The following is a 123334-nucleotide window of genomic DNA, read 5'->3' on the forward strand; positions in this document are numbered from 1 at the left end:
AAAAATATATGACAAAATACTTTTTGGGAGGTTGCGCCTTATAATCTGGAGCACTTTATAGATCAGAAAATATGATAATATAAAACACCCTGTTTACAAAGATGAATGAAGTAGTCAAGGAGATAAATGAGAAGAAGCGAATGCAATGCACTGACCCGCATCCCTCTTCACAGTTGACAGGCCTTTTGGGGTTGTGCTCGCAGTCCTTGAGGTGTGACTGTAGCTGGTCCAGCCGGAGCGTAGCGGTGCACCCAAAGGTGGCATTGTCGCAGCTGATCTGCAGCTTGGACAGCATGTTGCGCATGATGCGGGGCACGGGCCGCAAATGAGCCAACGTCACCACCGTGCGGTCCACAGGGCAAATTTGCTGCTGGGCGAACCACTGCGTGATGCAGGCATTGCAGAAGGCGTGCTCGCAGTGCGGAGCCTGCAACGAGAGCAAGACAAAACACATTAGTGTTACCTCTTTATACGAGCACCTTTAAACATTCGGGACTAAAGTTTTATTTGCAACAAAAATCGTGCTCACTAAACAAAGGAAAATCAACTTCACGAGCAGTTACAGAGGTTACACCTAGAGACTGCTAATCGCTATTTATCAGTCACTTTTAGGAGTTCGAGAAAGAACCAATCATTTTTTAATTATCTCATATGAGGAATATTTGCTTATAACACGAGCAATTCGAGCTACAAGCACAAATCATTAGGATATATTACATAACTATCAACCTGTACGTTTTTGCCGTACAAAGTACATTTATTATGCATTTTAAAACGTGTACGATGTACAAGAAAATCTGTATGAAAAACCCAAATTTGTCAATTATGGGTACCATCCGGTATACACAGACTATCACGAAACGAAGCGAGTGGTTTGATGCTACTGTGCACATGCCTAGGGATTTCCCACTGCATCATTCTGATCATATGTGAACAAAGCGAAAGCAGAACAGTAGGCCTACATTACAACATAGTTTTGAATTTTCTTTGGATACAATCATCAAGCCGCAATGGCCGAACCTGAATTAAAACGCCGAAAGTTAAATGGAAGAGGCAAGCATCACAAAGAGTGGGAGCAAATGTCAGGACGATACGAGGGATTAATACATGCTTCGAAGAAAGGTGTGGAATATTCGTATTGTGTTGCTAGCAAAAAAGACGTGAAAGTGGCTGCATACAATAGAGAACACTGTAGTAATTAAGCAACACATGTTTTTTCAAAATTAAGAATATGTACAGAATGATATAACGAAACACATGTACAATATAACATGTTAAACAACATAAATAAACACGTTTGACAAAAAATATGGTGTGAGATTATTTTGTATTTTGTAAGGGAAAATACGACAGTTTGTAAGGGCATGGAGCCGTGGAGGTTGACAGGTATGATATTATCAATGTTTAAGAATAACATGGGATCATTATCAAAAGGGGGGGATAAAAAGTTATTCCACTATTCACCCATTGGACAGTTGATTGGGACTCATTAGGGCCTCCTTTTTTACTTAGCATTGACTTAAACAACACTTAAGTCAGCGTGTGAACAGTGACATTATTACACTGTGGTAATTACATTGTTTGGCATTCCTTCTTTCCGGGGATGTCCATTTATAGAAAGATTCTTGTGCTCCTAGTGGAGGATACACCCACCAATTGAGACAGTGTTAATCATTAGATTGGTGTAATTAGAAAAAAAAAATTGGAAAAAAGGGTGTTTCTGTCTATTCCTACATGTGCATAATAGACTGCATGCACGAGATGTAGCAAATTTTCTTTTACTAAAGTCTTGTCTTTAATTGTTTCAAGCAACTAGGTTGCTCTTTGGATAAAAAAAAACATTCTTTAAATGTCTGTTAACATAGACCTGTGTAATAATATCAATAAAGATATTCAATAGTTCATGTTTTGTGCTTTATAATGTTAACATTGGATAAAAAGGTTCTGACCATAGACATTAAAGAGTATCTCTTCCGGCCAGAATTGATGTGCCGGCAGGTTTTTCGAACACATTTTTCAGTGAGAAAGAGGCTTCTGTCTCAAAGTTGTAATTGTACAGAAGAAACTCAAGTGGCCTGAACATAGAATCAATAATAATAATAATAATAATGCACAGTTTGTTGTGAAATATCCTTGACATTATTATTGATTGTCCTATGTTTTCATACCTCAAATTTGCTCATCTGCACCACATAACAATTGCGATGGTCAGAGCACCAAATCCCAACTACTGGACCACTAGTGATATAAATGACACAAGAAAAGGCATCATGTTTCATTTCATTGTCACATTGTTTTTAGTCATGGTGCCAGAGATCAACGTTAGAGAATAGGAAAAAAAAAGGAAAATTGCCCCGGAAGATATAAAGGCAAAGAATCATGAAGATGAAAACAACTCTTTGGTGTATCTGATGAAGAATCAGACTTGGAAGGACATTAAATAAATACATTGTAAATTTTATGTTGGTATTGTGTTCATAGTGTACTTTGTCAAAAAAATTATTCTACTAATGGCCGCAAATATTCCACATTTGTTCCTTACAATACTTAAAATGGAATAAAAAAAAATTATATTAATGTTATAGTTATTGTAACATGGGAAAAGCACAAGGAAAATAACATTTGTCTCTGATAGCGTGAATAAAATTAGTGTGATGACGAGATAAAATCGAATGCCTTTTCATATATTACCTATACCACTAGTGCGTCAGTGGTTAGGATTTAGTGCTCTCACTGCTGGGACCCGGGTTCGATTACAATTAGATCCTAACTGCAAAATTTGAGCTGAGAAAAAACAAAAATGTAGACCCGATTTTCAATCAAAAATTGGAGAGGCGTTATACACAAATAAGGATGGTATTTATATAAAAAAAGCAAATGCAACATACAAATTAAATACCATCTTGAGATGGAAAATAAAAATCTCACTTCCATCGCATATTCGAGCTCCATAATATTATGTAAAAGTCCCAGGTGACTTACCTGCACTGGCTCTTCAAGGACGCCGCTACATATCGGACAAAGTAGGTCTTCATCCACCTCCCCTTGGAACCTTGTTACGTCGTACCCCATGGTGCATCACTGGCACCGACCACCTCCTGTGATGTAACACCGCAAGTGTCATTTTTTCCAAAGGCAACTAAAGAAAAAAATAAACTGCCATAACGTTAGAAAATGACAGCAGCTACCTTACTCACTAAAACCTTGGCGTACTTCCATTCAGTTGGTGTTTGGACAGGACTCTTTGACCTCCGTGTGACTGCGAAAATACATATACCACACACACTCACAAACATGTCATGGGTATTTAAAGTTTTTGCTTTGAATACTTGCCGCGCAATGTTATCTTTAAACGAAACGACTCAATTGGTCTTTGAATAACGAAGAAACAGAATGTCTTGAATACAATTATTCTGCAAAGGAACAACCCAACAATTAATTTGGGACTGGCAATAAAAACAAAAAGGGCAAGCTTCCATTAGAGGGTGTGAATAACCAGCTTGTTGTAATTGTTTCGTAATCTTTTTACATTTTAATTGTTGTTGATGGGAGTCAACTGTTTGCAATGTTGTGCACGGTGAATGAGCGTTTTAGGAGGCAGTAAACACACAAGTCACAACTTCTTCCTCTACATATTTTTTGTACAAAAAAGTCGACATTCCAAGGTTGCAGATGCTGCTAAAGAAGACATGTACAAAGCGGCAAAGGATTGTTGCCAAGTGTGTCCAGACTAACTGGTGCACAGATTGGTCTCTGTTGTAGGAAATGAACTATGCCGTAAGTGTCATTTTCAGAAACTTGAAAAAAATAGATCGTTTAATTTCTGTACTGTACTGTCTCGATTACTGTAATGCACTACTCTCCGGTCACCCTAAGTCCAAAATCAAGAACCTCCAGCTGGTACAAAATGCTGCAGCGAAGCTTTTAAGTTAGACAAGAAAGTTAGATCGCATTGCCCAGATTTTAGCTAACCTGCATTGGCTCCCTGTGAGCTTAAGATGTGATTTTCAGGTTCTGTTTGTAGTATACAAAATCATGCATGGACTTGCTCCCTCATATCTTTCAGATTTAATTTCCCCCTATATTCCGGTCCGGAGCCTTCGCTCTGAAAACGCTGGTCTACTAGTGATCCCAAGAGCCAAGAAGAGATCCGCAGGCTCGAGAGCGTTCTCCATTCGGGCCCCGGTGCTGTGGAATGCTCTTCCCCCTGAGATTCGATCTGCAACCTCAGTGGGAATGTATAAATCTAAGCTTAAAACACACTTCTATTCTATTGCATATGACTAACCTATATTTTATGTTGACAATGTCTGTGTATCTGTGTATTATTTACCCTCATGTAGATTTTAGATCCGGGGATGGTGTCATAATAGTCTGTGGTTTGCAACAATCTGTGGTCCGTGCAGCCCCTTTGAGACTCTTTGTGATTAAGGGCGTCACAAATGAACATGACTTGACTACTGTATTCATAATGGGACATGCCACACAGGCAGGCAGGGTGGCAGGTGATGCTGCTTGTGCCCCCTTCTTGGTCCAAAGACACCCACTTTCTTCACCTCTATCCCATTCTCCCGATCTCCGAAACGAGCTCTGCTTAAAAGCTAGCAAGGTGTCCCTATTGTGGACAATCCGCCATCAAATGGATCGCGAGTGTCCCCATCCTTAGCCGCGTTTGTCCATTTCACACGTAGCAAGCTAGCAACTTGGCGACGTCGATGCTGTCGCTGTTTTCCTCTGGGCATTAGCATCGAAGCTAACAAGCACGAGCTACAATATGACAAAGCTTCTCGAAGACATATTGCAGCACACCCTAATACAAACTTGATTAAAACTTGTAACAAAGAGACGGACTTACTTGCTGGTGCTGTAAAGCCGCTGCCGCTGAAAATTTTAGGATAATTGTTCCCGTGTAACTGTTAGCTAATGCTAGCCGCGTCCTACTGCGCTACAGCATACGCCGTCCGCGTCCGTCATACGCCGATTGAATATGACGTCACGACGCAACCTCCGCCAAGAGAATGGCAAAACTCTCATTCAATTGTGGGTGGAGATATAAAAAAGGCAATGTCAATTGATCATGGTTCCAAATTGGGATGTGATTTAACTTATTTAAAAAATAGATTTAGAAAAAAAAACATCATTTGGAGGACCAAAGTACGGGTTTTGTCATCTCATCTCATTAGCTGCACCGCTTATCCTCAGTAGGGTCGCGGGGGTGCTGGAGCCCATCTCAGTAATCATCGGGTAGTGGGCAGGGGACACCCTGAACTGGTTGCCAGCCAATCGCAGGGCACACAGGGACAGACAATTCGCTCGCTCATTCACACCTAGGGACAATTTGGACCGGCCAATCCACCTGAAATGCATGTCTTTGGAATGTGGGAGGAAACCGGAGTGCCCGGAGGAAACCCACGCAAGCACGGGGAGAACATACAAACTCCGCACAGGAAGTCCGGTAGCTGGATTTGAACCCACATAATAATATATTTCTATATTTATTTAAAAATAATAAAAAAATATATAGCTAAAACTATTAATGAAAACATTTTCCAAATTTGTAATGCCTTTTTTTGTTATTTATTCCTCTTTCTTTGTCTTTTGTTTTCTCACTTGTTCTCCATTTTCCTTTTTCCTTTTTTTGTTTTTTTTTTCCTAGCCGTTTTTTATTGTTTTTTTCCCTGGCTTGTTACTTATTTTTCTTGCTTTTCCCTTTTTCTTATTTAGTCTCTGCTTTCTGATTTTTTGTTTTGTTTTTGTTCTAATTCTGTTCTCGATTTCCCACTTTTCTTCGTTTGCTTAGTTTTTCCTGGCTTCTTACTTTTTTAATTGCTTTTTGCTTTTTATTTCCTGCTTTTTTGTTCATTTTTTCCCCCAAAGCTTTTTACTTATTCCTTTTGCTTTATTATGTTTTCTTTTTCCCTCTTGTTTTTCCTTTTTTTGTTTTATTCATATCTGCTTTAGATTCTTTTTTTATAGTTGTTTTTTAATCTTTTGTCATATTTTTCCCCTTTTAAGTCATTTTGTACATAATGTTCCCTCGTAATTGGCAATATATGGACTAAATTAACAAAAACAATTTGAAGAGCCGATTGGGAACCGAAAGAGATGGCTGTTTTTAGTCAGCCGAAAAGAGCAGCTTCTCTGAAAAGAGACAGAATTTTTATCACTGCGACAAAGGGATATGTCTAGTGTCCGCTGACTTACACGATATTGTATGAATGGGATAGCATATAAGCTTCCCAGACTGCCCGCATAACTACATCCACTTTTCTTTGGGTGGGCAGAGCATGTCCTTGGGTGGTCACTGCCCATGACTGGAAACGCCCCTGTTTGCAACCCCCGCGAGTCATTATAGACAACTGATATTTGTTGGCCAAACCCAGACTGGTCGTGCAAGAAAGAAGAGTGTGATATTTAACCTCTCGGAGCAACATACTGATGTGATTGCCAGAGGTGGCAGAGAACAGTTGATGAGTCAGCTCAGCGTCTGTGACTCAGCTTGGCATTTTCCCAAAATGGGGGAGGATGAAAACATGAATTCCGAAATACTGGACCCCTGCAAGTTTGTTTTACGATGTTCTACGATAGTATATCACCGCAATTAAGCAATGATTGATCAGTTGACAAATGTCGGTGACCTTATTTGCTCACCATTGGATGCAACGAGAATCAGACCCGGATCACGGCGATAAGAGCGCCGAATGCTGATCACTAGACCACTATGATTGTTGATGTCAAAGGAAAAGGTATTCAATTTTTCTCATCATCACAGTATTTAAACTCATTGTGCCGCGTTCTAATGGAGCATTATGGGAAAAAGTTCAGCAAAAATATGTTGTACAACGTGGTACTGTGAGTGAAAATAGTGTGATGATAAAATCAAATGCTTTTACCTATGTCATCAGCACCCCCCTAAGCTACTCAAAAATGGTTATTCGTGCAGTTTACAAACTGCTTACTATGACCTAATTTTGTTATTTCGCCCAGTAATGTCTCATTTGTTTAACCGCTTATGCAAAAAGCTGTACTAGACCAACTATGGTGATCTAGAGGTTAGGATTCAGCGCTCTTGAGGCCGAAGGCCAGGATCGATTCCCGTTGCATCCAATGTTTTGCTAAATCTTATCGCACAAAACTGTGAAAATGTATACATTGTGACTTATTTGGGGGATTTTGTTGCTGCTAAATCTTTTTGCAAATCCTTTTCATTGCACTATTTTTACATTGCACTATTTTTTAATCCACATTGTGCTATTATCATAACTTAGTCTCTAGGAACTACGTTGTAAATATTATCTTTTTAATCCCGATAGTCTCATCTTTTTTTCTCTATACAGCCCAGGTGTGTAATATTTGACCACTAGATGGCACTGTGTTGTCTAGTACGAGCGATTCGCGACTCGGCGTGCTGGACACTGACTTAAGGGGGGATTCCTCAGTGTAATAGTAATAAAAAAATTTTTTTTGACCTATGAATATTTATAAATATCTACATTGGAATGTTAGTTCATGTATTCTTGCCTAATATTCAAATCAATGTTCTTTTTTTTTTTTTTACCGGATGTAAGTTTGTTGTAACTCTAGGAGGAACTAAATATTACACAGTGTCCCTTTAAAGTCTTGATTCCATTTAGCATCTACACCGGAGTGCCGTGTCTAATCTTGTCTCATAGTGTTTACTGTACTACGTTATTAATGGCAATAAAGACAATTTAATTCTATTCAATTTAAAACTAGTTCTAAAGGAAACTTGCGTTTTTCTCATTTTAATTTGACCCAAACATCAAAAGAATATACACTCAAAGTGACAGTGTGTAATAACTCACAACCAGAGGTCATTGTGGCTTAGAATGGAGCTAAAGTGCCTTCGAAAAAGAAAAGCTATGGTTGTTTTTCCCTGTAAGCAACAACAGAAGAGATCGAGCTGGATACACTCGGAGCGGCTGAAAAGAGAAAATACCTGGCGTTGGTCTGAGCTGGTGAAAGTCTGCGGTTTGCAATAATCTGCAGTCTGTGCAGCCCTTTGAGACTCTTTGTGATTAAGGGCTATACAAATAAACATGACTTGGCTTCTTTAAAATTGTACATAGAATCAATTATGTTATATGTACTATGAAGTGATGAATGTGCAATCACGATCCATAGTTAGGAAGAAAAGACATCACACTAAGTAAATATTAAGCAATAGCACTTTATTGAACACAAACAACCCTAAGCCACAATACTGAATGACAAGACCAATTGGCTGCAGCAAACATTTTATAAAATAGATTCATAGGTTTCAATGTCATTAAATTGTTTTTTTTTCTTTTAATGTCAGAAAGACAAATGCAGGTTTTTCCAAAACAGTGAATGATCATTTACATATTTAACATTTTCTTTTGTAACAAATCATCATTCACGTGTTCACACGAAGGAATAACAAGGCAAAGTGCTTTCAGGATTGCATTGTCGAATAAACCAAAGAGAAAATAATTGAACTGGTAGAGGTGAGGCAGCGGGCTGGATGAGGTTGGGGCAAGGAAGAATGGGTGGGGGCTAATCGGTCCTGTCCTACCGTGGGAGCAAATGCATTACACTGGGAGCTCGGTAGGATTTGGATTTAACCACAAAACTTGTCCTGTCCCCCCTTGTGATCAAATTGAAAACAGGGTTTTGGTACTGCACTAACAGGACACCTACTGAGTGCTGTGTGGTTTCTGAGAGAACACCGAGTGAAGGGATGGAATCAAAATTCAAACCGCGCAGGATGCTCAAAGCATTGCCGGCGAACAAATCTACCCAATATTGTCGTACTCCTTAGTAGTCATTACTGTTCCAAAACTAAAGTCACCATTGTAGTCAGACACAAAAGATGTCATTTGTGATGTGAAATATGAGCCAAAATGTGGTCTGCTGTCATCTAGAAAACGACTTTTTTGTGCGCCATTGACACATTAAAGGGGACTATCATCAAAATCTTATCTCAACATTGTCTGGCTTCACATTCCAATGGTGTTTTAGTCATATAAATGCTTCTCACAATTTGTCAGACACGGATAAATACAAGACAAGCAATCACGACATTCCTTTTGACTACAATTGCTTAGGATCACATCCGTTTGTATTCCTATCGTGGCTAACTCTTCTAGTTGGAACAAGGTGGAGCTTGAGACGAACAATACTCAAAGCTGCAAAAATAAAGAGGTAGGAGGAATGCTACGGAGAACAGCAAGCGCTGCGAACGCCGACATTTGCTGAGATTTACCGGAGTTGAATTGAAAGACGGCAGCTCATCGCACGGAGGCGACTGGGAAAACAATGTTGACGTGCTTTGCGGTTTGAATGAATAGCACGCTTGTTTGTGGCCAGTTGCACTTTGAGTACCTCAAAGTTTAATCAATGTAATGCGCTCCTATACCACATGAAGGCGATCAATAGCGTATTTTAGTGTTTAATATAAAGGACATCCAAATGTTTGAGGTTCATAACAAGATGACCATATTGCAAAACACCCTCTAAACCAGGGCTGTCAAACTCATTTTAACTCGGGGGCCACACGATAGAACAAATATTCTCTCGGGGGCCGGACTAGATTAGACAAAGAAATAAGAGAAAGAGAGGGAGGGAAAAGTAGAGAGGGTGGAACAAAGAAAGAGCAAAAGGGAGAGATAGAGGGGGCGTGAGAAACAAGAGATAAGAGAAATAGTGAGAGAGGGGGAAAGAAATCAATCCAAAGAGAAACAGAATGAAAGAGAGAGCGAGAAGGGGAAAGCAAGAAAAAGAGAAAAGGAAAAAAGGAGGAGAAAGCAAAATAAGCTAAAAAAACACAGAGACAAAGAGGAACAAAGAAAGAAAAAGAGAGAGTGAGTGAAAGAGAGACAGAGAGTGAGCGAAAAAGGGAGGAATGAGAGAGGGAAAGAGAGAAAGAAATAAAACTTCAGCGTCTTTGTGAGAGGCGCCTGGCTTTAGCAACATCAAGTGGACATATTTCAACCTGCAGCTTGTTTTTCTCTTGCGCTTCTCTGAGCGTTGTCTCGCGGGCCGGATTCAATACCATAGCGGGCTCGATCTGGCCCGCGAGCCGCCTGTTTGACACCACTGCTCCAAACATTACCAAAGTTGAAATTATTTGATAAACATACCGCAGAAACCAGTTCTGTGGAGAGCTTGGTTCTGTCCACTTTCGACAGGACTCTGAATTAGTCGTGGCAGTCATAAACCAAGAGTTCAGGCTCATTTGAATCAGTGGTGGAGAAAAGCATAAATGGTTCAGTGAGCTCAGAAAATATAATATCAGGGGCACAGTGGGCAACAGCAAAATTTGAACTTCAAGGAAGCGCCAGACTCAAGGTGATGAGCTGCTGTGTCAATTCACTTTGCCTAAAAAACAAAAACAAAACAACACAAGCCAGCCTGAACCTTATGTTGACTAATTGCCTAATTTCCACACGTCGGTTGGTCTTGCTGCTGGTGATGGCATTAGCTCCTTTAGCGCACAGTAGCACAAGTAAATTTGCAGATTTTTGTAAATGAGGTATTCAGGCAAACTAGGGAACCCTGTCATTGGGCATCCGGGAACACGCGCGAGCCCACTTCATTCACTCGTAAAGCAACAACAAGACAAAACGACCCTATACAGACGGACAGGACCGCAGAAGATGGAGTCAACTTTGGAATGTTGGTGGACGTGCCAACTTTTCTTTTGTGTACAATTCGAAAATGTAAAGGTGCACTGTGAAAATAGCTGATTGTAAGTCATCACATGCCCTGATTCAGTCTTCCTACTCCTGATAAGGGCTCCCTTGTACGTCCCCAGATAAGCCACTCTACGTAAAAACAGACAACCCATTTTCTACCTATTTCTTTTTTGACTTAAGGCTGCCCAAGCAGTAGATCAAAGTCTGTTTTAAGTCCAGTTGTGAGGATTGTTAATAGCTTGTGAGCTTCAATGAGGCGGTGACATATACAGTGACTAAACAAAACCAAGAAACCAAACAAAGACGAACGACCACGGCTAAAATGTCACGGGACATGCAAGTATAAATCCGTTCCTACAGTAGGCTATTCCTCATAACACATTCAAGGGGATTCCTAAGGGACAACTTTATGGCTCTACTTTAGAAGAATCTAGCACGGTGAGGAGACTTCCATGACGCAGCAAAAAGGTGCGAGATAAAACAAAATCTATTTCTTAAAAAAAGGATCGTGGCCCTATGTACATCAGGCTGGATTTACATTGCATTTTGAGTGGCTAATTCCAATGTGTAATTGCAGCGTTGCTGTGTTAATCAGTAAAGTATAGGAATCTTGTTAATAACGGATTAAACTGGGATGCAAGGTCAGGATTGGCCCAATTTTGTGGAGGTCATTATACATTAAAAAGCAAACATTCACCTTCTTAACAGGGTGCAACAACCATTTGTGATCTAGATGACAGAAATATTAGAAATGAAATTCCGAGCGACACTCGCACAACTACTATGGGTGGCATTATAAACTGTGTTCATACACCGTTTTTCCAATTTCTCTAGAACTTGGCATTGTGTTCTCCTAACGTGTCCACTTGGGCGCAACGCGTAGGAGGCAACGATGCCTACCGGACAATGCCATACAAACTAATACCGGCTTCTGTTAGTAAGAGAAGAAAAAATGCAATGGCAAAACGAAGCCACCTGTGCGGGTATGTCGCCGTCATTTCCAAGATGACTCGACTTATTTTTCTCCATTTAATGTGTGGTTTATCAAGTCAGACTGCCAGGAAACATAATTTTTAGATTTTAATTTTAAATTTTATTGTTTGTTATTGAAACATTCATTGCCGCCTGGAAGGGGGATTACCTCATGCGTGGTCCTTTTCCATGCCCTCATGTAAGTTTTAGAACAGGGGATGGTTTCATAATTGTCTGTAGGCTGCTATACACCTTGTGATTAAGGGCTCTACAATTAAACACGACTTGACAAATACTTTAACCGAAATTAAAGCACTTTTCAAACCTTGAAAATTCAAAATTCAAGCATTTTCAAAGATTTCAAGCACCCGTATGAACTCTGTATAAACAGTCATGCAAAAAAAAAAGGAAAACATGAGTTTGTATTCTGACCAACTCAGCTCCCCTGTAACCCCAATGAGGATTGACTGCTATAAAAAGTATGGACGGATATTAATTTTTTTGTCCAAAATAGTCCATATGAAAAAACAAGTTATTATTAGCATAGAGGCATTAATAAGACGTGTGGAAAAAAATGTAAATCCAGCCTGAGTTGTCATCATAGGTTCTATAATACAAGCAGGCAAACTACTACATCCTCTAGGGATGTAACAATTTGTCATGTCACTAGGTGGCTGAAAAAAATTAGTGCACTTTCATTTTATTTGCAAAATGTTTGGCCACTGAAACCAGCAAATTGTATATCTCAACTTATACATCATTCAACAGCATATTTTGGCTCACTGAAGCCGTTGTACGTCGTGAACTACTGAATGCTAAACTCGGCCGCCAAGCCAATAGGTGTGCAATTGTATGACGTGCCCAAGTATTTTCTTGTCAAAGCTTTTATTAAGATCAAATAAACAATATATTTTCCCCATACAATTCAAATAATGTGAAATTTTAAAAGTAAGGTGTTCTTTTTTTTCTATAAATATCAGCGAATTCCCGCTTAATTACCATACCGCAAGGTTAATCGCATGTTATTTATCCTACTGTGCCGGCTGGATATCGTTTCATCCCAAGTTACGTCCTCATTTCCCCCAAAAGAGACTGCTCCTCTGCTGGTGAAAACAAACGGCACTTTCGAGGGGAATGTTTCACAGGAATAAATAAAAAGGACTCCAGGTAGCAAAGTGTGGAAACATACAGTAGACTATACAGTAGATAGAAATCTCAGGAGTCAGACTGTACAAGCTTTAGGCTACACGCTGAAAAAAGAGAAACACGCAAGAACCCTTAATGCTCAACATCAACACAAATATAAGGCATTTTCATTACTCCTTTTATCCGCATAGGTCACAGACAGGACTAAAACACTTTTTTTTTTCCTTTTTTTGTGTGAAATGTCTCATTAGAGGAGAAGGATGCATATACATCTATACATGCAAGGAATCATGTCTACCAGCTAGAAACCAGGAGTGTAGGAATAAAAGATTCCAAAGTACAAGAGTATAATCCATGACGGAGGGACACACACACACTCAACACACTCTAACTTAGCCAACTTGTGCACTGTGCTTCACCAAGCAGACTGCTCATTAAAGCTGCATCACAGTTTCAAGCATGAAATAGCACACGCACTCCACAGTCAGACGCCACAGCTCTGAACACAAACAAGAGGAAATCCTTAATTTGCTACAGCTGAGTGACTTTTGGTGTTCAACTTAAAAAGCATTTTAAATAATCAACGGCGGAAGCAACGATAAACAAAAGGTTATTGCACTTTCATCTATTTCCAAACAAGGTCAGCTCAAGATTCATGCCTCGGTTAAGACGACACGGTTACGTTACTTGCAGAGTACGATTCACACGGTTATTAACACTGCAGACTGGCTACAACTAAAACCCTCCTTGTTCTCAGTCTATTCTAAATGACACTCATATCAAGAACGGGTTCACTAACACGACTAATGCTGTGAATCTGCTTCGCGAAGCTGTACATTAGATGGACGCAGAAGAGTTTAGAAAACTTCAAAGAAGCTCAGAGAATCCACACGGGTGTCTTTCTACAGTTCATGTGATTGACAGTCTAGCTGGGGATTTACCAACTTGTTGGACGGTTGCAAGACTGTTCACTGTCATTGACCATAAGTGTAACAGACACACAGACAGGTTTCTGTGATGTTACCCTTTCATTTTTGAAGACCGTCTTTTTCAAGACCATGTTCTTATCAAGATCGCATTTCCCCCAAAGAAGTCCTTATTTTGCACCATACCAGGTGTTTAGTCGGTAAAGATTTGGTATCAATGCCTCCCACGGTGAAAATATCCGTACCAAAATATATCATAGAAGCTCTTTTGAATGAGGTTTTGGGAGGTTGAACAGAGCTCTGTGGTGCCTTCTTTGGATTTGTGCTTTCATAACGTTTGATCTCATTTCTTTCACATGTTGGATGTGCCTGAACAACTGTCTGAAATGTGCAATTTCCACCAATCTCGTCAACGCAGAATGGCAAAAAGCAAAGCCAAAAGCATCAGATTGCAGAAGTTAATTGCAATTGCTAGATGAGGCTTTAACTGCGGCCCGATACGCTGAAGAAAGTATCGTTTCCCCTATTGTATAAGGCTTCCGGGAAATACAATTGGAAGACCGTACTTTTTGATAGTAACAAATGAAAGGCACTGTGCCACCGCTGTGCTTGATGTACACAGGTCCTATTTATTGGGAGGGGAAGGGATGAATGTAGGGTAGAGGCTAATGGCAATGTTTTCTTGCATTAAGAGAAACTGTTTGCCCGGACAAGAGGTAAGTTTAAAAAGCTACCACTCTACAGATTGAGTACTGATCATTTAGTATGATATACACAAGTAACTCAATGTTGACTATCAGGGGAAAACATTCTGGACTCTGTATTGTAGCCTAAAAAAGGGTTCTGCAAAGGTTAGTTATATTAAGTGTTGTCATACATAGAGTGAGGTAAAACTTCAGGTCCAAAAAAATGAAAAGGTGCAGCAGGGTGCAAATTTGTAACACTAAAAAATGAAAGCTAGTGACAATTCTGATTTAGGATACAACTCATGTGTGAAATTAACTAATAGTTGCATTATTTGTATTTAAATAGTCTCTTTTTTCACTAATAACGTTTTTATTATATTTTCTTCCAATGTGAACAATGTGAGAATCACCCTCTGAACCCCAGTAGATGTAACGGAGGAGACTACAAGTTGATTGTTTCCAAGTAAATTCAGACTCAGTTCATTCACAGTGGCAAATATGGCGTTATCCTCCTCTCGAGACAATCTCTGCACCATGGCAACCATCAGCTATGTGCTACCGCGACAAATTTGTGTGCTTCTTGACACCCAAAGGCCAACATGCCTTTATAGCAGTCTCATCTAAAACCACATACAGGCACTGCAACTAGTCAGCTATTGCCATGGAACTGCTTTTTTTTTCTCCAATGCTTTTTAAGGCAAAAGGCTCGACAGTGGGATAGAGCTGAATTTAAATTTGCCTTTTTTCAGCAATGTTTCAAGTAAGAACTGAGAGGTTAATTCTGAAAATATTTTCCTCCAAATTGTGACATCAACAAATAAATCCTGATTAACAGACTCAAACGCACATACACATCATGCTAAACACAAAAACACGGGATTGCTTTGCCAATACGAAAACTATATGTTGTCGAATTATAAAACCTTACTGACAGAACACCTGTGTCTAGGCATCCAAATATCCCATGCAAAGACATTTTACCCTAATCCTTAATCGTACAAAGACATGCAAGTCCAAACATTAGAATAATCCTGCCTGTTAGGGAGTAAGTTACTGACCAATATGAGTTACATCTAAAGGCAAATAAAGGTTTTCTATGGCACTAAATGGGTGTTGCTTAGGTGCATTTTGTCAGATATAGGCAGGTAACAGCGACCAAATTCTGTTGTAGGCCTTTTCTTATTTTTAGTCCTGGTTGATAAGGCATTAGCAATGAAACGGATGTCAAACTCTCCTACGTAAACCACGTTGGCTGCACCAAAAATCAAAGCAAAACAAAAAATAGCCAAAAAATGAGTTGAATGCAGCCCCTCAGTGCAATATCGATAGCACAAACTTTAAATCAAGAGGTTTAAATTACATGCCACCGGGCATTTTTCCACAACTTCAAAACCTCCGGCTGGAGAAGAATAACCCCCGACCAGACATTCATTTCAGTAATGGCTCAGATTGGATGGTCAGACTGTGAACGGCCTGAATCAATGCATAAATGAATTAGTGCTGATGAATGAAGTTTCTTCATCCTCCTTGCGCAGGTTTTGGCTATATTAAAAATGCGTCAAAACCCGTGTCTACATTTTAAATCTTGCCATTGGCATCCATGACTTGGCCAAGGTGGATGGTAATGTTTGTGCTGCACTCAAACTCACAATATTGCTACAGTTGTACCATCAACCCTATTTTCTCTACATTGACATGCACATCACTTGGTAATGACTGACATATGAACACGCTCAAAGCAGGTATGACAACCCTACGTCCCAAATGGATAGATTGTATCGTTTCAGGGAGGCAACATCTTTGTTTACAGGTCACATATTTGGAGACATCATTAAGAGGAAAAAAAGAAAAAGAAAAAAAAAAAAAAGAAAAATATCATCCCTGCCAGAACAGACAAGCACCTACAAAGACTGTGTGCGTCATTTCGAAGGAGCACATAGAAGGTACTCCAAGTGACATGGGCCAAGAGATCGGGCAGGAAGGTGCAGCTACACAGATTTTGACCCTCACACACAGAAACACTCTCACACAAGATCAAAAAGCCAGCGGGCAGTGAACAGCGCTCAGAGTGGTTGGAGACACCATTTGCTAATCAATGCAATGCACCACGTCGACAGCTAAAGTAGTCGACCATTCCTGTTTTTCCAGCAGCAACACACATGCATGTAAACATAAGTCCATACACTACATTTGCTCCATTTTGCACACGTAGAACCTGAATGTACGAAAGTGCGTGCTTTACGAATTAAGTGCTGTGGGATTAAGGTTAAAAAGGTAATCAGATGTCATTGAACATCCCATCAACATAGAAAACCAAAAACAAAGCAATGCCAATATACTGCTGGAATTTGATTTGTTCATTAATTTTGTTTTCTGCTCTAAGCAAAGATCCAGAGAAAACATACAAAAGATGAACCTTTCATTAATTACCCGGGAGAATAAAGAGTAAATTTCAAATCAGCAAACTAGCAAAGGTTCCCCTGGACTGGAATCTGTATTAATTGTCGTTGTAAAAGGGGGCGGCAGGATTTGGATAACCGGTATCAGGTCTTCATCGCCTCCAATCTGGTCAATGAATGTGTGCAATGGTGACACTTGACCCGCAGTGGCTGCTGTGGAGTTATCACTGCCACCAAAAAACGAAAATTAATTTAAAGAAAAAAAACGTTCCGAACAGCTCCAGCGGTGCTATACAATCATCTTTAGTATGCATGTATAATATTCAGTACCAGAAATGGGATGGAATTACAAACAAGCTTAAAAAAAAAAAAAAAAAAAAAAAAAAAAAAAAAAAAAAAAAAAAAGGCAAGAAGCACACATTTGGATTTCTGCTATTCATGGTCTCAGCACTGCGGATGAGCATATTTATGTGGGGGTTGATTGCTGTTTACAAAGCTTTAAAGCAACACAAGCCTAACGGCATGCAGTACTTGTCAAAGAGGCGTGCTTTCATTCAGTCGCAACCAGTGCTGCACTCCAAAGAAGAACATGAAACTGGCTACGGTAAGTTACGCTACACATGGCCACGGGAGCTCATAAAATGCCAAAAGATTCTCCCGATTCGAATTGTTTGACGAAATAAATTGAAATGATTGGTTTTAACTTTATTCCCCGCCCCTTCCAATTCAATCAAGGAAATGTAGTCCAAAATATTCTTATCATCATCCGCCATGGTTCGGTGCTGTCGAACGAGAGGAATAAGAGCTCGACCATTGTGGACGTGGCGGCTCATAATACTTTTCCCACTGTATGGGTTTCAACTGAAAGGCATGGGTCCAAAAAGGCATTTGATGAGAAGCCATCAAAGGCATTCCAGTGCATTTGTGTTGACACAGACGGCTTAAAATGCCCAAAACACGCAGAGCCATTCGTTTAGTCTTCAGGTCATCTGTCACAGACTGAGACCAAAAGGAAAACCAAACACATTCCAGGGAAACAAAAGCCCTTGCGACAGTGATTGTCTATTCAATAAAACAAATCAAAAAGGCCAAAGGAAAATATTGCTCATAAGTTGACAAATAATAATATTAGTGGAGGCAAAATAAGCAGAGAATATGCTTCAAAATTGACGAGCACTAAGACGTTATTAAGACAAATTCAAGAAATTCTCCTTCAACACTGAAACATGCACAGACACACAGAAAATATGCACACACAAAAGAAAAGACCTAAGCGCCACATTAAACTATTACTTAGGCCAAGCTAACTCCAAAATCTGTGCACAAACACTGTTCAAGAGATGGGAACGAAATTGAAATGGCTTGTTCATTTATGTGCTCAGATATATGATGCTATGATGAGGTGTTGTTGGCAGATATTACTTGTAAAGCCTTCATCTAGGAAATCAACAAGGCCTCGGTCACCTTACTACCTCCTACAGTAGTTTTACCGACCGACACGCACGCGCACAAAAAAGAGAAAAAACACACACACAAAACGTCAGGCCTACGGACCCTGGGCAAAGATGAAGCAGCTGCTAAACGAATTGACGAGGTATATCAAGATCTATTGTCTCTCTCTGTACAGTACAGTTCATCTCAAATAAATAATTTTATAGCCATAGTAGTGTTGATCAACTTTGGTCATAACATATGCTTAGAAACATTCTAGCCTAACAAACAGTTAGCATCTTTAAAATATCAGCATCGACATTCAGGGTCGATGCTGGCGTGATGCTCCTTTGCAAGGAGGCGCTGGCGTTAAAAGTATTCAGCAGCGTCACCAAATTATCTTCCATTGCCGAAAAGTCACACCAAAGAATCTTTGTGACCCTTTTCCAATCGTACTGTAACACCTAGGAGAGTACTTTTCAACTAATTTGAATATTTTTCCCTTGTGTGGTTCCTTCATCAAAATTAAATTCAAAAACAATCTAGGTTAAGGTACAATTAAAGAAAAGGAAAAACCAATCTTAAAACAAAATTCTTTGTTCTTTTGGGAAGGCTTGAAGTTCCTCTACAAGGTCACCAAAGTGATATGACTTCACTCAAAGATATGACGAGAGTTGTTCCAGTGCCATTACATAGCTGATGCTTTTAAAGGGTTCAAATGACTTCCACGTGGCCAGATTACATTTGTTTGGATTTCGCACTTGGTCGGCGTGGCCTTGTAGAGCAACAAGCCTCTATGTAGTAAGCAACTACTCTGGGATGGAGGAATGGGGTTCTAATTGCATATTAGGTTTGACTGCACCTCAAGAGAAGATCAAACATTCACACACACACAGACAGATACAAACATACAAAGAATAGATATGTCGGTGGGTACTCTCCTGGTCCTTTGGCCACATTAAAGGGAGACACCCAATGGTGGTAGATGAGTGTGACAGCAACAGGAGCAAGCCTGGCGGCATCACCCCTCACTCAGACAGACACCCATCCACACCGACCGGGGCACCGTGGCGGTCTTTCACGTAGCCGTTGTGGAGGCCGTTGCTGGGCAGGGGGGCACAGGCGGCCGTGATGCCGCAGTGCTTAAGCAGGTTGAGGCCTGGCGACGAAGAGACGCCAGGGGAGGAGCAGGAGCAGGAGGAAGGGTCAAGCTGAGGGAAAGGCTTCATGGTGGAGAGGATCAGAGCCAGGCAGTCAGCCACATCTTTGTTGGGTGCGCACGCCAGAGCTGGGGTGTGACCTGATGAATGAGGAACAGGTGGCATTAAGTCACCTTCCAAAAACAACATCGGAAATAAAAATTTAGAGAAAGGATTAACTGAGAGCCATGGGGGTTGATATTGATAGATAGATACTTTATTAGACTCAATTGTATGCAGATTCAAGTTCAAAGTTCCATTTAACTTTATTGTAGATAGTTCCTAATCACATGAACAACCTTTGAGCAACCCAAGTATGGTGTAGGTTTAACCAATTACCAGACATGGGGACTTGAGACTTAGTGACTTGGACTCGAGTCGACTCGAGTCGCTGTTTTTATGACTTGTGACTTGACTTGGACTTGGCAATCTAAGACTCGGGACTTGACTTGTGACTTGACTTGCCCAAGAAAAAAATACTTGGGACTTACTTGGGACTTGAAGGTGAAGACTTGAGACTTACTTGAGACTTGCACATGTGTGACTTGGTCCCATGTCTGCCAATTACTAATGTGATTGACATTTCAAACATGGCGAATAAGAGCTCCGGATTGGCGTCAATAAATGTTCTGGGCTTAGTTACGATAACAAATGTATACTGAAATACAAACGAGCCAGACGCGCTGGAGAAAAGCGCGTGGTGAAGGGGCAAGAGTTCAAAATATGTGATATCTGGGACTCGTTTCAGCCAGCGAATGGTGCATTATCATCAGATCATCAGAAAGGCGTTTTATAATGGCCAGGCCATCCCCAGGGGTCGCATTGCGTAAGAGGTCAGGACTTAGGCCTGGAGCACGAACCTTGCCCATAAACTTGTGTCGGGCCGGGCCTAAACGTTCACCATGACGCACTTGTCATTGTTATGTTTCTTTTTCTTTATGGATGATCCGCGCAATGGATTCTGTGTCTCTTTCCCAGCCTGGTTACGCGAGCAGCAGCAGCAACACTATGGGGTCTTTACAAAGTACGAGTCTTTACAAATAAAATACAAAAATTCAGGTTTGCTTCAGGCTTGGTGCCTCAAATCAAGTTAATTCGTCAGTTCGGCCGGGATTTTTTTAAGCCCGATCTTACCTATACATTGCGTTCATTCAGATCGTACCTTCCCCTCACCTGATAAGGATGTACTCTTTTCGGCCAGGCTTTCAGGGACAGTGACTTTCTCTGGAGCCTATTTTGACAAGGAACTGGCACAATTTTTGCCCAAGGTTTATTATGGAACATGCCATCTCTGAAAGGAGCACTGCAAGGAAATTTTCGCTCTGGCCTCCTCTTACCCAGTAACACTACTAAGAAATAAATGGTATAGTCACAAAAAACAACACCTTATGCATTTTTCATTCATTTGAACATCCCAAAAAATAAGTGTAGACCCATGACAACATCAAACCCCATCTGGTGTACCCTTCCAGTACGGCCGACTGTTTACATTCGAGTATATGCGTGATTTCATGTGAATACCATCAAAAGCGCCATAATGCAAATAACTTGAACATGATGCTTGATTAACAATCGCTGGAGATTTACCTTCCTCATCCACAGCCAGAACAGTGGCTCCTCTACTTAGCAGCGCCTGCACGACTGTGGCCAGGCCATTACGAGCAGCCAGATGGAGAGGCCTTGAGAAAAAATAAATAAAAACAATAAACAAATTTTTTATAAAATCAATCATAAGTAAATTTAAAAATGTCAATTTTTCCATTTCATGATTTAAAAAATAGAAATAAAAAATCTCACATTTGCAGAGCACTGTTGGTAGCATTTACAAGAGTGGGACTGTGAATCTCTCCCAGAATCAACAGAGCACACATCTCATGAGCCTGAAAGAAGGCAAATATAGTGAACATCAAAAAGAGAAACTAGTTACCGTATTTTCACGACAATAGCCGATTCCATTTCTGTACGGACGTTCCCCTATTTATGACCATTTGACATACATAAAACGTCAGATACGAACATTTTTTTCGGGATGTCGAAAATATCCGGACATTGCTGTAAGTTAGAATTTGTATTGTGTGCACCTTTTCCAAGTACAGGACATTACTGTAGTACTTCTTTCCACCGCTACCAGCGTATGGTGCAGTGAGAGCTCACCCAGCATCCACCCCAAAGAAGAAATCCGCTTCCTCTTCCTAGTTCGTGTGTAAACAGCTCTCCTTCACCTGCTCATAATCCCACCGCTGCCACCAATGTAGCGTGTCGTCTTGTGTGGGTAATGGATTGCTCCTCGTTCATGAAAATATAATCAAACACTTCCGGTCTCTTTGGAGAGCTGCAACCGTCAGCACTCGTTTATTGTAAACACACCGAACTCTCTCCAAAACTAAACTCTCGCGCTCCCCTACACTCTCGCACCGTCTCTCGCGACATTCGTCGCCCTACTGACATAATTCATGCGCATCTCACATTTTACACTATCTTCAGCGCGGTAAGAATTTTGACATTTTTATTGTTTAATATCTTGTGCAAAAATGTTAAGTCTTGATTCAGCCAAGGCTCGAACCGGTGACCGGGGGCTGTCTACGTCTCCTGCCTTACATGACACACAGGGCGCACCGCACGATAGGCCCCGCAGCACAATTTGAAGAAAATCCGAGACCGATGTGCACCTTATGGTCGTGAAAATACGGTACATGATTTGAAGTCAACCTTTTCATGCCCAAGACTTAAATATTTTTAAGTTTGGGAAAACTACAGTAGAAAACACCTCAAAAAACATTTCCTGGACACCGGGTATTTACACAGTGTTGGACTAAATATGGATTTCAGGTAGACTTATAATTCGTTCGGACTCTTAAGAGAATTCAATGCTGTTCAATATGCACGGCTGATTTCAACTGCACCATGGAAAATGACCTATTCTGCCTTTCTGGCTGAGTTAAAATAAGCCAGGAGCCGCTTAAGTAATTAGACAATGTAATTTCTGATTAAAACACCATTTAAGAGTGATATTTTTACTATGCTACACTCACACTACAAACATGCATAGAAAACATATGGTAGCTCTTGTAAAAAGAATTTAATAGTGGAAGATTTGAACTCTCGGTCAGGTGACTTAATTCATCCAACATGATGAAGGGACGACAGAAACAACAGCTTTTTACCTTGTTGCAGGCCAGGTGCAGAGCAGTGTTCCTATTTTCATCCAGCAACGTAAGGTCGGCCTTTGCCCGATGAAGGAGGATGGCTTAACAGGCACAAAACAACATGAAAATCGGTCAACAATCTTAAAATTAAAAATCGCCAATTGACAATAAATATTTGAAGAGTGGTAGCTTAGGTCATCTGAATTTGACCACATCTGTTCCCAAACAAATAAAAACGCTAGTTAGCTGCTTGAATATATATAAAATATATATAAATATTAATGATCTTTGAGCGCCGATTCTTCATTGTGCTGGCCAAGATAAATTCATTACTCAAACAGACCACTACGGTCATCAACCATTCAAGTCTGCATAAAATCCCTTAGCAGACTTACCAACGGTGCCACTATGTCCTTTATCGGCAGCTACCATGAGAGCTGAACGTCCACTGCTGTCCACTGCATTGATCTCAGTTCCATGGCGAAGCACTAGTTGGAGTCCGGCGACATCCTCAGCAAATGCAGCAGCATGCAGCGGGGTTCTGACGGAACACACAGCAATGTTAAAGTGAGTCCTTTGCAGTAGTCGTATTAGGTGGATTATCTTGTGCATCTTAAAAGTTGTGTGTGTTTTTTCTCTCTCACCTTCCTTTGGCATCTCTTGTGTTTATCATGCGGGCCCCGTCACATTCAAGAAGCCGCTCTGCAGCACCGCTGTGGCCATTCATTCTATTAACAAAGTAATTTTTGGTTAGGCGTATCGAAAAAATGAGTGAAAGTAAAGTCAAACTAACGATATGCTTAACTTAGGTGTCCTGTACCAGTACTTAAGATTGCGGCCTACAGATGCTCATTTTAAAATTAAATGATTGGCACTCAGCTGGCATCCCAGCATCTCACTCTGCTACAGCGCTACCACTACACTTGAAACCATCTCCACAGCAGATAGCGCCGTTGTAATGGTTTTCAACTTATGCCCAATCTAAAACGGAACCTGGAGTGTTGTTTTGCTTCCCTCTCTTAGGTACAGTGGAAGGATGATTATAATACTTTAGAAACGTCTATAAACTGTCAAATTTCACAAAATATTAGCCATACAATGTATTCTGACAGTAACCACAAAATCATGTTTGATAGAAACTCAGATTCTTGGTGAAAACTAGCTCGAGAAACCCTATTAAAGTTTAGTAAATGAGCTATATTTTGCCATGTGTTAGCACCGAGAAGGGGGGTGGCGAGTGGGTGAGTACTAAATGCGATCATCATCCCAATTCACTTTACAGTCGCTTTTCCCCTTAAAAGTTGTTTTTGTGTAATGGCCTTTTGTTTTTTGATTTTTCTTTTACAACCAAATACCTCTAGGCAGCAAAACCTTTGTTGGGATTATACAAATAAGAAACAATAGTAGCAAAAGAAACACCACATTTGATCTTATTTTTTAAACTTTGGGCTTCCTCTGGGGTGTTTTATTTGATTGTTTGGAAATAAATATATGGAACTAAACACAAAAAGTACAATGTTATACAGAATATGTATATCACAATAAAATGTTCAGAGTGATTAAGGTGAATATATGTTGTGTTTAAAAACAAATAAAAAAGACAGTAATATTTTTGCCCACGATTATCATAACATCAGAATCTCATATTGGGCCATGCCTACCTAGTATGTATGCATGAATGAGGAGAGTCAAACTTCCCAAAACTCAAAAAAACATGGATGACTTTTTACCCTCTTGGTTAATGTGAAGCAGTTTAAAATTCCTGATACTAAACTCGTTTGAAAAGATAGATGACTGAATACTCACAGAGCACAGTGCAGGGGGGTAAAGGGATTTCCCTCTTCATGAAATGTTTTGAATTCAAGTAAAACCTCCAAACAGTCTTCATGTCCTGAAAATAAAGAAGCTCTTATCATTCATTTAATTTATTTTTTAATTTGATATGGACAACACATTTTTATGTACATTAGTAGAAACTACATATATGTGTTCAAGTTAGCAAACAACTAATTAAAACTTGTATTCAAAAGGGTAGTTTAATTATGCCAAATGGTATGTGGCTTTAAATCAAACCTTTGTATGCAGCCCAGTGCAGCGGAGTATATTTTTTGTTGTCCAGCAGTTTTCCTTGCAGCTCAATCTCCGAGGCACTGCTAGCCCGTACCAGATTGGCCAAGATTTCAGCGTGACCCCTGGAGGCAGCGTAGTGCAATGGCGTTCGACCCAGGAAGTCCTGACACAGAGCAGAAGCTTTGTGCTCCAGTAGGGCTGCAACACAATCACCATGGCCAAGCAATGCCTAAAAAACAACACCAAAAGTTAATACCGAATGGGTAGAGTGAAACCTCAGAAATATTCAAAACAATCAGAAAACATTTATACTTGCGTCAAAATATGAATTACCATCAGTAATTCTCTAGAATACTCGTTATGTATGTATTTAGATATGTCGGAAGTAAAGAAAACAACTGACTTTAAAATTAGTTACCTGAAAGAAAGTAAACATGACAGTCGTGTGATTGTCTTATGTTACCACACAACGAGCAATTCAATTTCACATAACTAAACTGGACAACGTTGAAACAATTGCTTTCGGCAACTGATACCTCGAAATACAATTAGGGCTTTGTTTAAGCTTCCTCAAGTTATAGTAAAAACACATTCGCTGGATTTAATGGCAGTAGTTTCTAGATCAGTTTTATATCTATTATTGACAGGTTAATGTAAAATTCGTAAATCCCTAAGTAAATGAAATTCTGTTCGAGTTTTTTCTTGCCCTCATGTAGGTTTCAAATCAGGGGATGGTGTAATAATGGTCAGTGGTTTGGAATGTTTTATGGCCTGTGCTGCCCTTTGAGACTCTTTGTGATTAAGGGCTATACAAATAAACTTGACTTGTTCTTGAACCATTGGGAGAACGTGGACGGTTTCGGACTCTTTTGAAAGGAAACATTTTGTATCAAACTGAAATAATGCTCTTAACACAGAGTCATCTAGGTTATCCAGGTCAAATTTGATCACAATCTGGAAAAACTAAACATTGTATTTTACACATTTTTTCCAAGGTATGTCAAAGTGTTTCCATGACACAACAATTTTAAAACCTTTGCAACCGAGTATTTTACTTTATTTTAGTCATAGTGAAAGAGTAAATGTTTGATTTTTCTTTCCACAAGTCAATCATGGATTGTAAACGCTTGGATTCCAGGTTGCATTTACATACGTTTATTTTGGGCTCTGATTTTATTACACCCCAAAAAGTTGCAAACAATTATGTTGATAGTTTAATTTGCTAACCAACATGTCAACCAACATTTCATTAAGTTACTATTCAAGCAAAAGTTGTAATTTCCATTTTCTCAATACTGGCCTTCATTAGCTATGGCAGGCTAAAGACCGTGAAAAAAGCTTGCAACTGGCTGAGAGTGGTGTCAGTCAAAAGGCCAGAGGCTAACAGCCATATTGGAAATCACCTGAGGAGTCTGTTTATCTTAAAAGGGGAATTATGGAGCGAAACAAACTGATTACAACAAAGATTTTCAAACAATGCAGGAATTCTTTTTGGCGACATCGAGTGTTTTGAAGAAAATATTTTACACGATTGGATTCACTGGACAGTTCTGGATGTAACAAGTCCATGTTTGTAAAGAATCGTTTCATGAGTGGAATATTACAGCACTTTTTGGGTGAGTTATACCGGGTTTATGGTTTTTGGGTGTTTTGTTCCAGACTGATTGGGACGTTTCTGTGATTAGTATATTTTGAAATAGTCAGCATATCTCAATTCCCAAGAGTTTAAGCTTTCCAATGAAATATTTATATTGAGGGGTTAAAACCATGTTAACTTTTAACGTTAACAAAATGCCTCATTTGTCAAAGCTGGAGTCGTCGTGAACTAATGCTTCAATATGCAGATGTTTAAGGGTGTTTTTGTTTTTTAGAAAAAAAAAGGGATTTATAGCCTGAAATCCAGTGCAATTATGTGAATCTTAGTACAAGGAATAAACATCTGCATAAAATTAACGGCTTACCCCTCTGTGCAATGCTGTGCTGCCTCTCTTATCCTTAGTATCTGGAACTGCCTCCTTTGTCAACAAGAAGCGGACGCAGTCTGTGTGACCTCCGAGAGCTGCGAGCATTAGAGGTGTCCTACAGGACAACACAAAAAAAAAGATGTACCATTGAGCACAGAAAGGGTTGAGTGAGTTTTTTTTGGTAGAAGACACAAAAAAGTACTCACTGGCCAAACTTGTCTGCGACATTGGTAAGGTCACCTTCCTCCCCACATTCGATCATCTTATGCAGGCAATCAGAGTGACCTTGAGCAGCTGAGAAGACATTTTACACTAACATGAATACAAAATAAGATTGGCAGTAAAAATACAGTACAAATTCAAAGTAATAGCAGGAACAAAAACTACCACCTATCTCCACTGTTACCTGCAACATGAATTGGTGTCCAAATGAGACGGTTGTCATTAAGGAGACATGAAGCTCCCTGGGCCAAGAGCACCTCCACACAATGGGCGTAACCTTTCTGTGCAGCCAGGTAGAGGACAGATCGGCCAGCAGCATCTTGCATATCGACATATGCCGCTGTCTCAGTCAATACGCGCAGCGCCTGCCAGTGACCCCTGTCAGCCTGCACGCAAGGATAGAAGGCATGGAAGGCTCAGAAAGGAACATTTCACGATTTTCCTAGCTTTGGAGTTGTATTCGAAAATATAGGAATGGTTTAAAAGATACTCACAGCAAGGTGCAGGGGACTCACTGGAATACTGCTTTCTATGTCTCCAAGTGCATTAAAGGACATCTCCAGCAACTAAAACACAAATATACAGACTTGTGTTTACAGATTTTGTATGTATTGAAAAAATAACATGGGGATTTGGACAACTTTCAGTAGTCAATTATGAGAAACGAATTATTGCACTGACCAGTTCCAGGTTCTGGGTGTTGCCATGATAAGCTGCATAGTGAACAGCGCTGTAACCCTTAGCATTGACCATCGAAGGATCAGCGCCATTATCTAGAAGATGCTCCAAACAACTGTTTATAAGAAAGAGACGGGTTGCGGTCTCGTCATGGTGCGATACACAAAAAGTAGATGTAGTGGACAATCAAAATGAGCAAAAACTCACAAATATGACTCTTTCACCTCCTCTTCATCATGCTGCTGATTCCCAAAAAAATGCCCATCACCTCTGAAAAGAACAAATTTAAGAACGTTCGTTCTCCATGTTCTCTAACAGAATGCACTCTAATATTTTATTCAGTTGCTTAAAAGATGACTTTAAATTATATTGACATTTGACAAAACATAACTGTTGAAAACTTAAGCAGGTGACGTTTCATAAGATTTACTGATTCCTCATTTTCTAGGGGTATTCAGTTTGAATTGCATTTGTATTCACTTATATATGATTTTTAAAAAATCGTGTAGAAAAAAACATCACATCACAAAATTAAAAAAAAACTTAAAATAAAAAAGGGACGACAGGTTGAAGCCAAAAGCTTATAAGACACCTATTCTCCAAAATAACTTCCATCAATCATTTAAAGTCAACCCAATTGTTAAATTCAGCCTTTTAAAAAAAAAACAATCCCCTCACCACGTGGTAACACTTTTCCAGCCACAATAGAAGTCTGTTCAAACAAGGACACTTCCCCCAAAAATGTCATTGTCCCACTTCTATGTTTATTATTTTTCTTTTTTGTTGATTATTATCCATATATTTTTTGAAGTTGGGCGGGAGGAAGTTAGGTTGGGTTAGGACCCAGGTAGTTGGGGAAGGAGAAGCCTAATTCCTGACCTGCTGAAGGCTTGAGAGGCTGCAGAGTAGTGCAGGGGGGTGCAACCTGTTTGATCCGGCTCATTGATCTCAGCACCAGCGCTCACCAGGGCCACGGTGCACTGGTACCTCCCATTAGCAGCAGCGTAGTGTAATGGTGTCCTGGTAGCAAGATAGCAAAAAATTAGTCGGGCATTCCAATTTGTTGACTGCATTTATATGTACATTTTAAGCATGAACTGTAATCTTGCCAAAAAATCTAGATCAATAAAATTTATTATATAAAAGCTTTTTCAATGAATGCCGTTTGATTATAGTATAGGTCTTGCTCTTTTGAAGTCTAGTGCAGAACCACAAAAGCAGCCTGCTTTCATGACACATTTGCATCGCTAAACCAAATAATCCCTCACATTTGGATTACGTAGCACTGCTGGTTGGTGATCGACTAACTAACCAATTGCAATCTAGTCCTGAAACTTTCAATGTGTGTAATATCGATGGAAACCCGGGACAAGGCAGAAAAGCAATGAAACCGCATTGCATCCACAAATACTATTTTTCACCCAGAAAAAATATATATTTGTGGTCAATCTTGCCAAAACTGCATTCATTGAAATGTAAACGCCACATAAGTCCATTAGAAAACTATGGAACATTCAGTTAACTTTCAAATTAGAGATTGAATGGCAACCACTTCCCTCCAAAGACTGCTGGGATGGGCAGCTGTGATTAATAACAAAATTCGAAGTTGTGTGTATATCCAAGTTTAGGGCAGAAACCCACCTTCCCATTAGATCTCTCCTGTTCAAGTCCGTGCCACTACTCAAGAGCAAGTTCAGACACTCAACATTTCTGGAAAGAAAAAAAATCATAGGTTTCACAAATGAAAACAGAGTAGGTTAAGAGGGTTAAGGCAGAAAAACAACAACAGAAAATAAAATAAGGAAACATTAGTCTGATTGTTGTCAATGTTGAGCAAAGGCAAGAGAGACGTTCGTGTACGATTTTGAGTAGACATTCTGATGAACGCGTTTTCAAAAATATAAAATGATGGCATTGTCTGATGGTTTCCAATGCATTATGTTGAGAGAACGACAACAGGATGGTAATGGTATATCACATAAAACTTGTGTGCACCGGGGTGAGCAATGCTGGAGGAAAAAATGCACTACTACTGATGCTCATTATAGACCACAAAAGCCCATTGACTATTGCGTTTTTATTACTCAGGAAATATAAAAAAAGTAGTTGTAAAGAAGCAAAGTTTGGTCATAAAAGATTGTGGATTTTGGAGAGGATGTGTTTGTTTGCTGATGCAAAGAGGGTGAAACATTTGCACCTCATGCTTACTGAATGTGTGTTGCATAGAGAAACCAGTAACATCAAGAGAAAAGCGCAGGGCAACATAACCTGCAGCCTTCTCCAGGTGCTTAACCAGGAGGAAGTGACTCCGATTAAGAGAGCTTTAGTGCAGACATTGCTCCATTTTTAGCAAAAAAAGCATTTTCTTACCCTCCAGAGGCAGCAGCATGGAGACAGGTCCTCCCAAAGTTGTCAGGGGTGTTAATGTCAAACCCTGCCGACAGCACGTGCTCCTTACTCATGGAAGAGACGATGCTGTACAGCTGACCTATGAGGACAACAGCTTCATGAGTTGACTACTTACAGATGTAAAAGAGGTTTGAATGCACATTATCTTTTACATAACCAACCTGAGGACAGTAACTTGCGACAACAGTCTGAAAACCCGTATAGCACTGCTAAGTGCAAGGGGAACATTCCATGGATCCCACGTCTGGAAAAGCACAAAAGAACAGAGATGATACATTCATACCATACTCATTTAGAGTTTTGTAATGTAATAACCTAAATCAACTTTGTGAAATATTTTGTTCAGGTTAAATTTAATTGTGATAAACTTGGTTAATCGTTTTAAGTAACACACTCAATTTCAACTTCTCTATGTACATTTCAGTTTCGAAATTTTTTTTTAAGATTCTAAACTTTATTTTCAATATATTACTAAATATCTAAAAATTCAAAATTTTCAGTTTTAGTTATTTAAGTCCAAAAATGTTGACCACAATTGAACCCCACACAACACATTTCTGGTAGTAAAGCTGCCATTTTAGAAGTGTATTTGTTAGTGTGTTTTGATCAATCAAGGCACCAAAATTAGTTCTCGTCTACCAGCAACTATTTGGCTGTTCGGATTTGCAAAAACCCTTGCGTTTTGTTGTATGTTATGGGGTATTACCTACCTAGCTGTGTCTGCTCCATTGGTCATTAGAGTGCTAATCAGCAGTTCATGGCCAAACTTCGCAGCAACATGGAGAGGAGTATTGCCATATCTGTCCACACAATCGATTTCACCACCTGATGGTACATAACGAGTCATGCATAATGTATTCAAATTAAATTCCATTGGACAATGTGAAGAAGTCTTTCCATACTCAACCAACGCTACCATTTTATGTGTTTGACTACCACTTTTCTCAACTTAAAAACACCTACTGACTTTAAAAAAATAAAATAAATAAATAAACATTGGAAAAAAGTTGACTCAAGACTAATATTTTAGTATACAACTTCTTTATTTTTAAGTGAGTTTAGGTCTTTGTGCGTGAATAGACTGATCAGATGATTGCATTTGATTTCAGTTTTGGTAAGAGTTTGCTCTGTAATCCCTAAAAAAGGGGTTATCGGCAATTACCATTCTGAATGAGGATTTGAGAGCGTGTGAAGCGTCCATGAATGGCTGCCATGTGCAGGGGGCTCTTCCCTTCTTTGCTCTGTTATAGAGAACAGCAGCAAGTTTAGTTCAGACACCACATCACAATATCACGTGAACAGCTGATGAGATGGTAAGAATGAGTCAGAAAAGTGCTGTCATTTAACATAATTCAACTACTTGAGCAGAATATGTTACGAGACCTTGGGACGAGACAAGGATGAACAGTGCTAAATAGAACCTACTTTGGATAATGTTAAAAGTCACATTATTGTGCAACCACAATTGCGAGGACAAACAAGTAAAATACTGACTTGCTGGTTGACATCTGCCCCGTTGTTGACCAGCAACTCCAGACAGAGGGCGCCATTAGTGGAGACAGCAGCCAGGTGCAAAGGCGTGTAGCCACAACGGTTGGGCTGGTTCACGTTGGCTCCATGGTTGACCAGCTCTGTGGCAACGGCTTCCTGCCCCATGTAGCACGCCATGTGGAGCGCCGTGTTTCCAAATCCGTTGGGCTCATCAATCTTAAAAAGGTACCAAAATAACCGTAATTAAGTAAACTGAAAGAACAAATCCCTCAAGAAATGGGCAGTTCTCTTACCTCCGCTCCCATCCTCAGCAAGTATTTGACAATATCGATGTGGCCACCCGATGCGGCAACATGGAGAGGTGTATAGCCCTGCTTGTCCTTACTGCTCTTGTCTGCCCCACGTGACACCAGCAGCTTCACAACATCCACGTGGCCTGCGTCAAAGATTATCAACAGCAACAGCGCTCAGTAAACCAGGGTATACATGCGTCAATTTCCATTTACACCACCCTTCAAAGGTTTGGGGTCACCCGATTTTGTGTTTTCCAAAATGGAATAGCCTTTCATTCTGACAGTTAAATCACACCCAAAAATACACCCAGATACTCGACTAGATCAAACAAAGGTCCGTTCTGTTTTGTTCCTACCGACCGCCAGAGATGCAGTGTTTCAAGCATGGAATTTCACCTTCGCGGATGCACAGTTCGAGAAATGCAAAACATAAAGTAGTCACTCCAGCTCACCTGTGTCATTTGGAATGTCTAGAAATTCCAGTCTCATCACAGGTGAGTCACATTTTTATCTTCTCGTGTGGCCCCCGCCACTATCTTCTGCTTGAAGGAATCTGTTTTTGCCGGCTGCATAAGATTTGCTTGTCTGCCGCCGTTGCGGCCTGCCTTGGGCGCCTTTCGGGTTAACGGGTTTGGCATTTTCTTTGATTTCCCCAAATGTAACTACGGTTCTAGGACTCCTGTACGACCGTCAGAACATTTTGTCACTCGGAATCCTCGTGTTCACGCGAGAAGATTCTTAAGGTGACACACCTGCGATAAGACTAGAATTTATAGACATTCCCAATGACACAATGTGATTGAGTGACTAATTTCTGGTATGCATTTCTTAAACTGCGCATACGCATTGGTGACATTCCGTGCTTGAAGCACTGTCTTTGGTGGTCGTACGGGACTCATAGAATTGCAGTTACAATCGTAACTTTCACTTATTTGCTTTTGTAACAATCCGAACATTTTAGCTGTGCTAATATCATTGGACAAGAGTTTTTCTCATCCTCCCATAACCATCTATTGCAATGTACTATTAGAACATTGAGGGGAGGCTTATTGCTGGAAATGGGCCTCTATAAAACGATGTAGATATCAATGATAACAAGACATTTGCTGCTAAAATTATTATGTACCACTTTAATAGTGTATGTTGTGTATTTCTGATTAGTTTCAGGTTTTCTTCATTGAAAAAAAAACCCCAACATATTTTCCTTACAAACCAAGGAAATGTCAAAGCTTCCCCAAAATTTACAACGGTAGTGTAATTAAATAAAATCGTAAGAATCATCCTGCTGTAGAAACATTTATAGATAAGAAAGGCACGTATATGACAAGTATTGAAATCATAAGTGACTAAATGGACTATAGATTGATTGCAGTTGGGTAAAAAAAAGCTTCGGACAGGGTTAATTCAGTGAATCAAGGCATTGGAAATTGCCACCAATTAACTAACTAATAAGGCCAAAAATGGTGTGGATGTGAAATAAATAATATGCCTCAAAAGTAGAGTTAAATCCCCAGTATTTTAAATGAGGTACTGTAAGTGAGTGTAATTGATGCTACAGTTGAGAGGTAGGGGAAAGAAGGAGACTGAGGCAGAGAGATGATCAAGGGGGTAAGAAAGGCACAGACAGACACACAAAGATGGACACACAGAGACAGAGAGGAGAACAAGAGGGGGGAAAGAACAACAAAGAACGAGACAGAGTGAGAGGGAAACGGAGAGACAGGGAGAGACAATGCCTGCATGCAAAGTCAGGTACAGCTTTCTTACTCCCAGTAATTTCTCACAATTGCGTTCAATTTTCCATAGAGGGTGATGGCCATTCTAACTTGGACAGTGTTGCTGTTCATCTTAGATATTCCCCATTTAACTTAATTGACTTCAGCACATATTTAAGCAATACACAAACTAAAGGCTAAATCATGCAAACAATTTCACTGGCACATTTCTAAGTGTCACTGCTCCACTGAATCAGTCACTTCTCAAAGTGAAGCAAGGCACACCACTGTCAATTGAACATGCGAGGCCAAAAGATTTTTATTCGCTGAAAAGCAGATAATAAGGGACTGAGAAGCCATAAACATGCATGGGTTGATTCATTTTAACAAAATTAATGATATCCAAATGTTCTCCATGTTTTACAAGCTACAGCCTAATCATTAATTGTTCTCCATTTTGCATTGTTTTGATTTTTTCAACTGTTCTTTCGAATGGGTCACACTGTGGCACTTGTATCCAGATGATGTCATCATCATTTTCTAGGTCATCAGGCTGCCAAGCACTTTGGTTGATAGACTTGCCCGGATATGCAGCCAGACGACTGGCGGTGCCGATATAGCCGTTGTTTGAAATGGTACTTTGTCTCCATCTTGCGGTGGGATGTTTTTACGATTTTTTATTTTTAAGGGGAAAACCGTAGTGTCTGTGATGGCACCGTATCACCGTGGTGGGTTAAAGAAAACCGTACTCATTACGGCGAAACCGTAGTACTTGGCAGGTATGCTGTTGTTAACCATCCGTTTTTGTAGGAAAAAACATGCATGTCATTAAAAACAATCAATTTTGAAAAGTTCATAATATTATCTCCTGGCTACTTTCTGGTTTGGCCCATGGCGTAGATCCATATTTCACCCCCCTAACCCTACCAAAGGAAAAAGGAAGTTGACAAGACTGTAGCAAAATGGAAGATTTTTACCTAGGTGAGCAGCAGAGTGGATGGGCTGTCGCTCCTTCTTATCTATGGCACTCAGGTTGGCTCCCTTATTAAGCAGCAACTTCACCATCTATTTAGAGGAAGCCCATTCATATCAGTCCTGTCAATCTTGACAAATGATTTGGGTGACGAGCTGTGTGTACGAGTGCCTCACCTCTTGGAAGCCACTCTGAGCGGCATGGTGCAGTGCAGTTCTGCCGGTGCGATCCGCCATGTTCAGGTTGCTCAGCTGGCTCAGCAAAGCTTCAGCGCAGCGGGTAGCCCGGTTGGCGGCCGCCACGTGCAGAGCTGTCTGCCAAAACTTGTCCCGGGCGTTGGCCTCGGCACCGCGCCTCAGCAACAGACCCACGGCCCTCTGTAATAGACACCAGAGGAACTTATTTCTGTGTAGTAGTCTTTCTCCTTACTAGTGTCTTCTGACCTGTAAAACCGGAGTACGGTGTGTGTGTTCTAGCTGTTCATCTATGTATGGTAACCGAATAATTAACTGCACATGCACTATGTTGCAATTTGCAAAAAAATGCAATTACTTCATTGTGGAAGGTGCAATTATAATTATATGTTAGGGAAATGCCAAAACAAATAACAAGTGGGGCAGTGCCATTTGCAGCCATACAGAGGAAGCTAGGGCCCCAACAATCAGTCGATGATGTCAACAAAAACCAATAATAGCTATAGTCTATAATAAAACTGATTGGCGACTATTGTCGCCATACACTTTTTTCCAACGGACAGAGGCATCTCTGCACGAATATAATCTCTGCTGAGAGTCCCACGTGCGCAATACCATCTCTGTCTCAAGCAGTAACATAAACATACAGAAATGGTGGCTTCAACATCAAGTATCAAAACTCACAAAAAAATAAAAATACTTCTTGCAAAATTTGCAAAGAAGACCTTGCGTAGCATGGCAGTATTTAAAAGATGCACATTTAAGGAGCATGTCGGACAGTTTAACAAAAGGAGTGTGGCTCGCCTCTGTAACCTTCAAATAACATTTAAGCCAATACCGCTTTGATGACACCATTATATATTATATATGCGTATATTTCGCTATAGAAGAGAGCATGACCGTAACCAGACGTTTTTTGGGGTGCTTCAGCAACCCCAAATTCAACCCAAACAGCCCCCAAAATTACGATATTTTAAAAATTACTTTCCTTAATAAAGGACTGGATATGCCTAAAAACTGTAGATAAAAAAGGGTCAAACAAAACAGACTGAACAATGCAGCATCAGAAATACTCCACAGCCTTGAAATGGTTCAGTCGATCCAATTCATAGCACCGCTACCATTCACACACATAATCTGCTTAATAAGATGCAACTCATATTGGTTTTACTCACTGTTCTCCTGCTGCTAATGAACCCGTTCTTGTTTTACCCCTGTAAAACAACTTTTACTTAGTCTTAATCTATTTCATATTTGATGGAATGATGGACTGTGGTCAGTAGTCTTAAATCCATAAATGAACCAAAGACAGTGCCTAATTGGTTTTATATTTTTATTTAATTCTTGTACATATCTGCAGCATGTTCAATAAAATACACATCTTTTACTGTACCAATTTTTCTTGTGCATTATCATTTACTTTTCATCAACTTCATGCTAAATTTAAGAAGAAAATGATAATTATCCGATTATTCAACAAATTCTTTCAATAAACGGTGACTGGTAAACTATTAAAATCATTGTTGGTTCAGGTTTGTTTGTTACATTACAACTTTTGATGAAGTTACTGAGACAATTAAGTGGCTGAGATGTTTGATTTGGTTAACAAACCAAGCGTGTGTTGCGAATCTTCTGCTGAGGCTGTCAGGTCTGCGCTCGTGCGAGTTTTATGGCAAATTTCGTGTGCTTGACAAACCTGTCTCTCTGTTGACCACCACATATTAAAATTACACATGTGGATTTCGGTTGCCAAGTTCCAAAGATTATTTGTCATTAATCAACGATCTAGGCGCCAAGGTGCCGCGTGGTTGCCGCAAAAACAACAAGGAGGAAGTTTGCTTAGTGTCTTGAAAACTCCTCCCGTCTGACAGGGACCAACCACAAATGACAAAATCCCGTAATGACATATTATTGGGTGAAAGCTAACTGTTTTGAACTAGAATTTTTTTTTTTTCCTTTAGTAAGTTTTCATTAACAAAATATTGTTTTTATGTTGTAGTCATTGCTTTATTTTTTTAAACAGTATTCACTTGTTTATGTTATGTTTCCGACAACATGTTAAATATTAATCTTTGTTTACAATCATAACAACATTTTAGGGATCTATTAAATATGTCCCGGAAAAACAATTTTGGAGAGACTAGAGCTTTATTATCAACCAAGCAATCGGTACTTTGTTTGTAAATGTATTGTTCACAAATACGTGTTCCAAATTTGATGATATTTTAGCCATCCTTATACAGACGTCTAATTCAGGAACATATATTTTAGTATTAGTACCAGCACCGGCATGTAAAAGCACCATCAATGGACTACAAAATGCATAGTCACCTATCTCTTCATTTAAATAAGTCCCGAAGTCACAAAGACCCACTGAGAGGTTCCATGTTTGACTGACCTTGTTTGTAATCCAAAAGGCATCTATGAGTTTTATAATTTTTGTGAATATACAGTAACTGCTAGTAATTATTCACATATATTCACCAAATGTCTTTTGCATGGTTTTCAAATTCAACAGTACTGAGGTGGATATAATCCTGACTATAATGTTATTTTAACACTGAAGTAACCATCTAATTATTTTTGACTAATGGGTCTAATAACACATAGGTCTGCTTTTTAAATGCTGCAAATAATTATATTCTCCAGATTAGGCCAGCAAATATCTATTAGTGTTGCGTGTATTAAGCTTTTTGTTTTTAACAAAACAAAAATAAAAAATGTTGCTTACTTCGTTCCTGGAGGCAGCTGCCCTGTGCAAGGGGGTGAGCCATACATGGTCTTTTGCATTCACATTGGCACCTGTTGATATAAAAAAGCAATTATATAGAGGCTAAATATGATTTTATGGTTTGCAATCAAATAAAGCCAAGTAGCATTAAGGTTTTCTTTTCCACTTAAATGAAATTTGAGTTGCGTGACAGTCACTGTAGGTCTGAGTTGCCAACTGTCATTGTTCGCTAACAGCACCGTATATTCCGCACTATAAGGCGCACCTAAAAGCCTTTATTTTTTTCAAAAGCTGACCATGCGCTTTATAATACAGTGCGCCTTATTTATGGATCAATATTAAATCGCAAAGTCTTGAAACTAATGCAGCAGCCGCCGACTAGATTTTCCCCCTAACGCCAAGTGGTCCGCGGTGTATGCTGGGATTTATTTACCGGCGTTTCATTGGCTAACCAATGTGTCAATCATCATTTGAATCGATCACTATTGGCTAAAGTTAATCGGAGGTAAAGGGGGCGGATCCTTTTTATCATTTACCGGCTGGCCCAGGCTAAAGCGGCAAAACAAAGCCTGCAATTGGCCGAAAAAGATGAATGTGAATAGCACGTTGGGTTGACGGCATAGAGAAAACAGTATTTTACTATTCTGTACTGTATTTGTAAATATTTCACTCTCCTGGATTTACTACACTCACGGATATAAGAGGACCATGGTTGCACATTATTGTTGAACACAACGACTTCGGTGAGCTACTCCGGGTATATATTTTCCCTGTATCTTGTTTCAGACTGAACTCGATGTTTCTGTGATAAGCGGTGCAGATAATGGATAGAATGGAGAGTCTATTTTTAAATTAAACTCAATTCCAAGTGTTTATTGTCATATGCACAGTAAAAGTGCGAACGAAAAAGAAAATAGAAACTAAGGAATGGTTGGCATTTTTCGAATCCCAAGACTTTAACCTTCCGAATGATAATTGGAACGATGCATTTGAGTGACATCGTACGGACACCGCATCCGCACGTGTCTACGACACGTATTTGCTTCTTTGCAAGCTTTCGGAATGTTAAGGGGGTAATAAGTTTGACTGAACTATCTGACTGTTTTGTCGACGTTCCCATTGTAGCGCTTTATAATCCGGTGCGTCTTATGTATGTCAAATATAGGACCAAAAACTATTTTTTCGGGGTGCGCCCTATAACCCGGTGCGCCTTATAGTGCGGAAAATACGGTACAAGGGATGGACGAAGCTTCAACTGTGAGAACCATGTACAAAGACTTAGTCCATTACCCTTACCAAATAAAATCAAACTTAGCTCGATTCGTTTGTATTTTCACTTTTAGAGGATGTGTTTCAAAAATATCCCTGAAACAGAAATTAAGTAAACAAAAGCAGATATCTGACCTGATTCAATGAGGAGGTCCATGATATTAACATCACCCATGCATGCAGCAGCATGAAGAGGGGTGCGGCGCTCTTGATCCTATTCAATAGGAAACACAATGAAAAACGTGTTACATGCCATTCATGAAGTGCACGAGTTAAACAATCACACACTCTTCTCTCGTGCACACCTACCAGTGCATTAACATCCTCCTTTTTGTGCAATAATTGTTGGATCTCTTCAGCATTACGGTTGAAGATCGCCTGGACCAGAGGAGGCTGAAAAAAAAAATACATAAGAGTCGTAAAAGGTGAGGCGCAGGCAGGCTTTTATGTAAAAGGTTAGTTTTCTGCATGCAAACTGTCATTGAATTATTAGGGGTTAAAATTTATGATTTTTTTTTTCCTGGACTAATCTTTATTCTAGTGACAAGTTATCTGCACAAATGATTCGCATTCAAATCTTACGACACTGACGTTGCAAAATGCTGTATTCCATTTGGCTCGGGTAAATGGATTCACGATTTAATCACCTGTCTTTCCTCTTTTACCATTAGCAGTAATTCCATTTTATGCAATCCTAATAGGAAAATGCATCTACTGTTAATAAGCAACCCTTCCAGGAATTAGCCAGGGCCCCAACGGAGGCCTACACTAAACTGGGCCCGAATATTGTATTAGCGTGTCTCGGATTTGGTTAGCCGGAAGCTAAATACCAGGTTGAGAAAAAACTCGAGACATTCATTAAAATATATAACGAAAACATTTAACGCAATGGTAAAAAACGTTGCTTCCTTCCACCCAATATACAGGAAATTAGCCAACCGGGGATTAAATGCAAGTTTTTTTCCGGGTGAGCGCCTTTATGCGCAGAAGCGCTCCCAGCACATAGACGGCGCCATTCGGCGGCGTACCTGGTCTGCAATGTTGAGCACTCCCATCTCCCAAACTCAGCCGGGACGGAGCTCCTTCATGGGTCTTGAACGTGGATGGATACTGCACCGCGCTGCCGATTAGACCCTGCAAACGACATCCATTGCATACGGATATCACCAAAAGCAACCCCCTCCTGCTCTGACACTGTTGTTGTCTGCATCTGATGTCGGCTTGGAGGAGCTGTGCGCCTCCGCCCAGCTTCGCGCTGGTCCGCCTACAGGCTCGGAGGGCGCTATACGTCTCCATTGAGGAAACAGTGACCTCGTGTGGCCAAAACGTAAACAGCAACATCGTTTGGGTGTCTTACAATCGCAAGACATTTTGGCTACAGGCATAACCAATCGATCTCAAAAGGTTAAAATATCGGAAAAAGTCGGACCCCCCCATTCAAAAGAAGACTTTAAACCCTAACAATATATGTTCTCAATGGTAACACAAGAAATCTTTTTTCCTCATCCGGGATATTTTTTACGTCATGCACTGTGGGTCTTGTAGTTTAAAGAGAAATGGTAGTCACAAACCCCGGCCTATTCTCTAAAAAAGCCCTGTGTATTGGTTGAACTCTCAAGGACATTCATGTTTCATTTTCTGCTTCCATGGTCGAAGTGCTACAGTTAATATTACTGGTCTTAAACTCACTTTTCTTGGTGGCCGCCTTATGGTTAAGGTTATGCTGTATTTCCATAGAAAATAAGCTCGGAAAAATACTAACAATTGATCAATTAATAAATCAATTCATAATATATGGTGTTTCAAAACTAATTTGAATACCCCATTCCCACTCAATGTAATTACCTTACTACAATTCATAATTAAGGTGGCTCGGCGGCTGAGGTGGCAGCGCGTCCCCAGCACAGTTCTGAGGTCATGGGACCAAATCCAGCTACCAACCTTCCTGTTCAGTGTTTGCATGTTCTCCTTGACTTGCATGGGTTTCCTCCGGGCACTCTAGTTTCCTCCCACATTCAAAAAACATGCATTTTAAGTAAATTGGCCAGTCCAAATTGTCCTTAGGTGTGCCTGAGCGAGTGAGTTGTCTGTGTGCCCTGCAACTGGCTGGCAACCAGTTCAGGGTGTCCCCTGCCCACTTCCCGGAGATAGCTGGGATGGGCTTTAGCACCCCCGCGACCCTACTGAGGATAAGTGGTGCAGATAATGGAATAATGGATGATTACATTAAGGTTTTTTTTTTTTTTTTTTTTGCAAGGTTATTGATTTTTTCCTATTTTCCGATCCATTAACGGCATTCACCTAACGAGACAAGGCGTTTTTTTATGCATGGACTTGAAACAACAGTATCATCAATCATTATGCATTTCGCAGAAAATACAGAAAGAAGCCACCAGAAAGGAAGTCTATAGTTAGATGGCACGCCTAATGTATGACGGATAGGTACTTGTGCCCAGCTACAAGAACACGACAATCCTTAAATTCATAAGATTTGATTGAACCAAGCCCGGATCTAGGTTTACCAACCAGGGTGGGGAGTGGGCACTAAGAAAACTTGAGTGGCAACCCCAATACTGGCCTTTTTTTCGTGAAAAGAGAGAGGTCCTTCCTCAAGGTTTCTCTTTTCCTCACACTGAGGTTTTTGAGTTGTTCCTTGCCCGCATGTGGGTTTAGGATCAGGTAATTGTGCAATTCTCTAATTGTAATCCTGTGCAGTCCTTAGAGACATTTTTGTGATTAAGGGCTATATAAATAAATGTGACTTGACTTGATATGTGACTTTTACTCTTTGCGTTTCTTGGGACTGGCGCAAGTAGGACACTGGATCGTATCCAGTTAAGTCTACATGATATACTGTATTTACAATCCATGCAAAAATTGAAATTACAAGCTTTTTGAATGTATCGGATGGGTTTTTGTATCTGGAATAATTTCCGAGATATTTAATGTCAAAATGTGCCTAAAACTTTTGGAACACCCTGTACATAGAACAATGCAACAAATAGGAAAATCTTGAACGACATATTTTCATAGAAAAATATAATCATTCAGATTCAGTTGTGTCTATCAGCAGTCTTTTACCATTCATTTTCTGAACACAAAATCTTCTGAATTTAGCTTCCTACAAAATAATTTATAGTAATATTTACCTCATATGACGTATGACAGATGCAAATATAGCAAAGTTGTGTTTTATAATCATGCTCAATCAGATAAAACATGCTTAACACACTTATCTCAAAGGCTGAAACTCACTGAAAGTTACGTAAACCTATGTCTTTAAAGCTTCACCAGCAATCAAGTCAAGTTTATTTATACAGCTCTTAATCACAAGGAGTCTCAAAGGGCTGCACAGAACACAAATTTTTGCAAACTATCCCCTGATCTAAAACCTATGTAAGGGCAAGGAAAAACTCAAAAACTTCAACGACAATATTCTCCCCTGGGAGCATCCATACTAAACTATTACATTAAACTTACATATTAGGGTGTGGCCCTCACAATATTGTTCTGCAGGCCGCAACCGCCCCGTGGGGCAAGTGTTTGGGACCACTCCTTCAAACGATTTGGATCATTTATACCTCCCTCTCAAGTGGAGAAATAATGTAAAATCATCGAAACCAAAAAGCAACAACAAAAAAGAAAATTCCGTTGGTCAAATACCTTAAGGGACAGTCGGTATTTAGCAATTTACGATTTAGCGATTTCAGTGGTGTAAACACTGGCGTGGAAAGAGATAAAGCGATCCAGATTTGAAATTTACACTGTATGATCATTAAAAGGAATCTGACATGAAAGACAGCATGCTGTTGTTTGAATACAAGAAAAGCAATTCAGTCAACAAATTGTGTATTGTATGCATCTTTTTTAATTCAAGCTATTTTCTAAAATTGGAACAATGTTTGGGAAATGAATCAAAAGGTATACTCTCATCATTCCTGTTTAATAAAATAGAAAATAGTATGTACCGCAGCGGCATCACTGACTTGTATAGAAAAAAATGATCTGCATAGTCAGAAAAAGTTCCAAGGGAACTTGACTTGGCAGCATACATGCAGTATGGCCACGTTTTGTCCATGTATATTTCAACATGTACAGTATCCTTAAAATCACATTTGAGGCAATGCTAAACAAGCAAAAATGAGCTCACAGGGCTGAGATCCTGCATCTGCAGTTATTTTTTATTATCTTCTACAAAAGCAATTGTGTGTACCTTTGAATAATCAATCCACCTCTTCATGCATTCCCGAAATGATTGCAAATATAATCAACATATAATCTTTTGTAGCGATCAGTATTGCTTTTTTTCCCTCTCTAAAATCAAAGGTATTGCAAAAATACATGCGGAAATAATCATACCTGCATTGCAAATATTATTTCAGAAAGCACATATTACGATAAGGAAACTCAGATATATACTGTAAAGATTAACATTGATTATGCATAAATGAGTACCAGGTGGATGCAGAAGCATAATAAAGATATAGAAAAGACCCTTTAAGAATAATATTTTGAAAATTAAATTGTAACATGAGAGGAAACGAGTAGCAATATTACAGGAATATATAATGTGACTTGCCTTTACGGTCTGCTAGGTTTTGCACTAAATGTATAATTGTTTTTTATTGTACCATTTTGATTGAATTCTTTTATTAATATGTTTTTGGGTTAAACTATATTATAGTTCCTGCAACCACATGACTTTCTTTTCACGTGAACCAGACTTTCCGCAAATGTGATGCTAAATTTAAAACAGAATTATTTTCAAACAATATAAATTATAAAAGATTATATAAATATATACAAGTTTTCAACATTGATTACATTTACATTTGCACCAATTAAAAATCCCTTGCCAAGCATGAAATGCTTGGGAGGGCTTCTTACAAGTCTTTTGAGGCATTCAACACATGGCTAATCAGAAAACTAGCGAGTGTCTTTAATTCCAGTGTATAGCTGTGCAGGAAATGCACACAAAATGGAAAGGATAGAAAAGGGGGAGGGATGCATTTATGACAATTCACCTGGTTTTAATACAAATGCTTGATATTGGTTCAGTTTAACCATATGAAAATAGTCATTGTAGTACTTTTGCACAGTGGACGGGAGTAGAAAAATATAATTGGCACAAACATTTTTGCTGCAAATATTTTGCCCTCTCCATCCTGAGATGAAATCTATTATCAGTAGCCATTTGTTTTGTCACAAATGGAGACATACCATGACTCCAGCGGCAGGGTGGCGGCCACAACCCCAAAAATCGAATGGTACAAAAAAAAGCAAAACTTTTTCAACTGAATTCATCCGGTTGATAAAAGCCTGATGACGGGAATAAACAGTGGAAGACAGCAAGCCGGCGTTCAATCAATGGAGGAAAAGTTCTCTTTGCCACCTTCCAGCAATATTTTTTGCCAACGTTGCCAACTTAGAAATGGCAAACGATGGAGTGACACACAAACTCCTTCCGAAAGCTGCGGTTTCCACGGCAGATGCTTTGGACAAGATTGGGAGTTGCGGCTGATCGTACTGAAATGTTGCCGAGTTTCAGTTAGATTTTCATCATGTGCACATCGCCTCACAAGTTCTCTCCGGGCTGGTACTGAGGCTCGGTGGAAGTGAAGTAATCCTCCAGGAAGCCTTGCAAGTATTCAAATGTGGGCCTCTCCTCCGGCTCTTTCCTCCAGCAGGTCAGCATCAACTCGTGCATGGATTCTGGGCATTCTACTGGGCACGGCATCCTGTATCCGCGCTCCACCTGATCCAGAACCTCTCGGTTCACCATACCTAAACGGTAAAGAGAACACTAAGGGATTAAAAACATTATCCTAGTTTTAAGTACTTTACCATTTTACTTAATGTAACCTTTAAATCTTAGATGGACTTACCCGGGTATGGCACTCTTCCTTTGGTTGCCAGTTCAGTCAGCAGGATCCCGAATGACCAGACGTCTGATTTAATGGTAAAACGTCCGTAGTGAGCCGCCTCAGGAGCCGTCCACTTGATAGGGAACTTGGCGCCTGTGCGAAAAGTGAACAGCTCAAGTGAAAGGAATGACGGAATTCTTCAAGTGTAAGCCCCTCTTGGAGGCCAATTACTTACTCACCTTGTCTGGCTGTGTATTCGTTATCCTTAATGAGGCGAGCCAGGCCAAAATCTGCCACCTTACAGACAAGGTTATCTCCCACCAGAATGTTGGCTGCTCTCAAATCTCTATGCACGTAATTCATCCTCTCCACATAAGCCATCCCTGAAGCAATCTGACCGAGAAGCGCAACCATACATTAAACCGGAATACTAATCCTCCCTTCTAACAGCTACATATATATGTTTGCAGATGACAACAGCGCTGTGTTGTGTAATCTCTAGTTGTCTATGACTTATATGCTTTTTTTTTTGCTGACCTGAGACGCCATGTCAACCAGCTGAGGAAGTCTGAGCATCGTTCCCATTTCACCTTTCAGGAAATCCAGTAAACTACCTGGAGTAATGACACGGAGAGTTCGTTGGCATCAAAACATTTGAGTTTTAATTTTACACCAAAATGTATTAATTCTATTCAATTTATTCAACTCTACATTCAGTGAGTTTCATAATTGTTTGATCTTCCCACAGTCGGACATATTGCCTCAAAGTGCATTATTACAAATACAATTGAGATCTTCTCTCGTTTGTCACAATAATTTAAGGTTTACAAAATTATACTAATATTATAATTCAGTGAAGAAAACAACAGGCTTCTAAGGGACCAATGCAAATTAGTCAACAATGTTGGCTGGGAAGAAAACATTCTCTAGATCAGGGATCTCAAACCAAAAAAATTAGCGCCAAGGGCTACCAGTTCATAATGTTTTTCTAAAATAACATATGTCTTAATTGTGTTGTTATTTATTGGATGTAAAATGAAATAAATTCAGTCAACCACTAAAATAGAAATCATTGGTAAGCTGTTTCAGAGCTGGTTAATTTACATGACTGACTTATTTTGTTTTTCCAATTGTCATTACTAAACATATCACACTCACTAATACAGAAAAGTGACTAAGTGCTGTTGTTAAGTATGGCACGACACAACAGTTATTACATAAAATACATAACTAATAAATAATAACAAGTGTTCCAGTCCACGCAAACCTTTTCCCATGTATTCAGTGACAATGTAGATAGGCTCCTCAGACACCACAGCGTAAAGCTGGACGAGCTTCTCGTGCCTCAGCTTTTTCATGACCTGGGCCTCTTCCAGGAAAGCTTCTGGTGACATGGTGCCAGGTTTCAGAGTCTTGATTGCAACTCGGGTAGTACCGTTCCACGTTCCTGATAAAACACAAGTACCATCGGCAGCAATCAGCCAATCAGTAAAAACACAAGACCCACAGAGCAAACAAGATGACACATGAAAAATATAATATATATATATATATATATATATATATATATATATATATATATATATATATATATATATATATATATATATATATATATATATATATTATATATTTCTCTGCTTAGTACTCACCCATCCAAACCTCTCCAAAGCAGCCCTGTCCGAGCTTGAGGTCTAGACGAAGCGACTCCCTGGGGATCTCCCAGGCATCCTTGGCTAAGCCCTGAGTCTGAGGCTTTAGAACAGGACAGATGTCGGTCAGACTGTGACACAGCCCATCCGCATATTCTGGAGACACAAGGGACAATAAAACAGTGTTGCAGTGTTTAGGCCAGTAACAACTTTTTAGTCTATGTTCTGCTCATGTCTTTCATGAAAATAGTAGAAGTTTGTATTGCATAAGAGCCCTTCAATACGGATCAAACATGTAGAAGTCATGATAACTGAAGTAAGCGAATTGACTTACTGCGATAGTGATTGACTAGCTGCTGCAGGTTGCTGAACTGCGTGCGGGACGTGATGTAAAAGCCGCCGCTGTCCAACTTTCTGATCTTGTAGTGTTTCACGTTAAGACCCTTGGTGTTGTCGTAGTCCAGCACGGATAAACAGTAAGCACCTGTTCAGAGATACATAACAATAACAACATAACATGGCATCTGTGCTTATTATCTAATCATAAAGAAATAACAATTACAAACACTCACCCCTAACTACCTATGCGTAAAAGTAAAAAAGAAAACCAACAGAAGGGAAATGAAGTAATGTAATTCTGTTATGCCAAAACCCTGGTGGTCCAGTTCAATTAAGATACATTTGGGACCAGTGTTGGTTGTAACTCGTTACAAAGGAACACAATTCCTTTTCTGGGTAGCGTTTTTAATACAATTTTGTAAATCAACTGTCGTTACAACATGGTGCATTACTCCACTAGTTTTTAAAAATAGATCATTAATAACAAAGTCTGCTGTCCTATTACAGTTCCTCCTTCACTCACGCAGATATAGACGATTCTGTATCTATCAGCAACATACTCGCTTTGATATCTACCTATTAAATACAGTTACAGTGATGCCGTCTCAAGCACAGAGTACAAGGGCGCTGAATTTCACCCGATTAAAATTCTGATATTCTCCCTACCGTGTATGCTCACATCTCAGTCACATTTACAACTGTAAAATTAAATATTAAAATCAGGGGGTCAGTTTATTGGTGCATATTTGCTTGTCACCAGTAACGAATGATAGGCAGGTAGTGTGGGCAGGGTGTGTGGCTTATACAGTACGGGAAGCGCGAAATCAATGGGGTAAACGTGAGTACAGAATTTACAGTAAAAGACTGCCGAATTCTGTTTTTCTTTTTATTTGTAAGTTTATACTTGCGATTCACCGTGCCTGGAGAAAAAAGAAAACATCTTGGACAGTACAGTACCCCATAAATGGAGAGGGAAGTCTTCGATTGGGTTGAAGACAAAAGGTAAAATGGATTTGGAGTGTCTCGGGTGTTAGTTTGTGAGCTCTCAACATTGCACAAGACAAGAAATATGAAGGATTGACCGCTTCCACAGGTCTGTGTACAGATTTTACTCTATTTTATGATGTGGCTATTGAATTATTTTTAAAATGAAGTAACTCGTAGCTTTTGTTAATTTCTTTTTTCAGTTAGGAGCCTAACACAGACCACTGCAACGTCACAGATAATGTGATCTTTCAGCCATCAGAGGGCAGTATCAATCAAGTCCAATGTATAAACCTCAGGCCCCATTCCACAACTCCCAGCCCCGCCTTCTTCACATATATGAAGTGGGCGAGAATGGACCGTGGTTGTACAAGGCTCATCTCCACATTGACCTAATTCCGTCTGGTTTACCCAGCTAGCCAGGGTGTCCACATTGGTTCTTCTCGAATAGCCATTTTCCCCAATGAAATAGGACAGCACATACATAAGCAGCTAAACCCAAGGGGAGAATTTGGCCCATCAGAAGCATCTTCAAACATGTCCAACAGGAATCTCATCAGACCATCTCCCATCTGCTTACATTTGGCCCGCATGCTGACAGGAAAATCAAGCTTTAAGTTTCATTCCCTGTTCAAACATGTTTGGAGAGATGCATCATGGAATTCAAATGACTCAATAGAACAAAAATAATATGTCTATCAAAAGCTAAGCCTAGATCTATTGGTAAGCAGGTAGATCCAAGTACAAAATAAATGTCTTAACATGTTGCTGACCAAAAGTTGGTTTGGGGAGTGTAATTCTGTGCATTTCTGAACTCCTGCCACAGTGTCTTCGAGAATACACGAAATCCAATCCGTTCCAAACCAATCTTCATTGCTGGTCAAACTGCATGAAGCAGTTTTAGGTTTTAAATTGCACTTGAGTAATTGCTTCTCGAGTGGAGGGCAAACTATGGTATGTTTCAAGTCATACAATGTCCAAGTATTTTCTAATTACAGTACTACATTTTGCCCCTCATGTTGTCTTAGGAATTAGCACCACTAACCGTTGTTAGCGTGTCAATTTCGACCCGAGGTCAAACCAGTCCTGACCGCCAAAAAGAAAGGAGTATTGCTTAATGTACTTTACACAACACCCTAACAAAAATTATACGCATTAATAACCATACAATTACCATACTCCTTTAATTGTATGACCCCCGAGACACATCAGTTCTTACATTTTATAACATCGAAACAGGTCACGGGAGATCCTAACACCACAAAAGGGTTGAATATCATACATACATGAAATGTTTTGATTTGTTGATAACATTGAAAAGTATTTCAGCAAAAAAAAAATAATAATAATAAAATATCAGCGTATGCGTTGGGTCTAATGGTATTAACACCATTGTATTTGAAAAATAGTGTATTTTTTATTTTGAAAATAATCATTTGGTTTACTATGTTTTGAAACACACACAATTTTATTAGAAACACTAAGATTTTTTACTTTTGGACTAATCTTTCCCTATTCCTTTTTGGCCCATAAGATGACATGGCAATTTCCATCCATTCATCCATCCATTGTTTTCTGCTTATCCGAGGTTTGGTCGCGGGGGCAGCAGCCTTAAAAGGGAAGCCCAGACGTCCCTATCCCCAGCCATCTCCTCCAGCTCATCCGACGGGATCCCGAGGCGTTCCCAGGCCAGCCGGGAGACATAGTCTCTCAAGCGTGTCCTGGGCCGTCCTCAGGGCCTACTGCCCATGCCCGGAACACCTCCCGCGGGAGGCGTCCAGGAGGCATCCTTATCAGATGCCCGAGCCACCTCAACTGGCTCCTCTCAATGCAAAGGAGCAGTGGCTCTACACAGAGTCCCTCCCGGATGACTGAGCTTCTCACCTTATCTCTAAGAGAGAACACAGATACCCTGCGGAAGAAACTCATTTCAGCCACTTGTATCCGGGATGGTGTTCTTTCGGTCATAACCCACAGTTCATGACCATAGGTGAGGGTAGCAACGTAGATCGACCGGTAGATCGAGAGATTTGCCTTTCGGCTCAGCTCCCCCTTCACCACGATGGACCGGTACAGGGTCCGAATGACAGCAGACCTGGCCATTTTGCTAGCTCAAATAGCGCATTGGAGTAATAGTCTGACAAGTTAACTGCATGCACTGTATGTAGTCATTCACACTGCTTAGAAGAAGTAGCAGACTGTTTGACATTGTCATATTTAAATTCAAATGAATCTGAATGCACAGATCGAATAAAAATTCTCCATATTAACACTGCAATTTGAGTGAAAAGGCTAAGCCAAATAACAAGGGAGTATATTATTTTTCCAATCGAAACAAGAGTAACATAAACAGAATATCCCTTTAGAATGCAGGCATCTTACGAACAGACAGTGGGATATTTAGTTTTTAATGAAATAATAACTGTTATCACTCTTTTCCAACACTCAAAAGCAACTAAAATATAACAATGTATAACATCTTTATTTACTAAAGGGATAAAGGAAGCATCATTTGCAAATGGGAATTAACTCAGGTCTCAAAATGAGCCTCAATGATCTTAAGTAACTGTGGGAGGAAGACAGGTTAATTGTGGTATATTGGTTGATATGGGACAAAGGCTCTGGCATTATTATGATTTCATAACTATTTACTAATAATCTAACGTCATACAGAGAAAAAATATGTGCTGTATAATTAGCTTTTGACTGGAGAGCGGGTTTAACCGTTTTGTTGAATTTTGTCTAACAATGTATCATATTGCTCTCTTTCTCTAATAAATACATTAATTAATAATATAAATAATGACATATTTTGCTATTAAGGCAAAAAGGTTCCCAAACCCTGTCTAAGAAGAATGGAAAGTAATTTCAAAATGCCTGTATGATGTAAGATTTTATTGACATTTTACACTAAAAAGGATAAAACATATGTCTCCTTTATAAATGCTGTTTTCATAAATCCAATTAGGACATTGACATACAGTACATCATTTGAATATGTTTGTTCACAGAGGTACACTAGATTTTAGTTTGAACTACCAGTTAAGCACCTGCAACTCCAATTGCATATGTTACATGTGACTTAGTGGGCGTAAAGCTCACCTTTAGTGGTTTCGCTTTCTCTCACCAGGAATGTTCCTCTTCTGTTCTCCAAACTGAGCAGGAGTCTTTCGGAGTCGCGGCGGGTAATCTTGCCAAAATACCACCTGATTTGGTTGAAGAAGGAAAACAAAGAAGGCTCAGGGAGGAGCAAGTTTTGAAAGCCCAGCAATTTCATGTTTAAGACAAGAAGTGAAAACGCACACAAACACAAGCCATGGCAGCAGCTGCTTACCTGGACTCTGCAGTCAATGTGAGATGACTGAAGAAGAAGGAAGGCAAAAAGTGAGACAAGGAGATGTTGTAGAAAGTTAGTTAAGCATATCAAGACTGATAATTCCCTCTTAGTGAGAGCAAAAGGAAGAAAGGCACACACTGCACAGAAAAATTTATTAGGACACTTTTCACTGGCAGGAAGTAAAAGGGAAAGAAATGTTCTGTTTTTGCAGCCGGAACAGCCTCCCCTTCTTCTGGTAAATCTTTTTTGATAAGACAGCATGATGGTCGCTTAAAAAAATTGAAGATAAAAAAATTGATTTCAGACGGGGCATGCTGTGCTTGCTTCAAATTCTCCTCCAACGAGTGAGTTTTTTTGGACATCTTATTAATCCAAGAATGCCTTTACCAACCTTATTATGCACTGATGACCCACGTTACCAAAAGTGGTTCTACAAACTTTGAAAAAGTGTACCATTGCCCAATATTGCTGACTTTGGCGAGCCGCGCACCCTGTGATGTGACCAAGCCCAAGTGAACTTTTGTGCAGTTGTCGGGCGGTCTTTGGCAACTATCTATTTTATATGTTTTTATAAGTGTCCGACTGTCAGCTGCTGGTTTGGAGGTTTTGCCATAATCAAGAAGTAGAATTGTTGATGGAGTGGAATCCAGATGTATCATCTAAACAGCAACCTTACAATGTATTAAATCAGCTTTTTTACAAAAAAAAATTGCATTTGAAAACAAAAGATATCATTAATCAATAATCCATAATCATGAGTAAAACTGTGAAGTCTCAGTCAATTGAAAGTTTTGATACAGTGTATTATCAATATCTCTGTATTATTATTCTAGTACAGACGCTCACGTACTTACGACTATTCGACTTATGAAAAACGGTAGATACGAACATTTTTTTGATGTCGGAAAATACCCGGACATTGCCGTAAGTTAGACTTTGTATTGTGTGCACCTTCTACCGAGTACAGGACATCACTGTAGTGCTTCTTTCCGCCGCTACCGGCGTGTGGCGCTTTGAGAGGTCACCCAGTATCCACCCCGAAGAAGATATCTGCTTCCTCTTCCTAGTTTGTGTGTAAACACACTGTATTGTATCTCCACTTTGACATTATCATTGTTTATTATCTCGTGCATTAATTCAAAATGGTTGGTGTAAAGTGTAAAGAAGAGGCAGGCCGTTTCCTTTGAAAAGAAAGTGGAATAAGAAAGCTTGATGCTGTTGAGAAAATGGTTGGATCACTTTTTTTCGGACAGTTTTTACCACAGAGGAGGACCTCTGTAAGCTCATCTTCCAGAAGTAAGTTGAACTTAACTTTATAGAGCATATTTATTTATGAAATGTTTATTTTTTAGTACAAAACAATACAGGTTACTTATTCAAGCCTTAAACATACTTATATAAACCTTAAACATACCAAATATAGCACTAAAGCAACTTACAAACAAATTCAACTTACGAACGATCAGTGGGAACTCGTACGTAAGTAGGCTAGCGTCTGTATACCTAGATCAGCTGATCTCCTTAATAATGTTCTGTTGTATCTGAAATGTTTTTCTCCAATAAGAAATGATGTGTCTCAATTATGTGGCTGCAACAAGGTGGCATGTGTGCCTGGTGAGCAGGTGTACAGTGTGAGTTTTGAATCTGCCTTTAATTGTCTAGTTCACGTTTGGCCACGTGGCTCAGTGACTGGAGACCCAAAGTAGAAGAATAAGGCTCAAGAGACAAAAAGAGACTCAATATTTGTTTGATTAAGAAAAGATGAAGATGTGTTTCAGTACCTTTGTCCAAATTGTGTATCACTGTGCAAAAAGAGATGGTTTGACATGTGGTATCCGAAATACAACTCCTCATTTGTACATTCAATTTATGAAACAGGTTTCCTGGTCCACGTTTATCTTATGACAATATAAAAATAATGTATATGTTTATTAATCTAAAACAACATTTAGTTTTGACGATGTGACTTCCAAGTCCAAAGACCCTCCTTTAACTAAGCAAACAAACAAGCAGAGTATTCAGAGGTGTCATTGACTTTTTACGTGCTCAATAATTCACAAAGATGCTTGAGTGCTTACTAAAACGAGGACAAGGGTGTCATGCATGAGAGATAACAGTGAGGATAAAGTCAAGGAAAAAATATTATACTCTTCTGCTTGGATGGAGTCGGACGGAGCGACGTAATTGCTGGGAATATATCCACTCTCTCCAGTGGCCAGGGAACGTGCCAGCCACCAGTCACCCTCTCTGCAACAACAATACATGTCAGTCACCAAACTCATATCATTATTTTAATATTTCAGCCAATGTTTAGGGAAGTCAAATTATGAATTATACTGTAGGCGGGCAGGAATGGGCATAGCTTGATATTGAACAATAAGGATCTTAATATGAAATTTTATACCATTTTTTCCATAATCAAATGGTTAATTTTGGAGTCATTGCATTCATAAGCAAATTGGGTTTAAATGGATTGAATACTGACAAACAAGTATTGCCGCAATCAAAGTATCAAACCATTTCACGAGGTAGACGGTCCTCTTCTTGAAGTTGTAAGGAATCTATTATATTTGTTGGACATCCAACAAAAAACAAACAAAAAACATTTTTTCGGGGGGAAATATCTTTGAATGCCCATCCCTAATTTGGCCACAATGGAAGACACATGCAGATGTGGATATGAGAAGGGGGTCACAGAATTGGGTTTGAATGCTAATATTTTAGGGAGTAGTTACTGAAGCTTTGTAGCACCTCTGTGAACATCTTAAAGCACTGAAAAGCCTCAGTCAAACACAACTGATCTACTGAGGGGTAGGGCCAGTGCATTTGTACAAAATAATAACCCTAACTTCGTGAAAAGCAAGCAAACAGGTTGGCACAATTAGGGTATTTTCAACTCAGAGATGCCAGTCAGTATTGTGTATCGTAACCTATTGTTCTAGTTTCATCAAATGGTATCTATATATAGTGATCAAAACAATGGATAAGTATTTCAGTGTCTCCAGGAATGAAGGTAGATAAAACTATTACTTTGGGACTAGGGGAGTAAAATTGTGTTACTGTGCAGAACATTTGTCCCTGTGTATATATTTTACCAGTGAAATGGACTATATAAAACTTTGGCACCTTACAGAAAAACAAGTGCAAAATGCATTTACTTGATTGTCATAGTAAATTTGGTATTGGAATCATTTTCAACATAGAAACCAAAGGGGAAAATCTAACAAAAACATTAAAACATTATAAATGGCATTCATTTGAAACCACCCTAAGTGTAATCTTGTTGCAGTTTCACAAACCTGCAGTTTACTTTCCTCCTAGAAAAACATGATGGATGAAGAAGATAAATGATGTGGGTTGGGGAGGTTGAGGGTTGAAAGAGAAGCAAAGGTTATAAGCAGGAGACTGAGAAGAGCATTTCAGCAAATGTGCTAAACCCATCTGTTGGATATTACTAAATGTAGTCATGGTCCATGTGAAACAAAACACCAGCGTGACAACATACAGGAAACTGAGACATCCATGTTTTAGCTAAGACAGTCCTTTTTTTAATAACTTGGATCCCCCCGTTCAACCCACTTTAAAATGTTCCCGAAAATGCAAAGCTCCAATCCAGATTTTCTATATTTTGCCAGGTTCTAGTAAATCACACACTTGTCATAGCAAACCAGATGATGAAACCATTGAAAATGTAAGAGTCAAAATTCCATACTCTTTACATTCAAATTCACAATTTTGTTCTTATTTCCATCTGCATCATTTAGAAAAGCGGGAACTACTACCTCAAACAATGTTTACCTGTCAACTGAGATAGCATTTACAGCATGTCTGCCGCTAGCCATTTCTTGCACACAATTTAACCCCCGCCCCCATTAAAAAGATCGACAAGCATATTAATCGAGTTAAATTTATTGGAGCGTCCTGTTTCTAAGTTAGGAAATCTGATCGCTTGCCTCTTAGTACAGCAGCACTCTGGAGAGAAAAAATATGGTCATGATTCTCACTTAACTCATCCTCGAAGCCTTTTATTAAATGCATTTACAATTGAACTAATGCTAAACCAGGTCTTTGGCTCAAAGGCACTGGAAGGGGTTGACAAACAGTTGTATGGTACGTTACACAATTTTCAAGGTCAACATTTAATAAGTGTTAAGAGGCACAATGTTTATAAAACATTTATTGATTTGTAAAGTGATGAAAAAAGTGATTACTTACGTGTTGTTGACTATTTGGAGGCGTTCTCCTTTTCTGAATGATAGATCTGAAGCTGTTCGAGACTCATAGTCATACAATGCCACAAAGGTTGTTACACCTCCTGTGTGCAAAGGACATTTTGATGAGTGAGTTGCAGGCATAAGTAGGACACATGTTGGACGTGGGGGAAGAGCAGAGTTACCGTTCATTTTAACGAGCATTAACGGATTAACTTGTATAATTTACTTTGGTTTTCTGTTATAGAATTTCAAAAGGTGGACTATTTACATTGTCAATTGGTTAACATTTTTTTTTCGTTGAAATCTGCTCTCTTATACGATTTGTACAACGGTTACGAATGTAAAAATGTTTTTGAAACGGGAAACGTTAACGTCCATTGATGGAAAGAGGTTAATCCTAAACTTTAAACTATTATTTTTCAGCTGTTATGTCATCAATATTAAAACCACAATATATGACTAAAAGAGATACGAGATAAGTATTGTGAGGGTTTGTCTCACCTGCTAGTGTGATTCGGTTGGAAGAAGAGTTGAGGTTACTGTTTTCAATGCCACCAAACAGAGCCAGTTCAGCTTTATTACTCATGGGATGGTTAACACCGAGGCCTCCCTCCACAGTGTTGCTACGACTGGGAGTTAATGACTGCTGAGCAGAGTTGAGGTGGTGGCCGCCAGCCACTACTCCAGAGCTTGGGTTTGCATCGAGGGTGATGGTACGTGGATCCGTCTCCTTGGGCTTACTTTTCAATCCCCCCATTGTGAAGCCTAGTGGGCATTGAAAGACAGTAGGGGTGGATTAGATGAATATAGAAGAATATGCGTGCAATCTGATTTTTTTAAGCTAGTTATCTTTGTTTGACAAGTTTTTTTTACGGTAGCGACGAGAGTGTTTTGCTTTTAGCAAGTCCACCACACAGTTCAGAGGTCCCGACTTAAATTACAGCTACTGGCCCTCCTTGTGGAGTTTGCATGTTCTCCTCATGCCCTCGGGCACTCTTCCTTCCCACATTCCAAAATCCTGGCATAGACGGACCCAGCACTCTCGCAACCTTTGTTACGATAAGTGGTTTAGACAATGAATAAATGTGATTTTGGTGTGATGTTACAAGGACATCTACCGGTAAAAGTTCCACATGAATAAACAGTGGATTTGTTGTTGTTAGAAGAATAGAATAAAATAGAATTTACTTTTAATGCACACAGAACGAAATGTCGATACACCTGACCCGTACAGTTAAACTGTAGCGAGCCGATGCAGCCGCAGCCAAACAGGGCGCCGCCATTTTAGACCCAACCGCTGTGTTGGGAGTCATTAGATGACCAAACCCCCCCAATTCCAACCCTTAATGCCGAGCGCCAAGCAGGGATGAGTACCAATGTTGTAAGTCTTAGGTATGACTCGGCCGAGGCTTGAACCAGCGACCACCCAGTCTCAGAGCGGGCGCCCTACCATCTAGGCTACCGAGCTGGTTGTTGTTGTTGAATCCCTTGACCCATCCCTCTCCAGGCTGACATGTTTCCACTATGCTTATTATTACTAATGTGGTTGTTATTGTAAATTCAGAAATTGTTATCATTTTAGTAAAAGTACAGAAATGTTGAATGGGACAGTATATAATATTTAGCGCCTCATAGTGGTATAAAATCTTAGACAATACAGTGCAACTAGTGGTCAAAGATACGCAATGTATCTTTAATGGCACCCTTGGGCCAGGCAGTGAAAATAGTGTCAAATAATGAACCTGTCTGTAATAGACCTGTCCGTAATGGATAAAGGTTTGCCGACCCCGCTCTAGACAATAGCCTTGCACCTCATCCGCATCTTGTATAGACAAGGTGGTGTGATAACAACAACAACAAAGACATTTATTAAAATATGAGCCAGTGAGTTGTCTATCTTGGTGTGCCCTGTGACTGGCTGGCAACCAGTTCAGGTTCTCTCCTGCCCACTGCCTGAAGCTAGCTGGGATGGGCTCCAGCACCCCCGCGACCCTATTAAGGATAAGCGGTGCAGAAAATTGATGAATAGATTGAAAAATGCTATAAGCCCATTACATTTACTAAATATGTTTAACAAATATTATGTACGTGTGGAAAAATACCAGGGAGCTCTTGATGAGAAGGACTTTGGCTGCAAAGCAAATAGAGTACCAGCCAATGTAACAGAGTTGAAATGTAATTGTTTTGAATGTTTTTTTTTAATTCTCACAAAATCTGTGTTTTTGTTGTATTACTGTTAACAATTGAATGACGTACCGGAATATTAAGTCATGGGCGTCTGCGACTGTCTTTTTCCTTTGGCACTTTATGGGCTTCAGCGCTTGCCGTAGCTTCAGCTAATTTGCATCGCGCTGAAGGTAAGATGTGCCCAATATCAGTTGGATAAAAAATGCATATTTTGCTAGATATAGCAGCTGCTTTCACAAATTATTATTGTATATAAAAATATATAACTTGTGCTAAATGATGTATATTAAAAAACACTAAATAAGAAGTAAAGTAATATAGCTTGAAACGATGATGCAACATGTTTTGATGCAAACACGCCACGAGGTGCAGCCTGTTGAGTGATGACCCTTTTTTTGTATCTTTAATGTTTTAGATTATTGCAGTCGTGAACAGATGCCCTGACTTTTGTATTGTTTTGTTTACTGAATGCAGGTACGTGGGAAAGTTATGTTCATTGCTATTATTAAAGTTTCACTATTAATGTGCTCGCATGTTGTCTGCTTGCCGTAGCGTCAGCTAATTTGCATCGCGCTGAAGATTATTGCAGTCGTGAACAGATGCCCTGACTTTTGTAATGTTTTGTTTACTGAATGCAGGCAATAAACCGAGTGACTGTGAAACCTTGTGTCGCGCATGATTGAGGGTCGTTACACCAACACCTCAATGACACACACACTTCACACATCCTAAATAGTATACACTAAACTCAAAATTTCCATGTGTATTTTCTTCACCTCAGAATTATATGCGAAAAATCAGTAATACAAATCATAAATACTTCATTTATTGGATTGTTTATAAGTCTAAAGGGAAGGTAATAATTATGATGTCACATCATGATTATGACTTTTTCCATGTGTATGGTGAAATGACAAACACTATTATGAAAATAATTTTCAGTTTGAAAAGAGATTTAACCGATAATGCTGGCGAATAAACATTAAACATTGATGAATAACTGACAACAAGTGCCCAATTTAGATCACTGCATCATTTTCCTTCCCATTATGCCTTATAGAGTGCTATTGAACGAGGTGTAATCGCAGCTTAGCGGTGGAATATGATTACGCTAAGCCAAAGCAGCACTATGGTGGCGGGAATTAACCACAGGGGGTCTTTCTGTAAAAGGCTAATTTTCAGAAGGCTGAGTTGGGAGCTGAAGTGACAAGCTGGCTGGGGTCAGTGTGTCCAAAGATGCGCCAACATACTTACCACATACTTTGAGGAAAAGATGACAAATAATACAAAAACAACAACAAAAATAAAAAATATATGCAGATAAAAATGCTTTGTGTTGTTTATGAAGGTATTTGTCATTTCTAGATAGCATGTAGGGCTTGTGGTTGTAAGGTCTGCCACATATTTCTGAAGTTCAAATTGAATTCTCAGCTCCTGCATTCTTTTGTAGCATTTGCATTTGATCCCAGACTTAATGTTTTTCTCTACCACTTCATTACCCCCACCCCTCATTGCACAAATATCCATTTTTTTTTGCCAATTTGAGAAAGTTAGCTACAGTATTTCATGAGCAATTGGCTCTAGTTTATCACACATTGAAGTGAAATGGCATGTAAAAATCAATCTTCAAACACAGTGAACACTTTGTTTCCTAAACTTCAAGGAGAACCAATAATAGAAATTTCAAAATAAAAATGGTAGAGCTACATTTAGTTGTCATGCTGCGAACAAAATGAAATAACAGCCTATTTAAGTTAGCTTTAAGTATAAATGATGGACGTTGAGGTTTCAATTTTTTTCTATATGATGAACTATGCTTATGTTTCTAAAATATAGTAATTTATTGCTCTCTGTTACTGTGACTCTTATATTGTAAATATATGTGATTATACATTGATTTGTTTTGTTCTGCCTGGAAACACTGTTACGAGATTGTTGCGAGTTTGGGCTAGCTTGTGACGACCGACTATTGAGTCTGGCGTTCTTTAAACAGTCTTTAACAAATTCACCCTCAGTGAAAGGTTTGCGGTGCTTGGCGATCAGCATCGCAACCTCGTAGCTTGCCTTTGTAGCTTTTTTATTTGAATAGTAGGGTTTCGGTAAAGCACAAGTGTGCCGTCAAAACAGCTTCCAGTTACTTCACCTTTTCACAGCGTTTATTTCCAGTTAGATTTTTGTAGTCAACAAATTTCATCTGGCAGTGCCTCTTAAAATTATACTATTTGAAAACAGCCACAATCTCTTGGCCAATTAGGCAGACACAGTTCTTTCAAATTAAGTTAAAAAATACTTCGAATTTCCACTTGTCTTGGAAGCAGCAGTGCTCACCGTCAACTCCTTCTTTATCTTTATTTACAGTCGCTATGTCGGAAATGGGGTTGGCTAAAATTCTCGCAAAAAAGCCAATGGCGAGGGGGTCAAAAGGCTACTGCCATCATCTGGTGATATTATATATATATATATATATATTATATCACTCTTATCACACTTATCACTCAACGATTACCGGCCCGTTGCACTGACTCCTATCATAATGAAGTGCTTTGAGAGACTGGTTAAAGAGCACATCACCTCCGGTCTCCCCTCCTCATTCGACCCCTTTCAGTTTGCCTACAGGACAAACCGCTCCACCAGGGATGCCATCTCCTCTGCGCTTCACCTGAGCCTGACACATCTAGAGGAGAAGAACACCCATGTGCGGATGCTGTTCCTGGACTTCAGTTCAGCATTCAACACCATCATCCCACAACATCTGGTGGACAAAATGAGACTCCTGGGTTTCAACACCCCCCTGCGGAACTGGCTGCTGGACTTCCTCTGTGACAGACCCCAATCAGTGCGGATAGGTCAGAACAGTTCAGATGTCATCTACCTCAGCACGGGCTCCCCCCAAGGCTGCGTCCTAAGCCCCTTGCTGTTCACCTTGATGACACACGACTGCGTCCCTAGGTCCGCCACAAACCACATCGTGAAGTATGCTGACGACACAACAGTGGTGGGCCTCATCAGGGATGACAACGACCTGGCCTACAGAGAGGAGGTGGAGCAGTTGGTGGGCTGGTGCAGGGACAACAGCCTGGTCCTGAATGTCGACAAAACTAAAGAGATCATTGTCGACTTTAGGAAAAACCAGCCCAACCATGCCCCACTTTGCATCAACAACAAGGCTGTGGAGGTTGTCAGCAGTATCAAGTTCCTAGGGGTGCACATTACAAACAAACTCACCTGGTCCGTAAACACTGCATCACTGGTTAAGAGGGCACAGCAGCGCCTGTACTTCCTGCGGAGGATGAGGAGAGCCCACCTGCCCCCAGCCTCCCTCATTACATTCTACAGGGGCACCATAGAGAGTATCCTGACCAGCTGTATCTCTGTGTGGTGTGGAGGCTGCAGCGCTACCGACTGGGGTAGTGTGAGGAGGGTAACGAGGACAGCAGAGAAAATAATCGGGACTACACTTCCCTCCATTCAGGACATTGGCCAGAAGCACTGCCTATCCCATGCTAAAAACATTACCGGGGACCCCTCTCACCCCCATCATGGACTGTTCACTCTGCTAGCCTCTGGGAAGAGGTACTGCAGTGTGCGGTGCAGGACCACCAGGCTCCGCAATAGTCTAGTCCCCCTGGCCATTAGACTGTTAAATGGTCAATCTAACATATAGTTAACTTAAATCTAAACGGCTGCTAATCTGACTTTTGCACTACTGGCAGTTTTTTTTTTTTTATATAGCTTGCCACTCCTTGCACATTGCTCTCTGCACTATTGTAATTACAGCGTTATTGTTACAGTGTTAATGTTACTGTGTACCTGACTTGTTAACCTGACTGCCCATTTTGCGCATCTGGTTAGCTACTCTTCTTGCACTATCGGCACTATGGTAAAATACTATACGTAGCCAAAATACAATACAACATTATTTATATCTGTACATTCAAGGAAACTGTGGGGGTCAGATGCATCGACATTTCGTTCTGTATACACGTGTACTAGAATGACAATAAAGTAGATCTGAATCTGAATCTGAATCTGAATATATATATAATTTTTTTTTTCATTTTCTATTTTTATTTTTGGTAAAAATTTATTTTACACAGCATTCAACATTACTAGTGGGCCACATATTAATGTCATCACAGAAGCCGCGGGCCAGTGAAAAATTGATCACAGGCCGTGACTAGCCAGAGATGGACTTTAGACATGCCTGCCCTAAGCCATGGGACACCCTGGTTTGAATACCGGGAACGACAAGGAGAAAATGAATGAAGACAAGCATATTTGCATTTGTACAGAGAAAAAGCTGGTGCTTTTGCTCAAAACATCAACCTTGTTCTGGGCTAAAAGAGCCTTTGGAATAATCTAGATTGGAGGAAGGCAGGAATAGATGAATATCCCCTGTGGTAAAGCGGACATGTGTGGTTGCTTGGTAGGGGAGGGGTTTGCTTAATTATGCATAAGAGCTGGCAAACAGCTCCAAATCCTTAGAGTCTTGCAGGGCTTTGGTTGGTTGAATGCCAACAGTAGTGTTTCAGAATTTCTGCTTGTGGTTCTCCTGGACAAATGGTTTATTTGGACACAAACAGGACTCGCTATGATAAACCAGGGCCAAGCTGACAGTGTCACACTTAAAATAGAAAACTTGTGCAAGTACACAAAATATGTAGTGACAGACACAGACTTTATCTGCATGCTCGAACGTAGAACCCTTTCATTTCACTAGAGGTTATACCAGTATTTGTGACTTGGGGGGAAAAAAAAAAAATCAACCGGAACAACTTTTGGGGACGAATCCAAAATTGAATGCGCCAACACAGGAAACTGTTAAGTTGTCATTCTAAAATATTTTTACTGCATCATTCAAAACATTACAGTTCCGTTAACAGTGACATTTTTTAACGGTGATAAAACCATGACAATCACTTATGACAGTATGACAAAAATTGTGGAATGAGCATACTGGCTTCCAAGTGGTTTATGTTTTATCAAAATTTGTTATCCTTTGTGCTGGCTAGCAAACTAACAGTCAATAAAATTGAGCAAAGGTCCCAAATTCCATCTAGGAACAGGGAACTCTAAAAACTTCACATGAACTAAAAGGTGCATGCCAATGCTATGAAACTTTTGATATAAAGTTGCTGCATAGCAGCATTCAAAAGCATATCTGACTTCATTTGGATTATCCTTTAGATCCTGAAGGATTTTTTATTTTATTTAATTGACTATGAGGGATGTAATATAATACAAATTACATTCTGCTGAATGCAGTGGGGATTTTTCACAGGGATTCAGCGCTTGGGGTCAGTGTGGCCTGGACAAGAATTATGTTTACATAAAAACGAGAACGAGGACAAGGGGTGACGCGGGAAAAGGAGACGAGGTTTCTGATAAGCTTTCTTGTTGTGAGCCCTCTAGACGTGGCAGCCTCTTCTGGCAAGGAGGAGATGACGTGGGCACCTGGCCCAACCTATGGGGGGGGGGCCTTCGTAACGCACTGGTCAGACGAGGTGGGGAGTTCCTAGCACGCCCATGGGAGAAGTCAGCACGCCCCATGGGAGTGGCCGATGCCCCGACGTGTCAAAAAGAGGAGACAAGACAGACAGACAGGACCTTAGACAGACGAAAAGATGGGGGGCTCGACAAGACTAATTAGAATAATTCGACAATATTTTGGCTAAATTCGATGGAATTCACCTAAGAAATAATTTAAGAAAATAAATCTGCCCCCGTGTGGAAAAGCCTGTCTCTTGTCAATATGTTTCCCTAAATTAAGAAAACGAGCATGCATTTGTTAGGAGAATAAAGTTTGTGTTTGGTTAATGGAGTCAGATAACTAATTCGAACAGTTTGGTACACTCTAAATTTATAATATAGTTTTTTCCTTAACAATCCGATGTTCAAAGTTGACTATCCACACTATTTTCAGCAGGTTCAAAATCCAGTCTGACCCTGGGTAACAAACATCATTGACAGGTCTGACAAGTTGTGACAACAATATGTATAACAGTGGCATCACCTGGGTTATGTCGTGCTTGATGTGCCATTGTTATATTTTACCACTCTGCAACACAGGTTCCTTGTGTCATATCCAAATCGGATATGAAAACCCTCCAAAATACAAGTCCAAAACAAAGTGTTTTTAAGCACGTTGTGACTGGTCTGATTACAGAAAAAGCCATACAGTTTCAGGCTGGGTTGTCTAAAAAATGTTTTTGGGCTTGCGGTCTGAACACAACGACGACAAGTGTTATGATTCTGTCCAATGCTCACGGGCCTCATAATCTGTCATTTGTATGATCTTTGTGACAAATAAAACAGCTTTTTAAAATTTTCATCTAGAGGGATATCAGAGTAGGTCAAACTTGTTTACGATGTGTTTCTTTTTTTATATGTGATATTCCTTGCGGTGATGGTGAAACCTGAAATGTTTCATTTCATTTCATTTCTCATAATTAAAGTACCCTAAATGGTTGTGAATTAATATAACTTAGAAATGCTTATTCAACTATGCATATTATATATTAAAAGGTGAAGTTCAGAGATTAAAAAAAGTTCATAAAAAAGCCTCTTTGAACAAAATGAAGCAGCAGTTGAAGTAAAGACAATACTGGTTTCATTGTCTACATTTACATGAATTCACAATAAAGGAACTGCCTGAAAATGAACTGACAGACCAGTTTGCCCCATCGGTTTGTGGTCAAAATGCAAATTGATGAGCTGACATTTGCATTTGGTTTATTGCTCTTGGGGAGACACATCTGGTCACTTTTAGTATTTATCAGTGAAGTCCTTTGCAGAAGGCTAACCAGAGTCGTTGGGTTTGCAGATTAGGAGGTCTGTGCATGTGATCCTTATGTCAGCCCACTGGCTTGCATTCCTTCATTTTAATACCCTCCCTGTAGTTACACGATTACGAAAAGGGGTGGGATGTGTCGGCAATCCCAGGTCAGTATGACCAATTGCCAGATTATCTAAATGCTCTAGTGCTGTGCAAACCTCTTCGGTACCATAGACCGGTTTAATGTCTGACATTTTCATGGCCCGGCATTAATGTTTGTACTCTTCTTTTATCAATATTGATGATAACAGCAACAATAATAAAAAATGTAAAATTATCAATGAGGATAACATTACTAATAAAGATAACACTAAGAACACAAACAACAATATGAATAATAATAATAATAATGATAAAAAATGTAAATCCAACTTGAATATATAAATATTTGAGTGGGGGCAGCACGGTGAAGCAGTGGTTATCACGTGTGCGGCACAGTTCTGAGGTCATGACATCGAACCTTCCTGTGTGGAGTTTGCATGTTCTCCCCGTGCTTGCATGGGTTTTCTCTGGGCACTCCGGTTTGCTCCCACATTCCAAAAACATGCATGTCATGTTAATTGGCCAGTCCAAATTGTCCATAGGTGTGAATGAGCAAGTGAATTGTCTGTCTCAGTTCAGGGTGTCCGCTGCCCACTGCCCGTAGATAGCTGGGATGGGCTCCAGCACCCCTGCGACTCTACTGAGGATAGGCGGTGCAGATAATGGATGGATGGATGGATGGAATATATGAGTGTCCTCGTAATATCACCCCAAAATCCCATGACATGGGAAACTCTTGGCAAATTCACTGCAACACAGTTTCGTCATTATTGTAACGGAAAATGTCCCATTGAGCCACAAGCAAAATTATTAAAAATATAAATTAGTCCGAATAAACAGACTCCTGTGACAGTGTCTTGGTGTTATTTGGTCACTGCGCACTCCTTGTTGTGTTCTCCATGTAGGAATTCTGTATATCATCAAATTGCAAAGATCGATTTTCACTCCATTGCCACGGTTGCTAGTTTGTTTACCATTTGTTTAACACCTTGTAGAGGGCTGTAGTTGACCATTTTCCTTCCAAGGGAGGAGATCCTCGCTACAGTTGCACCGCACAAAAGGCAACTGCACCATTTGAACCACACCGTCTTTAATTCAAACTTACCACCTCAAATGGCCAGTTCACGTTCATTGTGACACTAGCAGTGTCAATTAAACATTTATCATTCATCTACCAAGCCGCTTATCCTCACTAGTGTAGCTAGTCAGCTAGCTAGCATTGCTGGAGCGGCAGTAGCTCAGGAGGTAGAGCACTCGTCTTGGGATCAAGGGATCCCAGTTCGAATCCCGGCTCATCCGTGTTACATGTCAAAGTGTCGTTGGGTAAGACACTGAACCCCTAATACCCCCAATAAGCAGGTTAGCGCCTTACATGGCTGCAAGGCCGCTATTGGGAAATGTGGAGCACATTAAAAAAGTAAAGCGCTTTGGGAAGTCATTGACTTGAAAAGCTCCATATAAATACAGATCATTTCATCTTCATTTCATTTATTCCAGCTGACAAAGTGAAGAGTGGGCAGGGGACAACCTGGATTTATTGACGACCAATCACAGGGCACACACAGACATAAATCTTTTACACACACATCTATACCTTGGGGAAATTTGGTAATACCAATCAAACTGCCATGCTTGGGTTTTAGAATGTGTGAGGAAACCGTAGCGTCCAAAGAACACCCATGCAGGCAGGGGGAGAAAATGCAAAATCCGCACAAAGAATCCAACCCCGGACCCATAAACTGTGAGGCTGCTGTACCAATGAGTCATCCGCCATGTAGCTTCAACAAAACAATAATTAGCAAAAGATGATGGTATCAGATGACCTGATACCGGTCTGGGGCCTGTGGTTGGGGACCACTGCTATAGCTCACATCCCAGTTACAAATAAACACCGACATCAAAGTAACGTGAATATGAACTCTATATTCATTTCATCCCCTGAGGGAGTAGTGAGCTGCAACTCTGTGGGCTTTGGAATTATTAGTTGACCAGTTATTGGCATAATCTTTCCTAAGCATACAGGCAGAAGCCTCCGACAACATTCCATTGTGGCCTGCAAACAAGCACAATCTTTGCCATGGCAATACTGGATTAACTAGCTTGACTGCTTTGAGAACTTCTCTTTATCCTGTTTCAACAAATAACAAATGCACACAAGTACATAGACATGGGACATGTAAAATGTCACTTTATTTCCTTACCCACTGTGTTGAACCAGCACACAGGATCTAAAATGTGTTTGCACAACTAACAAATGAGACTGTGAGTACTTTCACTATCACCTGCACAGTTAGTAGTAGTAGACAGTTTATAACGGTGAAGGATTTTTGATTTTATTTATTTGACTATAAGGGATTTAATATAATACAAATGACATTTGATGCAGTAGAGAGATTCACTGACTGTTTTTCTTCAAGGTAAATTAGAAGGTTAGGCTGTCTGGAATGCATCAGACGACTTTGGATAACAGAATTCCGGTGATTGCTGACGAGGGAATTAGGCCGTGTTTTGATAAACGCTTGGCATTGCTTTGAGCTGATAAGCTTTCTTGTTGCGAGTCCTTTAGACATGGCGGCGTCTTTCGGCGAGGAGGAGGTGACGTGGGCACCTGACCCACCCCATGAGGGGGGCCTTCATGACGCACTGGTCGAAAGAGGTGGGGAGTTCCTGGCACGCCTATGGGAGGAGTCAGCACGCCCCATGGGAGGGGCAGATGTCCCAACGTGTTAAAAAGACGGAAGACGGGAAAAGACACAGACGGGGGATCAGATCAGAGAACGAGAGCTGGGAGGCTCGACAAGACTAATTAGACTAATTCGAAAATAATTCGGAAAAATGCGATGGAATTCACTTAAGAAATAATTTAAGAAAATAAATCTGTCCCCGTGTGGAAAAGGCTGTCTCTTGTCAATATGTTTCCCTAAATTAAGAAAAAGAGCATGCATTGTTCGGAGAATAAAGTTTGTGTTTGGTTAATGGAGTCAGATAGCTAATTCGAACAATTTGGTAAACGCTAAATATGTAATATAGTTTTTCCCCTAACAACGGTTAGTATAAATCGTTCTTTTCATGACACAATGAAAATAAATTAACCTTACTTATACTTTGTTAAATCAAACCAAGTTGATGCTGCTTCTTCATAGTACAGTGCGGGCTCATTATTATTACGACTTGCTTTGCAGTGATTCTTCTAGAGCAGGGGTCAGCAACCTTTTTGGTGTGGAGTGCCACTTTCAAATGTCCTTGTAAATCAATGTGCCACACCAAGATTAATGACTCTCACCACACTTTTTTTATATCCAACAGAGCTGTAATTTTACACCAGTCCAAGTATAAATCATGGATATACATCGACATCGTATAAATGACCAATTTATCTTCCACTTTTCTTGTTCATTAATAAACTAAAAAATGAATGTGAGCAACATGTGGAAAGGCCTGTAGACAAGCATGACTTCAACTTTTTACCACAAAAATCAACCAGAATCAACAATTCTTTATCAACGATGAACTACAATAAAGAAACAAGTGATATGGACAGCTACCGTACCATTCATCAATGAAATGTTATTGCAGAAAATATCAAAACTTGAAATAACAGCAGGAAGGCTACTTGAAAATAAGTGTACCGGAAATAACAGCTGAACAGCAGCAAATAAGACTGCAATAAGTAACAACTGATTTGGTCGCAAATATGAATGGTTTTCCGTGCTTTGTGATAGCTTGCTTCAGTGGTGGTGTTTTTAGCAGTGACAAAGGTTTTCAGAGTCCGTGTTAGTTTGCTGTACCTAGACACAGCACGTTTTAATGTCTCAGCCTTGTCAGACTCATCCTTGAATTCTTGTTCATGTTTCGTCTCAACAATTGATGCGCGAGGTACAACATTCTCGAGGCATAATGCACAAACAGCATGGGCATTTTTTTTGCACAAAACCCCTGTCATTTGTCCACGCTGGCTGGAAAGAACGAGATGTTTTCGTTTGGGGAGCTGTTGTGATTCATTCATTTATCGCGCACAGGCATTTCTGTGGGTGGGTTAAAACACGGATCTCTCCTCTCCTTGGTGACGCGCAGACACACTCCCACACGGAGCAGAGGAGGAGGGGCGCTACCGCAAAGCCTCTAAACAACACGTTGCGCAACTTAAAATATCTACATTTCAGGTGAAAATGCGCATTTAAAAAAATCACGTAATCATTATTTTCCTGTGCTTCCGTGCCAGGAGTGGCATGCGTGTCATAGGTTGCCGACCCCTGTTCTGGAGTATCAGTTGTGGGGAAATGAGGAAACTGAGCACCATCGAATGCCCCATTAGCAGTAGTCTCAAGCAGAGACACTTACAAGCCACAACTCTTTAAAGAACACTTGCCATGTACCTACTTCTCTATCAAGACGAAGCAGGAATTTCTATTCGAGAAGAGAGGAAAACCAGATTAAAAAACTGAAAAACAAACGGTTGACTGTCACATAGTGTAAAGGGCATCCAAAGATAAAGCGCAACAGACAGCCTCAACACTAGCTTGTACATTGTTGTCATTTCTAGCAATGAATCCTCAGCTGTTAAAAAGGAACGACAGTGATGATTCTGCTGGATTAAAGACCAGCAATGCTTTACGTCACCCATTCTGCAACAGCTTAGTATATAAAGCTGAATCTATTAAAGGGTTGCTTGGCTTTTGAGTGCAACCGAGCAAACACAATCAAGTCATTAACAATCCATGCACAGATTGTGAAATTCCTTACCAACTGCATCAGTAAGCAGAATGTGTTTTGTTGCCGGGTTATTAGCACATATTTAATGACGTATTTTGGAAGTTTCAAATTTTCTACTCGCAAGTGCTCTGTGTGGCCCATAGGATAACTGCAGCCTTTATGTTACGATCAAGTGATCTGAAACTTTCTACCTAAAGGCACTTTGAGCCTTTGTATTGAAGTTGTGGTTGTCAGGCAGAGCCCATATTACTTAAATACTATACCAAGATCACGCAATGTCACGTGAGGTATCATTTCTTCTGCAAAGCAGATACAAATTTTATACCCCCCCCAAAAACATGCAGATTTTGCACAAATTTAGATAACCCCATGTTAATCTCTGACAACATCATAATAAATGCCCCAATACTTTGTGGTTTTTTTATAATTTCAAATGAAAATAACCCAGAGTTGCTGTATGTTCAGCTCTATTTGGTCTTTCCACATTGCTTAACATTTCAAGCCAAGCGTAACTTTGAATTCACAACGACTTTACTCAGAGGTCATAGACAGGCAAAGGGTTGGGTACAAGGTGAAGTCAATATTTACAGCTCCAAGCACATCCCTGGAAGCAATTCCGAGCATTCCACAAATCAACACACCGCACCAATAAATGTAATAACGAATTCATTTGACGTTTGTAACAGAAGGAGCGACCACCTCTACAGATAAAATACAGTTTGAAGCTTTTTGTTCCCACCCAGAACCTAAACATTCCTGTTAACATTCCAGCCTTTCAGGAGCCATAAGTGTTTTGGTCTCCACAAAAGGATCTCAGTAGTCTTAATTCTTTGCAAACCCCCTTTTTGTATGCCAAATGTCATTGCTGAATTGACCTTCAAATCACACAACGTTAGGCTTATGGAGCAGCAGCTGTCTTCAAATTTACTGAGGAACTGTATGTCCACTTCCAAACAACAAACACTGCTGGCACCAAGGGCAAATTTATGGATTTATTTTGTCCTCCCCCAACCTTTCTTAATCCGGGCATGACATACATGAAAATATTTTGGCTTCGATGCTCAGAGTATTTCAATGCCCATTTAAAATTGTCTTTTGTCCTGCATTGACAAGCGGAAAATATGTTTATGTGGTGCACTTAAAAAAAAAGTGTGCCTCTTGGGTCTGGAATGATCACAAATATTGGATTGGCTAGTAATGCAAGATATTTGGTGTCACATGCTCGAAGAGGAAATAAGCACATCAAACTTATTGATTAATTTGTCACACTCTGAAACGAGTAATGAAGTACTGTATGCAACTCATAACTCGTAAATTCATGTGCGAACACGAACACGTAATAACACAAATGCTCAGATAATTCTTTGTGACTCAACTATAGCAAAAACTGTTTTTTTAGTAGCCTGGCAAGCCACAACCATTCTTTCAAGGAAGGGAGTTGTGTGGTCAGTCTGCCCGGCTCAAACCAAACTGTAATCGTGCTAAGGTATGTCACAAAGTAAAGCCACTGTTCCCATTCACAAATTTCACTTATTGAGGCTTCTTATTGGGAATGCATAGATTTCTTTACAATGTTTTCACATTATTTTGGGCCTCGAGAGCGTAAATGCCATTAAACTCGGGCTTACATTTATAGAAAGTCGTCTACATTCCTTTGCTAACTGTGGCAATAACATCAGTTCCAAGTTTGTAGGGTATAAGTAAAAGACGTAACTCCTGCTCTTTGTGTGGTAAGCTTTGCCTTGCCTCAGAAATGTGCTCCATACAAGGAATGCCCATGTTCATATCATCTGATACAGTTGGTACAGCATAAAAAGGTGTGCGTATGACATTGTGTGTTTGGATCTTTAGGGTTGTCTTCAATGTGGGAGAACAACTTGACTTTAATATGGGCCCAATACCTTTACTTTCACTTTCACCTACCCTATTTTGTTGATTATCTTCTTCCCGCTTCCATTTTTTGGTGAGAGCAAGGAAATAATTCCTTTAGAAATTAAGAATGCTTTCTGCTTACCACACCATAACTTCGAGGTGCTTTTTTGGTGACATAACACATGTTGTTTTTTTTTTTTCCCTTTTAATATCACTCACTTCAAAACAGTAACATCCCTGGCTGGAAGCGCCCACTGTAGGAATTTAAGTTCCAAAATACAGTACAACATAAAAAAAAATTATTATTCCATTTATGATGGTTTTTAGCCAATCGGTAATGCAGAAGGGACGTGGCTAGAGAGAAGCAAGGGTGTTCCCAACCATTCTTGGCGAAACGACCTTGTGTCCCACACTCTTCCACTTTTCGGACGTTCTTGCTTCATTGTGGAAGTGCTATGCTAGAGAAAGGAGTTAAATTAAGGGGAAGAAGGAGTAATATGATTGAGCCTTAGTGTTACGACTCAAAGTCAAATAGGTAGACCAGTCCGCTTGCTAATAAATGTGGATCTCAAATTTTAGCAATACCTGCCAACTAAGATATTTGCAAAAGCAAGAAAGATTTTATGAGTCAGTGTCAAAGTTACATACATTGAACTTAAATGCCAGGAATATGTTGCTTACTTCAATTTGAATGATCCCATATTATTTCTCCCTCTCATCCATTAACTCCAACGATACTTAACAGTTTCATAGAGATAGGTGGTTAATTGTCAATTACTATGTTGAACTGATTTAGCAAAAACAGAGACTCATAATCTTATTATCCAATTATATAGGAATGGTATGCCTGTCCGCGTTTGTTCAATGTGCAGAACTGGTTCAAACACCTTTGGGGAAGCCTACAGAATGGAGAGCAATCAAACCTCCTCAAAACTATCTAACATCAAAGTGACCTCATAAATTTACAGAAATTCCCAGAAAAAGGAACATTTTGGGAAAACAATAAACCATGTCTGCTTAATTAAAAGGAATCAAGACAATTCTTTACAAAGCTACTTTCATGACCTTTGATTCAAAACAAGATGCTGCATTTTGGAGAACCCCCCTCCACATTTTTCCCATTGTTCATCTTTGGGACCCTCTTTAAACAGATACGGACCGTCCTGTCGCTAAACATTGATACGGCAGCCAATAGAATAAGATCTATTCGCAACCTCGTTTTTATCAGTAATCAGATTTCCCTTGCAAGTGGCATATTATTAAAATGTATTTAATAGAAATATCTTTTGAAACCTAAAATCTTCATTTCCTCAACACCAGGTATGTGCACTCCACTCGTTCTGTAGGGGTCTAAAACATGCCAGATCACAGAATAGTCCCACAGTCAATCCAAGAGCAAACGTGTCCAGATATGTGGGCCAGGTGTGCATGTGCTGCGACATTCCGCAGTACAGTGCAGCAGTGACATGAAGCTCAGTCATCATTCAGGAATGCAGAGACGAGTTTAAACTCAACTCCAGCTCACATGGCCTGGGGCAGGAATGCACTAACAGCAGGTATGGAGTCTGTCAGCCCACGGTGAGTAGAGAACCACACAAGGATAGCAGCCTCAGATGCAATCCCTTCACAGGCAAAACAGGTTAAGTCATGATGTTTTTATTGTCACCATATATTGTACAAAGCTCTTGCTTGAGGAGGGGAAAAATGTAGGTACAAAATATGTGAATAATGGGCCTCTTGCTTTACAACAATATAGTTAATAAAAAGGTTTTAGCAAAAGCAATGGGAAAAAAATTGTATTTCTGAACATGGACAAGGTTTAGAGAAGGGCATTCAAATTTTGAAACATTTGCATACTGTATGTGTGTGAGTGTTTGCTTTGAGATTCTTAATTTCCATTAACAATTATACCTCATTGCTCTATATACCCATCAGTTTTACCAGTCTACATGTTAATATTCAAAGCAGTAAGAATGAAAAACTAAAAGTGGAGGTTATTGCATAGGGTAAAAGACAGTGAATACAGTGGCAATGATTACGAATGACTTTTTTCAGTATCTGATCAATACTGAAGGGTTATTTAATAGCAATGAATAATCGACTTTACCTTCCCTACTTAAACTAATCACAAGATTACATTTTTGAAAAAGGTGTGTCGTTATTTTATTTCCACTTGCGACCAGCAAAGCAAACAAGGCATCTGCCTGGGTTAAATTTATTTTGGGGCTATTAGTGAAAGTGCAAAGAATTAAGGCTGTTCATCAGGTTGAAATATGAAAATTAATGTCAATGAGTAACAAGAGTAAATACAGTATTGTATTTCGGGGGTGATAGAGATATCAATTCATCAATGCATTGCAATACTTCCCCACACAAATAAATAAAAATTCAAACATATCCCCTTTCGAGCCAGTAAAAATGAAATCTAGGAATCTATTCAGATCCTGTCCAATGGAATATCCTTTGAGTGTTATTTGCATCCAATTGTGGTAAAAATTATCAACATAAAGGTTAATTATGCTCAAATCTAATGTTTTGGGCCTTTTTACTCTGATGTACAATTGTTTGTAGAGTAAGACCAATCGCTGTCCATGTACTGAATGTATCATAAGCAGAATCTTCACAAAGTTGATACACCAGTACTAGTGATCCGGTTCACTGCAGGTAAACAACATTTTATCCCTCCAGATTAAACATGTCAGGGAAATAACACTCCCTCACTCCTGCTGCCTTAGTGTAAGTTGTAAAACTACCGATTAAATAAGTAAAAGATTAAATTATAGCAAAAGTAAAAACAAATGAAGACTACTCTAAAGTCAGGGTTGGGTAGGGTTACTTTAGCTTGATTACTTTCAATTACTTTTGGATTACTCCAATACCAAATATGCTAATAAAAGACAAAAGAAACTAAATATGAATAAAATAATGACTCACAACACGTGGTAAGCTTTCTCTCCTGGCTTTGATCTTTTTGATCTCCGGCAAAACTAACATAAAATGCGACAGAAACAAAATGAAAATAAATCCAAACAGCTTGCCAACATCATTTTTGCCGTTCCATGTATTCCGTTACTCCCCAAGCCTGCACAAAATTTTGTAATTGTATTCATATTTAGTATATTTTGTCTTTTATTAGCATATTTGGTACTGGAGTAATCCAAAAGTAATTGAAAGTAATCCAGTTAAAGTAACTCTACCCAACCCTGTTTAAAGTGAAGATGACGATGTTATGATGAACATAAGACTCCGGGTCCTGTGGGGCCCTACACCTTTTTTGGTTTTCATGTGGAATATTTTCATGTTCAGTTCTTCCACCACATCAGCACCTACCATGATTTGGGACAATCACCCCCTAAGATTACTCATATGATATATATATATATATATATATATATACACACTGGTGTTTGTGGTAGACGCACGTGCATACACACAAACGCACACACTCGCACACAAAAAGGGAGCAATGATGCTATGATCAATGGTCTCGGATCAGATAAACTGAGCAAGAAAAAAAATCCCAGAATCGATTAGGAAAAAATAAAAATCAACAAATTAATAGAATATAAAAAAAAACAAATGTTTGTTGCAGCTCTAAATAATATTGCACGCATAAAGGAGGGGCAGAGCCTCATGCATGAACATGTCATCATCCTGATCCAGCTTGTCCAGCTGCCCTGCCACAAAGCCACACAGAGGCATCTTTCTTCGTGCTAAATACGCCTTTTCCTGTCACGAAACCACATCGAGTGATGAGAACCAAGGTGATAGCTTTGCCACAGTGGCTGGATTGAGTGGAGATGGGTGGCCTCTGTCACCATGGCTGATTTCCACATTCACAGCAGAACAGGAAGTGGCCATGGATGCTGGGATGGACACAAGTCCTCCACTGTTTGAATCCATCAAACATCTATCAAATGGTCCATTCAATAAAATGCCACAGCTCTGCTGCGTGGGATCACAAATTTTCCCTCTAATGTGCTATTTAGGTGAGACACACAACCTTTGCAATGAAGGCATGTACTGTAACTCAAAGAGTTAAAGGACTGCCAGATTTTTATATCCTTTAAATCACAATGGTCAAACTCATAGCCCTCATTTGGCTTGCCACATCATTTTATATGGCTGGCGGGTGCTAAAAATGTCCGAGTGTCTAAAAATAATTGAGTCAAAAAAGTGCTCTAGCCAGAAACTACATTTCCCACAATACCTGTCGACTATGATATCTGCAAAGTGACTGCTCAGCGGCACTACACGCCAGTAAATCTGTTTCAATGAGTGGAATTGAGAAATAAATGGACCAAGAAATGTCCAAGAAGAATTTTTTATAAGATTTTTATACAGTGATACCCCTCCATACGACATGAATTTGTTCCAAGATCGTGCTCGAATCTAGTACAGACGCTCCCCTACTTATGAACATTCGACTTACGCAAAACGGTAGGTACGATCCTTTTTTTCGGGATGTCGAAAAATATCCGGACATTGCTTTAAGTTAGATTTTATATTGGGTGCACCTTTTTCCGAGTAGAGGACAGTACTACTGTGGCGCTGTGAGAAGTCAACCAGCATCCACCCCGAGGAAGAAATCCGGCTTTTACTTCCTGGTTCGTGTGTAATCCTAAAAACGTGTAATGTATCGCTAGTGCGCTAAGAACTTTGATGTTTTTATTGTTTAATATCTCGTGCATCCATTCAATATGGTTGGTGTGAAGTGTAAAGAGGCTAGCCATTTCTTTTTTATACGAAAGTGGAATAAGAAAGCTTGATGCGTTTGAGAAAATGGTCGGAACGCTTTTTTTTGGCTACTTTTTAGCATGGAGGAGGAACTCTTGACGGGTAAGTCCCAAAAGTAGGTAAAACCTCACTTTATTTATCTTTTGAGAGCATATTATTTTATTAAATGTTTATTTTTTAGTACAAAACAATATGATTACTTAAATAAGCCTTAAACATACTTATAAAAACCATAAACATACAAAATATAGCACTGAGGCAACTTACGAACAAATTCAACTTCCGAGCCATCGTCCGGAACCTAACTCGTTCGTAGGCTGGGCAGCGTCTGTATTGTTTATATTTTGAGTGAACATTCCGATTCGAAATAACTGAAAACCAAATAATCTGTTTCGGGGCTGCCAAAAACATCCAAGTCAACCCTAAATACCCATAAATCAAAACCTTTTCAACATTAAAAACACATTCACATAAAAATACAGTAACAAGATTAATAAGAAGATAATACAAATACTTTTAAGCACCGGTCTTCTAATTTGGATTTTCTCTAAAGCAAAATATTTGCTTGAAATACATTTCAAAAACTACCGGATTTGTGCAATTATTAATCAGTCGAAAAATATTGCTGACCACAATCGCAAAACATTGGACGAACAGGGAATCAAACCCGGGTCTCAGCAATGAGAGCGCCTAATCCTAACCACCAATGATACGGATATTATACGAAAAGGAATTTGATTTTATTCACAGTGCCAGAGATAATTGTTAGAGAATGGAGAAATCAGAAAGTCATTCTGAAAGATATAAATAAATGCAAAAGACCATAACATGGGAAACGATGCTTTGGTGTATCTGATGATAAATGGGACTTTGAAGGACATTAAATAAATACATCGTACATTTTATGTTGGCAATGTATTCAGAGTTTCTATTGTCCATAAATTATATTAACCCTCTCATTACCAGGGGGGTGCCAGCGCCCCAGTTTGACAAGCACAATTTGAAATACCATAACTTTGCGACTGTTATAAAAATAAATCTAATTCAATCAAGGTAGTCCTCCAAAACACCCACAAGGTAGCAGAAACTTCCCAAAATGGTATCTCACAGGCAGCCAAGTGTGGCAGTGGACCAACCACAGGCATGAAATGACACAGACGGGGCATAATAAGTAATGCATTTGGAGATCATTTTTCCTTATCTGTAACCAATTTAAAAAAAAGTAATGTTCAAAGGACTCAAAAGTTATCAGTTTTGAATGTCAAAGAGGCAACGAATTGGGGAGCATGATGTGGGTCTCTGTCTCCAGGAATCTATTCACCCTCAGGCCCATAAAACGCCTGGTCATTGGGAAAAAAGTCGACAATATTTGGACAACTGAAAGAGAAAACGTATTTCCAGGTTATGTCATCTTACAATGTATTTATGTTCAGTTCCAGTCTCTACGTTATCATAACCCTGAAAAATCTGTGTTCGATTTTAGTTTTGTTTTTCATTTTAAACTCTTATTACATTGTCTTAACACATAGTTATGATAGATATTACCAGGCATTGAAAATTTGGGTTGTTCTGGAAAAAAAGGGGCCAAAAGTAATTACTCACAACATACTTTCCGACTCTTTCATGCCCCCCCCCTCCCAAAAAAAAAAAAAAATCCAGGCTGTCTGTATGATACTTGATCAATAAAGGTTTGATCATGGCCGCACTTATTCAATGTTTATCAGTTAAAATGCTGGTTTGAGATGAGAAAAAGTGAAAAAAATTGTTACAATCAAAAATTAGGGGTGCACATTATACACGAGTTTACATTACGCATGGATGAATAAGGTAAATAGTCATTGTATTATTATTATTATTATTATTATTATTGCCTGGAACTAGGTGCTGATTGAAATAATGTTTTTGCATGGCAGCCAAAAAGATCAAAATAAAGTGAGGACAAATAAAAATCTTAATTCACTTAATTTTAGTTCTTGTCGCCCAAGGGACTTTTTGACAGCTGCTATAGTAATATGCTTGCGCTGTACTATTAATAACAGGTGTAAACTTAATACAATTCCAAATTTTAAAAATGGCTGAAGAAACTACAACAAAAATAGGTCATGGTCACATCAACAGAAGCAAGTTTGAGAGGTGGGAAAAATAAAACAGGTGGTTGCAATTGTTTGGTGTGTGTGTCACACAAAAAATGAGGAAGGTTCCCCCCATTGTCTTTCACATAGGGGAATAGGGTCAGACAAGGGTCAAAATTTGGATTCTCAGACCAATCTGAATTAATCAATTACAAGTATAGTGACATACGAACAAGGGTGTTTGCGAGCAGTCTGATAGGAAAAGGCAGAGCGGAAGCCACGTCATTACACAACTAAACATTGTTTCCAAATTTAACTTTTGACATGAACTAAATATCATTTCATTTATGTCACTCAGTACAATTTGTAAAATTTGCAAAAGTTGTACCAGTACCTGTATGTGGCTTGCCATAAGCACTGACTTACACTATACAAGTATGGATACAACTGTGTTTTTTTTTTTTTTTAACATCAGAATAAGAAATAGAAACATCCCAGAAGAGAAACTGCTTGAGTGCAATTAGGCGCATAAGCAATAAAACTATTTGGATGGGTATACATGAGTATCTATGAAAACAATAGAAATAACCCTATCATTTCAGACCAATACAAGTCAGATTGAGCCCTTGATTGAACTAAATATTAATAATGGAAAAAGGTGGTTCTCATTGATCCCGTTTCAGTTTTTGGTTATGTTTTTTTTGTCTTAGTACGTAAACAATTGGAAAATTACTTTTACTTTTGGTGTTACTAATCAATTTAAACAAATTTAAAGCGCATGTTCAATCAAAGCATTATGTTTTGCGTTACAAATCTACCAAGTCACAATATTGTAAGGACACATTTTCAACTTAAAGGTACAGTGATTGATTTGAGGTTATTCCAGTTAACTTAAAGCGGACAACATCTAAGTCAAATGTACTCTGTGAGCTGGTGACAAGGTGCTTTAGGTTAAAAAGTTAAAATGGTTTTGGCATAAAAAATATATGAACGTTTGGATTTTGGTAAAAAGTGAATTTAGGTTGTGTGAAGCAGAAGGGAGCTGTTCAGAAAATATTTTTTAAACAATTATTGATTATATCACGTTTACGCTACTTATGTTATTTTATTCCATTATATGGTGTTCACAAACACTGTCTGCATTTTATGTTTAAAACACTTTAACATTTAGAATGTAAAAAGAGCTGACCTAACAAGGAGCGTACTTGTATTTTGGTTGTTTTTACTTGTTTAATGTTTTATTTTTCATGTAATATTATTTTTCAAAGCTGGGCCGTTATCTGCGTTATGATAGAGTTAGAGTGAGATTAATCTAAGCTTTGAAACTATGCCCAGTACTAACATTAACATTACAAGAAGCCAAAAAAAGACAATAATTCATTATTTATACCTTTTCTGTTAAAAATGCATTTCCAATTACGTATTTGCCGCACTGTTTGTCAATTTTGTGTTGGGAATGTTTCAGACCCTGCAGAATGAGACTGAAAAAGTTAAATATAATATAATTGAGTTACTTTGAACAAGTAATCAGTGATGCCATTTAGTTACTTTTAAAAGGAAGGTAATCAGGTAATCAAAGTAACTTTGGCACGCTGTTGAATACATTTAATATTTAATCAGCAAAAAAGAGGCCCCAACTGATAAAGTAATTCCTTACTAGTATTTTGCTGGAGTACAGTATAGATGAAGATTCATAACTCACAGTGAATGTAGTTTAAAAAAAAAATACATTTAACACACTTTGGTGAGTTCAAGTGTGTGGGTGTCATTTTCTTGTCATTATGGGTCAACCTATGGTGTTATTAATGGCTTCTTCTCTCTGATGTTATGAAGATGATTTAACAGTGTTGTATTTGTCATCTTCTGAAAAAATACTTTTTTGGAGGGTTTATGTTGAGTCCTCCGGGCTCAGTTGACATTAATCTCCATTTGACCGAAAGCAAAAGTGGGACACCAGCGCACGATCAAATGGTGATCTCAGCAAGCAGTCAGCGACAGTGAGCTCACTTCACAACTAAGGAATCCACAGGGGATGATCACAGAGGTAGTTGTTTTAACTTGACCTTGAATTAATCACACTTTGTTTCACATTTCACGACTGCTGCTTTTCATTAATGCATCACCATTGCACTCCTATCAACCTAAGTATAAAAGGCATGGACCAGATGTCTGCCTTGGACCAAATATTTTTAACATTTCTACCAATGCCTAAAACTTTATTTACAAGCAAACCAGCTTTTTTTGATACACGATATTTTATTTTCATCAGTAGTGAAGGGAGTATCATGTAAGAATATAAAAAGCTCACAACCTGGTTACTGCAATGTTTCCTAGTGGCAGGCCGAACAAAATGATTTTTTTTAAATGATGCGGAAAGGCTACAATGCAAGACATTGCAAACTGCAAATTAATTTGTCCTGAAACTAGACCACAAGAATATGAAGGGGCACTGTTATTAGTATGAATATTGTAACATCCCTGACTATATACATGAATTTATACTTTTCATATCTGTCCATCAAGAGAGGTCAGATATAATTAGCAGCTAGGCTACTTTGGCACGCTTATGCTTTATGTTGCCAGGCACTGACATTGATCTCCAGGAACAATGACTAGAGTCAGTCGATGACTAGCGTGTCGAATTATGCAACCCATGATTGAAAATGTAATGAGAAATGTGTACACAATGCAAAAAGGCAGCACATACATAATAAAGATGTGAAATAGTGGGGCCCAATAGGCGTCTAGCTTTTCAGATCCATAATACAACTGTAGTAGGAAAAAGCTTACTGTGGTTGGTCTTTGGGATTACTATCAAAAATGTCTGGATCATTAAAAATCTAAGAGATGCCTTAAATCAGGGGCCTCAAACTCATTTTCCTTTTGGGCGACTAGAGAGAGTGGGTGAGCCTGGGTCTCATCAGGTTTTTCACAAGAAAAGCTATGATAAAAACATTCAAATGTTCTCAAATATATATATATATATATATATATATATATATATATTTATTTTTTTTAATGAATAAAGAAATGAATCAATCTGGGATAAACTAATAAAGGAGATATTATAAACAACTGAAGAAACCATACATATTTTCTGACTAGAAAACAATAATCATTTTTATTCAGTTCAATTGCCTGTATTAACAGTTCTTTGAGTTTTAACTTTTTGAACATGACTTGAAGAGGGAACATGATCTGTTCTGAACATGGCTTTCCTTGCCGACTTATTGCATCTAGAGCTTTGGCAGTGCTTCTTTTTACATAGCTGAGCCACATTTGGCTTGAGGGAGGGAGTACTTAAGACTCTCAGTGTGGCTTTAAGGTGCTCATCAGTAAGTCTGATATTTTGAATAGTCCTCAGTATATGTGATGACGTTTCAATATGTATTTGTGGTTCACCACAATTTTCTCTGCGCAATCAAAACACATTGGGGTGTCCTCGTGTTCGAAAAATAAATATTGAATTTGCCACCTTGCGGAAAAATGTCTGGCCTCATCACTTAACTTTCTCTTCAGTGTGGGCTTTGAAAAAGACATGTTGTTTGGGACTGTGTAAGACACATAATTCCACTTGGTTTCATTGTTGTGTTGAAATTTCAGTTACTTTTTCCCTGACCGGCGAAGAACTTTGCGCAAGTGCATCTTTTCCGCTTTATTTTCGGTTCCGCTGAGCAGCAACTCAACAGCTAATGTCACGATTTTGCAGAAAACCGGGCATAGGTCCCACCCTTGAATGCTATATACTGAACCCCCCCTCAACTCTGCACAAGTGTCATTCGTATGAAACTTGCAGGTCGCACCAACATTAATCCTTGATGTTGTAGAGACCAGCTATGATGGACAAGCGAGCTTTGGAGTTGTACTCTGATTGTTTATTAAAATATAACACAGCCAACCATAACCCATGCCAAAATATCAGGAAAAAAACCTAGTTTATTACCTGCAGAATTAGATTCAGATTCAGATTCAGATCTACTTTATTGTCATTCTAGTACACGTGTATACAGAACGAAATGTCGATACATCTGACCCGCACAGTTTCCTTGAATGTACAGATATAAGTAAAAGTTGTATTGTATTATGGCTACGTATAGTATTTTACCATAGTGCCGATAGTGCAAGAGGAGTAGCTAACCAGATGTGCAAAATGGGCAGTCAGGTTAACAAGTCAGGTAAACAGTAACATTAACACTGTAACAATAATGCTGTAAGTACAATAGTGCAGAGAGCAAATGTGCAAGGAGTGGCTACCTTTTTTAGATGTCTATCTGTCCATGCACCACAGACACCGCAGACATTCACGGACATTATGTAAATCCTGTATTGAACAACATACCAACATGTCAACTTAACATCACACCATCTCAGTCCCTTATTATTATTATTTTAATCAGATAACCAGTAGTCGGCAACCACAGGGCCGCGGACCACTACCGGGCCGAGTGTAGTTTGGTACCGGGCTGCACAAAAATAAACATTTTTAAAAAGTTCTATTATTTTTACTAATTGTCTTACTGACCCTGCTTTGTTTCTGACTGAACTTGAACTGGGTCTTTGAGGTGGTACATTTTAAATCAAATTAGCGTGGTTCCCACCCACCGAAGACACAGTGAAAGATGAATGAAAAGAAATATTTTCATCTATAGCCAATTAGCATGTAGAATGGTCAACTATGCCATGCTAGAATGGTTGTAAACAAACTTGTTACCATTGATAAGCATTTGGCAATGGAATTGGAGGATCCATGGATCCCGAAGTCAAGAACGTGACACAGAGACCACATAAAACCAAAATGCTTTTTGAGGAGTTGCTACATTTGGTGAGTTTTTATTCTTAACCTTAAATGCTTAAGTGGGGTCAAAAAGGACCCCATGGGGTTGTTATTCTTCAAAATCTTTACAAATATTTTATTTTTGTCAACTTCCAGGTATTTCTTATAAATCATCGTTATGACATGATGTCATTAGTACTTGCGTTATTTTTTCCCCACTCATTTTTGACCCCACTCATGGAAGCCTGTATGTACTAGTAGGTCATGCATCCAAGAGTTTATTACTTGGCATGTGACGGCGTGACATGCATTAATTGTTACGATAGCGACTAGAGTGTGTTGCCTCATAGTTCAGAGGTCCTGGGTTCAATTCCAACTACCGACCTCCTTGTGTGGAATTCGCATGATCTCCCAGTGCCCTCGGAAGCTACCAGGTTCCAAAAACATGGCTGGGATGGGCTCAGCACCCGAACTACACTTGTTAGGATAAGAAAATGAATGAAAGTGATTTTGGTGTTATGAGACATATAACATATTTGGGGCGGCAGTAGCTCAGGAGGTAGAGCGCTCGTCTTGGGATCAAGGGATCCCAGTTCAAATCCCGGCTTGTCCGTGTTAGATGTCGAAGTGTCCTTGGGTAAGACACTGAACCCCCAATACCCCCAATAAGCAGGTTAGCGCCTTACATGGCTGTAATACAAGGCCGCTATTGGGAAATGTGAAGCACACTGTAAAGCGCTTTGGGAAGTCATTGACTTGAAAAGCGCTATATAAATGCAGATCATTTCATTTCATAACTGTTCCACATGGCTACACAGTGAATTTATGCTCATTATGCTTATTAATTTTGTTATAGTTACAAATTATATGATTGTTGTTATTATCACCATTATTATTATTCAAGAAAAAGTACAAGAAAGTTTAATGCCGCAATTGGGCCGTGCCGCGAAAGTATTGTCAATAAACCGGTCCATGGTACAGAAAATGGTTGCTGGCCAATGAGATACACTGAGTTTTTAGGGGGCAAATCAAATATTTTCAAAAAGATTAAGACGGGGGCCACAAACTATCGTACCGCGGGCTTGCAAGACACTTGTTTGAGATAGTATAACATGAACGTTTTTTGGATGTGGTCTGTGTTTTGATGATCGGCGAACATGGTATCAGGAACATTGTCAGACAACACTGACATGAGACCAAATTCCTGGCTACCAAACTCTAAATGATCCGGTTTCCGCTTCTTTAAGTTGGTGCACACAACCAATTTAAAAAGTGGAAGTGACTTTTCTTAAAGCCACAGGGTCCGGATAGCTGTGGAAACAAGTGGCGCATTGATGCCTGACAGGCCCAGTGTATCAGCCTGACATGCCAGATGAGCCACTAGGAGGAGGAACAAAAGGTTCCAGTCCAAAGCCATGATGCCAATTAGTAGGAATTTCATCTCAGAGAGCCCCTTTATAGCAATCTCCATTTGAAGCTTTAAAATGCATAGCATTCATGGGATTCCAAGGAGCATTAGAAAACACCAACATATGTGCACACGGCGACATCTCACAGAAAAATTAAACCTTTAGGACATGCGTTTTCATATTGCCAAAAATTCATAATGCTTTCAGTAAATATAAAAAAACTGCCAACGTAATCTGTTGAGGATTAGTCTAATGCACTACTGAAACGCAGATGCGAGCGTGATTCCATGATGATTGAAAATATATGTATCCTCCTCTGATTTGTGTCACTGGGAGAAAAGTGGAAAAACATTTCACATTTCTGAGAGGATTACAGAGAGGAAAACAAGTCAGAGTTTCGCTGGCAGTGCGACTTCAGAAAGCCTCCGAACGCATGTGACATTCTGAAGTCGCGAAAACAGGTTGGCTCAGCGAGGACATGCATGCCGGCCAGCATGCTCGCTCTTCCACAAATTACAGGGCGCACGATTACACCGGCGACGTCTCAGCAATCCCGTTTCCACATTAAAGACGATACTTTGCTCTTAGAGTCAAGCTCCATGGAAAGGACTAATTGTGGCTGCATGACAACTGTGTTTGAATAGTTAAAAGGAAAAGAAAAACTTGCTAGGAAACACTTCAAGCAGACTCTCCCATACCTAGAGGCATGAGAAAATATTTTGGTGCATGCACAAAAAAGAAAAATGAAGTTGCTCCAAGGACTTAGTATGGTAAAATATGGTAGTTTGTTTGAGAAGGGGAAATCGGTTTCTTCCAAACAAAATTCTTGCACAGCTCGTGAACTCAGAAAAAATAATCCCACCCAAAGGTGGGGATTGTGGTACTGTCCAAAGTTTCCCAACATGAAAAGGATAGCAGCAAGGCTTTAATTTTGGGCTTCATCACTAAATACAAACCTTGAAATTGACGACAGTACTTCAGACTATGACAAAATTGAATATGTGTTTGCTGATTAAATTATAATTGACATCTGACAAGGTGGGCGGCATGGCGGATGAGTGGTTAGCGTGTTTGCGGCACAGGTCTGAGGTCATGGGATCAAATCCAGCTACTAGCCTTCCTGGGTGGAGTTTGCATGTTCTCCCCGTGCTTGCGTGGGTTCCTTCCGAACACTCCGATTTCCTCCCACATTCCAGATACGTGCATGTCAGGTTAGTTGGCCAGTCCAAATTGTCCTTCGGTGTGATGGGATCGATTAAGTAGTCTGTCTCTGTGTGCCCTGCAACTGGCTGGCAGCCAGATTATAGCTGGGATGGGCTCCAGCACCCCCACAACCCGACTGGGGATAAGTGGTGCAGATAATGGATGGATCTGACAAGGTTTGAAACTAAGAATCTAGGCTAGGTTATGAAACTAAACATTTTTTGGCTCATCTTGAATTTTGAAAAGTGTAGTTATGTCTTTAAGAAAAAAACGTTTGCGTGAAACTTTTTTTCCAAATCAATAATTTTGATATGCTTCAGTAATCATTTTTTAATATGTTAATCTTTTTAATTTTTCACATACCGTAAAATTCTGAATATAGGCCGCAACCCCAAGCTTTCAACCCTGCGGCTTATACAATGATGCAGCTAATTTATGCATTTTTTTCCAACGGCCCCCAGGGGCGCCCAGTAAAGGTAAGTGTGGGACAGGTTGAATATATGTGTCGAGGAAGGCAAAGGTTTAATGTAACTTAGCGCTTTGTGCACAAGTAAAACTAGCATGAATAGACCACAATCATCGAAAAGGTGACCACCAAAAGTGGAGCGCTAACTACAGACGCCTCCCTCCTTTTATTGTTTAATATCTCGTGCATCCAGTCAATATGGTTGGTGAAAAATATAAGGAGGAAGTGAGCCGTTTCTTTTGAAACAAGAGTGAAATAAGAAAGCTTGATGCGTTTGAGAAAATGGTTGGAACGATTTTTTGGGCCACTTTTGACCACAGAGGAGGACCTCTTGAAGCGCAAGTAAAACAGTAAGTCAAACCTCACTTTATTTATCTTTATAGAGCATATTATTTTATGATGTGTTTATTTTTTAGTACAAAACAATACAAGTTATTTATACAAGCCTTAAACATACTTGTATAAACCATAAACATAGAAAATATAGCACTGAAGCAACTTACAAACAAATTCAACTTACAAACGATCATCCGGAACCTAACTTGTTCATAGGTTGGGCAGCATCTGTACTACATTGGGAATAATTTTACAAGTCTGTTTATTTGTAATCGGAAATAATGTGGCAAATCGAACAGATAACAAGGAGCAACATCCAACGAAGCAGAAATGTTTTAGGCAAATCTTATTTATCTGTCAGCATTATCTTGTGTTTAAAAGTAAATATTTTACACGCTTTGCATTCTATTGATTGTCCTAGATGGAACAAAGCCATCTTCGTGGACATTCAAAATCGTTGTAGATGGCCCGGGGGACGTAGTCGTGAGTTACACCGACTTTATAGTTTTCGTGTATCTTGTTTCACACTGACCGTGATGTTTCTCTATTGAGTATATTTTGAAATGGTCATCATATCTTGAATCCCAAGAGTGAATCTTTCCAATGATATGAAACATATTTCAGTGACTGTTGACATTGTACTGACACATATTTGTTTATCAAAAGTCCAGCAAAAAGGCAGCGGGCTGTGGGAACGTTTAGGGTTGAGGTACCTTATATTATCAAAACTTTTACTGTGTACAGTCATTCTTTGTAAATAGTTTCAATGTTGGCACATCCTGCATATAGTCAGAAAGTCAGGTGAGGCTAATGTATGTACAAAATGTTTTTACCTTTTAAAAAAGGTATGTACTAGGTGCGGCTTATAACCAGGTGCGCTGTATCTTCTGAATTTAACGGTATATATATATATATATATATATATATATATGTTTTAAATCGTTATTTTTTGCATTTCAGACTTTTAGCCTGAATATCAAATGAGCTGTGATCTCATTTTAGTGGGGCGTGGCATCACGGTTGACAGCTTAAACCAAAATGCTAGGGAATCTTTCCCAGTGGGAGAAAAACTAGGAAGAGGCTTGTGCCTTTTTTATCCTTTTGCACATCTTTACCATATATATTTTTTTACTTGCATTGGAAGGTGTAGCCTTCCAATTTTGTTACACTTGTAAAATCACAAAAAAGGTCATTGTTTTATTTGTCTTAATGGATGCAATGTACACGGTTCTGTTCGATTTTTAAGTGTACGTGCTAAGATGCAAGAGTATATGGACATGATCGAAAGTAGTTACCCTGATTTATCAGATTAAATTGTTCCATGGGTCTTAAATGTATATGACAGGATCTAACTGGTTACTGCACTACTGTCTGTCCTTTGTAGCTTTGTATTTTTAAACAAAGTAGTAAAAAGCAAATCAATGCTGCAAAAAGCTAAATTAACCACTTTTTGATGTATTAAGTTTGGCATGTATGAATTGTCTGCCATCTTGCCGCTACAGGTACCAAAAAAAACCTTTTGAAAGGCCAGGCAAAGAAAGAGAAAAGAACTGTGCAGTTTGGTTACTTTGAGTCTCCCAAGTTTTTTTTTTTTCAAATTCTTCCTTGTTTTTTTTTTCTAGTGGAAGCTCGAGCTCTTGTTGGTAATAGGACTGAGTGGAGAGGTGTTTTAAAAGTGTAGAGGGATGTTTGGGCGCGTTCTAAGGGATGGGCAGGGCACCTGTATGATGCGGCAGGGGTAAACCAGTGAAAGCTGTCAGGCCCTGCTGTTGAACAAAAGAGTGTGTTGTGTCACCCTGACCCAAGTGACATGGCCGCTTTCTTGTGTCCTGTTTCATCTGGAGGGACAAAAGCATGACCAACTTGGGTGCCAAGGTGCCTAACTTGTTTGGGAGTTTGGGCATTTGGGTTGGCCATGGTTATGAAAATGTTTGTGTGTGCTTTTGCTATTTTTTTCCCTTTTTTATTTTCTATGTTATTGTATGTGTTGGTCTTGCTGTCGGTCACCCCTCTTGAGGGATATGACCAAGATAGATAGATTTTTTTCATTCTTCCTTGTGTAATTTTTTTTACCACATTTTAAGTGCAATACAAAACACAGTGACATGTAGCGGTAAAATATTGCACATTGTCTATTTAATACCTTATTAAATGTTGAATTTAGAGGTTCCATCGTACAATAAACGCTCCACAGGTGATTTACTGTGAGAAGTTGAAGTTTGAGACAATGGTTACATAATTTTGACATCTTTTCACTCTCTCAAGTGGCACTTTACCCAACCATCCATCCATCATCTGCACCGCTTATCCACAGTAGGGTCATAGGAGTGCAGGAGCCCATCCCAGCTATCTTCGGCCAGTAAGCAGGAGAAACCCTGAACTGGTTGCCAGCCAGTCACAGGGCACACAGAGACAGACAACTCACTTGCTCATTCACACCTAAGGACAATTTGGCCCGGCCCATTAACCTGACATGCATGTCTTCGGAATGTGGGAGGGAACCGGAGTGGGGAGAACATGCAAACTCTGCACAGAAAGGCTAGTAGCTGGATTTGAACCCATGACTTCAGAACTGTGCTGCGGACGCACAAACCACTCATCTGCCGTGCAGTCTATAAGTACAATATAACTTTCAATTTGGATCAAATCGTTTTTATACTTTATATGGAAAATATTATGCAATGGAAGATATTTTAGTTGTATTGTTGACATTCTTATACAGTATTTGTATTTTTGTTACATTGCTGCGGTTTTTGGTTTGACTCTTGCTACTGTTGTCCTTAATCACTTGTAGTAAACTTTTATTTTTCATATTGTTAAAGGTCTTTTATGTATTTTGTTTACACTATTTGCACTTTGACTTAATTTTCAAAATGTTTTGCAATGAGAGGTATTACAGTTGTCATGTTGACTTCGATTTATTTGAATTTTCATTACATTGCTCTTTTTTTTGTTTGACTTATGTTCTGAAACAGTAGTAGTAGAAATATTTATATATTTTAAACTGTTTGTTTATATACAGGGTTGGGTAGGGTTACTTTAACTGGATTACTTTCAATTACTTTTGGATTACTCCAATACGAAATATGCTAATAAAAGACAAAAGAAACTAAATATGAATACAATTACTAAATTTTGTGCAGGCTTGGGGAGTAACGGAATACATGGAACGGCAAAAATGATGTTGGCAAGCTGTTTGGATTTATTTTCATTTTGTTTCTGTCGCATTTTATGTTAGTTTTGCCGGAGATCAAAGCCAGGAGAGAAAGCTTACCACGTGTTGTGAGTCATAATTTTATTCATATTTAGATTATTTTGTCTTTTATTAGCATATTTGGTATTGGAGTAATCCGAAAGTAATTGAAAGTAATCCAGTTAAAGTAACCCTACCCAACCCTGTTTATATATATATATTACATTTTCATTGTAGTTATCCAATTAAGAAAAAAAAGAGAACCGTTTTAGTCTCTAAAATGTTTGTGCTGTTTTCACTGTAATTATTAATTAACTTAAAAGGTAGAAAGGTTCAAATATTCAATGATAATGACAGTTCCGAGCAAAAGGGATCGGTGTCAAGATTGGCATTGATTGATAAAACCCTTGGATTCACTAGAATCGGATCGTTACCAAAAAAATCCAGGCGTTGTTGTTGTTTTACCACAATTGGCCAAAGTTATTGCGGCAGGAAAACATAAATAAAATAAATATGCAATTTGCAAACAATGCCGGATTTTAAAAGAATTTTTGTGGGAACTTGGCGTTCCGAAAACTGACGCATGTTGATGTTACGTTTGCGAAACCCGGACGGTTCTCATACGGCGAAGCGCAGTCATGAATCACAAAGGGGGATACAGTACAGTAGTGTTTGCATTAACAGGTTAATTTACACTTAATTGACCTTAGGAGTGAATAGTTGTAACCCGAATAGGTCCCCCCACAAGGCTGCCATTAGATTGTTTTTGACGCAGTGACTCCCCGTAGCCAGTTAAAGCACAAGAGCGAGTTACTCACCCAACCCACTCGTGGAGGTATGTGGTGGTTTCTTCGGGTTCCGGTCCCGTCTTCAAGTCAAAACATAAATGTCTCCAAATGTAAATAAGAGAAATGGACACACAAAACGACGAAGCTCCTCAAATTCGGATTTTGATGGAAAATGTTGAATAGGGCGCGCATAAAAAACAACAGCCGCAAACCTTGCCACGATTCAAAGTCGACGGGGGTCGCCGGTGAGACGAGGTCATGCCGCGGGGAAGCTCCCACTCAGTAACACGAAGCAAAAAAGAAAAACAGGAGGAAAAAAAGAACTTAAATCCCTTTGGTAAAAAAAAAGTGTTACATTTACGCGTGGACTAACGTCCGGGTCTGGCTGGGAAGAGCCAGTTCAAAACACCGGGATGTGTCAGAGGTTTAGCAGAGGCAGGAGAAGGGGGCGTGGCTTCAGTAGAATGGCGAGCGCTGATTGGTAGAGCTTGGTATACATATATTAACCCCTGTTTGAGACAACTGAAGGGAAGCCCGGGGAACCCGTCGACCTTAGATTAAATACATGTCAAAATATAAAGTAATACAATTGAAAATTGAGTAAAATAGTTTTGAATTGTTCCAATTCTAATCATTCTAGTTGATCAGTAATAGCTCTGGATATTTTCAAGCAATTTGAATACCTTTATTCTTACTTTATTTCTACCATCACAATTGTCTATTCCCCTGACAATATTATTATTAAAATATTAAAGCATATAATCGAAGATACAAAAAGAATACGTTTAATGTTGATCTATTTACTGCTATAGTGCTGCTAAAACTTGTAAAACACTGCTATCTAGTGTTCAGTCACAGTACGTAGAATCAAAGTGTCGATTCAGCGAGTTTTCCAGGAACCTTGAGATTTGATTTGATTTTTAAAAACTGCCTCATTCCTGAATGCAATGCCGGAGTTACGAATCGGAAAGAACGAGAGATTTCCAAAAGGGCCCGCTCATGTTAATTTCTAGTTTGGGCTGCCTGGATGAGGAAAACAATTTTAACATGTACCTGTCACTTGCACTACTACCCTTATTCGTGTATTCATTCTCTAGTCAGCTATTTGGCCACATTCAGCGCAACAGATGAGGTGAGTTTTACCCTCTGAGGGAATTCTCCCATCACAAATTATAAGTCGATTTGGCCATCCACCATTCTTTTTTTCTTTTTTGTAGCGGTAAAACTAACACAGACAGTGCGAATAATGTGAGTCAGGTACGATTGAACAGTGTTTTTCAACTTTTTTGAGCCAGGGCACCTTTTTTACATTGGAAAAATTTTGCGGCACACTACTCACCAAAAATGTTATAAAATGACACTGAATAGTATGTTTAATTACAATATAATTTATAATACTCCCAGTTTTTACGGCACAGACACATGACAATGACATAATATTTGCAGAAAATGATTCATAAATGCTTTATAAAATTTTAAATTTTAAAAAGTGACATTGGATAATTTCTCACGGCACACCTGGCCATCTCTCACAGGACACTGGAAAATCACTGCGATAGAGAGCAGAACGGTGCTAGGTGAAGCCAGAAAAGTCAGCAAAAGAAAAGGAAACGTGTCACAAGAAGCGCTGTTATCATTCATTTCACTCAACCTCTACTTTGTTCCTGTCATCTATGTGTCCCTGGTGGGTGTTGTGCTACGTGTTTGCAGAATTTAGCAGTTTAACTGTCTTTCCCGAGTAGCTCCTCTCACTTAAATAAGCTTGCATGGATGGGAATTCCGTTTCTTTTTCGAGGGGCAGCTTTTTCATCTCGGCTCACTAAAAAGACACATTTCTTTCGGCTCCCAAAACCGTCTTTGCATTATTTTTTTTGCGTTTTCCAGGTATTGAAAATTTAACATTATGCACAAAATTACGTTGGGGGGACAAATAAAGCTAAAAAGAAAAAAAAGAAAGCAATGAAAAAAGAAAACAGAAGATAAAGATAAGATAAAGGCAAATGCGTGGAAACGAGACTAAGAAGTTTTTGAGACCTTCATGCTGATGTACGGACAACTACATTGTCATCAAAAAAGTTGCAGGGACCAGTGCTTTGCTTGGGAAGATTTTATGTTTTAAGTAGCCTACTTAAAATGTGTGAAGTTAATTTATTTCATACGTTATAAGAGTTTAGTGTAAAGCCTGTTGTAAAGGCAAATGCAATTTTTATTTCAAATTACTGACACTGTACACAGGTAAATAGGTTTTTATCTAAATAAGAATACATGTACTGGCGTTAAGCAATTTGGATACAATTTTTTTTATTGTATTCAGTTACAGTTACAGGAAAAATATATGTAAACACATTACAGGTACATTTAGTTAACATAAGGATTCTTTTGCAGGATTACAAGTTTATTTGAAAGTATATTTACATGTAAATAATGCGCTGATAGGCAAAGTGTGTCTCATAATTTCAATCACTGGCACTAGAGAGACAGAAAGAGATGAGATGGAATGTTCTTCCCCCTGAGATTCGATCTGCAACCTCAGTGGAAATGTTTAAATCTTTGCTATTGCAACATCCATTGCAGCCTGGTCATCCTGGAAGGGGGATTACCTCATGTGCGTTCCCTTCTCAAGGTTTCTTAATTTTCCTCATGTTGAGGTTTTTGAGTTTTTCTTTTCCCTCTTCTAGGTTTTAGATCAGGGGATGGTGTAACAATAGTCTGGTTTGCAATAATCTGTGGTCTGTGGACCTCTTTGAGACTCTTTGTGATTAAGGGCTATACAAATAAACATGACTTGATTTATATAATTCAAAATTATGCCTGAACAAGGGCTCACCAAGATGACATATAGTCCCCAGTGCTGATCTAACCTCAGGCAAGTCCTCCCGTTATTAATGATTGCAATTTTCCTATGCATAAATAAACTTTACACACAACGCGGCACCTATTTACCCACAATAAAACTGACTATGTAGAATAGAAACAAGGATAATTTGTGTGAATATGTTTAACTTATTCTACAAATAAAAAACAATTCATTCAGCATCTTAGTTATTTCCCCACTTGCAGTAAAGTCAGTGTTGCTTATTATACAGAGCAATGTCTTTAGAAATAAAATTTCCCGTACAAATAAAGTTGTACGCGAAAACATATGAGTATATATATATATATATATATATATATATATATATATATATATATATATATATATATATATATATATATATATATATATATATATATATATATATATATATGTATGTATATACTTTTTTTTTTAACTAGTGATGCTACAATGTTTTCTTTCAATATTGCTGAAGTGAAAATATCAGCAGTGGGGGAGACACTAAAATCAAGTTTTTCATCAATGGATATGTTTTTTGTTTCCTGACTAAGAAATTCTTACCATTATTTGTGTCTTCGCAGAGATAAATATTATTTCTTTTTTTGAAGATAAAGCAGGGGGTCAACAACCTTTTTGAAGCTTTAAGATTTCCGAAATAACAACTTATGTTATTACTATGTTGTTACGATGTTATTACTAGGTTGTAATTTTTAAAGGTTTAGGTTCAGAAACATCATCTCAGTGAGATTTTACTGGAAAATTAAAATGACACATTACTGTTGAGCTATTTTCAGAACCTGTCCATGGGCCACTCAGGTGTTCTTAGGGGGCTACCACGATGGAGCCTCCTGGTATAAAGGGAGAGGTGATATCATGAAAGCACCAAAGAAGTTAATAATTAATTTTAATCTCAGAGAAAGAGTGATGAGCAACAAAAAGCAGAAAAAACAATTACAACAATTATCTGCAATCACAGGGAGCAGAATGAACTTCTATTGTTACCACTAGCTTGTAAGTTTTACAATTGTACAAATGTACTCACATCAAATGTAATTCAATTTAAAATTTAAGGACAGAAAAACAGGTAAAGAACCGTCAACAGTGGAAAAAAAGCTTTCTCGAGTTGCGTCCCATTGGTGCACCGACGATCCGGGCGCTTAATGGATCCGTGGACCGTGAGGCAATCAAAAAAATGCTGTTTTCAAAAAATACCACATCAACGTGTGCTCTATTGGACTTCATTGCACGATCAATCACTTGGTTTGTCATCCAATTAAAAAAAATAAGACTAAAGACATGAAGCTTCCTTTGAAATAAACTAAAGCAACTGCAAATAGTTACATGAGTTTAAATTACCTTTTGTTCAGACACTGTGACATTTCACATCACAGACCGTATGCACCTGCACTAAAAATAAATCAATGCTTTACCAGCAAGCACTCTGCAATCAAGGAATACTTTTCATGTTTTTACACAGATCTTGTATAGAATCTCAGAATGTGTGTTTCCTTTGAGGCGGGGATCGGCAACCTCTTTGAAGATGAAAACTACTTTTTATTTACTGATTAGCGCAAAGGGCTACCAGGTTGATATCCTTTTCTAAAATATCAACTTACCATGTTATTACTATGTTGTTACTATGTTATTCCTGGGGTTTAAATGCTTGGAAGTGGGGTTAAAATAGTCTCAGTCAACACTAAAAATTCTGCTTTCTCTAAGGTTACTGAGTAATTTACACCCGTCCATCCATTATCTGCACCACTTTTCCTCAGTAGGGTCGAGGGGGTCTGGAGCCCATGCCATCTCTCTCCGGGAAGTGGACAGGAACTGGTTGCTAGCCAGTTGCACGGCACACAGAGACAGACAACTCACTCGCTCATTCACACCTATGGCAATTTGGATGGGCCAATTAACCTGACATGCATGTTTTTGTAATGTGAGAGGACTCTGGAGTGCCCGGAGGAAACCCAGGCAAACACGGGGAGAACATGCAAACCATGCACAAGAAGGCTGGTAGCTGGATTTGATCCCATGACCTCAAAACTGCAGACCACTCATCTGCCGTGCCACCCCAAGGGATTTACATTTTCAAATTATCAGTTTATTTTATAAATATTTTTGGAAGAGTTGATCTTGTACTTAAATGAACTAATCTTGTGAATGATCGCTCATGCCGACTGCAAAATAAATTTACTTGTAAATCAAAATGACCCATCTCTAGGTGAGCTATTTTTAGAACCAGTCTGAGAGCTATTTAGGTGTTCTTAGAGGGCAACCTGGTGCCCTGCTTCAAAGATATTTGAGTCACAAATGTTTAGCATTGGAAATTTACCATTTCCCCTTTCTATTGAATCATTTTTTTTTTAATTTAGATATGCAACTGAAGGTAAATTCTATTCAGTACAGACAATTTTTTTCTGTTGTTTCAGTGTTTGTCCTCAGGTTAAATGCTACACACACAGGCTGCATCTCAAGGAAGACCTCTCACCCTTTTCGTCCCTGTGTTCATAATTTCAGTCATCCAAGTCGTGTGTGTCCGATGGGCCTATGGGAAAAAGCATGTCGCTTTCGAGGGATAGGTTGCTTCCCAGTCCGGTCATGTGACCCCGTAGCATAAAGTGAGTCCTCCTCTGCAGGATCCTCTGCTGCTCCTGCTTGAGCTCAATGTAGGAACGTGAAAAAGTGTGGAAGATGGAGGTAACAGGGAAGGCCATGAGGAGGATGCCACTTAAGATGCTGCTCAGGGCCACCACCTGACCTGGTATGCTGCGTGGCACCATGTCACCATAGCCCACTGTCGTCATAGTGATAACTGCCCACCAGTAGGTGGCAGGAATGCTGGTAAACTCTTGCGTTGCAACCATTTCATTCTCAATCAGGTACAGCAGCGGTGAGTAGAGGGCGATGGCCACACACAAGAAGAGAAGGAGCAGGCCGAATTCCCGTGTGCAGCGACGTGCAGTAAGGCCAAGAGTCTGCAGGCCGAGAGAATGACGAGCCAGCCGCATCACGTACAAGATGCGCAACGCTCGTAGCACGCGCAGCACCAGGCCAACCTTGTCTAGGTAGCTGCTCCCCGAACCAGGCCGCTTTTCGTCCTTGGAGGTAGTATCCACCAGCAGTGTGATGTAATAGGGAAGGATGGCGAGCACATCGATGAGGTTGAGGGGTTGTCGCAGGAATGTCAGTTTGGAGCGGTCCTGGATGAAACGCAGGGAAAACTCCAGAGAGAACCAGGCCACGCACACCGTCTCCACTATGAAGATGTTGTAGCACAACTGGGAACATGTGCCCTGTTCAAAGACAGAACAGTAGTTTAAATACCACTAGGGGGAGTTACTGCATTATGAGAAGCTTCAACTGCAGGCTTTGAATCACAGCAAACACAAATTTAGTCTGAACCTCCTCTTTCATTTTTTTGGGGGCCAAGAAATTAGATCAAGAAAAAAAAACAAAAAACTCCATGTGGCCTTTATCTGATACAACAGCATATGATTAATTTTGAAAAGAGTGACAATAAAAAAAATGAAAAAAAATAACATGATTGCAATTGTAGAGATGTTCAGAACCTCAAACTGAACACAGTTTTAATTTAAATTGATTCACCAGCCTTGCCTTATGGCGTGATTCCGTAAATCGTCCTTTACCAAATCCTGTTCAATAGAGTGTGTTTAAGGGTTCAAATTTGCATCCAGCAATACCTTCGGCATATCGTACAAGAGAGACTTTCAGTTCTATTTGCACCAAATACAAGAAAAAAATGTACCCGAACACAAACCAAAAGAATAAAGTTTGAGCCTTCCTTATTAAGCCAAAAGAAAATCAAAGATGAAGTGGAACAACTAAAGACGGCATACCACCTGTTTCCGTAGTAGTACACGGAAATAGAAAGGCAACAAGGATAAACTGAGAAAAAGGGCAATCTTCTCAAATGAGGAAACAACACAACCACTGATTGTGGATTATGTGAAACAAAAATATTGCATTTAAAAATAAAAAATAAAATGAAGTAAAAACTATTGCTCTACAACTGGTGATGTTTTGGTGATGATGATGTGCATCTGCTGTAAATGTGCTGGTTGGTTTTGATATATATGTAGCCAATACGTCTCATTTCAAGGATATGTGTTTAATGATAGTACTGTAAACAAACCCTAAAAGTATGGAATCATCCGTCTTGGACAAGTACTCACTCTGAAATAGTATTCTGTATAACAAACTCAGATAAAAAGCATGAAGAAATAATGTTTTTCAAAAGTGCTTCGCCTTTGCATTCAGAAACACTAAAATAAATGAATAAAAAAACTATGTGGTGGTCAGTAAATGCTACTTTTATAAACAAAGCACAGGGGAAAAATATGGAATCACTCCATTCTGATGAAAATATGGAATCAGACAAAGAAATAACAATCAGAACATATCACTAGTGGTTAGTTGCACCACCTTTGGCTTTAATGACAGCTTGCCGTGTCTGAGGCATGGACTTGATGAGAGACGAACAGTATCAATCTGGTGCTAACTCTCTTTGATTGCAGTTGCCAGATCATCTTTGCAGGTTGAAGCCTTCCTGTGGACAATTTTCAAATTTCCACTACAGGTTTACAATTAGGTTGAGATCTGGGCTATTTGCAAACCATGACATTGACTGGATGAGTCTTTCTCCAAGGAATGCTTTTACTGTTTTCGCTCTGTGGCATGATGCAATATCATTTCAATATCATCCCCAAACATTTTTTCAATTGAAGGAATAAGAAAGCTTTCCAAAATGTCAATGTAAACTTTTTTGCAGATTTAACCGCAGGCCCCTCCCCAGTCCCTTTGCCAGACATGCAGCCCCATATCATTAAGGACTGTAGGAATTTTGATGTTTTGCTTTAGGCAGTCCTCTTTGTAAATTTTGTAAAAGTTGCACTTCCAGCATAATCAGTCCAATGCAGATTCGTGACTCATCACTAAAGATAACCATTATTCAGTCATCCACAGTCCATAATTGCCTATCCTTAGCCCATTGCAGTCTTGTTCTTTTATGTTTGAGGGCCAACGATGGTTTTCTTTTTTGCTTTCCCATATGAAAATCCAATTTCCTTTAGGCAATTTTGCACAGTTCTGTCACATACATTGACTCCAACTTCCACCCATTTCCTCTTAATTTTTCCTGTTGTGCATTTTCTGTTGTCAAGACATTGGCCTTTAGTTATTTGTCTTGATACCTACATGTCTTCATTGGCATACCAGTACGCTTGTCTTTAACCACCATCCGATGCCGTTTTTACTTGGTCCAAATCTTTGATACAGCTGACTGTGATCAGCCCACATATTTGGCAACCATATGAGAAGAGTTACCTTCTTTGCTCTCAAGAAAAATCTCTCTTGTTGGAGCCATGATTCTTGCCAATCCACTTAGTCCAGGAGCCCTCCAAGGTGTGATAACCGCATTGTTTTTAACTGCTAACTAACAAGCAGACTTAATCTGAGCCAAGAGCCCAATTAAGGAAAGGAAATTGACTGGGTGTGTCCTTATTTTATACTAAAAATGCACTGCTTCAAATTTTATTTCCTCAGAATTGAGTGATTCCATATTTATTTCCCTGCACTTGCTCTATAAAAGTAACATTTACTGACCATTGCAATGTTTTTTTCTTAATTTGTTTTAGTGTTTCTGAATGCCAATATATTGCACTTTGGAATGACCTTACGATTGTTAGTGATCTGAGCTTTTTCTACAAATTAAAATGTCTGAGTGAAGCCCTGTCCCAACACCGGTGATTCCATACTTTCTGCTCAGGGCTGTACCTGTATATGAGAAAATTTAATTTGTGCAAACAATTATGCTGTACATCTGACACATGGAGAATTCAAGCATGCATCAAAAGATTTCACCCAAAAGGGTGGCATAAAGTTTTCCAGTTTTTTAGCTGAGTGGTAGGGTACAGCGGTATGGCGGATGAGTGGTTAGCGTGTCTGCGGCACAGTTCTGAGGTCATGGGTTTAAATCCAGCTACCAGCCTTCCTGTGTGGAGTTTGCATGTGCTCCCCTCGCCTGCGTGAGTTTCCTCTGGGCACTCCGGTTTCCTCCCACATTCCAAAAACATACATGAAGGTTAATTAGCCGGTCCGATTTGTCCCCTGCGAGTGAGTTTTTTGTCTTTGTGTGTCACTGCATTGGCTGGCAACCAGTCCAGTGTGTCCCCTGCCTACAGCCCAAAGATAGCTAGGATGGGCTCCAGCACCTCCACGACCCTACTGAGGAAAAGCAGTGCAGATGATGGATGGCTGGTTGGATAAAGTGCCTTACTCCAGTGAACCCACTTGAGCGAGAAAGAGCAGTTTCTCTCCAACAACAAGGTGTTAAAGTTTGCTCTGCAGTGGGCCCTCATTCTAGCCTTGTGGTTCGTAGCCCTGACAGATGAGCCAAAATCCATTTTGCAGTTTGCTTAAATTATTTATATGAGAGCTAGTGTTAGTAAAATTGAAGAGGTCTTTAAAATATTATTGCCTTTATGTCGCTCCCACTGCATATAAATTGGGCAACCACATTGGTAGTCACTTTGGGTTTAGCGTTGTAAGGGACGAATTTTGCAGGCCTGACCTATGGGTGCAATCCAAAGAAGCCAATGACCAGAGGGTGGGTCTCTGTGACCTGTGTTATGGCTCGTCAAATTCGTATTAAATAGTTCATCATGTGTTTTTTTTTCTCAGCTGTACACTGTCTGGTTCCTCACCTTGCAAATGTGTGTCACTGGTGAACCTGCCAGGAATATAAACCCCTGGATTACTTAGAAACAAAGATTCATTAAATACAATTATTGGGTAATAACTTATTGCAAGGTATTAGGCATCCTTTTAATAAGAAATGTTTGAAGGCTACTCACCGCCTCCTCTTCCTGCCTCAGGGCTGGCAGGGTGCTTATGGAGAGGTTGACAGCAGTGATGGTGACAAATAACACTGATAAACAAGCAAAAATCTTTCCCGGGAGTCCAGAATGTGGTCTCTCCACCATGTCCCTCAATTTAGCCATGAAACCATTCAAGCAAGACTCAGGGGGATGCCCACCGCTATTGGAATCAGACATGTCTTGCGCGAGCTCTTCTTCCTCTGCAGCGCGCTCCATGGCCTCAAACTCCTCCAGACGTTGTAGCATGCGTCGGCGACAGCACCATTCCAGGCTCTCCTCCGGCACCCCCCAGTACAGCAGCTCCTCCCTGAAGGACAGGGCGCACATCTCCCTCAGAGTACGAAGCTTGCCGGCCCTCAAGAAGGTGAGAATTGTGCGAAAAGCACACGGATTGCGGTCAAAGAAGAACTCATTGTGCGTGACATCGTAATCATCGCAAATACCCATAATCTCATCAAAGCTGCTGCACAAATGCAGCTGGCCCAAGCGGGACAAAGGAAAGTCCTCTAAAGTGGTCCAAGGAAGTTGGTAACGCATGCCACCCACATTAATAATGGCATGAAGTTTCCGGGTATTGGACAGCGATGCGGCATCTTTGCCTGGAGACAGCTCAGGGGCTGGCTTTGCCCTCTTGTAGTAGGCTCCCTTGCGAGCCTCCTTCTCTTGTAAGGGCGGAGGGTTATAAGAAGTGTCAGAAGCGCAGCTGAGCACACTGTAGTCGTAGTCAGAGCCGTCACCTGCCAGCAGGGTCATGTTTACAGACAATGTCGCATGCCTGAGCCTACAGCTGCCACCTGTATATTGGCACCTGTGAACAAACCAATTGTGACTTTTATTCACCATAAAAAACATAGACATGATTCACTTTTAAACATTAAACTGCCCTTTAAAACATGTTAAGGCTCAGAGATAGGTAAGTACAGTTTGTTTTCTTTGTTTCTCTTTTTGAAAAAAATAAACATTTACGGTAAGTTTAATTGAAGAATCTATTTTTATATTGTAATAATTGTTTTTAAAAAACTGTTCACTGAAGACTATCGTATTTTTCGGACTATAAGACGGACTTAAAAACCCCCAAATGACCTGAAAATTGAAACTGCACGCTATAACCTGCAGGGGTGGATACGATTGGATATGCATACAGTATTTATAAGTTTGCATTACTACACAAGTGTTTATGGTATACTTCCAAATATAATGATTGATCAATCGATAATAATTGCTCTCCTAGATCACAATACATTGTAAGCAATGGGTTTCAAACCCAGGTGATTAAGATGAGGGAGCTGTGGCAACCCAGGGTTGTAAGAAATCCTTGAACCCCTGAGCAAAGGCTCCACCGTCCACGAAAAGCCTACCTCCGACCGGAGAAGAACCTTCGTTTTTTTCAAACATTCCTTGGAATGTTTTGGTAGTTGATAAACCTCCCTTTGTTCAGTCTTTTAAAACTGTTTCTTGGTTGTGAGTTTTTGTGTGTCAAACCTACTTGATTCCCTGGGTTGTCACAGCACCTACATTTTCCATATTCCAGTGGTACAGATGACATATGAAAAGGCATTACGTTATCTCATCACCACACTATTTTTACTCACAGTGCCAGAAGCACTGATATTGATAGTGCATTCTGATAGGTTAAAGAGTCTCTACTTCTTCACCTGCATGTCAATAATGTTGTGAAAGACAGAAACAGAAAACAGAAAGTCTTTCAACAAAACACTATACAAGTTCTTTTACATACTTATGTACATGATTTAATCTATCTAATCTAAATGGAAACTACTTTATGAATCTCGATTTTTGTGCCTGTGTGTTTATATGTGACATATAGGCTGCGAAAAGCGGCTGGATCAATTGGCGTTAAAATGTACACACTCGTAATTTCAAACTATGCGAGTGTCTTTAGCTAGTATTTGTGTCAAGGCACCACCAATAAATACCAACTAAACCAATAAACATTTTCTTTCGTGCACAAGCGCCCCAGGAGCTCTTTGGCACTCCGATGTGGCTCCCTGGTACTTTTTTAACGAGCCACGGCCCAACAACCCCGCCCAAGTAAAATGCCTGGCAACATCGGGTCATTAGGCTTGTATATATTAACCCGGTAAAAATAGTGTGACAATGAGATAAGCAACTGCATGTCATTTGTACTACTGGTGCTCTAGTGGTTAAGTGTCAGATCCCTCACTGCCTCAATACTGGATCGATTCCCCATTGCAAACAATGATTCGCGTTTTTGATCCGTGATACATATCGACTTATTAATCATTGCACTAGTTTCAATTTCATGCACCTAATAGTCCGGTGGGCCTTGTCTATGAAAAATATATGGCAAAAGACTACATTTTTGGGAGTGCGCCTTTAAATCTGGCACACCATATATCGCTGAAAATATGTAATTGTCTTTATTTTGACCCCCCAAAAAACATACGTTGTGTTGATTAGGGACTCACTAAAATGTATCTGAGGTTAATTTAAGTCAAAAATATTTTCTGACCTTAATAATTCCAGTTTAGAAAGAAAACAATAAATGTTTGGCTTACACTACCTCAATCAACTGACGCAAAATTTACAAAATAATCTTGCCTTCAGAGGAAAATTCAAATAAGAATGCTTAGTGCTGGTTCAAAGTCGTCTGCTGAAGCATATTTAAACAATTCCAGTAATTTATTTGAATAGTCAGCAATTAAACTGTCAGGCCTGGGATCTGCTTATAGAAACAATTGTCCTTTTCTGGAAAGAGGTGGAGGCTTCTAAGATTGAAATGTGCGGAAGTGAATGCTCATCTGCACTGTCACACACTGATTACATTCAGAGGATTGTTCCACCCACACAAAACCCTTTATTGCCTAGAATGTTAAATCTATTTGTCAGTATAAGTAACACTAATTTATAGAGATGTTCGATACCATATTTTTTTCAATAGTGAAGTCTTGAGTGGTCACTGACAGTGATGAAACACACCCATAGGACTAGAAGGTAAAATTCCCATCCTGCAATTATTTGATGGCAATTTACCATTTAATTGTTAAAAGCTTGATTTTAATTGGAAAAAATGCATAATATATCATGCTCAGTTCGAACAGACTTTATTGACCTTCGTATGCTACAGTAGATGAGGGATGTACCTTCATAGCATGGAACCATCCATTAACATTACACGTAATGTTTAATTTACCATTGCAGTTGTGTTTTATTTTTCATGTTAATGTATATGTTTAATATCTATGCTGTGACATTAATGAGTCCAGATATTCTTTTGGTCAAAAGTAAATCACTAAGTGCATCTGTGTTTCAAATGGGCTCTAACCAGAAAGGTTTAAAAGCTCTCATGAGCTCAAATGAATTCTGTATAGCATTTATGTTGACTAGGGCATGGGTGAGAAGGAGTCTATCTCAGGTGTTAGGATAAGAGATGTTTTCCATCAAGGGCGATTTTAGGTTCAGAGCTTTGGGGGTGCTGAGAAGCCAGAGTGTCTTATTTCTGTCCCTTCCACTAACAACCACACACAAACATCATTCAGTCATTAACAGTATTAATTCAGTCATTTGAATAAGTACTAAATAATAAAATAATGAATCAATAATTGCCCCCTTCGTGTCCTCAAACACAAGCTTTTTTATTACCAAGAAGCTGGAATTTAGTAGCCCAGGAGGTAGAGCGCTCGTCTTGGGATTAAGGGATCCCAGTTCGAATCCCGGCTTGCCGGTGTTACATGTCGAAGTGTCCTTGGGTAAGACACTGAACCCCTAATACCCCCAATAAGCAGGTTATCGCCTTACATGGCTGCAAGGCCGCCATTGGGAAATGTGGAGCACATTGTAAAGCGCTTTGAGAAGTCATTGACTTGAAAAGCGCTATATAAAATGCAGATCATTTCATTTCATTTCAAGGATTTGGTAAAATCAGTATCAATTGATATATTTTTTTAATAGTAATTGGTTTATAGATAATCCATCAAAACGTGATTGTCAGGGACCAGGAACGGAGACAGGACCCAATTGCATTTGTTTACTCAGCTTTATTTAGAAGGAGGAAAGGGCTTGCACCCATGATCCGGTGATCGTCAGTCACGGGTAGCAGATCGCTTGGAACGCGGAAGTGGCACTTCCGTGTCGAGCGAAGGCAGTGTCGAGAGCGAGGAAAAAACAGGTTGATGGCCGGGACGGAGGAGCAAAAACGTAAACGGGTTCAGAAAAAAGGTCGGCATGGGGAATCAGACGGAAAACAGGGCAGGATTGAGTCAGGAGTCAAAAAGGGCTTGCCTAGCGTGGAGCTGAGGTTCGCAGATGAACTGACAATCGTTGACAGAAAGACGGGGGTTTGAAAAGAGCTCAGCAGCCAATCAGCGTCCGAGGCTGCTGGCGCCAACGGAGCAGACTAAGGTGTCCCGCATCAGTAATCATGACAGTGATGATAATGTGGTCAACCGATGAGGAAAAAATATATGATTATCAGAATATATTTTAACGCGGTGCTCGGAATCAAATGGACTAATCCATTTCAAGGCTGTGGAATATTTCTGATGCTGTATTGTTCACATTTTTGTTTTGTTTTATTTTCTAAAATGTTTTTATCCTACGTTTTTCATCATATTTAATGTTATCCTGTCAATCCATCCATCCATCCATTATCTGCACTGCTTATCCTCACTAGGGTTGCGGGGGTGCTGGAGCCCATCCCAGCTATCTTCGGGCAGTGGGCAGGGGACACGCTGAACTGGTTGCCAGCCAGTAGCAGGGCACACAGGGACAGACAACTCACTCGCTCATTCACACTTAGGGACAATTTGGACCGGCCAATTAACCTGACATGCATGTTTTTGGAATGTGGGAGGAAACCGGAGAGCCTGGATGAAACCCACACAAGAACAGGGAGAACATGCAAACTCCGCGCAGGAAGGCTCGTAGCTGGATTTGATCCCATTATTCCTTAAAGCAAAGTTGCTATTTTCTTTATTAAGATCGGACATAAATTAAACTTTTATATCTGAAGGCTATGCTTTTATTTTGAAGGCGTCTTGCCGAGGGCGTGCCTTTCCGAGTCCATAATGGCAGACACGGTTTAGCAAACCTCACGAAGGAAAAAGTGAGAAAACAAAATTCATGAGATGAGAAATTGGCTAAAAAGGGCAAAAGGTTTGTTTAATTTTTGTCATTTGTAATTTTTTTTTTATTAAAGACTCATTCAGTTGTAATTCTTTTAAATTGTCCCCAGCAATTAATGCAAATTAGCACTAATTTAGGACTTTCCCTTATCTATCTAAAATGAGAACAGTTAAAATGTTTATTTCTTTTAAATGGTGACGCCAAAGGGAGGATTTTGTTCAGTTAGAATGCTATTTTCATTCCTATTTGTCAGATCAGTCTTGTTGCAAATACATATTTCATTTCATTCTGTAAACTTGTAGCATTGTAAATAAGAAGAATCACTATGTATTTCAATGTTTTATTTCACAGCTTTTCCGTTGCTACATAGTGTGATGGAAATGGTTGTACAAGTAAAACATTGTAAAGTATAGGTCAAAAAGCTCGACTTATCATCCAGTCGGGTCGCTACAGTTGGCTATAAGGAACTTTCTAGACCGCGCTTCATTTTGCTGTGTATAAATATCCTCTGTGTCAGGTCATCAAGCAATGACCAGAGTGATTGATGATGGGACCGATAAGGCAAGATTTGTGACGAAGTCTCATCAGCGGTCATTCATCACGGGTCTTTTGACTTGTGATGGGCAAAATGAAGCGTGCCTTCCAAGCTTGTGCTGAGTAAGAATTTGGATGACAAATGAAGCCGCGCTCGAAGCGTGTGTTGGTGACGTAGCATCACGTGACTGGGGAAATGTATCCTCCTTTTCGGTCGAGCTCCTTGATCTGATTTGGTCAAGTGACTAGTGCTTGTTCTCGCTGACGTGTTACGCAGGTAGAGGAAGGGTTTGAATCTGGTGCAAATGCTGAGCAAGTAGGGATGGAAACTACGGATCTTATTAGACAAGCGTCTCCTTCGGCTTGACTCGCTACTACAAAAAGAATGAGAAATAGAAGAACCCTCTTAGGATTCTTCTGAGTGGAATTGAGAAATAATGATACTACAGTTGGCCAAATAATCCCAGTACAACAACTACTACATAAATATCTTTCCCCTTTACTTTTCAAAGACTCTATTTTATGTTTCCACTGGACTATCGGCTAGGTACACTTTTGTTTCATCAGGACCACCTTTCTCCTTTTTTTCCCCCATTACTACAGACAGAACTGAATATTCGCATTTCACCCAAGTTAGAAGAACTCAGGCTTTTGGAATGGATTGAATAACTGTGCCCCCTGGTGCGCAGTTCTTGGACGTAACCAGGTTCCCCCCACAGAGACCTGCAGTTGATTACAATAAAGTCTGAAAACCCGAGGATTTTGATTATAATAAAAACATTCAAGGCTATGTATTGATGAAATCATTTTCCAGCTATCAGCCTTCCTGTGTTGAGTTCGCATGTTCCCCCCGTGCTTGCGTGGGTTTCCTCCCAAACTCCAAAAACGTGCATGTAAGGTTAATTGGCCGGGCCAAATTGTCCCTGAGTATGAATGAGAGTGAGTTGTCTGTCACTGTGTGCCCTGCGACTGGGTGGGTACCAGTTCAGGGTGTTCCCTGCTTACTGCGGGATGGCCTCCAGCACCCCCCGCGACCCTACTGAGGATAAGTGGTCAGGATGGTGGATGTCTTTTGGAGGACATTCCTGCGTATAGATTCACTCCGCTAAATTTCCGCCCACTGGCTTTAAAAATAATTTGAATGAGAATCCGTTGGCCCACCGTCAATTTAAAACCTAATGTCACCCTATGCAAATTAGCACTAATTAAGGACTTTTAAAACCTAATGTCACCCTATCAGAAGAAATATGACATCTCCGAAAAAAAGGAATCACGCCCAAGAGGCGTGGTTTTAATCCAGCGTCACTGCTCTTTTAAAAAGAATTCATTCTTTTATCCTGGAGGTCAGCTGCGCAGACCGTGCCAGCCTGCATTGATGCCTTCCATTGGCACGCAGGGCATACGCTGAAACACCTCGCATCACAAAGGAAAACAACTCAAGATGCGAATTCTAAGGTGACTGTTTCAACTGGACATCATATTATTGGTTCTTGGAGAAAGTATTGGCGGAATTTTCTGTACAAAGGAGTCTCTCCGAATTGATTAGGATTTTAGCGAGAGCCTGTTGGTTTCTTTTTCTAGTAACACAGCCTTTTTAGCGGTCGATTTTCCCGGTGTTCTTTGCGTTTTCTTTCTCTAGTTTCTTGTTGATTACACGTATTGATAAATCATTTTGTCTTATATTACTCTGCCTGTTTCTTGGTTCCATCTTTCTGGATTAGTAATTCATATCAGAATTCCAAGAACTCAAAGTGATACCTCAATTTAAAATTAAATTAATGTGTAGTGAGTTTCTGCTCCTTCAGACTAAAGAGAGCAATCTCAAAACTAAACTTTATGGTGAATCGCTAGCAACATCTACAGGCGTTTTTTGTTTTTTTTAACTGTTTGCACGAATGAAATATTATTTTCAACCCTAAATAAATTAAAATTAAAGAAAAAAACCTATACACTAAAATGTCAAAGAATATTTTGTTTTGTTAGACAGTTGTTATACCTCTACATACAACATTATTCCTGGTTTATGCTTGTATCTAGAATTACTAATCCGTTCGTTCGAGACTCCCTAAAGCATCCAAGTTAACCCCAAATAGCTATAGAAAACATCTTGCTGATCACAAAAGAAATTTCAATCTTTATTGAACATAAAAATACAGATATAGGATAAATGAGGTAATTATAAAATTACTTGAAAGCCACAGTGTCTAGGGGCTAGCGTCTGGAAATTCTCGTAACATGGATTTTATCTTGTATACCGGGCATGATTTTCGCTTGAATTTCTTGTAATTCGTGTGTAGAAGTATCACTGTATTATTACTTTTAACATGTTTTATTTGTGTGTTGAATTTTTTTTCAATGCAACCCTAATTTCGGTGACTTAAATAATTGATAAATTGAGAGTTACGTTACATGGAAAAGTCGTTGTATATATTTATCAGAAGCATAATGACCGAGGGTCTGCAGGACTTTGTGTTACTGGGCTTGGTGTTCCCGGGCATTCTACTTGAGCGAGGTTGTTGTTGGCTTGTTGTGGTTTGTTGAAAAAGTGCCAAGGAGCCATTAGGGAGTGCCAAAGAGCACTATGACCACATGCAACTCCTGAGCCACTTGTACGCAAAAACAAATCTTTATTCAATTTATTGGTATTTATCTGGGGTGCCGGCGCACTAAATCTAGCTAAAACACTGTGTAATTTTTTTACGAAAATCTGTTGAGCCGTTTCCAAACCTATAAACCATATATGAACGCATGCGCACACACGCAAATCGGGATTTCTATAAAAGTCTAGGCTAGATACCTTGGGGCCCTTTGTGGACAGCCATAATGCTGTTGTGGCCCTTGGTAAAAATAAGTTTGACAGCTTTAGGGAATTACAGTGGAGGGGAAAACTCGTATTGGGTCCTGGAGCTTTTTTTGCCACCTCTGTACATGAATTGTTTCTATGTGTGTAGCAGCTTCATGAACTGAGACAATGCAACTCCTACTACTGCACATGAGGTCTTCACAAGAGCAAAAATAATCATAGCATATTTAAGTCCAGCAGCGTTCTCACTTGTGTTAGTGCAGCAGAGGTTATCAATACACCCACAGTTCTTCACCAGTATAGATGTGCACGAGCCTACGCCACTCTTCCGCAGCATTAAATCATGCTTAACCCCTCTAGGCTGTTTGATTCCTCACTTTAACCGACTGTGCTTTTGCCTCCCCGCACACTCTGGAGCTTTTTTTTGGAGGGTGGGGTTAGAAGGTCTCAGATTGCCAGAAGAATACCTTGTGTGCTAGCACGGGATGAGAGTCAACAAGGGCAATGAATAGCTGTTCCCGCCACCAGATCGGTGACGGTCTGGCCTATCTCAGTGCCAGTGCGATCACAGGCTAGCCGCGGGGCATGTTCTCCAGATTGCCTGGTGACTCACTTTCTTGTGTTTTGCTTCCTGTACATTGGCCGGTATATCACTGTTACTCCGTCACATATTATTCGAAAGAACTGCAAAAGTAGAAGCAGATGGATAGGCGAACTTATCAACTACTGTACCGAAGAATGACCTACTTATTAAGAAATTTGCTTTTTTCTGCATATTACAAGCCCTTTGAGACTTCTTGTGATTAAGGCCTATACAAGTCAAAGTCAGCTTTAATGTCAATTAAAATTGTGCTTCTCCCAGTCCTCCGTGTAAAAAAAAAAAAACAACACACAAAAACCCTTCGCTAGGATACACTACACTAAGACACAAATAAACATGACATGAATTGACATTACATGACATGCAACTTGACATGATGCATTCAATAGTTGGAAATAAAGACTACAAATGAAATACTGATAAGATTGAAAATCTAACCTATCAAGCTACTTATGACGATTTACTCATTTATATATTTGCTCTTTAAAAGGAGCTGTACAGAATTTGAAACTTTGTTACTCTCTGCCGCTATCTTCTGGCTTAAAGTCATGATCAGAACCATAGTCAGCTCATTCGTGATGTGCGTGCAAGTACATGCATTTCTTAGACGTGTTTGAATAAACTTTTCTTTTACATCTTTTTGGGGTTGACATTTTGACACTGCTAGAATCAAGCCCTTTATTGCTCACAGCATTTTCATGATAGACTGACAAATTAAAAGCCGCCTCTTACAAATTAAAATACCGCAAATAAATGTTTGGGCTGTCGGGAAACAAAAAAGGATTTATTGAGTATATTTTTTTTAAATACAATGACATTTTTTACTATCGGATTTTTTTCTCTCAACAAAACAGATTGTTCATTTTGGACATGAGAAATCTGTTAGCCAGAGAGGGTAAAATATAGAGTAGACCAAGATTGATGAGTTTTGAAAAACGTTTCATACCAGAGATTCATACCAGTGGAAGTGTAGTCTCTAAAATGGAACATCAATTCCTTTTAATCAGAAAAACCAAGCTTCTGCTTCTGGCTCTCTTGTATTCAGCAGACGAAAAATAATACAAAACAGAATTCTCTGAGACTTGTTACTTTGTCTACCCCTGCTCAAAGCAGGGCTTGCTTTGTTACGTCATCTGAAACTGGAACGTGGCCAGTCCCTAAGTTTAAATGACCATCACAACCGCAGCCAATCTCGTTTATCCACTTCCTCTCTCTTAACAGCTCACTTTCCTCTAATGTGCTCTAAGAGGATGCTACTTTGACAATTTTCCAAAGCTCAGAAGTGACCTCCCCATTTTTGACCGTTTCTGAGATGTGTTTCTGTTTGGAAAATACTCTATTATTGTCATAAAGGACCATCGCTCTCATGTGAAATTTTCTCAATTGCCTACACTTCTTTTGTACACCTTTTATTGTGTTGTACAGCCACAAAGAAGTTGTGGTTGTGTATGAGGAGCTAAGTGTGACTCCATTACACTGTCTGTGGTAAACCACAATGGGCATAGATGATTGTGCAGCATGATGAATAATGATGTGTGCTGGCAAACAGTGGCTACAATAAGCCAAATTTATGTAGAAATATTTACGTAAAATATCTATCAGCATGCTTCAAAACCCGTTTAAATATCTTAAAGATCTCATATCACTTTACGCAATATAAAATCCGGACCGGTTTATGTTTAACAAAATACTGGCAAGGCACTCCGTGTTGGGTGTTACCTTTAGGCCATTAAGAAATATGCATATCCCGAGTTTGGCTCCAGGAGGGATTAAAATCCACAAACAGTGTCGGTTTGCATGAATGGCATCAGGAAATGCATTTAATGCAAGTCTCTAATTATGCCGGCAGCCGATCTGCATTGTGGCACATATGCCAAACAGACCCTGATTTTCTTATCACAAAGCCTAGCTGCAAATGATTGCTAGTTTGGGAGGCTGGTCTCAAAGCAGCTGGCTGGACTTAAACAAAAGGTGTTTTTTGTTGTCATTTATTTATTCCAAATATGCATCACAAGCAGTGCAAGGCTTCCTGATCATTGTCAAAAAATGTTGGGAAATGAAAACATTTAAAAATGGAAAAAAGAAAAATGAGGAAGCTAAATAAACCACAAAACTAAGTGATGGGAAAGAAAAGACATATTCAGAAAGGAGTGAGAAGAAACATAGCTTAGTAGCTCTCACCCTTTACAAAAATGAAAGAAATATAAATATATGTACATATATACACCAACATACATGCATATAAACGTATGCAATCCTACATATATATAAACTTATACAATCCCATATGTATTTATGTATATATATATATATATATATATATATATATATATATATATATATATATATATATATATATATATATATATATATATACTCACACTCATGAATCGATTCCCCAGCAAATTTTGATGTTCATTCTCTTGTATAACCACTAAGTATCCTATTTTTGTACCTTTTCCTGAACTTATGGACATTTTTAATTTGCTTCAGGTCCTTACAGAATAATCAATGTTGTTCATACATTTAATATTTTGAAGTTATTTCTCCCTCTTAACTCATAGACAACCTCCCTATTTCTAAATATGTTCTGAATATTTTATGGCAATAACATGTTTTTGTGTCGAGGAGATGGATGTTGCAGAGTAAGAGAGAATTTATGCTGTACATGAAATTAAATGTCTCCCTCTTCTTCTTTTTTTTTTGTCCGCACAGCACAAAAGCGATCAAATAAAGCACAAAAACAATGAATCAAATCATTTAAAGAAGGCTGATAACACACTTGTGTTCTGGATACAATAAACAAGAAAACTGCTTTTCGCCTGGAGTGGGGAAAAAAATAGCATAACACTATAAGGTGATGTGTGTTTATTAATGTTACTGTACCAACTACTGTAATGAAGTGGCCTATCTGTACTGTAGTGAAGTGTTTTCTTAACAATTCAGACTACTCTATAGCATGTGTGTACATGACACCAGAGGGCTGTCGATAAATTATGCAGCATTACATTTTTTGGGATTGGTTAGAGAAAGCCAACCCTGAATATTTCCCAACAATAATCACCCACTTGTATTCATCTTATCCATCCCCTTTTTGGGTTGACTTCCACTTTAAAATCACTGTGTAAAGAGGTCTCTGCATAAGTCTGCTTTGTCAGCTCGGAACTATCTAATCTCATCACTATTGACATTCTAAGAAGTGAGAAATTTGAATCACAGGACATAAATGAATGAGCCAGAGTTATTTAGCCAAAAACATTTGATTTGGAAACTCATTTTGGCAAGAAATTTGGAACTGACATGGATAATGTAACAAGAGCAAATCAATACTACAGCGGTGCGAAGAGAGTGTATAAGAAATTATTGCGTAAAGAAAATGAAGGTAGAAAAAAGATCATTACATGGGTAGAACAAATCTCGCTATATTTCTGTATTGTATATTCCATGTCAAGGGGCTGTTCAAATAATTTAAAAATTAAATGGTCCAGCACCATCTCAACAACAATAAACTGGTAAAAATCACAATTTCTCACTTGATTTCGAGACACCCAATGTCCTGCAGAGCTGCAATAATTCAACCTATCGGCTGATGGCTTTGTAAACAACACCTTTTCACAGGTGAGAATATAGTTGGGGACAGACATTACTTGATAGGAAAGGTGTGGATGAATGTACAAATTACTGACCTTTACAAAAGCCAAGAAACGGTCAAAATAAAACAAAAATACTTCAATACTAAAAGATTGTTTAAGTTAATGAGATGAAAAAAAGGACCTGGAATGTTCAAATCAGGGCTATATGTGTTAGCTGTTCCATTCATATTATTTCACTTCTTCTGTTCAGAGAATCAATAAAGCTGAGTCTACCCCAGATTAACGCTTAGCACCGCTGACTTAGAATTAATACCATTCACGCAAAAACACTTCACACTCGTTTTCACGTCCGTGTCACTGAACATGAATCAATCCCGCAGTTCCTGTACTAAAATCAAACGTGTAAATGCGAGTGACCCATACAGGATAGCACAGTCATTCGCAGGGTTGGGTAAGGTTACTTTAACTTGATTACTTTCAATTACTTTTGGATTACTCCAATACCAAATATGCTAATAAGAGACAAAAGAAACTAAATATGAATAAAATGACTAAATTTTGTGCAGGCTTGGGGAGTAACGGAATACATGGAACGGCAAAAATGATTTTGGCAAGCTGTTTGGATTTATTTTCATTTTGTTTCTGTCTCATTTTCTGTTAGTTTTGCCGGAGATCAAAGAGATCAAAGCCAGGAGAGAACGTTTACCACGTGTTGTGAGTCATCATTTTATTCATATTTAGTTTCTTTTGTCTTTTATTAGCATATTTGGTATTGGAGTAATCCAAAAGTAATTGAAAGTAATCCAGTTAAAGTAACCTACCCAACCCTGGTCATTCATTTTAAGACAATTTAATAGCTTCTGGTATTAGCTATACAGTGCATCGCACAGTTTTGATTAAATAAACAAGTTCAGCCTAAATTGTGTTGTTAGGCAAATTTTACCTAGTGGAGTATACTAAAATGCGGTTTTTCATCCATAAACCCTCCACAACAATTGTAAAATATTCTACTTTCTTTTATGAGTGGGGTTGTAAGTCATCCCACTCACTACATGTGATAAACCTTAAATATGAGATAGATTAAAATATAGCCTATTTAAGCTCCCATTGTGATTCACATTCACATCAAATTAATAAATTTAGAGAATGTATGTATGAAGTTTGTCAATTGTTTACCTTGATGCAGGATCTAGAACTTCGCCATTGGCATTCCGTAGGACAATATTCAAATGAAATGAAATTAAATGATCAGCATTTATATAGCGCTTTTCAAGTCAATAACTTCGCAAAGCGCTTTACAATGTGCTCCACATTTCCCAATAGCGGCCTTGCAGCCATGTAAGGCGCTAACCTGCTTATTGGGGATATTAGGGGTTCAGTGTCTTACCCAAGGACACCTCGACGTGTAACACGGACGAGCCGGGATTCGAACTGGGATCCCTTGATCCCAAGACAAGCGCTCTACCTCCTGAGCTAATGTTTTTTGTTTATCGTGAGTAAAACATACTCTGAAAACGACGAAGCAGAAATCAAGGGCACCTAAAATCCAGAATTAAGAAAACAACAAAAAAAGAAAAAATGGTAAAATATAATATTTATTTTGCTCATTCAGGATAATATTTAAATCTGGCCTTTTTTTTTTTTAATTGTGCTGCAATTGATGTTGCTCAGGACTGCAGTTTCAGAATGCAAATTATGTAAGGTTAAATTAAAACAAAAATGAACATACTTATCTGCTTATAAAAAAAACCTTATGACTGGTAATTTATTAATTTACTTATTTACACTACCCTTCAAAACTTTGGGGTCGCTTAGAAATTTCCATTCTTTGACGAAAGCAAAATTTGAAGGATATATAATTATACATTTTTAAATGAACTCCTAGTTTCTTACCTTCTCAATGTCTCAACTATACTTTCTATTTATTTTACAACTCATCTGATTCAATATAAAAGTGACTTTTTATTGAAAACACACTATAGTCTGGGTGACCCAAAAACCTTTGATCGTTGTGCATATTTTTTTGCTGCTCCGTTTTGCTGATCTACAGAACCTGAAAACTGTTGATGTTCTGATCTGTCATTAATTAGAATTCGCAATGGTGACTTGGTTTTAGTCTTTCAACGGTTGAAGAAGCATCTCCAACTGCCCTCACGTTGAGTTAGGTTTGAAACCTTTCCAAGCGCCATTGGGTATTTCTACAGCAGACACTTCCCATGTGAGGACACCTGGGAATAGCTCATTTTAATTACTTTGTCATTTTTATAATAGAAGGGAATCAGACAATCATTATTACCAGTCAAAACTGGAACAAGTCATTAGTTCCTCTCATTATAGGAGTAATTACCTGCAGGAAAAAGAAAAAAAATGATCATCTATCTTGGCTTCAAACGTTCAGAGGTACGTTTTGCAAGGAGGTGGCTTCTTTTTTTTTTTTTTTTTCCTTTTTCTCACCTTATCCCTGAATAATCACGGGTCGCCTACCATACGCACTCATGCGACTGTGTACGGGAAATAATGTGACAATAGACCTACCCGGTTGATGTGTTTCAACACCTGTCGTTGGGAATCGCTGCGTGACGAAAGCCCCCCAATCCCAACCCCTAATGCCGAGCGCCAAGCAGGGAGGCAATGGGTACCAATGTTGTAAGTCTTAGGTATGAAACGGCCAAGGCGTGAACCAGCAACCTCCCAGTCTCGGAGCGGGTTCCCTACTGCAAGGCCACCGAGCTGAAGGTCACTTGATTTTACAATTATCTTTGGCATGACAATCCAAATTAATCCCGATAATGCTTTTTAAACCCAAAATCTATTTTCCAAAATATGTGCTTGTATAAAGAATATGTGGCTACGATTGCACATCGGTAATGGAAAATATTTTTGTTATTGATCTGTATAAAGGGGAGAGTAAAACTAGAATGCTCATCACAATGGATAAAAACCCAAAAACTTTTCGGTAACCAAAATAAAAATGAGGAATTGAAATAATGAAAGATAGTTTAAAGAGTTGTAAGCAATGTTGATTTGTAAACTATACAAACACAAAAATTTAGGATTGGGTGTAATCTTAAGGTATTTGGTTTGTAAAAAGTAAAGACTTTACAGGACCTGCAGGTACATTGTCTCACAGGAAATTAAGAGTAAAAAAAAAACAACACTGTTATGCATACTGGCATGTTTTCTTTACTGTTAGGGATACTTTATTTCAAATACCTGTATATATAAATTGGAATGATCCACCTCAAAACGTAAAGCTTACAAAGGAAAACGATTAGAAGACTAAATTGCAAAAGAAAAAAAATCGTATTCTACTGGCATGTTCATTTGTTCATTTAAAGTACAGTGGGAACTTGGTTATCGCGGTTAATGGGGACCAAAACCACCCGCGATAAGTGAAAATCCGCAAAGTAGCGGTGCACCTTAAAAAACAAAAACAAAAAAAAAACCTTTTTTTAAATTTTATTATTAATATTTTTTAGACGTGGTTAGTGGGGACCAAAACCACCCGCAAAAAGTGAAAATCTGCAAAGTAGCGACGCCCCTTCAAAAATGCTTAAAAAAAAAAAAAAATTAAAAAAAAAATATATTTTATTTAATTATTATTTTTTTTTAGGCCCGCGCAGCTCTGAATCCGCGAATGTCGAAGCGTGAAGTAGCGAGGTCCCACTGTATTATGTCTCTTTTTTTTTTAATGTTTTTTTAAGTTTAATGTTTTTTTTTCTCATAGTTTAGTTGCATTTACGTTTCCTATTTCATTATATATATTTTTTTAGCGAATGCCTTTTGAACATTTTTTTCCTAACAAAGATGAAAAGTAAAATAAAATAATCTGATAGTGGGGCAGATAGATGTGGTGTGAAAAAAGCATAATGTCTCATTAAACTTAGTCAGGCATTGTTAACAAATACTAATACTAAATATTAAATTTTCAACTTTCTAAGGACTCTTTAAACGACCCCACCTTTAAGGTCATTTTTCACAATGAGCTATTGAGAACGGTTTCCACATTGCAGTTCACAAAGCTTTTCTGACTCTTTATTCTCAAAACATGATATTTTTTTAAAAATGCAAGGAATAACACTAAGATGAAAAAGTTGACTCCTGAATGGTTCCGATCGATTTTACTGACTGAGCATCGTGAGATCTGAGACGCAGGTTAACGTGTTGCCATGGTGTGCTCGTGCACTGCATCCACTATGTAAATGCCGGTCATATGTCAAGGGCATAGCAGATGCCACACCAACGATCAATGACACTTTTGTGCTGCAATAGCATCCAAGAGAGGAAGGGGTGTTCCTAAAACTCAAATGTTATCAACTTTGGTTGCAAGAGCTCAACAAGTGACACAAGAATACCAGGTTGAGATGAAATACTACAAAATAAAACAGGATATACTCACTGTGATCTTGATCCCAAGTCGGCCGTTAATTGGCAAAAAGATGTGAATCGGAACGGACGTTCAACAGCAGCTCGACGGATGATGCAGAGCAACAGGCTCCTTTCCTATCTTACCATCCTCCTCCTCCTTTTTGGCACCCGACTCTGCTTCACACTCTCTCCCTAGCGCCAGCGCTGACATCAGAAGTGGGACGTGCCGTTCATCTGCACTCTTTTGGAAAGAAATCCATGGCAACTGCCTTCTCAAGAGCACAACCCATTCCGCCCCACCTTTTGAATAAGAATAATCACGTGCTTTTGATTGTAGCTACACAAAAAGGTTTGGGATGCTGGCGGGTGACACGAGTTTTACCCCACCAAGAGGTGAAATTTTATCCTTGTGCTCCCTGATTTTTTTATTCTATATTTAAACATGTTTTAGGGCCTTTTAAGGTGGAAAAGTACTCTATAAATTAAAAAAAAGCCATTTCCCATACTGTCGTTACAATATGGTGCGTTACTCTATTGCTTATTAAACAGAGCATGAATTACCACATCCTCTTATCGCGAACTTCTTCTCACGATGTAATACACAATCTGCCAGGATCTCTTAAAAAGGGTGGGCATGTTTATATTTACCCACAAAGTACAACTAACTAGTTCTAGTGGCGCCATTTAAAGCACAGAGTACGAGGTCGCAAAATGTCTCCTCATTGAGATATTTTTCCTAATGTATATACTATTAGTCTCATCTAAGCCGTATTTAAAACTATGAATTAAAATCACCAAATCAGAGGGTCATTTAATTTACGCATACCATATTTTCCAGACTTTAAGTCGCAAGTTTGTTCATAGTTTGGCTAGGGGTGCGACTTATACTCCAGTGAGACTTATCTGTGATATTATTAATGTAACGGGTGTAATAATAACTTGTTTTATTGAAATTCCTGCTGAAATATGTGTATAGTTTTGGGTAAGAGTCCTGCAATGATGAGTCCAACAGTGCCACCTGCTGGTATGGGGTAGGGTTTGTTTTGGCTTTTGACCTGTGACCGGAAGGCGGGGTTTTGTTGGCAGTCTATAGAGCGGGCTGCCCTTAAAGAGATCAAAGAGATCAAAGCCAGCAGAGAAGCTAATGTTGTGACTCATTTGATCTGCAGGTAAATTGTATCCGTTTTTATACTCATTATTGTTATTATTTATATTTTCTCATATATATAAAAAGGATGATGTTGGTTAAAATTCAGACTAAAGAAAAATATGTTGAATTGATTGTAAACGTTAAAAAATACTAATAACATAATAATAATAATAATAATTAATAATTTCCTTTGTATTGTCATTCTTTGTAACAATGTACACAGAACGAAATGTCGATACACCTGACCCGTTGTAGCGAGCCGATGCAGCCGCAGCCAACAGAGGGCATGTCATACACATATTGTATGAGGAATACATGGAATATGACAATGTGACATCTTTTTTCATTCTTAAAGAATCTCAGAAAAAACAACCCATGGGGTCATTTTTTATCGCACATATGCATCCAAGGGATAACTGATAACTGTTTTTCAGTAAGCCGCCCATCACAGCTTGTTGGATGTAAACACTCATTACAATTCAGTCACAGGACATTCAGTAAGTGGTGCACATTATTTTTCATTAGATGACCATAACAGTATAACATGTAGCAAGCCTGTGTAAGGCCACATGCTGTAGCAATACTGGCTATCTCGCTTGTAAAATGTAAGAGAAAAATACAGGATCAGGATTTCGGGTGCAGCGCAATGGTTAACAGTTAAGATACAGTTGAGCGCTTCTGTGCTTGATTCTGATTTTGCATGTGCACCTACCCTGTTTATGGGCGATTCACAAGTCACACTGTCTTAATCAGATGCCCTTTAAATGGTAGCAGATATCCACTGACTCACATGTGTGATAATTTTCTGCTACCGACTCGGCCTGTGAAGCTTGATTCACTTACTATGTATTTTGTTGACCTGGGGATTCTATTGATTTAATCCAGATTATTTCCCCTTTTTAGAACATGTGAACACATCTCCAATAAATTGCCTTTGACTTTTGACTTTGAAACTGTTTGTGCTGATTGTGTAGATTTTTGAAATCTGATGTCCAGAACTGGTAAGGGCCAGGTCATGGATGGGTAAAATCAATTGAATGAATAGAAAATTACACGTGCGTTGGTTTCACTTATTAAAATAATATTACTTTTGTTTGCACCATTTGCACTCAAAAGGGCTTATTTATTTCTGATTAAAAAAAAAAAAATTACCACAGTACAAAAATAGTTACTGTCACGGTTGCCCATTGCCCTCACTAGGCCCCGCCCATTTGGCGCCAGCTCTGGCTCGTTGCCTGATTGGCTTCCCTCCTATTTAAGCTCAGTGCTCTCACTCACCTCTTGTCAGTCTGTCAAAGAACCTCTGCACGCGCAAGACGTGTGTCTTGTGTATCCTGTCCGGTATCGATCCCGTCTATCTCGTCCTGTTTCATATCTGACTCCTGTCTCCAGTATTTGGTATCGATCCTGTCTGTCCCATCGTGTCCGATATTGATCCAGTCAGTCCGGTATCTGCTCGTGTATCTGGTATCAACCCTGGCTGTCCCGTCTTGTCCGGTATCGACCCCGTCTGTCCGGTATCTGCTCGTGAATCTGGTATCGATCTCGTCAGCCTCTGGCTTCCCGTTTTTCCACGCCGGACTTCTGTCTGACTTCTTCTGGCAAGCGATCGCCGAATCACTAGTGTTTGTGTTTTTTACTTAAAAATCATAAATAATGATGTTATGGGGGGGGGAATCCATATTTAGGTAAAATTTTGCAATGGTGTTTTGGAATTTATTCTTTTAAAAGCAACATCCTACACAAAGTAGTTCCTTATTTTTAAAACCTGAAAAAATATATTTAGTTTATTTCAGTATGTTCTATATGTATCCTAATTTTGACAATGTGAAAAATAATCTTAGAATCTGTAATGATGCAGTGGGATTGGAGCGAGTTTCACGTGGTTGGTTAAGTTATTGTATTATAAATACATAATGTGTAACACCAGGTGGCCCCCAACTGGGGTTTGAACTGGGCACAGCTGTGTCTAATTATCACACACCTGTGTCTAATTATAAGGAACTCTTTAAAACGGTCATTGTCATTTTTGGGTTCTTCTGCCATTGTCATCCTGGTTATCATTTTTTGCCACCAACATGTCAGGTTTGTTTCTGGTTTCTTTGTTCCATGCATTATCCTGTTCCAGTTTTAGACTTTGTTTCTGGTTTGGACATTACCTTTGTTTTGTGAACCTACGCTTGTTGGTCACTTTGAACCTCTCTTTTTGTTAAAAAATGCAATCCTTTGTTTTGAGCACCCCTGCCTTAGTTCCTGGCTCCCTCACCGAGGTTCACACCTAAAAAACCTTAACACTTGGGAAAAATGCATTCGTTATTTTCTATTTTTAGTTCGAACATTGCTTTTGATAAGCCTATAAATAATTCTGTATTGGAAAGAAAAATTGTGTGCGGATGGGTGCGCCTGTTTGTCCCGCAGTCCGCTATGAAGAGAGCAGCATTAACTTCACTATAGTAAATTCAACGAGTTGCAGGAGAGTATAAAAATGCTGGCCCAGCTATTATTTTGGTTGTAACTTGTAATAATGTAATAGACATCCAATACTAGATAGAGTACAGCCATCATCAAACATTCTGATGCTAGATGGATGGATCGTGCAAAAAGTGTGTACTGTATTGTTGATATGTATATGGGAAATGGCATTCATCGATAAACAAGATTGTACTGTCCCCACATCTATGGCCTCTTGGTCTATGATGTAGATGTGAAGTAGTTTAAGATAAACTTGACTGTTTTCCTAATTGTTGAGCTATTTTGCAACTTTGCGGCTGCAGTGAGGTCTGTTGAGGATGTAAACCATTACCTGTGACGGAAAGAAGTTTTCTCGTTGATTGCTGGTCCATTACTGACTCAAACATCTTCATCTTCAGTCCCATGATGTCACTTGGCTTTCAATGAGTTTATTGATTATTTTAGCATCTCCAAGACCATTTGTTTTCCCCAAGCAGATAACTGCCATGTAGATTTTGAATGCTACTGACTAGGAAAATGTCTCTCCAAATTTTCCTTCACTCAGGATCAGAGCTAGGCTTCCGCTAAAAAGCATCCTCTCCATTATGTCTTAGTTTTGAAAAATGATGTGGCCGGATCTGTGGCACCCACATATCTCCATCAGCCTTAACATCACTTCCAGGAATAAGTGTGTTAACAGGCTAATTGCTCTCACTGTCCCCAGGAAACACACTCACCCACAAGCAGTGTGTTCTACCGGAACTGAGCATTGTTGATCACACTGACTCCAATAATTCAAGATTAGATGACTTCGATCTTGACCACATCAATATATTTGCATTTCTAGCGTGAAGTCTTTATCATTGCCACACGCAACAAGAGTACAGATTTCTTGTTTAGCATTATGAGCATTTTTGTACATGCACACCAACTGAAAGCTGAAGTATAAGGTTTTATTGATAGATTCGTTTACTTGTTTATAATTAAAATGATGTGGTGGGCATGGGAACAAAGCATATGCCCATTTGCTGCTACCACTGCATTAGCAAACACAAGGAGCCGCTGAGACTGTACGTGGGAGGCCTTCTTGAAAATCAACTTTCCACATAAGTGGAGACAAACAACAACAGATTTATGATTCCATGAGGGAACATGTGTTGTCGGCCTTAATTGTCCCCATAGCGAGTGAATCAAAGTCTTTGTGGAGTCTGTTCATCATTCGCGGCACACATTAGTTAAAGGTTTTGAACCCTTCAGACTTTGCTACTGTTGAAGGATCGTGTTAATACCTTCTGTTTTTATTTATTCTGCTGTTGTGCTTTGGATTATTTAGTCTCATTACACAGTATAATGGCAATGAAGTGTTCATTGGGACATGAGTGAAATATCCATTTTATACTAAATATCTTGTTCAGGATCACATGTGAGTTGGAGCCCATCACACAAGAAATGCAGGGGTACACTTTAGATTGGTTATCACAATTGTGTGGCACATACTGTTCTGCACAGTCAAACGATCATTTAAAAATGCAGGAAAAACAAATTAAATGAGACTTTTAAGCACTGAATAGTACCCTCAAAACTATGTGTCCTATCAGAAACTTTAAAAGTAGAAGAGATGAGTGTGATTTGCACACTTAGTTGATGAAAAGATTACCATAGCTAACGGTAGAGAGGCAATCTACAAGTAATTCACCAGAACTATTGATACTGATAAACACACAGTCCTTTTTTGTTTTTTTGAGTTTTTCCTTGCCCTCATTTTGGTTTCAGATCAGGAGATGTTGTAACGGTGGCCTGTGTTGCCCTTTGAGATTTTTTTGTGAAATAAGGGCTATACAAATAAATTTGAATTGACGTCTTTATATCTGAGTTGACTCAGCTGTTGCAAAGCAAAGCAGAAGGTGAGACATACATACAGTGGTGGATCTGCAGGATTCGAATCACACATTCACGTTCGAACTTCATAAGACTGGGAACCAGAAATAGCTTCAAGTTCTGAGCCCCGCTTGTGCTTTGTCAAATTCAAGCAACAACATGCATGTCACAGAAAATAAACTCGCATTTGACACAGTTTAGAATCCAGCTTGAGGGTGGCAGGGCATGGCATGGCATGTCAAAGTGTAATTGAGCAAGACAATGAACCAGTAATTGTTCTGATCATGCTTCAGGCTCAAGCTCTAAGAGATACTCCTGCATAGGAAACTCGCTTAGACAGTTTGGATGTAATGTATTCCCCCCCTCAGCTTAACAAGACTCAGTGGCTTTTAAACTAGGTAATGTGAACACTAAAAACAATTATATCCAGTTGGCACATAACATTCCAGATTTTAGTTCTTATATTATTGTAAATTACTCTGATTTTATTACAGGTATATTTGAAGAATATTTTTATCCGGACATCAGAATATTAGACCCCAAAAAATGATGTAAAAATATTGAAAATATGTAAAAAGGAAAACAAGAAATATAATGCTTAAAATGAGTATAGCCTGCCAACACACAAAATAATACTTCGGAAAATTGCTGATTTCCTTATCCAACTGTATTTTTCACAATTTTTCTGTGAACCCGAAAAGCCAACGGACCACACTCCAATATATATATATTTAATAGGTTGGCAAATAACTGCGTATTATTTCACTTATTGAGACAGACAGAAAATACATCTAACAAAAAAGATGCATTACAAACAATGACAATTTTATTTTTCTTTCCTTGCAACATTGTATAAAAAACAAAAATTGAAATGAGATTTTTTCTTAATTGGCGGCTGGGTGTTTAGCGCGCAGCCCCACGGTGCAGAGGTTTAGAGAGTCCAGCTACCACAACCTCCCCGTGTGGAGTTTGCATGTTCTGCCCGTGCCTGCGTGGGTTTCCCCCGGGCACTCCGGTTACCTTCCACATTTCAAAAAGATGCAAGTCAGGGTTGATTAGCCGGTCCAAATGGTCCCTAGGTGTGAATGAACGAGTGAGTTGTCTGTCTCTGTGTGCCCTGTGACTGTCTGGCAACCAGTTAAGGGTGTCCCCTGCCCACAGCCCAAAACAGCTGGTATGGGGCTCCAGCACCGCCGCAACCCTACTGAAGATAAGCGGTGGGGACAATGGATTGAGGTTACTGAAGTTAAGTTTTACGTTTTTAATCTTGAGCACCTCCAAAGGTTATTGTACAGGTTACCTGGCAACTCACTTTTGTTTGTTATTTAGATTATTATGCCCCGGTTACATCATTGTGTCTGTTAGCCAAAAAATTTGTTGTTTTTTGATATCCACACCCTTTAAGGCGAATGTGCTTTCTGTAACTTAAGAGTTTAAACAAAAATAAAGGGTTTCGGGGAACTTTTAGGACATTTTCTTATCTTAGGTGTGTTTTCTATGGTCCTCTC

General features: G+C 39.2%; 4 protein-coding genes across 9 annotated transcripts in view; all 4 read right to left on the reverse strand.

The window, feature by feature from the left end:
• Window positions 1-5022, reverse strand: part of rnf41 (ring finger protein 41) — a 9039-nt gene extending 4017 nt beyond the window's left edge. Inside the window, exons 1-5 of one of the 2 annotated variants that reach the window (XM_088330893.1) lie at window positions 4856-5022; window positions 3334-3413; window positions 3189-3259; window positions 2983-3098; window positions 156-427 (exon numbers count right to left, since the gene is read on the reverse strand). In XM_088330893.1, coding sequence (XP_088187019.1) covers window positions 156-427; window positions 2983-3072 — 362 coding nt within the window. In that variant the 5' untranslated portion in view covers window positions 3073-3098; window positions 3189-3259; window positions 3334-3413; window positions 4856-5022. The remainder of the gene's footprint in view (window positions 1-155; window positions 428-2982; window positions 3099-3188; window positions 3260-3333; window positions 3414-4855) is intronic. The other variant, XM_088330892.1, reaches the window with a different exon arrangement.
• Window positions 5023-17191: 12169 nt separating this feature from the next.
• On the reverse strand, window positions 17192-39824 carry ankrd52a (ankyrin repeat domain 52a). Its single transcript, XM_088330894.1, has 28 exons — window positions 39622-39824; window positions 38903-38986; window positions 38729-38807; window positions 37325-37395; window positions 34576-34776; window positions 34404-34491; window positions 31712-31854; window positions 31422-31634; window positions 31090-31168; window positions 30638-30752; window positions 30089-30171; window positions 29889-30006; window positions 29160-29228; window positions 28398-28538; window positions 27726-27788; window positions 27522-27633; window positions 27335-27406; window positions 27025-27226; window positions 26825-26912; window positions 26616-26733; window positions 24658-24883; window positions 24391-24475; window positions 23229-23312; window positions 22980-23125; window positions 22603-22685; window positions 21236-21318; window positions 21026-21117; window positions 17192-19539 (listed from the first exon to the last, which is right to left on the reverse strand). Exons 1-28 carry the CDS (start codon window positions 39646-39648, stop codon window positions 19268-19270), a joined length of 3237 nt encoding a protein of 1078 aa, XP_088187020.1. The 5' UTR covers window positions 39649-39824; the 3' UTR covers window positions 17192-19267.
• A 2614-nt stretch (window positions 39825-42438) lies between these two features.
• Window positions 42439-90006, reverse strand: src (SRC proto-oncogene, non-receptor tyrosine kinase). 5 transcript variants are annotated; one of them, XM_088330895.1, is made up of 14 exons: window positions 89641-90006; window positions 55485-55748; window positions 54985-55084; window positions 54069-54086; window positions 52918-53016; window positions 50767-50793; window positions 50535-50638; window positions 46444-46593; window positions 46110-46265; window positions 45725-45904; window positions 44995-45071; window positions 44697-44850; window positions 44479-44610; window positions 42439-44377 (listed from the first exon to the last, which is right to left on the reverse strand). In XM_088330895.1, the coding sequence occupies exons 2-14, from the start codon at window positions 55738-55740 to the stop codon at window positions 44169-44171; spliced, it is 1662 nt and encodes a 553-aa protein (XP_088187021.1). In that variant the 5' UTR covers window positions 55741-55748; window positions 89641-90006; the 3' UTR covers window positions 42439-44168. The 5 variants fall into 5 exon arrangements, with proteins under 5 accessions (XP_088187021.1, XP_088187022.1, XP_088187023.1 ...); XM_088330896.1 differs by lacking the exon at window positions 54069-54086 and having other exon boundaries at window positions 89641-90005; XM_088330897.1 differs by lacking the exons at window positions 50767-50793; window positions 54069-54086 and adding an exon at window positions 52551-52571 and having other exon boundaries at window positions 89641-90005.
• Window positions 90007-93336: 3330 nt separating this feature from the next.
• Window positions 93337-116505, reverse strand: kcng1 (potassium voltage-gated channel, subfamily G, member 1). The gene is made up of 3 exons (XM_088330900.1): window positions 116379-116505; window positions 99319-100150; window positions 93337-95739 (listed from the first exon to the last, which is right to left on the reverse strand). Exons 2-3 carry the CDS (start codon window positions 100093-100095, stop codon window positions 94960-94962), a joined length of 1557 nt encoding a protein of 518 aa, XP_088187026.1. The 5' UTR covers window positions 100096-100150; window positions 116379-116505; the 3' UTR covers window positions 93337-94959.
• Between the last annotated feature and the right edge of the window lie 6829 nt (window positions 116506-123334).

Source organism: Urocampus carinirostris, chromosome 3 (assembly GCF_059441175.1).
Source record: "Urocampus carinirostris isolate Australia breed hairy pipefish chromosome 3, RoL_Ucar_1.0, whole genome shotgun sequence".
NCBI lineage: Eukaryota > Metazoa > Chordata > Actinopteri > Syngnathiformes > Syngnathidae > Urocampus > Urocampus carinirostris.

What these genes read in the sequence shown, in the direction of transcription:
- ankrd52a (XM_088330894.1), bottom strand. Translation starts at nt 39,648, where the DNA reads ATGGGAGTGCTCAACATTGCAGACCAG. An exon ending in CTCAGAGTGGCTTCCAAGAG is followed by an intron (nt 34,492 to 34,575) that starts GTGAGGCACTCG and finishes TCCTCTAAATAG; the next exon opens with ATGGTGAAGTTGCTGCTTAA. An exon ending in TGCTGAGGATGGGAGCGGAG is followed by an intron (nt 31,635 to 31,711) that starts GTAAGAGAACTG and finishes TACCTTTTTAAG; the next exon opens with ATTGATGAGCCCAACGGATT.
- src (XM_088330895.1), bottom strand. Translation starts at nt 55,740, where the DNA reads ATGGGGGGATTGAAAAGTAAGCCCAAGGAGACGGATCCACGTACCATC. An exon ending in CAACCGAATCACACTAGCAG is followed by an intron (nt 55,085 to 55,484) that starts GTGAGACAAACC and finishes CTTTGCACACAG; the next exon opens with GAGGTGTAACAACCTTTGTG. An exon ending in AGGAAGAGTGCCATACCCGG is followed by an intron (nt 44,378 to 44,478) that starts GTAAGTCCATCT and finishes TTTACCGTTTAG; the next exon opens with GTATGGTGAACCGAGAGGTT.
- kcng1 (XM_088330900.1), bottom strand. Translation starts at nt 100,095, where the DNA reads ATGACCCTGCTGGCAGGTGACGGCTCTGACTACGACTACAGTGTGCTC. An exon ending in TGAGGCAGGAAGAGGAGGCG is followed by an intron (nt 95,740 to 99,318) that starts GTGAGTAGCCTT and finishes GTCTTTGAACAG; the next exon opens with GGCACATGTTCCCAGTTGTG.